This window comes from Echiichthys vipera, assembly GCF_963691815.1.
Source record: "Echiichthys vipera genome assembly, chromosome: 15".
Taxonomy (NCBI): domain Eukaryota; kingdom Metazoa; phylum Chordata; class Actinopteri; order Perciformes; family Trachinidae; genus Echiichthys; species Echiichthys vipera.
In genome coordinates this window covers 22,743,183-22,845,686 of record NC_139840.1, presented here as the reverse complement: position 1 = coordinate 22,845,686, position 102,504 = coordinate 22,743,183, and the positions used below count along the sequence as shown (strand labels likewise).

Below are 102,504 nucleotides of genomic sequence, written 5' to 3'. Positions count from 1 at the left end.
GATATGTTACCGTGTATTTCCTGAATTACATCACACTCTGCGCTTTGATGTCATGCAGTTTTCTTACTGAAACCTGCCCAAGGCTAACATATGAAATGTCATTTTAATGAGACGGACGGCACAGGTTACACTTCTCTCTCCTCGTGTGTGTGTGTGTGTGTGCGTATGTGTGTGATTTTGGTGATAAAATGATCGATCACCAAAGGTTTTGAGCTGAAAGTCACTTAGATTTTCTAAATTTCTTCCCCTTTTTATTGTTTACTCATTAAAAAACAAACTTCATATTGCTTCTTTAAGGAGTAAATGAATGATTAGTATTAATTGAATCATTTAATTGGCAGGTAATTACTTTTTTTTCTTTATTTACAGATCATTACATATATTTTTAAAGTATTGATTATAAAATGCATCGACAAATGCATAATTTGAGGTGGAATATTTGTGATAACATACAAAAGCGATTCCTTGACATGTATTGATTATTGTCACAAATGCAAATGATTTTTAGTAGCTGAATAAAGTCACATGATGGAATTCAATGAGTAAAGACAATGTTTCATTTACATGTGATGTCTTAAAGCCAATTTTTCTTTTCTGATTTAAAGCGATAAGTCTGATTTTTTGAAGTGGGGTTGTATGAGGTACTTTATCTATAGTCAGTATTTCCACCTCTTTACCTTGACGTTATGGGAGAAATCCGTCAACAAAGATTAGACACAACAAGTTTTGGCTTTTCTCTGTGGTTTTTATTCTGAAAGCATTTTCTGCAGAAAAGGACTGCACTCTAACGCACACAAACACAGGCTGCTAGAGAGACAGACCCAGAGCTAAGGGCAGTTCTCATTTTATACAAAACATGAATACACAGTCAGCGTTTACATGGGTGACGTACAAGGCAAAAGCAGTGTCATTAGTCACATTACAGGCAATAACCTTACCATACTTGTAACACAGGATAGGAAGTATCTCACAAGATACACAGAGCTGAACATTGTATGCTCAGATAAAGAACTTCTGCATCACAAGGAGGATGTGTTTTGTCCTGTGTTTTAAAAACAAACACACAACACAGTGCTGTTATTTCAGGCATCAAGTTGTTTTAAATGTATATAATATAGTATACACAGTGCAAACAGTGATTTTACCTTGCAGAACATGAGAGTATATGGTTTACCGCTGCCTTAATCAGTTCTTTTGTTTGTGTTATTGTGTGACTTTGGTATTTTAAAGGGTTAGGAATTAACTAAACTAACAAACAAACCACTCGAGGCAATGTCAAACAAGCAGCTCCCTTGTTCTTTGAGGTAAAATTACTGTGTTTTTTATCCATGGAGTGGCTTTAACAAGAGTTTGCTTCACAGAACCATCTGAACAACCTGTTCTCATGAAAAACACTTGATTAAGATTAGAAAACAAAACCATAACGTACCGAAAGTCGACCGAGAAAAATCGTTAACCCAACCCCAAGTACAACAACACACAAAAAACGATTTTAGCCAACCGACGGGTAGGGTTAGGCATGAAAGACACTTGGTTAGGATCAGAAAAGAGGCCTCCTTACACGGCAGACTGCTGTCTCACACTACCTCACATGTTTTTACTATGGGGAAAACACACTCATATCTGCGAATTACTTTTCGTTGTTATATGTACGAAAACTGCATCAGAACAGCCTGATCTGAAATAGCCTCAGAAACTGGATTCTTTATAAACATTTCTGGCAGGTGATTGGATGCACCATCTGGCCAACCTCTTGCTGAAGTCGATCAGAAGAAAAGAGAATTTTCAATCGAGAAATGCCTTTTCTCCAAGTTGTCATCAATTGCCTCTCCACTTTCAACTGCCAGTAGCTCCTCACACACAGGACGCTGATTGGATGGTTCCCCTTTGGTCGGAACGCAGACACATTTCTTGGAGGATGACAAGATTAATTTTTGTGTGACGTGAACCGTGAACACGTTTCTAATACATGATCTTGTGTAAGGAACATTTCAGCTATTGTGGAACCAGTATTCCTGCCTGCCGTGGACGTATTAAGAGACAATGGGCCCCTGAACTAAACACAAACTCAAAGTGTACTTTTAGTCAGTTTGCATCTCCTTGGGGTAATTTTGTGTTTATTTTGTGATTATTTTTACTTGTTTTGCACCTCCTTGTGGTCATTTTGTGGTTGTTTTTATAGTTGTTTTGCATCTATTTTAGTCCATTAGTTAGTTAGTTGCATGCTTCTGGTTGTTTGTAGTCATTATGTGTCTGTTTTTGATTGATTTGTGTCAATCATTTAGCATCTCTTCTCTCAGTAATCATTTTGGATTGTTTGTTTTGTGTGTGTCCGTGGTCATTTAGCATCTATTTGTGTGTTTTTTTAGCAGCATTTTCTGACTAAGGGCACTTGACCCTATGGGCCCCTGGGCCTCTGGGCCTGTAGCCGATAGGCCCGTTGAGTAATCCATCCATGCTGGCTGCTTCTCCAAACTCAGGGGGCGTGCCACCCTTATCTATTGGATGAATACGTCATAAAACCCCACTTCAAAATACCTGAACTATTCCTTAACAGATCAACCTTTTGGGTCTGCAGTGTGGGCTCACCAAACATTAAGTTACTGACTGAAGTCTAGTGGTTAAACATTTATTTTGACCTGAGCTTTAATAAGAACGTTTACCCGAGTTAGTTTCACACATAATCTGCTTTGTGAAAATGGTGGATTTTGGAGAGATTCTGAGGACTATCGGGGACTTTGGTTTCTTCCAGAAGCTCTTGATTTTGGGGTTAGCCATCCCAAATTTCTTATTCCCCATTTTCTTTTGTAGTTTTCTTTTCATCGAATCAGATCCGGAGAGACACTGTAACACAGACTGGATCCTTCAGGTGGACTCTAACCTGACCACAGATGAACAGCTGAATCTGACTCTGCCTCAGGACGAGGATGGGACCTTCAGCAGGTGTCGGATGTTCGTCCCTGTGGACTGGGACATTGTTGCCATCAGGGAGTACGGACTCAATGAGACCACAGGGTGCCAGAGTGGATGGGTGTATGGAAACATGCTGTACGAGGCCACCATAGTCACTGATGTAGGTCAAGTATCAAGGGTGATTTTTGTTTTTTCTTTGGTATCACTTGTGCTGACTGCCCTTCCGTTGTCTTGCAGTTTGATCTTGTCTGTGACAAGTCTTACATGGCCGAAATTGTGCAGACCATATTCATGGCTGGTTTACTTGCTGGTTCATTCATCTTTGGACCTACTGCTGAATCGTAAGTGACTTGAAAAATATATATTAGAACGTTGTGCAAAGTGCAAGGAAACATTTGACGGTCACCCACTCTCTAACCTTTAGGTACGGCCGTAAGAAAACCACCCTGTTACCTGCTGTCCTCTTGCTCATATTCACCATAGTTGCTGGTGTGTCTCCAAATATCTACGTTTGCATCGTGTCGCTGTTCATAGTTGGAGCTGCACTCGGAGGATACAGAATGAACTCCACTGTATTAGGTATCACTTCTTTTTTTATCAACCTTTCTTTGATTTATGGTCAATATCACAAGCAGGGAATTGTCTTGTTCTATTTTGTTCTGCAGTAATTTTGGAGTTTCACTTCTGTTTGTAGCTACAGAGTGGATTGGGGTCAGCAGAAGGTCTTTTGCGTCCTGTATGAACCAGATGTTTTCAGCTTTTGGACAGTGTGGCATGGCTGGTCTGGTCTATGCTATCCGTGACTGGAGAACAGCACAGTATGTCATAGCAGGAGGGCAGGCCTTTGTTTGCTTGTACATATGGTAGGTGTTTAACTGTCTTTTTTCTTCAGTTTCTGATTTGACAAATTATTAATATTAATATTAATATTAAGTCTGTGAGTGACTCATTTGGATGGTGATTAATCTTTACAGGTGGATTCCTGAATCTGCCAGGTGGCTGCTTGGACAGGGAAGAACCGAAGAAGCACACAAGTTGATACGTAGAGTTGCAGCAATGAATAAAAAGAAAATCCCAAAGAATCTGCTGGATGAGGTAAGTCAGATTCACTTTTAATGATTTGATCTAATGAGACTTTTATGCACTTTGGTGCTTTGAGCTACAGTAAATGCTAACATGGGCATGCTAACATTCCCCCAAATGACACTGCTAACAGGCGTATGTTAGCCATCTTAGTAAGTTTAACATGTTTGCATGCTAACATTTGGTAATTAGCATTCAACACAAAGTACAGCTGGGGCTGATGGAAAAGGCATTAGTTCTCTTCTGTATCATATTTCACTGCATGCTAGTATGCCACCATTAATTTTAATAGAAATGGATAAAAAAAAAAGTTTATTATAAGTTGGAATAGGTATTGGACTTATTGATGGTTAAAAGTAAATTATATAAGGCTAAACAGGTGCAATATATCGGATAGGCTTAAGTGTGAACTAGTTAGCTAAAAGTAATGGACACATGTTGTCAATTACTCACCAAGAGTTTCCTTGAAGGAAAGAGGAAAGCTTTGTTTTTCTCACATGCCTCCACAGTGAACAAATAATCCAAAAACAGATGCACAAACAGTCTCATGTACGGAAAAGTAGTGTGCAACCTTCTCATCCGAGTAGTGAAAGTGTTTTAAATGAGAAGGTTTTGCAGAAAATGCATGTTTCACAAGAGGACACACGTGATACTTGGACTTGTAAATTAATGTTTTAATATAGATTTGTTGGTCTTAAAGGTGGCCCGTTATTATTTGAATTCATCGAGAATTTCTCCATTTTTGGATTCTTTGTTCACTGTGGAGGTTTTCTTCAACAATCCACAGTAACACTCGCTGAGCAACTGATCATCAGTATTTGTCGGAGCTGAAGCTAACAAAAAATGATTTAGAGTTAGTGCACTATTATAGTTTGCTTACTGTCACTGTACACTGGTGTTTGTAGAGTATATGATATCAATGGGCAATGTTCAAAGCTTCCATTGCTGAAGCTCCAGCAATGAGCTGTGTCCTCAAGGGGCGGTAACCCTTGAACACCGTGGTGGACACCGGTGGTCAGGGAAGAAGTGAAGAGTCCTTTCCTTTCGACTCCGGTGGCGGTTGCAAGGTACCGACAGACCCGAAGGGCTGCAGCCTCTGCCATGTCAGAGGCAAAGCAGCAGGTATGGGAGAAGTTCCAAGAACTCATTAAGAAAGACTTTTGGGCGGCACCAAGGTGCTTCTGGAAAAGAAGAGAGAGCTGTGACCGGATCCTCGGCAGTAAGTCAGACTCGTTCCCGGTGGGGGTTGGCCTCCGCCAGGGGTGCGGTTTGTCACCAATCCTGTTTGTGATTTTCATGGACAGGATATTAAGGCGTAGTCTGGGCGGGGAGGGGTTGCAGTTCGGTTAGTTGAGGATCTCATCCCTGCTTTTTGCATATGACGTGGTCCGGATGGCATCGTCTGTCAGTGACCTTCAGCACTCACTGGATCGGTTCTCAGCTGAGTGTGAAACGTCTGGAATGAGGATCAGCACCTCTAAATCTGAGAACAGGGCTCTCAGCAGGAAACTGGTGTATTGATTACTCCAGGTAGGGAATGAGTCCTTACCCCAAGTGAAGGAGTTCAAGTACCTCAGGATCTTGTTCACAAGTCAGGGTAATATGGAGCGTGACTTTGGCCTGAGAATCGGAAGGGGGGGTGGGGGGGTGGCGTTATTGCAGCTGCTTTAGCGCACCGTTGGGATGAAAAGAGAGCTAAGCCGGAAGGCAAAGCTCTCGATCTACCGGTCAATCTTCGTTCTGTAGGAAGTTTACACACAATACTTTAGTCAAATCAGAAGGACCTCACAGAGTATATATTGCGTAATTCAAATTCTACAGGAGGCTTCCTGGAGTCAGCAGAGTCGTTGGCAGTTTAGTGCGCCAGCAGGCATTTATTAGCAGAAGGACATCGGATGATACAGACGTCTGGAGAAATGTTCTATTCTCTATCTAGAGTAACTGTGTGCAACACAGTACCCGTGATCAGAGGCAAGAAGTATTGATATCTATTCTTACTACTCCAGCATTTATGCTTGTTATAAAGGCGTGGTTTATGTGTCTGCTTGTGCACGCATATGTGTATTTAAAAAAGTAGCCGTTCCGATTCCTCCATCTTCCACCCCCCGCGCGTCGGGGTATCATCTGTTCCACATGACTCTTCTTCTTTATCTGTGAAAAAAGCACATACTCTCATCCTCCCTGTCCCCTGCCTCCTTATATGGTTGTTCCTGCCTCCTTATATGATTGTTGTTTGCGAACGGCAATTCTCTAATCTCAACTAGTTGCCAGGTGCCTTTGTGCAAGCTGGCTATTTCATTGTCTTGTGACCTTGACTGTCCGCCAGGTTCCTGTGCTAGTGTTTTGCAGAAAGCAGAAAGCTTGGCAGAGGCACATACTATCACACTCTTAAATGAGTATACTTATTGCGTCTTATTATCACACTTTCAATAATCATTACTAATACACACGCTAACACATGATTATGATACTTCACTCATTGATTATTAATTCTTCAGTTCCTACCCCCACCTATGTTCATGAAAGCTGGGTCCGAAAGAACAAGGTTGTGTAAAACCTGAAATGGGTTTTCTCAGGAGGGTGGCTGGAGTCTCCCTAGGAGATAGGTTGAGAAGTTGGGCCATCCGTGAGGAACTCGGAGTAGAGCCGCTGCTCCTTTGTGTTGAAAGGAGCCAGTTGAGGTGGTTCAGGTGTCTGGTAAGGATGAACCCTGGGCGCCTCCCTAGGGAGGTGTTCCAGGCACGTCCAGCTGGAAGGAGGCCTAGAGCTGCTGCCCCTGCGACCTGATCCAAGATAAGCTGTTGAAGATGAGTGATGAGTTAGTGATATCATCAGGCCTTTATTGTGTGGTAAAAGCCTGGGATCACTGTTGTATGAATCTTTGTGAATTTTAGAGCGATACTGGACAGATAGTCACCCTTTGTCAGAATAAATGTGATTGTAGTGCAAACACTGAAAAATCACAGCTAGCTTTATAAAAGTGTTGTCCTCTGTTTTGTAATAATAATACATTTCCACTTCAGGTGTCTAAGGAACGAGAAGTCCAAAGTGGAGGACTCAAAGTACTTTTTAAATCGAGAGTCCTGATGAAATATTTATTCATCATATCCTTCGCTTGGTAAGTTAAGCACATTTTTGAATGTAGTTTTTATTTAAATTCAACGCAGTTTTTTGTATCATGTTCTTGTGATTTGAAGGTTTTCAGTAAATCTAGCCTACTTCTGCGTTGTTCTGAACGTGGGTAAGTTTGGTCTGAGCATCTTCCTGGTTCAGTTCCTGTTTGGGATCACTGAGGCGCCAGCTCATCTTCTCTGTATCTGGGTTCTGGAGTTGATCGGGAGAAAAAAATCTCTGATAGTGACCCTCCTGTCAGGCAGCTTTTTTTTCCTCTTAACCCTCGCGTTCCCTCAAGGTGAATTTCCTGTCTTTCACATTCAGTGCACAAGGATACGTCCACCTGACTGTCAACAGTTTAATGCACTCTGCTTACATTTCCAGACAGCGCTGTTATCATCACGGCCCTTGTCACCACTGGAAAGTTTTTTTTGAACGGGGGCGCTTCAGTTGGTATGGTGTACATTCAGGAGCTGTTTCCCACTTCTGTCAGGTAAGATAAAATAAAAAACGTACAAAATATATAATTATAGACATCTATATGTGAAAGTGAATTTCGCTTTTTTAGGCAAACAGCTGTTGGCTTGGGCTCGGTAGCGTTTAGAGGTGCAGGTTTGCTTTCTCCGCTGCTCAACATGTTGGCCGTATACCACTGGTCTGTACCCATCGTAGTCTTCAGCAGCTTTGTACTGATCAGTGGCGCTCTTGTCTTCCTGCTTCCTGAGACCAGGAGAATAGAGCTACCTGATTCAATGGATCAGGCCGAGGGCAACAGGTAAGCAAGCTTGGTGATTTAAAGAGGTACCCTGGCAATATTGGCTTTTATTGGGGGTCATTTACAGGCCAACCAGAACTGCATTTGACAAGCTTGGACTCCCCAACATGTCATTTGTTTCATCCGTCCAAAACACAAATGAAAAAGTTTACATTTGTGGACAGTTTGAGACACATAATTGTCCTTCCAGTTGTATTGAAACTAGCCATACATGAACACACTGGTAGTGATTAAGATAACAATTTACTAAAAAGTCAAAGATACAAAAGGTAAAGGTCAGAATTATGTAATCTAAATCTTCATTTTCGTTCTAGAAATATGACCATCAAGAAGACGGGCGGCGACTCCGGCATGGTCGAACACAACAGCAGAAAATCCACCAAACTGTAGTCAGAATGTTTTTAAAGATGTTTTTGTTGTGTGTAACATATATTGTTGTGTCGGATATTTTCCTTTAGTGCCCTCAAAGCTGCTGAGTCACTCAGTGTGTTGGTTTGTATGACGAGTATGTCTCAAAGTTATGTCTTTACTAGTGTCACTACTGTTCTGTAAGGAAAATAAAACATTGATAGAGATGAACTTCTGACCAGCACTTTATGAAACTACAGTCAGTACCAACGTACCTTATTGGGCTATTGTAGCAGCCGATTACAGCTTAATGACTTAAGGCCTGTCAAGAACAATGGCATTGTGAGAAACCCAGAAAGGTTTATCATATTTTATTTTATTTCGAACATGTAAAAAAAACAAACATATATATAAAACTCAATATACAAATTCCCATAAACTACAACATAAATATTTCATGTCCAAAAAGGAGTAGGAAGAAGTTTTCACTTGTCTAGTCCTACCCCTTCTCCATAACTTAAGCAATTAAATCATATTTAGTAAATATACAACTTAAACAATTACCTCACATTCATCCTGCCAACCCTCTCGTGATGATATCACATCAGACATAACCATGGATGGATTACTGAACGGGCCTATCGGGCACAGGCCAGAAGGCCCATGGGGTCAGGGGCCCTGACTCATAAAATGTTGCTGAAAAATGATCACAAAGAGATGCTAAATGATGACATGATGACAGAGACAAAAAATTACTATAGGGATGTAAAATGACCACACACAGAAACAAAAACGACGACATAGAAACATAACATCATGTACTGGATGAATACGTCATAAAACACCACTTCAAAATATCATATTCCTTTAACAGATCAACCTTTTGGGTCTGCACTGTGAGCTCACCAAACATTAAGTTACTGACTGAAGTCTAGTGGTTAAACATTTATTTTGACCTGAGCTTTAATAAGAACGTTTACCCGAGTTAGTTTCACACATAATCTGCTTTGTTAAAATGGTGGATTTTGGAGAGATTCTGAGGACTATCGGGGACTTTGGTTTCTTCCAGAAGCTCTTGATTTTGGGGTTAGCCATCCCAAATTTCTTATTGCCCATTTTCTTTTGTAGTTTTCTTTTCATCGAGTCAGATCCGGAGCGACACTGTAACACAGACTGGATCCTTCAGATGGACTCTAACCTGACCACAGATGAGCAACTGAACCTGACTCTGCCCCGGGACGAGGATGGGATCTTCAGCAGGTGTCGGATGTTCGTCCCTGTGGACTGGGACATTGTTGCCATCAGGGAGTACGGACTCAATGAGACCACAGGGTGCCAGAGTGGATGGGTGTACGGCAACATGCTGTACGAGGCCACCATAGTCACTGATGTAGGTCAAGTATCAAGGGTGATTTTTGTTTTTTCTTTGGTATCACTTGTGCTGACTGCCCTTCCGTTGTCTTGCAGTTTGATCTTGTCTGTGACAAGTCTTACATGGCCGAAATTGTGCAGACCATATTCATGGCTGGTTTACTTGCTGGTTCATTCATCTTTGGACCTACTGCTGAATCGTAAGTGATTTGAAAAATATATATTAGAACGTTGTGCAAAGTGCAAGGAAACATTTGACGGTCACCCACTCTCTAACCTTTAGGTACGGCCGTAAGAAAACCACCCTGTTACCTGCTGTCCTCTTTCTAATATTCACCATAGTTGCTGGTGTGTCTCCAAATATCTACGTTTGCATCGTGTCAATGTTCATAGTTGGAGCTGCACTCGGAGGATACAGAATGAACGCCACTGTATTAGGTATCACTTCTTTTTTTTATCAACCTTTCTTTGATTTATGGTCAATATCACAAGCAGGGAATTGTCTTGCTCTATTTTGTTCTGCAGTAATTTTGGAGTTTCACTTCTGTTTGTAGCTACAGAGTGGATTGGGGTCAGCAGAAGGTCTTTTGCGTCCTGTATGAACCAGATGTTTTCAGCTTTTGGACAGTGTGGCATGGCTGGTCTGGTCTATGCTATCCGTGACTGGAGAACAGCACAGTATGTCATAGCAGGAGGGCAGGCCTTTGTGTGCTTGTACATATGGTAGGTGTTTAACTGTCTTTTTTCTTCAGTTTCTGATTTGACAAATTATTAAGAATATTAAGTCTGTGAGTGACTCATTTGGATGGTGATTAATCTTTACAGGTGGATTCCTGAATCTGCCAGGTGGCTGCTTGGACAGGGAAGAACCGAAGAAGCACACAAGTTGATACGTAGAGTTGCAGCAATGAATAAAAAGAAAATCCCAGAGAATCTGCTGGACGAGGTAAGTCAGATTCACTTTTAATAATTTGATCTAATGAGACTTTAATGCATGTTGGTGCTTTGAGCTAAATGCTAACATCAGCATGCTAACATTCTCCCAAATGACACTGCTAACAGGTGTAATGTTTATCATGTTAACCATCTTAGTTTAACATGTTTGTATGCTAACATTTGCTAATTAGCATTAAACACAAAGAACAGCTGGGGCTGATGGAAATGGCATTAGTTTTTGTCTGTATCAAATTTCACTGCATGCTAGTATGCCACCATTCATTTTAATAGAAATGGTTAAAAAAAAAGTTTAAATAGCTAAAAATAATGGATATAGAGTTGGTACAGGTACTGGATTTGTCGATAGTAAAAAGTATATCATATAAGGCTAAACAGGTGCAATATATCGCATAGGCCTAAATGTGAGCTAGTTAGCTAAAAGTCATAGATGTTTGAAAAGTCTTCTGCCATGCTAAGTGGTAACAGTACAAGTGTGAACCTGTCCAAACTGACCTTTAAGGAAGACTTTACCCTCAAAATGATCACTTGTAAATCAATTACTCACCAAGAGTTGCCTTGAAGGAAAGAGGAAAGCTTTGTTTTTCTCACATGCCTCCACAGTGAACAAAGAATCCAAAAACAGATGCACAAACAGTCTCATGTACGGAAAAGCAGTGTGCAACCTTCTCATCCGAGTAGTGAAAGTGTTTTAAATAAGAAGGTTTTGCAGAAAATGCATGTTTCCATGGCAGAAGACATTCAGAAGACATCTTTGTTCACTGTGGAGGTTTTCTTCAACAATCCACAGTAACACTCGCTGAGCAACTGATCATCAGTATTTGTCGGAGCTGAAGCTAACAAAAAATGATTTAGAGTTAGTGCACTATTATAGTTTGCTTACTGTCACTGTACACTGGTATTTGGAGAGTATATGATATCAATGGGCAATGTTCAAAGCTTCCATTGCTGAAGCTGCAGCAATGAGCTGTGTCGTCAAGGGGCGGTAACCCTTGAACACCGTGGTGGACACCGGTGGTCAGGGAAGAAGTGAAGAGTCCTTTCCGGGATATGTTATCCCAGAAGTCTCCGGTGGCGGTTGCAAGGTACCGACAGGCCCGAAGGGCTGCAGCCTCTGTCATGTCAGAGGCAAAGCAGCAGGTATGGGAGAAGTTCCAAGAACTCATTAAGAAAGACTTTCGGGCGGCACCAAGGTGCTTCTGGAAAAACATTTGGCACCTGAGGAGGGGCAAACGGGGAACCGGCCAAGCTGTTTACAGTAAGGACGGGATGCTGGTGACCTCAACTGATGAGGTAATCGGGCTGAAGGCTCAGGGGGGATCGTTGTCAATATCTCTGGAAGTCACTGAGGTAGTCAAACAACTCCACAGTGGTAAAGCCCCAGGGATTGATGAGATTTGTTCAGAAATGCTAAAAGCTTTGGGTTGGGAGGGGCTGTCTTGGTTGACACGTCTCTTCAACATTGCATCACACTAGTCAGCATCCCTGGTAAAGTCTACTCCAAGGTGCTGGAAAGGATGGTTCGTCCTATAGTCGAACTTCAGATTGAAGATGAACAATGCGGATTCCGTCCTGGACGTGGAACAACAGACCAGCTCTTCATTCTCGCAAGGATCCTGGAGGGGGCCTGGGAGTATGCCCATCTAGTGTACATATGCCTTTTGGATCTGGAGAAAGTATATGACCTGGTCCCCGGAAGATACTGTGGGAGGTGCTGAGGGAGTATGGGCTGAGGGGGTCACTTCTGAGGGTCATCCAATCTCTGTACACTCAAAGCGAGAGCTGTGACCGGATCCTCGGCAGTAAGTCAGACTCGTTCCCGGTGGGGGTTGGCCTCCACCATAGGTGCGCTTTGTCACCAATCCTGTTTGTGATATTCATTGACAGGATATTAAGGCGTAGTCGTGGTGGGGAGGGGTTGCAGTTCGGTGGGCTGAGGATCTCGTCTCTGCTTTTCGCAGATGATGTGGTCCTGATGGCATCGTCTGTCAGTGACCTTCAGCACTCACTGGATCGGTTCGCAGCCGAGTGTGAAACGTCCGGGATGAGGATCAGCACCTCTAAATCTGAGAACAGGGCTCTCAGCAGGAAACCGGTGTATTGATTACTCCAGGTAGGGGATGAGTCCTTACCCCAAGTGAAGGAGTTCAAGTACCTCAGGATCTTGTTCACAAGTCAGGGTAATATGGAGCGTTACTTTGGCCGGAGAATCGGAAGGGGGGGGGGTTGCGTTATTGCAGCTGCTTTACCGCACCGTTGGGATGAAAAGAGAGCTGAGCCGGAAGGCAAAGCTCTCAATCTACCGGTCAATCTTCGTTCCTACCCTCACCTATGTTCATGAAAGCTGGGTCATGACCGAAAGAACAAGGTTGTGTAAAACCTAAAATGGGTTTTCTCAGAAGGGTGGCTGGATTCTCCCTAGAAGATAGGTTGAGAAGTTGGGCCATCCGTGAGGAACTCGGAGTAGAGCCGCTGCTCCTTTGTGTTGAAAGGAGCCAGTTGAGGTGGTTCAGGTGTCTGGTAAGGATGAACCCTGGGCGCCTCCCTAGGAAGGTGTTCCAGGCACGTCCAGCTGGAAGGAGGCCTAGAGCTGCTGCCCCTGCGACCTGATCCAAGATAAGCTGTTGAAGATGAGTGATGAGTTAGTGATATCATCAGGCCTTTATTGTGTGGTAAAAGCCTGGGATCACTGTTGTATGAATCTTTGTGAATTTTAGAGCGATACTGGACAGATAGTCACCCTTTGTCAGAATAAATGTGATTGTAGTGCAAACACTGAAAAATCACAGCTAGCTTTATAAAAGTGTTGTCCTCTGTTTTGTCATAATAATACATTTCCACTTCAGGTGTCTAAGGAACGAGAAGTCCAAAGTGGAGGACTCAAAGTACTTTTTACATCGAGAGTCCTGATGAAATATTTATTCATCATATCCTTCGCTTGGTAAGTTAAGCACATTTTTGAATGTAGTTTTTATTTAAATTCAACGCAGTTTTTTGTATCATGTTCTTGTGATTTGAAGGTTTTCAGTAAATCTTGCCTACTTCTGCGTTGTTCTGAATGTGGGTAAGTTTGGTCTGAGCATCTTCCTGGTTCAGTTTCTGTTTGGGATCACTGAGGCGCCAGCTCATCTTCTCTGTATCTGGGTTCTGGAGTTGATTGGGAGAAAAAAATCTCTGATATTGACCCTCCTCGCAGGCGGCTTTTTTTGCCTCTTAACCCTCGCGTTCCCTCAAGGTGAATTTCCTGTCTTTAACATTCAGTGCACAAGGATACGTCCACCTGACTGTCAACAGTTTAATGCACTCTGCTTACATTTCCAGACAGCGCTGTTATCATCACGGCCCTTGTCACCACTGGAAAGTTCTTTTTGAACGGGGGCAGTTCAGTTTGTATGGTGTACATTCAGGAGCTGTTTCCCACTTCTGTCAGGTAAGATAAAATAAAAAACGTACAAAATATATAATTATAGACATCTATATGTGAAAGTGAATTTCGCTTTTTTAGGCAAACAGCTGTTGGCTTGGGCTCGGTAGCGTTTAGAGGTGCAGGTTTGCTTTCTCCGCTGCTCAACATGTTGGCCGTATACCACTGGTCTGTACCCATCGTAGTCTTCAGCAGCTTTGTACTGATCAGTGGCGCTCTTGTCTTCCTGCTTCCTGAGACCAGGAGAATAGAGCTACCTGATTCAACGGCTCAGGCCGAGGGCAACAGGTAAGCAAGCTCGGTGATTTAAAGAGGTACCCTGGCAATATTGGCTTTTATTGGGGGTCATTTACAGGCCAACCAGAACTGCATTTGACAAGCTTGGACTCCCCAACATGTCATTTGTTTCATCCGTCCAAAACACAAATGAAAAAGTTTACATTTGTGGACAGTTTGAGACACATAATTGTCCTTCCAGTTGTATTGAAACTAGCCATACATGAACACACTGGTAGTGATTAAGATAACAATTTACTAAAAAGTCAAAGATACAAAAGGTAAAGGTCAGAATTATGTAATCTAAATCTTCATTTTCGTTCTAGAAATATGACCATCAAGAAGACGGGCGGCGACTCCGGCATGGTCGAACACAACAGCAGAAAATCCACCAAACTGTAGTCAGAATGTTTTTAAAGATGTTTTTGTTGTGTGTAACATATATTGTTGTGTCGGATATTTTCCTTTAGTGCCCTCAAAGTTGCTGAGTCACTTAGTGTGTTGGTTTGTATGACGAGTATGTCTCAAAGTTATGTCTTTACTAGTGTCACTACTGTTCTGTAAGGAAAATAAAACATTGATAGAGATGAACTTCTGACCAGCACTTAATGACCCAATGAACATTGGCTTTATTAGGAACCCATTTTTTTTTTATTTTGAACATGTAAAAAAAAAAAAAACATATATAGAAAACTCAATATACAAATTCTCATAACCAAAATTTTCAGGTCCCAAAGGGAGTAGGAAGAAGTTTTCTCTTGTCTAGTCCCACCCCTTCTCCATAGCTTCCATCCACCCTACGCCTAGTATATACAACTTAAACAATTACCTCACATTCATTCTGCAAACCCTCTTGTGGTATCACACCAGACACAACCATGGATGGATTTCTGAATGGGCCTACTGGGCACAGGCCAAGGGGCCCTGACTCATAAAACGTCTAAATATAGATGCAAAAACACCACAAAAAAGATAAAGAGGACTAAAAAACAAAAAAAAATGTCTAAAAATAAGTACACAATGACCACAAAGAGACCCAAAATGACTACAAAACGACTAAAAATAAACTCTTTGAATTCAGGTGTCCTAGACAGAGTGGGGGGCCTCTTGCATGTCTGTGCCCAGGGGTCCATTGCCTCATAATACGTCCATGGACGCAACAGCAATTTGGGCCAGTGTGGATAAAAATGTTCTTTCCCCCATTCCCCCATTCTTTCAGCACCCTTGCTCGGACCACACCCATCTTCGAACACCGCCTTCACTTTGATCTCAACACACGTGTACATTTTTGTGACTTTGTATCTTGCACGATTGTGACGTTATCACGGCGACAAAATTTGTCCGCAGGAGACTGACACCAAGCAAAATTCACAAGACCGCCTCTGTGGTAGCTCATTTACAGGAAACATTTTGTCATGATGACACTCAGACTCACAAAATGTAGTAGGAGACCAGAGGAATAGGATTAAGTGCATAAACTGATCGGGACAATGTTAACACAGTCGGGGTGAGAGTCCTGAGAGGAGGTTAAACTGCATGTTTTCACACAGAAACTGTTCTAGCATCTAAAAATATGAGTTGTGACATCCAGCTGTGCTTTAACAACTTCTTATCAGTCTGGAAACAAGACAGTATGGCTTTATGGACATATTATCGCTCACTGTCCATTTATCACTTACTGTCTAAGTGACAAACTCAAACATGAGTTAACACGCAGTTGAGTTTCACATTCAGCAGACATGCCAAGATGAGAAGTTATAGAATAAGGGGCTAACAATATTAATCTTAAAGCAGGAATTTATACTGTAGCTGTAGTTTTTGAACTACTGGGTATCTGTTTTATTATTAGTACAGGGTTCAGTTTGAGCATAAAACAAAGCAAAAGTCTGGTATCTGATGTAGAAACATCTCACAATGAAGTTTCACTCTACAAGTGTTGCTGGCGTTTTGTTTTCTTCCTCATCAGTCTTCTACCGTGACGAGGCAGAAACGTAAATCGAAGCAGACACGATGTAAAAAAACCTAAAAGATTTCAGAAAACAAGAAGCATTTTTCCTTTAAAGTTTGCAGACGAAGCATAACGAGTCTATTGTTATGTTGTTGCTGTAACAACCGCGCCACTAAAGTTATGATGACTTCATATTATGCAACAGGGTTACCTTTCATGTGAGTGTGCTCAGAAGCGTTCATAAGTCAGCATACATGTATTGTAAAAGTCGATGAAAGATCTACAGCACTTTCTGTGAGAGATTAGCAGCGTCACGTCTGCAAACAATTGATATTTTGCTTTTATAGTAGATTATCTATATACAGGTATATTATATATATTAGGGAGTTAAGACACCCCAAAACTTTTTTTCAAAAAGTGCTAAAATAATTAGGAAAAAAGGTTGTTGATCAATGAATGCTGGGGTAAATTTAACTGTGGGCTTCAGGTCAAAGCACAGAGATGGTAGGCAGATGTCACATGGTACAAAGAGTGACAAATGTATGTCACGATAAGACCACCTCTTGAAATTAAATGGCCACTAAGTGCTGTCTCATCCTTCCTGGGGCAGAGGCTACTGTCCCGAGTTTAAACATTAATGGATTTTGTTTAAAGGTCATCCTCTATCAGCATCTGTAAATCCATAATCACCTTCCCTGATCATGGCTGATTTTGGAGAGATTCTCCGGAGTATTGGAGAGTTTGGATTATTTCAGAAAATCACCCTTTTTGCTCTTTGTTTTCCAAATGTGATTCTGCCTTTTCACTTTGCCAGTGTATTTTTCATCCAGTCGGATCCGGAGCGACACTGCAACACAGACTGGATCCTTCAGGTCGACTCTAACCTGACCACAGATGAGCAGCTGAACCTGACTCTGCCTCGGGACGAGGATGGGACCTTCAGCCGGTGTCGGATGTTCGTCCCTGTGGACTTGGACATTGGTTCCATCAGGGAGTACGGACTCAACGAGACCACAGGGTGCCAGAGTGGATGGGTGTACGGCAACATGCTGTACGAGGCCACCATAGTCACTGATGTGAGTGATAGGTCTGTGTGGTGGTCATTTATAATACATATCTTTATCCTTTTTTCTAACCAGGTGTTTCATTTCCCCACAGTTTGATCTCGTCTGTGAGCACGCTAATTTGTTGGAAGTTGCACAAGCAGTGTTGATGGCTGGCATTCTTGTTGGTTGTCTCTTATTTGGACCTTTTGCTGAATCGTAAGTGTACTTGAAATTGTTCAGAAGATATCCTCTCGTTGAATGAAACTCCACCACATAAAGAATGAGCAAGTTATATTTCACTGACTGGAGTTTTTTTTTGTCTGTTCCAGGTTCGGTCGTAAACGAGCGTCTCAGATTCCAGTCATTGTGATGCTCGTTTTTACTGTGACAAACGGATTATGTCACAACTTCTATTTATATTTGGCATCCCAGTTCATGTTGGGAGTCGGCTACGGAGGTTATCGACTGAACAGCGTCATATTGGGTACAGTTTTCTCCATACCACACATGGTCAGTTTCTGTGCATTTAACTCTTCATGTTTAATGCAAACTAACAGGATAAGAACAGGTCAGATTATCCTTTATTACTTTACAGCTAAAAGAAGACAATAGTGTAAAAACATGTAAGATATAACACAAGTACACAAACAGGAAAAAAGCAAGAAAACAATAGAAAAACATTTAACAGCAAAAAAGCAAAAACAGTCGACTTCATCCCAATATCAAAAATATCCCAATTATTAACACTCTCTTCTATTCAAACTTTTCTCTGGTTCATTTTATTTTTCTACATTATTTTCTTTCCACACGTTTAATCATTTGTCTTTTCCAACCATAAAAAAAGAATGAGCTTTTCCTCTCTGCAGTGGAGCAATCGAGAGCAACAGCTAACAGTTCAATTCAATGTTATTTACAGTGCCAAATCATGACAAAAGTTATCTCAAGACACTGTACATATAGAGTAGGTAAAGACCACACTATGACTTATTTATGATTTACAGAGACCAGTAGAGCAGTAATTATTAAAGTTATTATAAACAGTATTAATCCATCAATCTTGTGCACACAGTGGCGATGAAAACCTTCCTTTTAACAGGCAGGAATGAGCAGACTCAGCTCTATGGTGGGCGGACATCCGTCCTGACCGGCTGAGGAGAAAGAAAAAGAGAGAAAGAAAGAAAGATGAGACAGACAAATAACCTTCATCACAAAATTTCAGACATTATTAATAAACCATTTACCTTGTACTGTTCTGCATGCTGCTGTAGCATTGTTAACAGTAGCTAAAGCAAGTTCACAGACACCATATTTCTATCTACAGGTAAACCACAATAAAAGTATTTTTAATCGACTAAAAGGCTCATTTATCAACAGTTATATTTCTGTTTACCCCCCATTTAATTGTTTAACAAGAATATTATTTATTGATGTATTCATATATATTGTTGTTTTTATAGTCCAAATAACCTTTTATAACATCACTGTGCTTCATTTCCTGTTTTCAGCCACCGAGTGGATCGGGGCGTCCAGAAGGTCATGGGGAGCGTGTGTGACTCAGGTCTTCGGTGCAGTCGGACAGTGCGCCCTCGCTGGTTTGATCTACTTCATCAGAGACTGGAGACTGGCTCAGTTTATCACCGCAGCTCCTCTTGCAGTTGTTGCTGTTTACATATGGTTTGCATTAACTCTTTTTATTGCCCTCTATAATTGCTTTACTATCTTGGTTAGGCCAAGGACACCTTAGCCGGAGGTCCCGTGGACCCTGCTCCTGCGGTAAAAAGTGAGATTTCTGTGTCTTTTTTTAAATTATAAAGCCGGTTGAGGGCGATATAAAAACTGTGAAAGTATCAAAATGCTCAATCCACAGAGAAATACACACGGTCCGCATCAGAAACTGTGTCTTCAAACGAGCCCCAGGACTTCTGTACGGTTGTGTGGCCACAATTACACTATATGTTGGTAGAAAGTGCTGCTACAGTCATTCACCGGCTGCAGCGACGGTGCAGAGAGAGCGCAGATGAACACTGACCAATGAGAGCAGACTGGCCTTTTTCAGGAGGGTCTTAAAGAGACAGGCGCTAAAACGGAGCGTTTCAGACTTAGGATGAATACGGGTATATTCAGACAGAAAGGATGACAAAAATAATGTGTTATTTGCACAACAACTCTTTTTATGTTGCATACAATACTAAGCTATTAAAACACATTTTTCTTTTTATGTATTTATTTATACATCCTGTTTTAATGTTAAATATAAATGTGGGAGGCACAGTACATCCTTAAGCTCCTCTGTATGTGTTGTGTAAATTATATGGGGTTTGTTTTCGGGGTTTTTTACGAATTGGTCAATATTATTATTATTGCTTTGATTTATATAGCACCTTTCTCGGTGCTTAAGGCGCTTTACAGAGTCCAGTTTCATTCACTTTACCACCACATACATGGTGGTGGTAAACTACGTAGTAGTCACCACCACCATGTCACCAACACCAGTCACAGCTGCCTTGGGGCGGACTGACGGAAGCGTTGCAGCTAATCAGCGCCTACGGCCCCTCCGACCACCTCCTCAAACATACAGCAGTCATACACACATTTACACGAGGCAAGGTGGGTGAAGTGTCTTGCCCAAGGACACAACCACCATGACACAAGTAGGGCAGGGCAGGGATCAAACTGCCAACCCTTCGGACATTGGCCGACTCGCTCTACCAACTGAGCCACAGTCACCCCAATATATCTTTGCTAATAATATGTTGGATTTTGTTCATGAATACTTTAAGAAATATTGAAATTTTTTGAAAAAGAAAAAGAAACACAATGCTTTTGCACCCCTGCAGTAACTCTGTTGAAGATCTCTGCTCTATTGTTTTAAAGGTCAATTAGTAATAGTCTTTAATCAATTGAAACACTTATTTTACTTCCTATCAGGTTTATTCCAGAGTCGGCCAGATGGTTCTTGAGCAGAGGAAGAACAGAAGAGGCTAAACAGCTGATCATCAAAGTGGCGGCCATTAACAAACGCACTGTTCCAGAGTCTCTGCTGGAAAAGGTACCGACCCTTCACAAAAATAAAACATTTTGCCCCATTGGAGCGAGGCTTAAATTAAATAATTTATATATTGGCAATTCATGGTGAAAATGCCTTTACTTGAGAAAATATTGAATATTTAATGAGCAGTGGGGCGACACGGTGATGTGGTGGTTAGCACTGTCGCCTGACAGCGAGAGGGTTCCTGGTTCGAATCCCGGCCCTTCTGTGTGGACTTTGCATGTTCTCCCGTGTCTGCGTGGGTTTTGTCCGGGTTCTCTGGTTTCAATTCAATTCAATTCAATTTTATTTACAGTGCCAAATCATAACAAAAGTTATCTCAGGAATCTTTACAGAGTAGGTAAAGACCACACTCAATGACTTATTTATGATTTACATAGACCCAACAATTCCTCTGTAGAGTACGGTGGCAACGAAAACCTTCCCTTTAACAGACTGGAACGTCAGACAGACCCAGCTCTGTGGAGGACGCACATCTGTCTTGACCGGTTGGGGAGGAAGAAAAGGAGAGAGAAAGAGAGAAAAGACGGACAGATGGACAGAGAGAGACAGACAGACACACTTCCAGAGATGCAAGCAAAGCCTAACAGTAACTATAATATTTATATATATATATATATATATATTTATAGTATAATGTGAATATAACGTATATGTTAAGACAGTTAATACAACAGAATAGTAGAAACAAGCACAGCTAAGGTGACAGAATATGAAAATGATAATAATTATGGTGGCAAACATGATCAGTGATGAGTAGTGGCAATAGCAGCTACGATACAGCTACAAATTTTATAGTTTATTAAACTAGTGATAGTATATATGAGTAACAGTGATAATAGCAGCAGGAAGCGTCATGTAGGACCACGGCAGCAGGCACCACCACGATCAGCAGAGACCTGCGAGACGACAAAGCACAAACAGCTCCGGGGAAGAAGCTGAATTAGTAACACGCATTAATGAAACATGAATGATACAGACAGAGAGGAGAGAAGCTCAGAGTATCAGGACAACTATTATCCCCCGGCAGACTAGGCCTATAGCAGAATAATTAAGCAGAATAAAGTCTCATCGTAAGTCCTAGCTGTAAGCTTTATCAAAAAGGAAAGTTTTAAGTTTACTTTTAAATAAGGGGACAGTGTCTGCCTCCCGAATAACATTTGGGAGTTTGTTCCACAGGAGAAGAGCTTGGTAGCTGATGAGATGTTTCCTCCCACAGTCCAAAGGCATGCAGGTGTTAGGTAAATTGATGACTCTAAAATTGCCCATAGGTGTGATTGTGAATGGTTGTTTGTCTCTGTGTGTCTCTGTGTGCCCTCTGATAAACTGGCGTCCTGTCCAGGGTGAAACCCGCCTCACGCCCGATCAGCTTCAGCCCCCCGGCGACCCCAACAGGGACAAGCGGTTGAAGATGGATGAATGAATAATGAGCAGTGTCTCTTAACTGTATCAGAGAGATCTTGACTCAACTCCTTCGTAAGTTTTGAGGCAAACGTATTGGATTATAATGGCCTGGAAACACTGCAGTCAATTACTGGATTGCATTAAGTTATTTAGGACAACATAACAGAACAAGTTACATGAAGAGTCAATACAGCAGAGTGCATCACCTCTCTGATACAGTGTGAACAAAAGGCTGTTGGATGACATGATGGGTGATATTGTGTCCACCCCCCTGTGCGTTACAGATTGTTGAGAAAGAAACTGAGAAAAGGGGAGGCTTAATAATTCTTATCCAATCATCTGTGCTTAGGAAGTATTTCCTTACCATAATATTGGCATGGTAAGTTACTTTTTACAACACACATGAGAACCCCTGAGCCAATAAATTATATTTCAAATAGATTAACGGTTGTTTTCCTTTTTGAAATCGCCAGGTTCTCGTTGAATGTCGCCTACTACTGCCTTTCATTCAACATGGGAAATTTAGGCATGGACATCTTCGTGACGCAGCTCATGTTTGGTCTGACTGAACTACCAGCTCATATTCTTTGCATCTGGCTGCTGGAAGCACTCGGGAGAAAAGTGTCGTTGATGTCAACTCTCCTGGTCGGGGGATTCTTGTGCATCTTGATCGTAGCTGTTCACGGTAAAGCACTTCAGAAGGTGTTTCTCGTCTGTTATAGCAGCTTGTGGCTTGGGGTTGCAATGTTAGTTAGGTCAGTGGGAGTGTAAATAAAAGTGTGTTTAGTGAGTTCTCACTGTAACAGCAGTCCGTGCGTCCTGCAGCCAGCTGCTGTCACTGTCACTGTCACAGCCACGTGAGAAGGTTGAAGTGCCTCGAAGCGCTTGTGCGAGTATCAACCTGGCACTGCGGATCTGAGGCTGGCAGTGAAATCTGGGTGCAATGATACAAACAATGGCTCTCAAGTACGACTCGGTTCCCTCCGTTCATACCAGAGAGCCGAAGTGCTTTGTTGGCGAACGTCACATCACTACTATATGAAGCCATGGATGGATGACTGTACGGGCCTAGTGGGCACAGGCCCAGGGGACCATAAAGTCAGGGGCCCTGACTTATAAAATGTTGCTGAAAAAATCCCACAAATGACCACAAAGACATGCTAAATGACCCCAAGTATACACAAAACGACCAAAAATGACTATGGGGATGCAAAACAACCACAAAGAGATGATGAATGACTGAAAAAAGACACAAAAAATGGCCACAAAGACACAGATAAGGATTTAAAAAAGATGTTAAATGACCACAGAGAGAAACAAAACAACCAAATAGAAACGTAAAATGTGTAAAATAAATGCAAAACCACAAAAAGATGCAAAAACAATTATAAGTGTGTGTGTGTGTGTGTCTGCACCCAGTGTTATGAATTATCCTGCTCTTTTTTGCAGAATCGACAGTGGTTGTATTGTATTCTACCTCTTTATATATAGGTTACGGCCTCCAAACAATTGAATAAATTGACTAGTGGCTCAAAATGGAGACCGAAACATAAAAGAAGGACACCAAAGAAAATAGAACTTTTACCGTTTTTTATTAAACAACTTATCCCACCGGGAAATAAACATTCTTGAAGGAAAACAAGCGAAATACAAATAAGGACCTTACCAAAATAAGAAATCAGCAAACCCAAAAAGGGACCTGGAGATGCCGGCCAAACTCAGCAAAAATGGAGGAAGACCAGGCCACCCCCTATAGGGACGTCGAAGCTGGCCCCCCTCCCTACCTAACAAAACCAAATTATAAACTAAAAACCAAACAAAGAAAAGAAGGCAGCCAGCCATCTCCAGGCCAAAAATATAACAACTACTAAAGCAAAGATTTTAACAAATCATAATGTGGAACCAAAGGTGCTGGTGGGTCTGGTCTTGCTGGCTTTATATTACAGGTTGGCAGTCAGGCAGTTGATCGGCTGCAGGTGTGTCAGCCTGATCGCCAGCCTGCTGAGAAAAGGGAAAACAGGTTTAGGCACATGGAGGAGATCTTTCATGGCCACACGCAACAATATATATTTTTTAATCTCACCAAAAATGTTTTTTACATGTTCAGGCTGAGAAAACACATTGTTGAAAAAGGTTTGAGAGTCACTGGGTTAGTGAGTCCTGAAATATCTGGATGTATTGCCATAACATTCAGCACAAATTTTGATGGTTCCCGGTGATGTCACAAACGTTTCCTGTAGCTCCACCAGCAGATTTATGTTTTTTATTCACAGTCAAATCTCAACAATATCAGATGCATCGCTCATTGCTCGTTCTAAGATCAAGTTAATTGGACAGTATTGAATTCATCTGACACTGTGTTCATCTGTTCCAGGTGATGCTGTCGCTGTGACCACGTTAGCGACCTCCGGACGTTTCTTCATCAACTGGGCCGGATCCATATGCAGCGTGTACGTTCAGGAGCTGTTCCCAACATCTTTTCGGTAAGTCCTCTGTCTCCATAAGTCTCTTCATTTCACTGATACATTCATAAGTGCGTTCATGAGAGTGACGCATGCAAAAGTACATTCTGGTTGGTTGTGACACCACTGGAGGACACTACTGTTGTCAGCTCAGGGTTAAACATGAGACTTGGTTACTATTTTTCTATTCAAATCGGTTCAAAACACATCATTTGGTACTTTGCAGAGCTGCATATAGTGACAGTTTACACAACATATTTCATTAAATTTAATTAAATGCATTTATTTCAGGCAGCATTCATTACAATAGCATTTGCACAGAAAACGGCAACATTTGAAGGCAAATTGTGCCTGAAAAGGAGTGGGAAGAAGAACAAATCTTATTTATACTCCAGCCCTTTTTCTCATCAAGTGTCTTAAACAGAATGTGTGTTGTCACTTCCTGAATTTATGCAAACAAATGTAAAAAAAACAGAAACACACACAAAAAAACTAACAATAATAATAATAACATAAGAAAATTAACACAATGGAGGGGGGGGGCAAGCTATAAAAAACTACCACAGTGTAAAAGGTAAATGAAGAACACGCTGTACATGTTATAATAAAGAAAACATACATATAACATATTATAAAACTGAATTTTTTTTTGAATAATAATAAAAACATTTGTTTGATAATTTTATTTAGCACTTTTCAATTCAAAGATTAAGATTAAACTCCATGTTGATACTATTATAGAATAAAACAAACATGCACTGTAAAAAAACCCTTTTTGCACTTATTTATTCTTATTATTATTAACTTCTGTTTAAATTGAATGGAGTCAAATTTATACATTTGAATGGATTAAATAGATTTAAGCGGTAATGTATCTGAGTCTCCTTAACTTTATTTTGACAAAATCCACTGCATTGTTTTAATTTAAGGCAAAACTATTTCTATTTTACGTCTCGATTAACAAAAATATTTTGGAATTAAGAGCAGAAAAAATAATTTTCAATTTATAGCAACAGTTTTCACAATATGTTTTGATATAGTTTGTATTTTGTGATATTCCTTTTAATATATATTCTGTACTCTTTGAGCTTGACACAATGTACAATGTTTAAAGTACGACATGAAAACCCCTTTTTGAAGAACAAAGAACTCTTTTTAAAATGCATTTTTCTTTCATTTTCAATGATTTGTTGTTGTGGTTCACATTTTATTCTTTCTTTGACATCGGAAATGATTTGAAAATGATCAATAAAGATGTCGATGTAAAAGAACAAATGTTTGGTGTGGTACATGAGTATAAGCTGTGCACGTCTGTGTGTGTTTCAGACAAACAGCCTCTGGGTTGGGCTCCATAGCGAGCAGAGCCGGCGGCTTGCTGTCCCCGTTGCTCAACATGTTGGCCGTGTACCACTGGTCCATACCCACCGTAGTTTTCAGCAGCCTTTCGCTGATCAGTGGCGCTCTCAGCTTCCTGCTTCCTGAGACCAGAAGAAGAGAGCTTCCTGATTCCACCGATGAGGCCGAGGGCAACAGGTGAGCGAGCGAACCTTCACCGTGCTGCCCTGAGCTAATCAGTGTTAGCCACATCCGGCTGTTAGCAACATTCCAGGATTTCTCCGTTAACAGTTGTTAGACGAAAAAAACTGTCTCAATGGCTTATTTGATGAGTGTATTTGCCGAAACAAACCATGGGATGATTTTACACCGGAACATCACTTTAAGAAGGTAACATATAGAGGTGATTGTGTTCCAATAAAGTTTACAAAAGAGCAAAAAAAAAAAAATACAATCATCAGCACACATAGTGACCATGAATGTGACAAGATGGAGGCTCTGAAAGAACAGGCCTGTGAATGTCATTTGTCCAGGTCATCATTATCCTCAAAGCAATTTCAGTCAAAAACAACTGGACTGGTTGTTTGTCTAGGAAGACGTTTCACCTCTCATCCAAGAGGCTTCATCAGTTCATGTACGCATCTGACCAAGCTGGGACTGGTCCAACTAAGCATCTATGCAAAAAGTAGAGAAACCATCGCTAAACAGAGGAGGAGGTCTGAGTCACCACTTGTCTCCACTTTACAATGCTGCCCTTTCATCCCTTCCCGTTTAGACTCAATAGAGCACTAACAAAGTCGAAACCAACTTCCCACCAACGACTGCCACTCCAACGACGGCCGTTTCTTGGAGCACAAAGGGTTCCAGTGACATCATCGGCGTGAGAGGTTAAATACCTGGATCTCCACACCAGTTAGCTGGTCCAGTCCCTGTCTGGTCAGACATGAACCGATGAAGCCTCTTGGATGAGAGGTGAAACGTCTTCCTAGACAAATAACCAAGTCCAGTTGCTTTTGACTGAAATTGCTTTGGGGACTCTGGAAGAAAAGGCTCGCCTGCAGTTACATCTTATCGCCACAGAGGTCGCTAGAAACAACATCTCAAATCTTATAGAGTACAACTTTAAGTACTACACAAATCAAACCCTCCTCCATTATGGATAAAGAAAGAGTTTAACGGTAATCATTTTGTTTTTGTAGTTTTGTTGACAAAAAGATTAAAACAAATACATGACAGAAAATATAAAATGTAAAAAAACCACTTCAACTTAACTAACTCACTCTTCTGTGTATTTCTTTCTCCGACAGAAATAAGACGACACCGAAGAACCAAAGAGAATCAAACAAACCTGCACAAAGCAAAGCTACCAGACTATAATCTGAATATTTGTATTACTTGTGTGCGTTGCTGCTCTGCCAGCAGCGGAGCCGTGAAACAGATTACTTACATGCTGTCATGATTGACAACGGAGAATACACGGAGGAGACCCAAATGCAGACACGGAACGCAGGAGACGGTATTAACAAATTTAATAAAACTTATTTTACAAAAAAGGTGCATTAACACAAAGGAAAAACACGAAGAACTAGATACAAACTCACACGATGAATGGAGACAAGAGGAACAGGTACATCAGGGTAGGTAGAACGTATGATCCGGCACTGAGTGAGGCCCAGTACCGGATTATATACAGACCGGCAGGTGATCAATGCTAACAGGGATCACCTGCCAGGAAAACAAACTCAACACCAGAAAAAGAATAGCACATACAGAAAAACACCGACAGAGGGAGACAAAAACAACGATTAAAGGGGAGAAGGCACAGACTGTCCAGAATCACAACACATGCACTCCATTTTGGACACTTCATTGTTTTTTTACTGTTGTGCCAAACGTCAACACACAAAATATCTCACAGTCTGATGAGCTGATAAAGTTACTGAAAACATTCATGCTCACAAGGTAACAGACCCTTTTAATTTACCTTTTTAATATTCTAATATTTTCAGTCAGTTTTTACCTTGAAGTTAAACACAAGCATGTTCCTTAATTATTTATTACTACTGTTATTACTGTTTTCTGAGATTTATTTTCCACTGAGATATGATTGCTGAAGTTCTCAATGAAAAAATATCCACCATTAAAGGCCCACTGTGAAAAAATACACCTGTGGAAAATCACACTATTGTAGTCTCTCAAATAAAATGTTTTACTCTTTTTTTGGAGAAAACCAAAAACCATTCAGCTCTGTTGTTTTTTGGGGCGACTGAAGAAGTCTGAAACAGCTTCAGGTTAGCAGCAGGAAGAAGGTAAATGGCCAAATGGGTATTTTTATGTGAAACAACAGCAAGATTCAAGCAGTTCGTACATTTTAAAGAGAGGACGATTGAGTTCATCCCTGTTATTTGACAGAGTTTTATTAATATTTGGATGATGAGAAGAGGGTTTGTTGAACAATTAACAGGATAATCAGAAAAAAATATGAAAACCGACTCAAATCTTAATATTAATACATATTTATGAGAAAATATTATGGTTAAAGTTATCATGAAATACTTTTGCAGTAAAATGGAGATTATTTTTATATAATAATTCTATTAGAATAAGTTATCTTAAACAAGGAATAGAACAACATAAATAAAAAAACGTGCCTCTACGTGCACCTAGAGCTTGTTGATTGTTTCGCAAAACTTGACCTCGCCCGTATCATCCTGTCCACTTAGCGCTAGCACACGCCACAGATCCCCCCCTCACACATGTTACAATATCACGCCTCAAGCTAGGCATACGCTGTGTGACGTTAGCAGTTGCTATCTATGAGTAAGTTAGCCAGCCTATCTCTGTGTAAACTAGCCATCCTACCTCTGTGTAGCATGTACTCCATGCCGTTTATCGATGAGAGAAGAGACGGACGCGTTCACAGGAATCTGGTGCACACGCACTGATGAGCACTCGTTGGGAGGGAACTGAGGAGCTCGTTGGTAGAGGGGGAGGGGCGTGACAGTTGTAAACATTCGAAATTTGACTGAGTCAACTCAATCTGCCAGACTTGGCGACTGCAGCTTCATTAATGTTCGACAAGAATTTGCATGAATATCGTATCAAATCGTATTCACATAGAGTCATTGGGATGAGCTCAAAATTAATTTTAGTAAGAAAGAAATGCCTACTAATAATTGGGAAATGTATTTTCGGAAAGTTGCATGACCCAAAAGGCACCCGTCTCAGAGAATCACCCCAAATGATAGAAATCATCCACACGCAGCATTCTTCCTCCTGACCACCAGGAGGCACCAGCAGGAAATAAATCTGCCACAGGGTTGTCACAAACATGCAACATGCAATATCCATACACGCACAATATCAACCTTTAATGTGGTCGGCTTTGCAAAGTAGATGAGAGGTAATCATAAATGTTGCTGTGTTCCTGAGGTCGATCAAACCGTCTTTGATGGTAAACTGAAGACAAACACTGAGTCAAGACGGTAACTGGAGTTCAGTCTCATAAAGAGACACAATAAACAGCCTGTAGCGTCTATAATAACATTTTAGTGCACCTCAGGTGACCTGCAGCTGTAATATACCATATATTAGTCACTCTGAGTGCTTGAATGTACCTGAGTAAGATTAAACATTAGTGTTATATTGTTGAAAGCTGGGGTGCAGCACTTTTTCTTCCTGAGACAACCAACATCAACACGGCTGATTTTGGCGAGATTGTTTTTATTTTGTTTTTACTTTATTGAGAAACTACTACTAAGTTGTCAAGTTTTTTGGGGCTCATAAGAATTCAGCATCTTTAAAAAAATTAGGGCAATGTTTTCAAATCACAGGTTAACGCTTGTTTTAATGTTTCAGATGGGGACAAGTGGTTGAAGATGAATGAATGAATGAATGTTGTGTCATAAGTGGACATCTGATAAATATGATGAGTCAGAGGTGTGAAGATAACAGTCTGGAGTTTAGTTCAGGTGAAAACAAAGACTCGTGATAAGAAACATATTCTTCATAATACACAGCCTACAATAATAAAGCTCAGGTTGAATCAAATAATCATTTACTGAGTGTAGCAGATACTTCGGTATGGTTAAACATTAATGGTATATTGTTAAAAGCCGTGGTGCAGCCCTTTACATTTTTTAGATGACCAAGGACATGGCTGATTTTGGAGAGATCCTGAGGAACATTGGAGAGTTTGGATTATTCCAGAAGCTTACTCTCATTGCACTTTGTTTTCCAAATTTAGTTCAAGCTTTTATTTTTGCAAGTTTTCTTTTCATCGAGTCGGATCCGGAGCGACACTGTAACACAGACTGGATCCTTCAGGCGGACTCTAACCTGACCACAGATGAGCAGCTGAACCTGACTCTGCCTCGGGACGAGGATGGGACCTTCAGCAGGTGTCGGATGTTCGTCCCTGTGGACTGGGACATTGGTGCCATCAGGGAGTACGGACTCAATGAGACCACAGGGTGCCAGAGTGGATGGGTGTACGGAAACATGCTGTACGAGGCCACCATAGTCACTGATGTGAGTGATGAGTGTAGAAACTGGAGAAATGACCTGCAGGAATTGAATGGTGACCTTTTTTAAACTTTCTTTCTTTCTTTACAGTTCGATCTAGTCTGTGACAACGCTAACTTGGTGGCAGTGGCACAGGCCGTGTTCATGGCCGGTATTCTTGCTGGTTCTGTCATATTTGGACCTTTTGCTGAATCGTAAGTGTCTTGTGGCTCATGTGTTTTTCATCTATGGTGGGAAGATAAAGAAATAATATAAAACCTACCTACCCCTATCAACAAGTCATTGGTGTGTTTTTATTTTCAAAGCTACTCTTGGTAAAGTTTCTCCCTCTTTATCCTCTCTTTTTAATTTACATCATGTAACTCCTAAAGTCAGAACTGAACTGTGAACGAAAGCTTTGGGGTTTTCTGCACCTGCTGCGTTTAATAATCTACAGACTGATCCAAAGCTTCAAATGATATTAACACTGGATGACTTCACATCTTTGAGTCCAAGCTCTCTGTGTACAGTATAAATGTTTAATGTGACCGTTTGAATGATTTTTCTATGTGCTTTTATGTTGAAACTCTTGTGTTGCTGCTTCTTTGTCAAGTCTCCTTTGGAAAAGAGATATAAGATAGATAAAAGAAATAAGAAATTAACAAAAAACAGATACAATTTTTTGCCAACACTAAACTCAAAAGTAACAGGAAATTATCCTTGAAAAGTCTTAATATTGAATTTGTTTCCTCCCCAAAATGCCTTAGATGGTATTAAAAAAGAGTCTGAAATGTTGCATCTTGCACATGGGTACATTAGCTGTCATGAACGGTACGGGGAATAACTCTGAGGAGTAGGACCCAAATGCAGACACGGACAACGAGTAAGATTTAAACAGATATTTAATCGACGAAAAACCAGAAACAAACAAAAACCAGGGAACGGGAAAACAGGAACAGGGTCCGGGTGAAAACGAGGGGGAAAACCAAACACGTTGATCAGGAGACGAAACACTAACGGATGGTGCGGAACAGGAACTCGGGAAACTATAACAAAAGAGACAAAGAAACGATTAACACAAAACAAAGCAACACGGAAAGGTAACACAATCATCAAGTAGGAAGCCAACCAAACGAGAGACACAAACCACAAAATAGCAACCGTGACGTGGGTCACATCCGGCTATTTATCCAGGCGTTGACGAGGAGACGAGCCACAGCTGGGCGAAACCACGCCTACCAGCTCCAACAGAACAAACACACAGGGAAAGACATAAGCAGGGAGACAAACTCATACAAAAGGAAGAGGGAAGGGACCGACAAGACCTGAATCCTGACATTATTTATTTTACTGCTGTGTGTCGAACAGAACAGAAGCACCTTTTTATTAACGCTATACCTTTAAATATCAGGGAGGCCAGCTCGCTAAATATTTTAAAAGAAAGCTAAAAAATGTATCTCTTCACTCTAGCTTTTAACTAATTCTGCTCAATTTCAACCTTTTTTGTAATGTTAATTTAGTTATTATCTATTTTTAATCCTAAGTCTCTTCTTAACCTTACTTTTGCTAGAATTATCAAGTGGGTTTTATCCATGTGAAGATGTAGTCTTTGTATTTTATTCTTAACTTATTTTATTTTAATCTCTGGGTTTTATCTTTCATCTTATTTCACATTTGGCACATATATTCCTGTTTTAATGTTAATTCTGTGACTTTATAATGTGAAGCAATGGGATTTTTCTTTTTCAGCACTTTGGGCTGCATTTAGTGTATGAAAGGGGCTGTACAAATAAAGTTTATTATTATTATCATTATGCTTTTATTTACCTCTTTCTGTTGCAGGTTTGGTCGCAAACGAGCGTGTCAAATTCCAGCGGTTACAATGTTCGTATTCACAATAATAACTGCGCTGTGCCCCAACATTTACCTATATTTACCATCCATCTTCATGGTGGGACTGGGAGCTGGAGGATATCGAATCAACTGTATTATACTGAGTATGTGCGGTTTACTGGTAAAACCTTTTATTTAATCACACGTGGCATCGATTTTTTTATCAGAAACTTCCAAATCAAAGTAACACAGGACTTTAAATGTTTTTAAAGAATCTGGCAATGATATTATCATTTAAAGCTTTTGCAAAAACTGAGGATTCAAAATGATCGTAAAAGTAAAATATATGTAAAACATAACATATGGTTATTGACCACCAGTTAGTTAGTTTGTTATAAAATGTGTTAAAGCATCTTTCCAATAAGTCTTAAAGGATATGTTTTAATGTGGTGCAAAACAAGACAATGCCAATCAAATTTTGATATAATGAATTGTATATTTTTTTGTTTTTTAAGCCACCGAGTGGATCGGGGCGTCCAAAAGATCATGGGGAGCATGTGTGACGCAGCTTTTTGGTGCAGTCGGACAGTGCATCCTCGCCGGTTTGATCTACGTCATCAGAGACTGGAGACTGGCTCAGTTGATCACCCCAGCTCCTCTTGCAGTGCTTGTTATCTACATATGGTGTGCATTAACTCTTTTAAACTGCCTTTTTATTGTGTTTTTTTTGTTTGTAAATTATTGATTATTTGATCTGTCACTTCCTTGTTTCAGGTTTATTCCAGAGTCGGCCCGATGGTTGTTGAGCAGAGGAAGGACAGAAGAGGCTAAACAGCTGATTGTAAAAGCAGCCGCCATCAACAAACGCACTGTTCCAGACTCTCTCCTGGAAAAGGTACTGACCCCTCACAATGTCTTTCCTTTCCATTATTCATAAAAGTAGTTATTACTTCTTTAACCAATCCCAGTAAACTATGATTTGATATGAAAAACATACAAACTGTGTGCAGGAGTGTTTCACTAGAGACTCTTCCTGTTACAGATCGGTGTAAAAGATGTTGGAAACCACAGAGGAGGCATTAAACTTCTCTTCAGATCACCTATACTGACCAAATATATCTTCATCATAATACTGGCATGGTGAGGTAACTTCTTAATGCTGCACTACTCTTATTAAATAAGATAGTATATTTTATATTTACAGTAGATGAAATGACTGATGAAATCTAAACCACCATCTCTGCAGTACCTCTCAACTCTATGGAGTATTTTAGTACCCTTTATCTCTTCAGAATCGAATAGATTTTTACCTATTTTAAACAGTAAAAAACCTATATATTTATATATCATATTATTAAAAAATTGTATGGGAAACATTTGTACACATAGGATGGGGGCTGACACAAACCACTTGCCATCGTGGTGCATCGTAGTAGGCTGGATATTTTGTTTTTAGATTCAGATTTTTATTGTCATTTCAAAGACAACAAACAATCAGACCACCACACACAAAATACATAAATAACTAAATAAAATAAATAAGGTAAAATAAGATAGAAGGGCGACATGATTTCTTTGAACTTTGCTGGAAATATTTGGGATAGTGTCAGTGCACAACTCGACAAAATATACAGCATAGGTCCGGTCGTTTTTTCACATTTTTATGCAGAATCGTTACATATTATACCTTTTAAACATATTATTCAACAACATGGCAACTACAGTGATCAGTCGTTAGCACTTTTGCACTTGTGTGTCCTCTGCATGCTCCAGTTTCTACTTGCAGCTCAATATGTTAAATGTGCAGATTCAACCTCACATTGGTGATATTTCAATTATATTTCAAAAAGTGGTGAGTAAGGAGGTAGTTTGATGCTGCAGATTAGGTGACCAAAATCTACAGCAACAATGCAAAGGTTAAAAGGCTGTTGTGCAGATGTTAGGATCTAATTTTGGACATTCAGAGCCTCATCCTCTGCATGACTAATGTGTTTATTTTCTGTGTTTTGAACTCAGGTTTTCACTGAATCTTTCCATCTTCTGCCTGTACTTCAATATTGGAAACTTTGGGTTGAACATCTTTATGACACAGTTCTTGTTTGGTGCTATTGAAATACCTGCTCATATACTGTGCATGTGGCTGCTGGAGGTTTTTGGCAGAAAAATATTACAGGTATCAACACTCGTGACCGGAGGACTCTGTTGCATACTTATCCTAGCTGTTCCTCAAGGTAAACCCTTTGGCACAATTGAGCAAAATGCCAATTTAATTTCCTGTTTGTCTCATAATCAACTTTTGTTTTTGTGATTTGTTTTCTCAGGGCAGGCCATTGCAGCCACGTCTTTAGCGGTTGCAGCACGTTTTTTCCTGGTCTGGGGAATTAGTATATGTAATGTTTTTGTTCAGGAGTTGTTCCCAACATCGGTCAGGTAGGTGTTCAGCTTTATGTGCGCAATTAAACAGCACTGAAGATGTATTTGATAGTTTGTATTAACCCTCTTGGATATCTAATGAAATGGCTTGACACATGAAGAGATGGGTATTGAAAGGTTAACACAGTCAAAAACAGACATTTTAAATTGAGTTTATTTGTTGATCCCATAGAAATAGAACGCAATACAAACACGCTGCAGTTCCTGTAACTACTTGATAAGAAAAGTCAACTCTTGTTTGTTTCGTGAAGCTGCATCAGTATGAAATGTCCAGTTTGCATTAGCAGGAACGTCAGCTACACAAAAGGCGTTTCGTCACCTTGCAAATGGGTTTACACAAAAGTACTCATCTCATCTCATCTCATCTCATCTCATCTTCAACCTCTTATCCGGGGTCGGGTCGCAGGGTCAGCAGTGTGGAGATCTAATCCCTCCACCTGGTCCTGGGTCTTCCCCGAGGCCTCCTCCCAGCTGGACGTGCCTGAAACACTTCCCTAGGGAGGCGCCCAGGGTTCATCCTTACCAGATGCCTGAAGCACCTTAACTGACTCCTTTCAACGCAAAGGAGCAGCGGCTCTACTCCGAGTTCCTCACGGATGGCTGAACTTCTCCCCCTCTCTCTAAGGGAGACTCCAGCCACCCTCCTGAGAAAACCCATTTCGGCCGCTTGTACCCGCACCCTCGTTCTTCCAAATGAACGATACACATAAGAAAAGGCTGCTGCTCTGACAGTTGTGCTGCATTGATCTGAATGGGAAAGTCCTTTCTATCCAATTCAATTTCTACGTCTCCCCCCTGTATGTTTGAACCAAGCTCTTAAAATGTGCTCTTTGCTATAACTTTCCACTCTTCCCCTTTCAGACAAACAGCCACAGCTTTTGGAGCCATAGCAGGAAGAGTAGGTGGATTATTGGCTCCACTGCTCAACATCTCGGCCCGGTACCACAGGTCCATACCCACCGCAGTCATCAGCGGCCTCACACTGATCAGTGGAGCGCTCTGCCTCCTGCTCCCAGAAACCAAGAGAAAAGAGCTTCCTGAGTCAACAGAAGAGGCAGAGAACAGGTGACTATCGCAAATAAATCCCATCTTTATATATATATATGTGTTATTAGACAAGTGGATGTCTCTTACATTTCATGATTTGCTCCCTGATATCTCTCTACTGTTCTTTGTCTTGCAGAGACAGGACCCCCGTAAACACAACCAGCTGTTCACATTCAAATGCAACCAAGCTGTAGATGTGTTCAAAATGCAGAACTCTTCATCGTGTCATATAAACAGACAACCAACTGTCAAAAGTTACTATACTATAAAGTGGTTTACACACAAAGGTTTCTTACCATTTCACTTTGTTTTCTTTTTCTGCTTCATTTCACATGAACTGAGATGTTATTAAGATGTTAATAATGAACTATATTGTTCTTAGATAGTGTGATTTTATGCACTTTAAATATAAACATGATTGAATCAAATGTGTCGTACATCTTACCATTAAAAAGTAAGTGAATAAAACCTTTTTAACTAAATGTGACTGTGTCCAATGCACAGTTTACTTCTACCTTCGATGGCACAAGAGAGTAAACTATGATAACTACATAACATAACTACATATGACTACAGAAAAATAATAATACACACATCTTAGGCAGTCATATACGAGCAAATTTATTTGGAAGATTTACAGTAAATTAATAGGAAGTTAAAGATATTTTAAGAAGAGGTAGATAAGAAAAACTCCACTCTCATGCATTTTTCTGTACATATAACAACGCAAAGTAATGTGCAGATATTTGTGTGTATTCCACGTATCTATGATAGCACGAAAGCATGAAACAGAGTAGAAGATGGTGCACATAGGACTTTAAGCCAGGGGAGCCAGGTTCAATCCCTGCACTAGACCAGTCCACGACCTCTTTTCTGATCCTAACCAGTGTTTTTAATGCCCAACCCTAACGTCACCTTTTATTGGTTAAATTCAGTCACATAACGTTGTTGCACTTCTGGTCCAGCATAAACTTTATTGCTGTTTTTAACCCTTTTGTACTCTTATCCTTTTTTCTCATACTTTGTAGGCTATTTCTACCTTATTTATTGATTTAATAGCATTGTTACAGGATTATTTCACCCTTAATCTGGTTGTACCTGTACAATTACAATAAATACAGTATATTCTAATGTATTTCAGTGTCATGGACTACTAGACATGACATCGACTTTTTACCATTGTTGATCTCCCTGCACTCTTGTGCTGATGTGAAAATGTTACCACATAAGCAAATGATTTACATACTGATGTTATACATGGCTTATACAGATCAATTATAACATAACTTCAGTTTACCAAATACTGTGATTGGTCCATTTTACTTTGGCGCTCTGAGTTGTCAAACTTTTGCTTTTAGCGCCTCATAAAATAAAGGGTTGCCCTTTAGTTTGAACTATAATGTGTCTGGTGTTTACATTTAAGCTGAACTTCAATGAGTCATCAAACAAAACTGCTGCAGAGCTCAAAGTCGTAACTTTATGACATTAATCATTAATCAACAAATTCAGTATACAGCATTTTCATATGAGAATATTTACAGTTTTATTTTCCAGAATGCATACGGACATTTCACAGCCAAATTACACCAACACTTACTCTTGAAAGCCTTATTTTTATTTCTCTCATGCAAAATTGCTTCAAAAATGTACGGTTATTCAGCAAACATTACATTCTTTGCTTCTCTTTGAGTTAACTTTGAAAGAAAAAAAATGTTATGACATAAAATGCATTGATTTTGCAGCTGTAATGTAAAGACTTATACTGTATTTTACCTTTATGTTACAGATTGTGTTTGATACAAATTTCCAAATAAAACGTGACGGTAAATTAAAGCGTTCCTGTGTTTAGCTCATTAAATTTTAAGTGATAATCATATTCATGCACTTAAAACTTCCTTTTTTTAAAGACGTCTTAATACAATATTTTTGTACATTCTTTTACTTTTTGTATCACATCATGTAAACAGTGCTACTTTTACCCGAGCAAATCATCCATCCAGCTACTATTTGTGACTGTTTTCTCAGTGCTGTTGTTGTCAGACACTAAAAGACCGTCCACAAATACATTTACGTCACTCTGCTCCGACACTGGAAGCAACTGAGGTGCTGATGCAAAGATGTCATCGCCAAAAAGATCTTTTAGAGCTGAAGGAGCAGCAGTAGAAGACGTATCTGAAGCAAGTAAATCACTCAGTGAGTTGGAAGCGGCTGTGGTGGACGGTGACACCGTGAACGCATCACTGACTCTGAAGATGTCATCTGGAAAGGCAGTCAGTTGGGTTGAGGAGGCATCGGCTCCTGCTGGATGAGGCGCATTAACAGGAGGTGACTGAGTGAACAGAACGTCATTTGAGCCAAATATGTCGAAGTCTGCACCCTCATCTTTTGTCTGGCTGTTTGCACCGAAATGACTTTGGCTCTCATCTTGGTGTACAGGTGCTGAAGCGGGTACGAAAGGCTGATCTGTCAGGCCGAGCATCCCATCGTCTTCCGCCGATATTGGGTGGGAGTCAAACAGGTCCAAAGACACAGTGGGAGCAGCTTCGGACACAGCTAGGTCACTCAAAGAAGATACAAATACATCACCTGGGTTGTTTGCAAACATCTCCTGACCAAAAAGATCAGAGGAATCTTGAGAAAGTTTAGGGTTGAGATCAAGAAGCGATCCTCCGCGCAGGTCTCTTTGTCCTACGTCTGATGCATCAAACCGTTCGTTTGGCTTTTGTGCAGATTCGGCCGTGTTTATCTTAGTGGCCAATTGGTCAACAGGGTCTGGACTGACACTGTCCCCAAAAGCATCATCATTAAATGGAGCACTCAAAACTTCATCACAACCTTTCTCAGCTATTGAGTGACTGATCGACCTCTCAGGTGCTTGGCTCATGGGATCTTTAGACTCAACTTCTCCAGGATCAGGTACGGACAGGACACTGCTTTGTAAGTTTGTTTTTTCATCACCAGTTTGTTTTGTAGCTGTTAGGCCATCTCCTGTTTCACTTGTTGGCATCTTCAGTAGGTCGGATGGCTCTGCGGATTCACTTACAGCCTCACTTATGCTCATTTCCGTTGTGTTAGGCTCAGCGTCTTCCTTCTTCCGTCCAGCTTTATGTTCCTGAGGTGGTTCTTGAAACATTTGGCCCTCCCTCTGCATCTCTTTTGTAATGACCTCCTTTACCTCCTCTGTCTCTTTGTCCTCATCGCGTGTTTTGTCATTTCTTTCATCTAGCGTAGCTGATTTTGGAGTGTCCTCAGTCTTCTCCGAGGATGACTGAAACAGTCTTCCTAAGAGACCACCACTGGATTTGACATCTGGTTTCTTGGCATCTTTTGGTTCAACCTTGTTTGTTTTGTCACTTCCACCTGATGTGAAGAGCTTTGACAGAGGACTCTTTCCTTTGGACCAGGATCCCAGTTTGACTCTTGTCTTTTCAGCCTGTTTTGCAGAACCCTTCAGAGAATTCGTTCTTGCAACAGGCTTCCTCTGACTACAGCCACTTTCTTGGTCATCGGCTGAAACAGTCTTTTCAAATAGATTTTTATTCCTCTCAAGACTGGCCTCTCCTCCGTCCTTCTGCTCTGCAGGACTCTGCGGTGGATTTTCCAATTCACACAGGTTGACAGAGTCTGTTTGAATGACTTGCGACACTTCAGATGGCTCCTGTTGTTTCCCAAGTTCTTGGGTTGAATTAAACGTTTCAGCAAAAAGTGATTCCTCAACCTTGTCTATGACTCCATCAGCCTTTGGGACCTCCTGACTGCTCTCCACTTCAACATCCGGCTCTTGGCTCAAAGAACTGCCATGACATTTATATTCAGGGGTTTCAACTTCACTTCCACTCTGTTCTTTGCTGAACTCAGATGACAAGTGATCAACGCTATTTTTGTCACTGACATCATTTATATCCTTGGATTTATTCACTTCAGTTTGGTCGGAAAGCTGCGTACTGTGCTCTTCGCTTGTGGCTCCTGGGCTCAGTTGAGAGGGCAGGTCATAAAGAGCAACATCAACACTTGTAGCAAACCGTACAGACTTCCTAGCTTTATATCGATAAGCGTCCAGCCTGCTAGATATTGGACTGTAGTTTGTTTCTGAGGTGGGTGCCTCCTTTTTCTGTCCTGTTTTCTGGTTTGTGCCGGTCAAACCCTTTTCTTGGGAGGACAAAGAAAGGTTAAACACTCTCTGAGAGATGCTGTCTTTGGTTGGATCACTCCGGGGTTTTTTTTCCTCTGAGGGAAACTTCTCAGCTGAGTTATTAGATGTTGTCTTTGATTGCTCCTTGACCCCTGAAATGAAGGAGTTTGAAAGTGCTTTCACTTTATCTTTCATTTCTCCAACATGGCTGATCTTTAATTCGTTGTTATCACTTTTCTGATGCTCTGAAAAAGATACTTTTCCAAAGTCAGATATCTTATTTTTCACACATGTTCCCTGTGCTACGCCAACCCCGGGACTCTTCTTCTCTGGTGGCCAGCTCATTTTTAGTTTGCCCTTAACGTCATCACCACTGTTATATCCCATAGACGACTTTTTAACAAACACACCAGCAGAGGCCTCTCTGGAGCCATCAGACGTGTTTAAATTGCTTTTTGTCATTTTGGGAGTGGCCGCAGCATTTGGCTCGTCTGTGCTTTTACTCTTCTGAAGCCAGCGGTCTTTATGTTGCGTGTGTCCAAATCCCTCGTCATAATTTCCTTTTCTTTTAAAGAGCTGCTGGTAGTGAGAAATGCAGTAGAACTCTCCATAAAGAGATGAATAGTTGTGGATGCTGGAATGAAGTAAAACAAAGTCTGTTGTAACATGAAACCAGATTTAAAGTCAGATGGGTTTTTTTAAATTGTCATATGATTTATTATTTATTTGTTTGTTATTTATCAGCTGTGGATTATTTCAATGCATTGGAGATTTGCAATAATCATGATGCCATTTCAAAAATCACCTCTAACAATGTTTTTTTTTTCATTTATATGAGATTAATACTTATGTATACATTTTCATCATTTGTTTTTCAATCAGGGTGAATCTCTTTTTTAAAAACGGTTGATTTGATTAATCATACTCATACTGTGACAGATATCTCACCTGAGCTTCTTCTGACAGTGTTTACAGCAGAAACATTTGTTGTGCAGGATAAGTTTATTGGCCACCATTTTTTCCATCGGATAGACAGGAGTCAAACAGGAAGAACACATATCCTTGGCAGGTGACCCAAACTATGATGATAAAACAAATTCAGTTTAAGGTATTTTATGTTTAACACATTCAATTTGATTTGGTTGGAATATGTTGGAGTTTCAACACCTTGTGGGTTTCATTTACATTTTAGTGATCCATGCGCTTATAAGAAGCATTTTAAGATTACAAAAGAAAAATGTAAAAACGCTGGAAAAGTAAGAATAGCTCTAAGTGGACAGATATGAGAGTGGCATCGATCTTCTCTTCTAACTCTCTGCAAGAAAGTGCATTTCCCAAAATGTTTAACTATTAAGTTAACTACGTAGGGCATGAATATTTTGTCTGTAGTACACATCAATGGTTTGTTGTTGATGTTTGTTATGATCATTTTTGTTGTTTTTAAATTCATTTTAGGGTTTTAAAGTTATGGAATAATGCAATAATAAGAGACCAGTATAAAGAACACAACATCAATTACATCTTTTAAACTATTTATTTGACAATTTACACAACAGAACATACAGTATCAACTATATGCTTAGCTTTAATACAACAACTTAACACTTCATCATGTGGTTACAGTATAAAATCTATAAGACAAATTATGTTTTAGTTAAAAGTCAACATCATTCATGATTTCATAGGATCAATTTTACGACTAACAAAACCTTTCATGAAAACATATTGCAATAAATACACAAATGGAATAACTGCTTTCCTTCAAATTAAAGGACCAGGTAAAACGCACTGTTTGTCTCATTTAGTGCTTTTCCTTTGGTTGGCTAAATGTAACAAACACTTTCCCTTCCTTGTTGGCGTTGCTCACCACTTTGTCTTCAAAAGGGCGAGCAGATCTTTGAATTAATGGGGATGTCATGACTTCGTATCTGGCCGGACTCCCGACAACTTCAAACAGTGCTGATGATTTACTGTCAGACTGTTTGGTGACAACTGTTGAAGTCACGGAAGAGACAAACACGTTGCCGAAGCCGTCAGTCTCTTCGTATGTTTCACTGACCGTCTTTGTGCCAACTATTCCTGCGGGTTGCTCTGGAACAGTTTTCACTTCGAGCACGCTGACCTTGCGTTGTGCAGGACTTTGAGACTCCTGTCCCAAAGCCGCATTTGCATCATGGCAACTTTGAGAGACACCCTCTGCTTTTGGTTTAAATGTTGTCATGGGGGATTTTGGTTGTTCGGCAGGCTTTTTGGCAGCTGAGTGAATGGAGATGAACGACGGGGACGACTGGGAAGAGGACTGTCTGACGAGTGGCTTGTTGCGGACTTGTCTGTGCACTTCTTGTTTAGTTGGACTTGAATCTGTTTGCTTTTTCAAGTCAGATGCCTCTTTGATTTGACCTGATTTGGCCTTGCTTGACCCAATACTTATTTTCCTGATGTTGTTGGCGGGTTGAAAGTTTTGCTCATATTTCAAAGATTCATCAAACAGTCCTGACAACCCTGCAATGTCTGTCTCCGACTTCAGATTGGACACGGAGTACAGAGCCTTTTTAATCGCCTCTTCAATGTCGAGAAGTTTTGCTAACGTTTGTTCCTTCAGATTCAATATTTCCTTGCTTGCCTTTTCCAGATCTTCAAACGCAGTCTCAACTGAGGAGATGCTTTCTAGATCATCGTCCTGTGTCTCTACTTCAACTTTCTTTTCCTCTGTTTTACTTTGCTTTGCATTTCCACTCTGTGTAGCCATCCAAGCAGGGACAGTCTCATATAACGTCTTAAAGGAGCTGGCGTCTACACTGCTGGTCTCCCCCTCGATCTCTTGCACTTGAGACAGGATTCCTTTGAGTTCCTCTCGTTTCCTCAAATTTTCAAAGATGTCCATGGCTGCTTTCACATTACCCTTCATGATCTCCTCCTTGTGGACGGAAAGCCTTTGCCGCCTTTCATCATCTGTCTCCTTTACTTTCTTCTCCCTTAAAACAACTTTATCTTCGAGTTTGGGTTGCTTTTCATCGAGATCATGTTGCCGTACATGGCATTTCATTGTCTTTGATGTTTGCTGTGCGTCGCAAGTGTTGTGTTCTTTCTCGGGAGGCGATTTGTGTTGTTGAGCAGTGGTTTTGTTGGTTTGTTTATGGTCACCAACATCATTTATCACTTTTACCTTCTTGGACAACAGCGGGGTTCTTTTATCTCGAGTCTCACTTTCCTTTCTTTCAAAGTTCTGTAGAGCAGCCTGCAAGCTCATGTTCATTTCATGTTTACCATCTTCAGCATAATTCTTCATGCACATTTGAATCTCCTCAGCTGCATTGATTTTCTGTATTACATTTCTCTCCATTTCAACTTCAGTGCTGTTAGACATTAATACTTGGGAGTCTGATTTGCTCCCTGTAAGTCTTTCCGTTTTCTTTGTAGCTTCTTGGGCCTTTGAGTGCGTTGGTAGAAATTCACTTGTTTGATGCAAGTCTTGTGATGCTTCCTTACATTTTTGGTCTGATGTTTCATGCATTTTGCCATGTGTTTCTTGTAGTTGAGTAGTTTGATTCGGAGGGATCACTTCATTTTTAATGTTGTCTTTAATGGGACAAGCAACTTTAGAAGCAGCTAAAATATTCTGTTCTTCTACAACCACTGATTTTGTCCATTGTGGTTTTGGCGGTAAAGCTGGCTTCTGCTGCTGCGGTTTCTCGCTTGTCTTTTGAGGGAGTGGAGGTGGAGTTACAATCACAGAGCTGGATGATTTAGAGTTTCCATTTGCTACATGGTTGGGTGTTGAATTCTGTGTTGTAATGGATGGTTGTCCTTCACAGGTTACTGAAATTGAAGGAGACAATTTTGCATCAGACGGAGGCATAGACACCACAACACACTGCTTGTGAACAGTCTTGCTCCTCCCTGAACAAGCCTTCCCTGAATTCCTGTATATCATTGCAGCTTTATAGTCTCCTTTGGATACATTTACACTAGACTTCTCAAGAGACTGCAGAGCCAATTGGACATTACCTCTTACAATATCTTCTTTATCTAGGAGCTTCTCCTCTGTTGCTGCACTCTGCAGAGACCTAATAGCTGCCCTCACGTCTCCTCTGATAACTTCTTCTGTCTCATCTTCTGTTGTCTGACCATTACACTCAGAACTTACAAAAGGTGGCAGGGATTCTGGTGCACAATTACTGACTAAAACTGCACTTTGTTGACAAGCCTCAAAGGAAACATGGCTTTGCTGATCTTTCTCTGCATCACTGACCTTTGGATAAGTCTTGATTTGCTGGCATCTGGAGGAAGATGAACATGTAGATTGCATAACTGCGGAGGAGCTTTCCTCTTGTGCTGTAATATTCATGTTGTATATTTTTCCAGGGACGATGACTTCGCGCTCCACATGCAAGCTTTGCTGCTTAGCCATTTGAAGGGACTTTTTAGCCGCTTTTACATCTCCAGATATAATGACCTCTTTTTGTGCTTGGCTTCCTTCTATTTCAGGACCGGACAAGTCCAAGTCATAGATAGTTCCAGGGTTAATGATCTCCCGCTCCACACACATGCTCTGCTGCTTTGCACGTTCTAATGACTGCATCATTGCCTTGATGTCCCCAGCCACAATTTCCTCTTTTTCCACCATGACAGGTTGCTTTACTGCAAGTTGTTGCTTTGCTGATAAGATATCCCCAGGGATTATTTCTTCTTTTGGAATGCAGCTTTCAGCACCAAGAGAGCACTCTGATGAAAAAACTTTTTTGGTGTTCTTTACATCCCCTGGCAAAACGTCAGAAATGGTTCGCTGTACCTGCTCTTTTTGCAGACTGAGATTTCTCTTTGCTTCCTTCACATCCCCCTGAACTATTTCAATGTGCTCCTCAGCCGTGACGTTGCTATCAACTTCATCTCCTGTTGCCTCAGTATGAAGACTTTTCAGATAGTGCAGGTCTCCTTTCTCAATGCAACTTTTATACAGATTTACATTTCCCTTTTCATTTTCATCCACTCTACACGACGCTGGCGTCCTCTGGCTATTGGCACTAGCTAACAGATTACCAATCGTAGACTTTACGTCTCCCTTCTCCGTAACGTGACTCTCAGTGTTGGTTTCAGAACTGCAGATGAGGGAATAAACGAACATCTCTGCTTGCCCTCCTGCAATCTCTTGCATTATGATTCCTTTTCTTAAATTCTTATCTTGGACAAGAAATTCATCGATCATCAGGACAATGTTTTGTATTCTTTGATCCCTTTCAAGGTTAATTGTTGTGGCTGACTGGTAGACTGGAAGTTCTACTACTGTGGTGTTCACTTTACCCTTCTCTACTTCTCTAAGAAGACTGACTTGGGGCTTAAGGGTCGGTTTGAGTAAGAGTTGAAACATAATGTTCTTGATGTTACCCCCAACAACGTCTTCTTTCTGGATTTGCACACCTTGGTTGCTTTCAAGCAGATATTTTGCCATGTTAACATTTCTACTCTCATTTGCCTCTATAATGATGCCGCTTGAGTGAACAAAACTCATTTGGTAGAGATAGGACAGGGTGTCAGCAACACTGTTGACTGTGATTTTGTCCAGTGGAGTGGTCTCAAAGAGCCAGGTAGTGCACTTCACATCAGATTTTGGTTTTTCCTCCTCAGTACCTTGCAATGAGGTATCCTCAGGCTCCTTGATCTTGTCCAGTGGCTGTGATTCAAACAGCCAAGTGCAGCGTTTCACATCTCCTTTCTGGCTGTCTTCTCTGTGGACTGTTTTTACCAGACCTGGCTCCTGAGGTTCCCCTTTCAGACTGTCCATGTTTTGATTCTCAAAGAGCCAGGTGGAGGTCCTGACATCACCCTGCTGGACATCAGTGACACTAACCATTCTCATGAACTTCTGGCATGACTGCTCTGATTCAAATTTCTGTTTATTAAGCTGCACATTGCTGCCTCCCACGTCTTCAATGACCCTGACAGAGGGCTCTTCGCGACTGGTAAAGGAGTCCAAAGGTTGTGTTTCAAATTTCCATCTGGCTGATTTGACGTCTCCTTTCTTGACATCTTCTTGGGTAACAGCTCGGATCACATAAACTTCCTTCTCTTCTTTGATGGCGTCAAGGGGTTTTGTCTCAAACATCCACCTTGCTCCTCTTACATCAGCACTCATTACCTCCTCCTTTTTCACAGTTGTGACTTCATGAAACTTTCCCTCTTTGTCTCTGATGGCATACAGTGGCAGGGACTCAAACATCATGGTGCTTGACTTTACGTCAACATTGCTCACAGGTTCTTCCACAGAGTCAGACTTCTGTTCAAGGGGTTGGTCGTGGATTTTGTCCAGTGAGGAAGTTTCAAATATAAACTTTTTGTTCTGTACGTCACCACCTTCAGCACCACTGACTGTCTGAATGTTTGCATCCTCATTGTCCATATTGATCTGGTTCATGGGACAGTTTTCAAACATCCAAGTAAATTTATGAACAGAACCTTTTTCAAGGTGTTCGTCTTGGTTCTGTTCATCAGATGTTGTCATCATTTCTGATCCAATTTCATCAAGGGACCGGGATTCAAAAAGTTCTTTGACTCGTGAGACATCTCCAGACTGAACGTTGACCTGGCTGACACATCTCACATCGTGATCTGAATTTGTGTTCTTCCTTATTCTATCCAAGGTTTCTGTTTCAAAAACACGTTTGACTGTTTGAACATCAGCCTCCGATTTCACAGAATCCCGTATTGTGTTGCATAACTTCAGATTGTACTCCTCGCCATCTTTGATGCTGTCTAGAGGCTGTGATTCAAAAAGCCAAGTGATGGACTTGACATCGGCATTGTCAATTGCTTCTTTGTCATCAACTTTTTCTGATTTGTCATATAAAATGTCCATTGGTTGTGTCTCAAATAGCCATTTGCAGTTCTTGACATCACCTTTACGATGCTCCTCTTCTACAGAAGCATCCTTCTCTGTCTGGTTGAACTTGGAATGGATCCCATCTATTGTCTGGGTCTCAAAAAGCCACTTTGCCATCTTGACATCGCCCATTGTGTCTTCCTGTCTGGTGATGCCTTTGATTACCTCAACATTTCCTTTTCCCTCTGCAAGCTTGTCTAAAGGCTTGGTCTCAAACATCCACTTATAGTTTTGGACCTTCCCTTTGATTAATTCTTCTCGGCTGACTGTTGTAACCGTATGGAGGTTCCCAGAACTGTCCTTTATTGCATATAAAGGACTTGTCTCAAACATGGCTTTGTTACCTTTTACATTTCCTGCTGCAATAGCTGCTTCCCCCTCAATCTCCTCTTCGTCAGAATGAGCGATTTTGCTCAGAGGTATTGTTTCAAAAAGATGCTTGAATCCTTTAACATCACCCTTTTCAATCTCCTGTTCCTTGAACGAGGTGTTCTTTTGAGTACTGCAGCTCTCAAATATCTGTTTTTTGCCTTTTACTTCTCCTTGTTCGTCAGTTGAAAGAGTAATTTTCTTCAAACGCCCAACTTCATAGCTATCACTAAGGGTTTCGATGGGTTGAGTTTCAAACAGCCACAGAGAAGTCTTGACATTTCCTGCAATAATTTCTTCCTTTTCCAAAGACTTTTCTTCAGAGTCGCCTTTTAGTGCTGCCAAGGGCTGCATCTCAAAGAGCTTCCTCTTGTTTATGACATCAGCCTCTCCTGTGCATTCAGCCACCATCCCTTCAAACTTATCAACTCCCACGACTTCTTGTATTGTGTCAACTGACTGAGTTTCAAACATCCACCTCTTGTGGTCAACTCCTGCTCTGTGCCCCTCTTCCAGAGATATACCCCGAATTACTTTCACCCCATCAGTTCCCTTATTAATTAGGTCTAAAGGCTGGGTTTCAAAAAGCCAACGGGCAGTGCTGATGTTGCTGCTGTTGACCTCCTCCCTGCAGATGGATTTGATCTCATGGATATTGCCGCTGTTGTCTCTGATGGCACAGCCAGGTTCTGCCTGGAAGAGTTTTACAGTCTTCTGGACATCTCCTTTTTGCTCCTGAAGCTCAGATCTCAGTTTGAGGAAGCTATGATCTTCTACAGAGTTGCAGCGCCCAAAGTCGCTCAGTGGTTTGGACTCAAAAAGCAGCCGAGCCCCTGTCACATCTCCTGGCTGGATGGGTTCTTTCAGCAGTGCTTCGACAAGTTCACCCTCCTCTCTTTTGGATTTGTTTAGAGAATCTAAGGGCTGGGACTCAAACAGCCACGCTGATGTTCTCACATCACCACTGACAGAAATCTGTCTTTTAGCAGACATTTGTTGAGTGCTGTCAATGTGCTCAAACATAGAGGAGGTGCCTCTGACGTTTCCACCTTGTAACTCCTCATCATCCAGCAGTTTCTTGGTTGCATGAGGATCCCCAATATTGTCCAGGGTCCAGTTCTCAAAGATCCACCTCATGGACTGCACTTCACACTGATGAGCTGCGTCGGCTGCCTGAGTGTTTTCTGGCTGCACCGCCTGCAGTATCTCATCGTCCACTGCGTCATCCAGATTTGCCCTCAGGTCTGGGTGGATGTGTTTAAAGAGCCTCTTCAGTTCAGTCTTCTGCCGTTGCTGGTAGAACGTGGAAAAGGTTTCTTTAGGTGGAGGCACAGGGAGGCTACTTAACGCTGAAGGCCCTTCATAGTCGACAGGTCTAGGTGGCACAGGAGGAGGTGGGGGAGGAGGCAGGTCGTCTTCATCATGAGATGAATGTGAAACTGTGATTTTCCTGGCTGCTTCAGCCATCTTTAAATGAAAGACAGATGGGAGTAATATTGTCAGGTTTCAGCAATCAAAGAAAAAGTATTAGTTGAGGTAAAAGCAACTATTAGATTGACATGCATTTCAGCAAGTGAAGGCATACTTTACCTTTGTCTATGCTCGCTTGATGTGTTTCACAGCAAACCATCCTCCGTCACACCACGGTTAACAAAACACTTCACAGCTGTTAGTAAGCAGACATCACACAGACACCAACTGCAAGTGCACTAAGTTATATTCATAACTAAATGGCTGCCTTTGGAAATATAAGTCTGCATTAAACGAGCACTACATTTTTTGGTCACTAAATGTTCCATTATGTTCAACAGCTAGTGGCTAATGATGTCTGTTTGGTGCTGGACGGGTAGGTACAGCAGGTTTTAGAGCTTTTCTGCAACTGAAAACAACACTGATAAAAGCAGTTCGACTGAGCCCAAATAGCAGAACTCTCCATAGAGCTAAGGGGCCCTTAGTCACATCATTGGATCCATTGTTAATGTAAAATATTGATTATAGCAGCTTTAAGCTTTACTTACAGACTGCATTGTTCTACTGTTAGCATAGTTTTAAAGAATTGTTGTCATCAATTTAGATTTAGTGTTCGGATGTTTAGATCAAGCCCATTGAGATTCAGTTTCTAGTTTGACTGTGTGTAACTGGGTTACACATAATGGTAATGGTATATGAATATCCATGAATTCATGCATAATTTAATGAACGAAAAATAATGAATTTGTGTAGTGCAAAAACAACACATGACCTGATGCAAAAACTAAGGTATCTAAATCCCTGTGATGTCTGAGCCGTTAATGATGTTCGTGTCTTCTTTTTAGGTCACAGCAGTGCAAACATATTCTGTTGAATTCAAAGTGTTGTAATTGTAATTAACATGTTTATGTTCCTTAAAATAAAGGGTTGACCTGGTCTGTCTTTTACATCAATCATCTTCGTGACCCCTCAGATAAAGTCATCCATTCTGCGCTCATTCAATAACTTATCATATATATTAATCATAACTCATTCATAATATTTACAAACTTTAATTAATAATTCAATGGCAACAAGATGGACTGGTCCCATCTTTATCTGAAGGGACACAAACATGATGAAGTCATGAAAAATAATATTTGGTTAACCATGATTCAGTTTTTTGTGAAGAAGGCTTTAATAACTCAGAAATCATGGTGATTGAGATACCTTAGTTGTTGTATTATTTGATGTAATGTTCTTGAATGAAATACTATTATTCCTTGTACATTCATGATAGTTCATGAAGTACTTCATTTATTCACGCATGCGTTTTCATGCAGAAATGTATGATAATGGATGAAACCCTTATCATCCGTTTACCCATTTGCTCTTGGTGTTGTCTGGTACTGAACATAAAGCAGTTACGTTGTTCTACGTGTCTTTTATCTAACTGTAAATGTTATTATGCGATCCTATTATGTTGCTTCCTGAGTTCTTGGATGTAGGTCAAAGGTTAACTGTGTCTTTTATCACAGAAGCAAAGTAAGAGTCAGTTACACAGCACACACACTGTAGTGATGGATGCTTAGTGATCTATACCGTACCTTACTGTTTTTAGCTTTCGTTCCTTGAGTACTGATGAATTCCTGTTGAACAACAGAAAAATAAAGTATAAAATAGATCAGTTTGGATCAGAAAGCAGGCAACAGATTTATTGTAAAATGATCCCATTGAAACAGAGCATAGTGGTCTTTCTGGGTTGGAGCCCTGGACCTCAGTGTGTGGGGAGGAATGACAGGCATTTCAGGAACTCACGGGCTGTGTGGAGCCTCCTGTGGAGTCGATAGCTGCTGCTCTTGACAGATAGAGAGCGGATTTGTCTCTCACTGAGGAGGAAGTAGATATCTTGTCTCTGCTTTGTCTTGTTGGCGTGGCCCCCTTAGTCAGCGATGGACTATATTTATCATCTGCAACAGAAAAGGCCATATAAATTCAATGTATTTATAAAAATGTGACGTAAAAATAACCTTTGGATGGTTTGGTTTAGATTTGCTGACACACAAACGTAAAAGTAGGACTCAGATGTGTCCCAGAATAAATGTGGAGTGTGTCTAGTGCCAGCAACAGGTTTTATGATAACAGTGTGTGTGTGTGTGTGTGTGTGTGTGTGTGTGTGTGTGTGTGTGTGTGTGTGTGTGTGTGTGTGTGTGTGTGTGTGTGTGTGTGTGTGTGTGTGTGTGTGTGTGTGTGTGTGTGTGTGTGTGTGTGTATTTATAGTGATGTAGGAATCTTTCTTATCACTGTTAACTTGTGGAAACTATTCCGTCTGCAACAGGGCCTACAGTATCTGACATCCTAACAGTGATGTTGAGTAGCTGATATTTAAATGAACCTACGTGTGATTTATTGTGCTAAAGACAAACACTTTTAACAGACAAGTGAGTTTTTTAAAAAGGCTAGGGTCCCACACAGCCTGCCTACTGCCTGGAACCATCACCCATCTGCATGCCATGGACGACCACGGCGCCCAGGAAGAAAAAAAAAAAACAGCAACTGCTAGCTCAGCTGGGGTGACACAGATTGTTTGCACATTGTTTGTGTGAGCTCTCTGCCATCAAACCATCAACACCTGACCAAAGGGATGTGTCTGCCTGACCCCATGGATAACATGGGAATGGTCTCAGTTGGCTGTGTGTTAGTTCAGTGTTTCCCAGACTTTATTTTTAAAAATGACAAGCCATCATAACCTCAGTCTCAATAAGCCTTATCTGTAAATCGTGAGACGAGCATGTTTGTGCATAAATGAATACTCCTGAAACATCTCCTTATATTATCTTGAATAGGTAAAACAGCCATTTGGATGAGCTATGTGTTTGATAAAACAAATCTTAGTATTGTACATGTGTTTTTGAAAACATAGCCTAAAGTATATACATGTTAAACATTACAGCATCCAATCAATCAGTAAAACAATATAGCCTGGCAGAATGAAAGAACATCCCTCATGTGGCTTAAAAGTGTACTGCAGATATAAATCTGAAATAAAAGACTATTTAAATTGATAAATATTTTTGGCAACCTAAATAAACCATATGGGTTGCGACGACCCCGTCTCTGGGAATGACTGTGTCAGTTCACCTGGTTGTTTTACTCTGCAATAATACCCATGTTTGATTCATTGAAAAAAAGCAAATGTATCAGCTGAAAACAGTTAATCGAGTCAAGAGTGGATGTGTTTGATTCAGAAAGTGTTTCAACAACAACAGCGCTGCGGGACAATATGACCAGAGGTCAACAGCGCAGAGAGCTGCACAGGCCATTCAGCTGTAACTAATGGCCAGATTTGAACACACCTCCCCTTTTCACACACTAAGCCCTCGCTGGACAAAAGGATGGACCAGCAAGCTGGCGCCTCTCACGAGTCCGGACTTAAACTATTTTCATAGATGGGTGAGCAGACAGAATGAGGCAACATGAGCGCCGTGCGTGTCCCCGTTGAAGTCCTCACCCACTCGACTGGGAGGTCAACTTGTTATCACTCACACAAAATATAGATTCGTAAAGTCCAGTCCAAAAGTGACTCAAAGCTTCATTGATTCTCTCTGAGATTCCCACACTTTCAAAGGCACTTCCTGCTGACAGCTCTTTGATCCGGGTTCACTCTCCAGGAATGAAGAGGAGCTATTAGCGGCACAGTAATGTGGGGGGCATTTTTGGCCGCTGGCAGCTGTACAAATGATGGTGAAATGCAGTTGGTATTTGTTCTCCACTACCACCACCTTCACCGCCGTCAGCTGTTGGTGATTGTAGCCACATTCACAGACTGTAATGAAAACCAGCGTGCCAAAAGGGCCCCAAACAGCACATCACACCACTGTGTGTGTTACACCAGTCAATAAAAGTTATATCTGATTGTCCTTGGGGCTTTTTATGAGCGATGCGCTGCGTCTAATTTCATAAATCATCATGACTTTTGTGATAATTGAGACAAGACACAAGTGATGTTGTTGTCTGACCTCCCATTCCAGACATTTCTAAGGATAAAGGGCTGAAAATCGATAGCCACTTAAGACTTAATGTAGATGCCAGAAATATAGTCACAGCACTTTAATTTGTGACCTTGTTCGGCTCTGCTATCACTTGTGAAGAAATAGAAGTTAAAAGCAAACCGGAAAGCATTTAGATCACTGCACTTAATCCTTTCTTCTTCTTTTTTTTAATCAAAGTCACATAATTTAATACTTTAATTCAAAGCTTTTTTATCCTTTTAATTAATATCTGAGAAAAGTATCTGATTTATCACTGACTGGCACAATATTAAACTTTGACTTAATATTTTGAATATTGTTATACTGAAATAACGCAAAAGAACAACCACTAAACTGCTCGTTCATTCAAGTATCTCACAGATCAATCACATCACACTCATCATAAAGAAACAATATAGATTTGAGAAGCTTTCTCAGTCATTAGTCAGTTATTATACAGGTTTTTTTACATTAGGTACATGTTCGCTTTCAATAAAGTGAATACTCACTAAAATATCATCCAGCGTGGTTCTCTGTCACCTCCCTGTGTATCTCCGCTGTGCTGGATAACTTAAGGTCTCCTCTCTGCTTCTCTTCTCACTGTGACTGAACACTTTCTGGTCCTGTGGCCTCGGTGACAGCTGATTTTTATCAGAGCCCGCTAGCCCCAGTGGAAGACTTTGGCTATTTTGGGAGGGTGGGCTGGCGGCGGCTGCTACTCAGCTGAGTCAATCACCTCTGTTAGTCACTCAGGGGACTGGGGCACCCCTCCACCCCCCATTCCCATAGCTACATTGTCACCCACTATAACGGGCACTGCAGTATGTGTGTCAGTGGGTGTTTGGTGGACAACACAATAAAAAAAGACAAAATGTATGTCCTGTTTAGGTAAAGTAGTACACTGATTAGGCTTCTAAAGACATCATATTAATATTGTCGTGTACGAATAATGTTGTTGTTGTTTGGGGTGGGCTGATTTGATCCCTGTAAGTGCTCAATCCTATTGACTTCACACTTGGCACTACAGTCCCTTTGGGTCCTCAGCAATACAATCACCGAGTGTTAGGCCGATTGGATGGACGGTTCCTGAGATAAGTGAAGGAAAGTCCTACATTCACATCCTGTACAGTATACACACAGACAAAACGAGAGATTCCTTCCTTTGTTGTTAGATGCTGCTGCTACAGCGCCATCTATAGACCAAATGGCACCAAAATTGGCACGGCAACTCAGACATCATATCTACACATGTACACCAAATGTGAATCCAATAGCACAAAGTGTTCAGGGGATATGTCAGTTTCTGTAATATTAACATTGAGCCAGCTTTGAGGGCCAGCTGTAGCAAAACTGTATCAAACAAGTGTCTCTTTTTCCGGATTGGTTCAGAGATGACCTGTATGAGGTTTGCTGACAATTGCTCCAAATTTATAGAAGGAAAAACAGATTTGGACATAATTCAAAATGGCGGAAAATCGATAGATGCAAATGGACGTGGCTTATTGGAGTATATTCAAAAGTTACAGACTGAAATGTTAAGTGTGTTGTTATAGCCACCATCTGTCCAAATTGCACCAAATTCAAAAACGGCACTCACTCTCTTCGGTCCCTAACAATATGTCCGCCAAGTGTGAACTGGATGAACGGTTCTCGAGATATGCGACCACACACAAACACACGCAGAGATTGCTTACTTGTATAGTTAGATCGAGAGGTTTTTTGCTAGATTATGCATGTAGACAATGATTTTCTAGTGGCTAAACAACAATTTGTACTTGTTTTACAATATTTCAACAGAACAGATGTCCATTCACATTCCTGTCTGTCTTATTCACACCCGACACATCTCAGGGTCAAAGTGTCATGTACGATACGCTGAAGTAGATATAAGTTTCAGGACACGGAGAGGCTCAGAGGGTCTGTGTCATGGTCAGGGTCTTTAGAGACAGCGTCACTCCTATCTTAAGCATGTAAGCCAAACACATAGTTATGCATTTACACCACAACATCCTGGTCTTTATTTAGCTGTTTCCCCACAACTCCCATGGCCAAAGAACACAGAGGTCAGTGTTTACTCTACTCTGTCAGGATGTATGGTGACACTTTTAATACCGTGGGCCTTCATCCTGGCATTTTTTACTCTGGCAACTTCATCGAGATCCATCGATATATTTGACAGACGGATAAACGTCTCAGCCTGCGCATTTCAAAGAACTTCAACTTGTTCAAAGATCAGTGGGGAGGACAAATGTGTACAACAGGGATCTCATGCCTTTGAGGGAACCCTGGCACCGACCCCATCTGCCCTATCAGATCTCAGTGACGGTGAACCGGAGATGAGGCAGCGCTGCTCACCGTGTAAGTATCTGGGCGCTCTGTCAGGAGACTCAGGGAGTCCATTCATAGCCTTCCCTCCTTCCACCTGGGCGCTTCTCTGTAGAAAACAACATTTAGTTTGATGAAGACAATTGTTTTTTTAGTGTCACTATGTTTCTTCTTGGGTGTAAAAGAAGTGTCCTGAGATTTGAACCAATGGGAACTTAAAGGGCAAATCAGTCGCCAGAATAAAATACATTTGACGTTTCTGCAAACCACAGATACGCTTAATATCAACTTGTCTTTTTGTTGCTCCTCGCTCGCAGTTTTCTAACATAATTAATGGTGTAAATTTGAATAAAATCTATTAAAGTGTAAGTCTGGCGAAAATGGAGATTTTGGGAAATTCATTAATTCGCTTTCTTTCTGAGATTTAGATGAAACGATGGATACCAATTTCATAAAACTATAGCCTGGAGACAGCTGCCTGAAAAAAGGATTGTTTTTACATAAAACAATTGTACAGATTAATTAATAAAATTATTATTATACTTTATATTATATAATGTCTTCAACGTTATGTGTTACTAATTTTCCAGGGTTGCTTGGTGGCTTTGAAAGAAGAATATTAGAGACTCAAAGATTGCATCAATGTGTTAAAATCTGGAATAAAATAATGACAAATGTGTTAGACTCACACACCTGGACGGTTGTAGGAGTGTTGTGACTTCTCCAGTCCTGCAGGGGGCAGTCTCTCCCCGTCTTACTGCCAGCAGCAGATGCTGCATTGAGCCGAGGGCTGCTGTTGAAGCCCTGCTGCAGAGTGGCCTTCGACTCAAACAGGGCACACAGAGCCCTGGTGCCGGAAGTCTCCCTCTGAGGGAGGACGTCCATGGAGCGACTCCTGGACAGATTGGAGCTTCTTCCAGATCCCCAGAGGGCCGCACTGTCCCCGCTCTCAAGCCTCCTCCATCGTCCATCCACACAACTTTCTGACACCTGAAAACAGCGATGTTATGTGTGTTTTATTGTTTTACTGGTTGTGACATTTATTTCTCATGATGTACATTACTACCTGAAGTTTATGCTCCTCTTTTTCAACACTCCTTAGGTCAGCACTGCTTTGGTAACTGTTTGAACAAAGTTAGTGACGCATTTATTTAATTTGTGAGCAATAAAGGTGAATGAAACTGTCTACGTGTCCTTGAGCAAAGCAGACGCTCATCTTTCATTCCTCATTGGCTACCACAAGAGAACTGGGAAATACTGGGAAGCTCCCAAAGAATAAATGTGCAGAACTTACTGTTGCACCAGCTGAGACACAGTCTTCCTGTCCCAGCGGGTGAGAGTTTGCATGACCCATGACCTCTCCTGAACCCCAGAAAGACTCCTCAGGGACTGGGTCCTCCTCAGGCCAAACGCCTCCATAGCAGTCCCTCTAACAGCAGTCCCTCTAACAGCAGCTAAAATAAAGAAATGTTGCAATTTTAAATGGCGTTATTATTGTGTGTTAATGCTCTAAAATGTTTGTCTCATTTAGAGCAGAAAAGAGGAAATCCATAAATGTGTTCTTTAAATATTCTGACTAGTTTTAACACTGGTCAATTTTTGACAAAGTTTTGCTTCTTTGCGTTCTTTCAGAGTAGTGGAAGGAAAACATCTAAATAGGAGTTAGGTGTTTATTTCACTACATTTTGTCTAATTCTTCTGTGGATTTAGTTAACATTTTTACCCCATTCACCTTTAGTGTAAATATATGGATTTTATTACAATTTAATTTTTTTTCTCACTCTGAGCCAGAAATCTCCACTTCAGTATCACTAAGATACACCAAGCTTTCCAGTTTCATTCATAGCTTGATTTATACAACATTTTATTCCTAAAAACATGAAGATTTTAAAGGCTGTTGCCAGTACCTTCTGATGTATGGAGTGATAAAAAGAAATATCCAAAATCCCCTCTGTAAAAACCTTTCACTCTAATATCTCAACAGAATAAAACACAGATTTTGAACCTGGCTTCATCCAATATCACATTTCTGTTCTGGAAATGTATGCAAATTAACACATATTTCACAATAAAATACCTCATTTGCATGTTTAAACATACAATTTCAGAAAACTAAAACCTGTAGTGTGTCCCCCTTAACCTTATTTGAGTTATTAGATAACAGATTGTCACACTGGCAGTCATATGACTCTGTTAATGTTTAGGAACTCCTGCACTCGCACTGCCAAATGTACTCCTCAGTATGACTGTGTTATTGTACAATCAATATAGGATTATACTGTATCTAAAAGACGTGCAACGATCTCGAAAAAAAAAGTAACAATATCTACATTTTGAACAGAGAAAAATATTTTTAAATGGATAATCTATAAATGTATGCATCTTGGTAAATAGATAAAACCACAAAGCAGATGACAGTTACAATATTAAGAAAGTTATGCTGCTTTGTCTGCAAAATCAAAAGAATATTCAGCCCAATACCTGAGGAGAAGGAGCAGGAGTCACCTGTGCATCTCTGTCACTTGTGGTTTAGGAGCATCTCTCACAAGACGCAGCAATTTCTAGGGGCCAAAGTCCCAAAGCACCTTGTGATTCAAGGCTTCCGGATATGAGATATGCTACCATAACGTCACCTGATCCCATTTTCTTTTATTATGCATTTTGCATTTTATGCATTTTTTCCAGTTGGGTCTTGACGGTGATGACAGTGTGGTGCATTCAAAGACACTGAGAAACCAGAGGGCGGACCTGTGTGCTCTGTGACAGCTGCTCCCATCAGATGTCAGCGTTGAAATGCCCGGCACAGCCGCTCTGTTACTGTATCTCATGCCAAAACTCAGAGCAGTCGCATTTTATCTGCACCTCACATGCTTATCATAGCTACTTTATCACTGCGAGCAGGAGTCACACTCTTTTACCTCACACAAGCACAGGGAAAGACGAAATTGCATGGCGATTACAGTCTGCTGGTGCTCAAAGGGTGGAGTTACAATTCTACCAAACTGTTGCCACATGAATTCTTTACACCAATAAGTCAGCGAGGACTTTATATATTCCTTTTCTTCGACACAGGAAACATGAAGTAATCATTAACTGTCAATGAGATTCACTACATCAGATAACAATGCACACATCACACTCTGAAATTCAGTCATCTCTATGAACAGATTTTGCATAGGAATCTTGGGACAATATTTGGGTTGTGGAAGCGGTCTAGTGTCCATTTGTTGTCTGAGTATTGACCAGTCTCGTTTGAGCATGCTTCGGTTGCATGCAGGTAAACGGTCCATGTTGGAGAGCAAAAGAGCGGGCGAATTGCAAACATGGAACCCATCGGCTATTGTCTGACGACGATTTAGCCTTCCATTAGCTTTTTGTTATTATTTATCTGCATTCATATGCAGATATCTGTTTATAGAGACACCATCTCTCAACTCCAACTCCATTCTCACGTCCCACGTTCCTCTGAAGAGGAAGTTCTAGCCCAGACATCCGCTGGCTACACCAGAAAGACCCAAATATTTGCCTCCAGATGCTAAATCATTGTCAGGCTGGAAACTGATGGGTTGTTTATCGTGATACACAAAAAATGATCACTTGGCTGCAGTTTTCCTCTGAGATTTTTAGCGTGTTTCAGCAAATCTTTGTAGTCTTCCAACCTGAAATGTCTCTGTTTTGGTTCTCTCTCACCGCTCTTGTTAGCATTACAGACGCAGCTGTTTTCAATGACAACGCTCTAAAAACTCTACCTGCCAGACACCAAAGTTAGGGACTAGCTAGTGAACACAGTGGCTCATTAGCAGCTAAAGGGGACAAACAGGTTGTTATTTGGTATAATCACAAAGTTAAGTTTAAGAAGTGTCCTCAGTGTGACTCACACAGTGTGAGAATTGATCTACCATTTAAAGAGCTATCAGGAGTTGTTTGAGACCAAAACAGAGCTAAAAGGAGAGTGAATATTAGACTTACATTTCCCAAATGAGCTAATGTTAATGTTAAACAGTTAACCAACACATCGACCATATCCAACAAGTAAAGGCTGCTTGTCTCTCGTTTCAGCTTTCCCTGCGTGGTCAAGAAATCAGTTAAAGCAGGTGTTTTTTTGCTGACATGGAGGTCGTTATTACACAGACTGAAGCTGCATTTTGTTATGTGCTCGTTCTGCATTTTTCAAGGCCTGTATTCATCTAAAATTGTTCTTTGCTGTGGATGCACTTTATATTAAAGTAGTTATCATTCAGCATCTTAAATTATATTTATCTCCTCTGACCACGTGACTCATAAGCATTTACCATGCCGACCTCCAGTGGAGAAAATGGTTCGTTGAGTTACTCATGGTGAAAAAACCCACCACTGACATTTAACAGGCAGGAGATGGCGCCAGAGCATCACGCCTGCTTCTGTACCAACTGTGGTTAAAGATCATCAAAACTGCTGATTGTTGACAGAACATGAGTTGTTGTCAGCCAGATGAGTAAACATGTATACAAGGCAGCTATTGCACAAAGTATCACAATGCACCTTAATGCTTTCCAGTTATTTATTATCATATGCAGAACAATTGTGAATGAACGAAAATAGAATGTAGGGATAAAGTACTGTATATAAACTAAAATAATATATATTTGTGGTAGACAGGGGGACAATGATTGTTAGATGAATAAACTGCATGTAAACTGGTTGTAAAGCATTCAAAAGTATATAAAGGTTCAAGTGGTAATATGATGATAAACAATAATATAATGGTGAAAAAATGCTTTGCGCAAACATGAATACATGACAAGTGACAGTGGAGTCAGACATCAGCAAGAGCAGTGAGGAGCCCCCCTGTGTCTGTGCTGTCAGCCTTTAATGCATGTGTTTTGCCAGCTGCAGGGGAAGAAAAGAGAGCTCGGCAATCAGCGAGTGATTGAGCATGTAGGGGAGAAAGAGAGGGAGGGAAGGGGTGTCACACAGCTCGGCAAGTACTGGCCCGAACAGCTGAGAACAGAGCAGGTCTCCTTCCTCCTGCTGCTGCTGCTGCTGCTGCTGCTGCTGCTGCTGCTGCTGCTGCTGCTGCTGCTGCTGCTGCTGCTGCTGCTGCTGCTGCTGCTGCTGCTGCTGCTGCTGCTGCTGCTGCTGCTGTGTGCTCCTGCAAAAGCCTCACATGGAGCCACATGTGACAGCCAACACCAACAGCAGCGTAACCCACAGGAGCTCCCGCTGCAGGGCAGACAGCCAGACACCATCAGTGGCAAGAAGAGAACAGGGACACTCCTTCCTCACATATACACACACACAACTTTGTTACTTGCATAATGAGACGTAAAGAGAAAATGCGTCTTTACTACATTCCTTTAGGGGAAAAAACACATGCGCTTTTGGGTCCACATTGCATCACACAGGCCAGTTTTTGTTAGTTTGTAAGAAAGGTCACCGCAGCACTCTGGATAATGTTGACAAGAGGCTCATTGTTGAAGGGGGGAATGTCAAACCCAATCACACAGCTGCTTGGCTGTTACAGCTTGTGCTGCTCACATGCAGCGAGATAAGATCACTGCTGTTGAAAGTTGTAGTTGTGTAACCTACTTTGCACTCGGGGCTGCAGCTCCACTTCTTTTGCAACTATATACTGTGACAGGGATCATGCACGGATGTTGTTATGTAGGGAAACAATGAGCAAACAAAGAAGAAATCAAAAACTGTAAATTCTTACTTATCCACATTGTCTTAAAATATTACAACATAGCTGCTCTGAGCCTCTCTGTTCTGAAGGCATTTGAATTATATATTGCAGTTCATCTCAGACCATGCATTGTTATATCATAGATCTCTCTCATATAAATCTTTCAACCTACATATTGCACAGAGAGCACCCTCGGGCCCCGGGATGCTGTAGCCCTGACAAGGCTGCAGAGATAGGCTATCACCCCTGGACCAGCCCCAGGATTAGTCAGACGTGAACTTGGCACAAGCCAAGGCCGGCGCCTGCCATTAGGAAGTTCTCTGGTGTCACTCGCAGAACTGATACCACTGCACACACAAAAGCATGGCAAGTTGATGCACCACTTAAGGTGTCACTGTTGTGAAATTTTAGCCAAAGTTTTCATGTCGTTGGAGAAAGTGAGGCTGGAGTCTCTTTGGTAGAAGTTTGGCACACAGTTGAATTAAAAGGCCCTGAAAACATATTTTTGCAAAAAGCTTCTTAATGAGAGCGACAAGGTCCAACATGAACATAAAATATTCTGCGTCCAGCCAGAGATTCAACTAGGTGCCTTCATTTAAAGAGACAGGCGCTAAGATGTTTCAGAGGGTGAATACAGATATATTCAGACAGACAGGATGAGAAAAATTATGTCGCCTCACAGCGAGAGGGTTCCTTGTTCAAATCCCGGCTGGGGCTCTTCTGTGTGGAGTTTGCATGTTCTCCCCATGTCTGCGTGGGTTTTCTACGGGTTCTCCGGCTCCCTCCCACAGTCCAAAGTCATACATGTGTTAGGTTAATTGATGACTCTAAAATTGCCCGTAGGTGTGAATGGTTGTTTGTCTCTATGTGCCCTGTGATAGACTGGCGTCCTGTCCAGGCCAGACCCCGCCTTACGCCCAATGTCAGCTGGGATCGGCTCCAGACCCCCCGCGGCCCCGACAGGGACAAGCAGTTTAAGATCGCTGGATGGATAATAATACACCCACAGGGCGTTTTGAGGGGTATGAGCTAACTTTCATGTTTACTGAGCGCTGCTGGCTAATGATAACTGTCAGTCAAACTCCTCTAATACTTGTTTTTATGGTGTGATTTGCCGGAGGGGACGCGTTCAAACAGACTCAAACAAACTCCGGTCTCCTGGAGGCTACTGACCAACCTGCCGACCTGAGTGCTGGAATTATATTTTGTTGTTGCTATTACGATCTCGAGACACTAGATGGCGGTGTTCTGCTCATTCTCCATATTCAACCTTTCAAGCTTGTTCTAGCAGAAACTTAAAATGCACTATGACCCTGAAAATGAGCATTAGATAGGACCTTTAATAAAAACTATAAACATCAATCATTGACAGTCTGTATCCAACTATTTAAATCTCAGAAATTGAAGTAACTGCTCCATACATGAATGCAAAATGATCCTTTTTAAAAAAGAGTAAACCTGACGTCAAAAACGATGACCGTAACGGTTGCAAAAAGATGTTGACTATGTTGACGCTGATAGCGGTTTTGCTGCTGCTGCTGAACGTAATGACTCACTGTTTTATACCATCCTCTAAAATAGAAACTGGGCTATATCTGCGACCATGGTGACCACAGTCAAAACATGACATCAGAGGCTATGTATAAAGGAGCCAACTCATGTGTACATGAAACATTTCCAAGACATCAGCAGTTCAGAGAGAAAGAGAGAATGTAGAAGTGTATCTATCTATCTATCTATCTATCTATCTATCTATCTATCTATCTATCTATCTATCTATCTATCTATCTATCATCTATATATCTATCTATCTATCTATCTATCTATATCTATCTATCTATCTATCTATGTATCTATCATCTATGTATCTATCTATCTATCTATCTATCTATCAGCTATCTATCTATCTATCTATCTATCTATCTATCTATCTATCTATCTATCTATCAGCTATCTATCTATCTATCTATCTATCTATCTATCTATCTATCATCTATGTATCTATCTGTCTATTTGTCTATCTATCTATCTATCTATCTATCTATCTATCTATCTATCTATCTATCTATCTATCTATCTATCTATCTATCTATCTATCTATCTATCTATCTATCTATCTATCTATCTATCTATCCATCTCTGTTTGACACATTTCTACCTGTCTCTGTAAAGTAATAACAGACCATCTGATACTTCCTGTTAGGGCCCCAGGACAGAGAGAGTGATCTTTACAGTAAAAAAAAAGAAGGGTAAATTCATGAGATAGTATCCACAGGAAGGAAGGAGGAACTGAGCCATGGTTAGTATTCACATGCCTGAAGCTTTGTCCAACTCTGTCAGTATGTGGCTGCATGTGGGCCATCGAACGGCACAGCTTGACTGAGAAAACGAGGTCACAAGAGCCAGTGGCAGCAACCTGAGAGGCAGCCAGAATGTAGGTTGACTATAAGTTATGTAACGTGGACTCTGGACAGAAAACACAGAGAGGGCTCTGCTCTCACGGTGCTCGGTGCACGCAAGATCTGTCAGACACAGAGTACAGGGGTGAGGGCCAGTGTCAGGATCGGGGAGCACGCAAAAGTGATGTTTTCTTTGTTTTTTTGTTTTTGCTCCTATGCAACTCATACCATTCCACCATAAATCACAACTATAATAATAATAATAATAACTTATTTGTATAGCAGCTTTAAAAACAGCAGTTAACAAAGTGAAAATACAGTTTAAACAAAACAAATATTAATAATGGTAAAATCCAATGGGGCAGGACATAACCATAAATTACACATCATTGTATAAAAGTGGACAAAGGAAATTATCAGTAGCTTGTTAGTAAATTAATATAAGGTGCTTTCAAAGAACTATAAGATAAAAAAGACTTTGTAGAGGCTCCCCATATCGTTCAAAAGGTATCATAAGATAAGATATTCCCACAAAGGGAACATTTCTTATTGAAAGTGGATAGAAAACACAGAAGAAGCAGAATAAGAAGAAATAATAAATTGTAGAAAAAATATAAACAATATGAACAATATGAACACAGGGGAAAATAAAAATAATAATAACAGGAACAATATATACAGGATTTTTAAAAGTATTTATAAATTGAGGGAAAATGAAAGTATTGCACATTGTGATTGAGATTGACATTATTTATTATTATTGTTTTAGGTGTGGATTTGGAATCACAACTATTATCATTTATTGTGCTTACTGTTTATTTGTCCTAAACAACCCACAGCTCATATCATCGTTTACTTAACTGTTTTATTAGTGATTCATCATTTTAAGGGTTTCAGGAATGTAATGTGAATTCTGAAAATACATTTGTTCACTTTTGAATAATTTAGGGTATTTTTATTGGGGGGGCCAATTCATATTTTTGAGGATGGGGGGGGGGTATATAAATACCCCTTCTGACTCACGAATCCTGTGTGTGTGTGTGTGTGTGTGTGTGTGTGTGTGTGTGTGTGTGTGTGTGTGTGTGTGTGTGTGTTAACAGTACTCAACACAGCAAATACCTTTACCTATGATGGTACATGATGCTCAGGGTTTCTGCAATCTACTGTTTTCTTGTTTTCTCTCCTTAAGGTGCTACGGCGTGTGTGTAAGCTTGTCGTTTTAAATGTGTCTTTTAAAAAGGTGTAGCCTATTCTTTTTGATGCTTTTAATGTTAAATTATTTCTTCACTTTAAGGGATTCTACTGTAAATTTCGTTGTACTGGTACAATGACATTAAAGACAATTCAATGTGCATGAGTGTGTGTGTCTTTGTGTATCTCTGTGTGTATATTTGTGGGCGTTGGAGGTTTGGGTTTTCATGGCATTCATGCTTTTATTTTCTTTGTGCTCCTGTACAAAGCATGAAAAGTGCCATATAAATAAATAAAGCTGATTTAATGTGAAATAATGAATCTTTACTGCCCCCTCTGTTGTTTACAGGCTGTTTGAATGGAACTGAATCTGGTGGAAACAAGTAAATAAATCAGGTGAGGAATCTGTTTTTTTTTTACTTTGATTACATGAACAGTAAAATTGTGAAAGAATTGTGCTAAAATAGAAATGACCATTGCACTGCATCTCCTTCTCTGTGAGTTCTGCTGCACTAATGCGGTCTGAAAGAAAAATCTCCTGACACATCGAAGCATTGAGTGCACACAAAAAAGGGAACAGGAAACTCCAACTGTATCGCACAAATGTATTTTTGGAGCGGCAGTGTGTCCGTGCTATAAATAGCCATGTAGCCATGACGTAGCACTTTGATCGTACAGTATGAGTATCACCAGGATACACAGATACTTCACACACTCCTCCACAAAGAGTCCAAGTTTGAGCTTTAAGTAAAAGATGTATGTTTTATTTCATTAGTAGTTCCCTCCTCTCTCCATGGTGTTTACTCCCCACGCAGGTCGGTGGAAAGGAAACACACATCAGCCAGAGTGGGTCACAGTCTCATAACACACGTCCACTGAGTGTCGCGGACAGGACGAGCAGCCTTTTCCCTCCTGTCTTTAGGCCGACAGGTACGGATCAGAGCAGTTTTGACTTCAAACTGAAGCACTGATGTGAACCAACATGGGGTCAAAGATCAACAGTCTTCTGGACTCGTCTGTCTGTCCATCTACCTATCTATCTATCTATATCTATCTATCTATCTATCTATCTATGTATCTATCTATCTATCTATCTATCTATCTATCTATCTATGTATCTATGTATCTATCTATCTATCTATCTATCTATCTATGTATGTATGTATCTATGTATCTATCTATCTATCCATCTATCTATCTATCTATCTATATCTATCTATCTATCTATCTATCTATGTATCTATCTATCTATCTATCTATCTATCTATCTATCTATCTATCTATCTATGTATCTATGTATCTATCTATCTATCTATCTATCTATCTATCTATCTATGTATGTATGTATCTATGTATCTATCTATCTATCTATCTATCTATCTATCTATCTATGTATCTATGTATCTATCTATCTATCTATCTATGTATGTATGTATCTATGTATCTATCTATCTATCTATCTATCTATCTATCTATCTATCTATCTATCTATCTATCTATGTATCTATGTATCTATCTATCTATCTATCTATCTATCTATGTATGTATGTATCTATGTATCTATCTATCTATCTATCTATCTATCTATCTATCTATCTATCTATCTATCTATCTATCTATCTATCTATCTATCTATCTATGTATGTATCTATGTATCTATCTATCTATCTATCTATCTATCTATCTATCTATCTATCTATCTGTCTATCTATCTATCTATCTATCTATCTATCTATCTATCTATCTATCTATCGCCCTGTCCGCGTGTCTCTCTGAGCGCTGAGCTTCCTTTTCCTCCCAGTGGGGGCACAGAGTCCCATGAGATTATCTTTAAAAGCACAAACTCTGGAATCAGATGCTTTACTTTTTCCGTTGTTCGCCCAAAAAACACAGATTGATTGTGCCTGTTTATGCAAACTAGAATATAAGAATAATAAGAATATAAAAGAAAAGAAGAAGAGAGGAGGATTTTTCTTTTTCCTTAGAAGGGCAGAGGCTTTACGCCCAAATCCATAATCTCACCATCTCCTCCACGCTGCAGGGAGCTTCCTGGAGTTTAGGAGCGTCTGACTTAAACCACCATCTCAGAGCAACTCCAGTGTGTGTGTGTGTGTGCGTGTGTGTGTTTGTGTGCGTGTGTGTGTGTGTGTGTGTGTGTGCGTGTGCGTGTGTAATAGAGGTCTGGATTTACAGAAACAAAAGACCAGACATGCCTATGGAGGCTAAAAGTGGCCATACGGATCAGAAAATCTTTTTTATTTTATTTAATATGTAAAATAACCACTTACAATCACGTTGGCATGTAAATACCACTGAATGAAAATCCAATTAAAGCAAAATATTTCAATTAAATAAATGAAGGTGTGTTTAAATTTACGTCTGAAGATCTCTGTAGTGGTTAAAAATTTGGTTATAAAGGTTTTGCTTTCATACCGTCGCTGCCTGAACTGTTGTTGCATCTGCCACAAATAATGCACAAATAAAGAAATAAAGATAGTAATAATGATATAAATATGAGATAAGATGCCTCATTTTCAGTGCATTTAAAAAAGTAAACACTAAATATATTTATATTGCAGCAGACAGCTGAAAAAACTCCAGATACATATGTCAAAGTAAAATCTGTGGAAAATGAACCAAACATGGATTTAACAAAAAAATCCATTAGATTCCGGTGATTTTTAGTGTCGTGACTAAAAATATGTAGATACATAAATAAATAGATAGATAGATAGATAGATAGATAGATAGATAGATAGATAAACAAATACATAGATAAATAAATAGATAGATAGATAAATAGATGAATAAATAAATAATACAGTCTAAATTGTTCTACATAAATGTTTATTTTATTAAAAACACATCCGGTCAAAGTCCTTCAGTGACAGGGACGGATAACCATCATTAGTTCTGTATTTACCTCCACATCAGCGGCTGTAACAGTGAGTGTGAGTGGGCAGCGGTGACAGCGCGTCTCCTGCTACCGCTGCGTGTGTCACCGCCTGCGTCAACACAGACGGGAGCCGCAGAGATGAATTAGGTGGAGCGAGATGATTCCCCCCTCACAGCCACTTCCGGGTTCGTTTGGTCAGAGGAGCGGTTAGCCGGCTAACTGTGAGATTTATACAATTTCCAAATCTTAGATAAATGTGTTTAACCTGAGGTGTGAGGCTGATCATTATTTTATTTTTTAGGTGGTGTGTGTCACGTTTGGTGGTTTTCCTACAGCTGATCCTAGTTTGAACGACGCTAATCGAGGACTAACATGACTTAAGTCTCAATAAATAATTCAATAAATACATAAATATATTTATAAATAAATACAAGAATAAATAAATACAGAAATAAATTATTAAATGAATAAAAAATACAGAAATAAATAAATATATGCTGAAATAAATAAGTAAATAAATGAGTAAATAAATCAATGCGTAAATATATTTATAAATAAATACAAGAATAAATAAATGAATTGAATAATCTATAAATAAATACAATAATAAATTAATACAGAAAAAAATGAGTAAAAAAATAAATAAATGCATGGATTAATGTATAAATAAATGCAAGAATAAGTAAATACAGAAATAAATTAGTAAATAAATAAATGCATTAATTAAATGGACCTTCTACCTTATTAACATATGGACACAGAAATACTAAATTAATTAAATGCAGGAGAAACAAAAATGTTGAAATAAATGTAAAGCATATATTAATTCATACATTTATTCATGCATGTATTTATTTATTCATACATTTATTTATATGTTATTTATTCAATTTATTTATGCATTTATTCCTGTATTTATTTAATTATTCATACATTTATTTATGCATGTATTTATTTATACATGTATTAATTAATTTATTGCTGTATTTATTTATACATTTATTTATGCATGTATTCATTCATTGAGACTTAAATCATGTTAAGTCCACCATAGATGTTAGCGTAACGTTACGGCCTTTAACTGGGTTAACTACGTTGTGTTATTTAAATCAGTTAAAAAAATTGTAATATTTTTTAAAAAAGTGGATTTTCATGAACTTATTATACAGATAGTTTACATCTGACCTTTCCTACATGAATAATGGAGTTGCTGGAGTCCAGGGGGGTGAACTCTCTTGCTGCTGAACGTCGACTCTTTGATCTGCTCCCAGCCAGTCCTCCAGTGTAGCTGCACATAAACACACAATGCTCAGCTGGCTGCACCGCGGACAGGACCACAACTCCGTGTCAACTGTCGCCTTTTTTCTTATTTTATTTTGTTTATATATAATTATGCTGCATTTCACTTCTTGCTGGTGAGTAAAAAGCCCTGTCTTACTTTTGTGTTTATCACTTTGTGTTATATTTATCTAGAGTAACTTTCTGTGACATTTTGGCATCTTTTTCCTCTTTGTTGATATTTTCATAAAGACCCCAAAACAGCCAGAAAGTTTTAGATTTAAACAAACTTCCAGTCACAGAGACACGAACTCCTCTGTCTGTGTGTCTGAGGCAGCACAGGAAGTTTGCTCTTGTTTTGAAGGGGACTGTGGAGTTTGTGCTGTTACAGACAGACAGACAGGCAGACAGACAGGCAGACAGGCAGGACAGTGTTGATTGTAGCTGACATGATCGCCGTGTGTCTCCGTCGGGGGTGAAGAGGTCATCTGCCTAATGACTGTTATTATGGCAAACAGGAAACGACTCTTGTGCACTTCTCCAATGAAAACTCGCTGTGACATCTGAGCAGCATTCCTGCAGGGATTTCAAGTGTCTGAAAACAAAGAATTACATCATTATGAACTGTTATGAGGACTTTTATGGGTGCATGAAATCCTGCCATTTCAATTTGGTGCTTTACAGGTTTGAAAAGTGCTTGGATTTTCAAGATTCAAGAAGCTTTATTATATTTATATAAGTGAAATTATTGTGCAACAGTTTCAATACAAAGATGGGAAAGGGTCAGAGTAACAATAAGCATAAAAACATAAATCTAACATAAAATAAATCAAACAATTAACTAAATGTGACAGAGTGCAACAGACATTGTGGTTAAGCGTAGGTAAATACAATATACAACAATACGCAGTGTGCAGTTTAGCAGCATGTTGAAATAAAATAAGTACAAACTAAATAAGTGATAAGGAGCGATAAGTGATAACAGTGTTAAAAGTGTAGCAGCATTTTTTAGCTACATAAATGAACTAAGTTACAGTACAACTAAACCTAAATAAAGTGATGCAGTGATGATATAAAGTGACAAATGAATGCAAACTGCTTAAAAGTAGGTTATACATGATGCCAAGTCTGCTTATAAGACAGGTGACACATTTTAAAACATGAAACCTTGTTTTTTGTGTTTCCCTTATATAGAAAGAAGGTGTTGCAAGTATAATTTTGGTTGTTTATAGCACAATAACATCTCATTTGATATAATGAAGAAGTGCAGTAATCAGAAAACAGGTCACACTGTGCATATGTACTGTATATGCATATGTAATTAACCACAGCTGTAAGTTGCTGGAAAATCTAGAAAATGTATACTGAATTTATATATTGAAATTTATTCATATGAGGGGATACACCTCTTGGGTTGTGCCAACTCATTTTCGAGGGGTACCCGCACAAAACAGGTAAACACAATACAGATAAAGCAGTAAAAGATTCAACGATGATAGAAGAGACACAAACAACTAAAAAGCAGCAGAATTATACAAACAGACATAGAAAATTACAGAAACATGATAAAAAAGGGGGTAAAACGTAACGTAGTATGAAACTTTGCTTTATGTGTTTCCCGTATATAGAAAGAAGCTGTCGTGAAACATATTTCTGGTTGTTTATAGCCCAATAACGTTTAATTTAATGGGATGAAGAAGTGCAGTAATCAGAGTATAGTTCATACTGTGTGTCCTGTATATACACATGTGATCTAACACGGCTGTAAGTTGCTGCAAAAGCGAGAAAATTGACCCTGAAATGCGTAAAAAGCGCTTTTATTTGACTTTTGAAAAGATCTAGGAACCCTGTATTGTCATCATGCAGTTTCCCTTAATACTGTCACTGTAAAAAGCCCTGCCGACTACTCTTAAAGTAGTAAAGAAAGTGCATTATAGTCGTACATAAAGCATGTTCCCCCCTCCTGTTTCACGTGCGCTGTGTGCTGCTGCTGCTTCCAACCTTTAAATTATAGATGTGGTCTCAGTGGAGACTCACATGTGCAGCAAAGTCTCTCCACTGTCAGGTTTCAAATGTAATAATTGTGATATAACTGGGGCAAAGTGCAGCTATGATAACACTGCAGTGCCGTGTTTATTGGAAATCCTGCCTCTTTATTTGTATTTTTCAGGAATATTAAATGTTTTTTTACACCTTCCTGCCTTTGCAGCACAGGCTTCAAACAGTGTAAACAGTGTGAGGGCGCAAGAAGTTGTCTCTCGTTTCACCTCTCATTTGCTGATGGATCCAGGAAGTTGCTCACTCTGCACACACGCACACACGCACACCCACACGCACACACACACACACACACACACACACACACACACACACACACACACACACACACACACACACACACACACACACACACACACACACACACACAACCTCACTCGTTTAGCTATTTGCTTACTGCAGACAATCAGAAACCTTTTTTTCTGTGTGTGTGTGTGCGTGCGTGCGTGTGTGTGTGCGTGTGTGCGTGCGTGTGTGCGTGTTCATTTAATTCTATGTTTATATACTGGAATTTAATCCCTGTTTTAAGATTTGACCAATTTGTTGCTGCATTTATAAAAGGTTACACCTGGATTTTAATTGTTTTTAGTTAGTTGTTGTTTTTAACAAGTTGCTATAATAAATAACCATTTAGTAAAAGGCGCCTTAAGGAAGACAAGTTTTATAAGTGAACGTTCAGTTGCTCAGACAAAACAAGATGTTTAATTATTGCTTTAGGAAAATTGTGATGCGCATTTACATTAACATTTTATGAACAGAGTGAGTTAAACATTAACCTAGTGTGTAAATAAAAATAATAGTAATAAAATAGCAGTTTGCCTGGCATTTGCTAGGTCAAAGGCATGTCCACTGTCCAAAACTGATTGACAGCTTCTACACACACACTGCTAACTCAACTTGTGTGACAGAGCACGCTGCACTAAACTAATAACAACTTTTCTGTACTTTAACACCCCTCTTCTTTTACCCAGTAGCTGTGAGCAGCCCTGCTAAGGTTTATAACTCTGAAATTACTCGTGTTTGGACTTATTTTCCATGTTCACATCCAAAAATAGCAGCCACTTGAACCTTTGCAACCCCCCCCCCCCTCGGCCCTCAGCGTGCAGCCATTGGACGGTCCGTTTCCACGTATTCTTCACAAAAAACTCGAGGAATCACTGGAATGTTAATTACTCTGCGGGGGAAAAAGCTTCTTCTTCTTTTTTTGACTCTTTCAAATGCTCAGCTGGTTTTCAAGTGAAAGTTGGATTGCAGCTCATATATTTGTACAACATCAGTTTGTCAGATAATCACTTTCAAAGATGTCATAAGCCTAAACAAACTGGTGCCCTGAAACCGGCTCGACCAGCAGCTCTCAACAGGAAAGACCTCTCGTTCCTCCGGTTGTCGCATCATTTGACTGTGTACTCAAACAGAAGAGGTTGTTGCTATTCCATTGTTGATTAAATGATTTACATATCTGCTCTTATGTTCCTGGATTAAGCTCTTTGGATAAAGCAAAGCATTGTTTCTTATCTGTGCATTTATTACCACAGTGTGATCATTTTTAAACGTGTCTTTTTCCCCTTGTGTTCCTGCAGAATGTATCTCAACCACCACAGCCAAACAATGAGAGGCATCCTGAAGAGAAAGTATGCAGAGGTAGATGACAACCCCTGCTTCTCCTCCTCCTCCTCCTCCTCCTCTTCTCCTCCGTCCTCCTCTGAGTGGGAGTCGGACGGGGAGAGCTCTGACAACCAGGCTTTCCCACCTCACAGTCCGTCTTCACCCACCACTTTACCCCGTAAGTCTCCAAACCAACCACAGTGTTTTACTCACTTTCAAATAATGCAAACCTCCTTATCTGGCTATCAGTGTTTTATAGGAGTGTCTCTTATCAGCCGGCAGCAGCACCGATATGAAAATGCTAACCTTAGGGCCGTTCCAGTCCACGCACAGACAATGACCCGCCTCTGGACTGCCTGTCCGGTTTGGTAGAAGATAATTTGCCTGAGCAATAGGATGTTGTGGAATTAATTTGAATAGCAAGGTCCCTTTAAACAAGTCATATCAAATGGCCTCATTAAGATATCACAAAGCTGCACAGGGGAGGGGGGCTGCAATGCCAAAACACTGCAGTTATTGTGCAGTTTAACGCCTTATGTGTAACAGTTTCAGGCTTGTTATTTTGTTAACAAGTCACAATTGGGTTCGTGGTGAAAACAGTGCCCCAGTGTGGAGCTTTTTTAGACGGACAGAGCAGCTGAGGCGAGCTTAGTCAGCTGGTCTCGCTTGTTTACTGACTTGTGGAGCCAGAGTTGAGCCTCAGTTATGTGTGAAGGTTCGACAGTTAGTTGAAGCCAAACTGTTAAACCACAGCACAGGAACCTGATGGATACTAAACAGTCAGAAAGAGTCTGACTATGTTTTGCTAAACCTCCAAAGAGTGGTTAGATCCTGGTTTTCCTTCTCTGTTGATCTGTCCACTGCTGTAATAGATCCTTTGCTTGGTATTTCCTCTTCACGTGTATGTTAAACTACTGAAGCAGCCACTGCACTGAAGCACCTGTAGTGTGTCACCTAGTGGCCACTCGCGGGTCTGCAGAAGACGAAGCCTCTGTCAAAGTTCAGGGCCTTTGTTTATCAAGCGCCCAGGAATCATTTCCAGAAACTGTGCTGAAAGTTAACTCAGTGGTTCAAGTCCTGCTCTACATTCTCACACTCACTTCACAGCTGCTTACGAAAGAAATCGATAATTTGACACAAAATATTCATTTAAACGAGTAAATGTTGTTTTTGCCACAGATGACGTTAAATTTGCTGGACTTTTTTCTGTGGTTCATTCAGAAAATGCAGACCGTGCAAAGCTTAAAACTAAAGCAGCGCCTCACTTTTTTGTCTTTTTCTAACACGAGCAGTTCGGTCCATTCTGAAAAGGCCCAAGCTTGCAGGCACACAGAGCAACGTGCGCTTTGACCAAGTGAGGGTGTTCAGCTTCCCTCGCTGCCAGGGCTTCACCAGTGTGCCCAGTCACGGAGGTGCTACCCTGGGCATGACGCAGAGGCACAGCACCCTTCAGAGATACACCGTGGCAGAGCACGCACTGCAGAGAAGGCATGGACGCAGAGAGAGGCTCCGAGAAAGACGGAGAAAAGAGAGGTTTGAGTCATTGAAACACAAAGTGAGTGCCCTTCATTTCTACGTTAGTTTGCATTGCTCGTCTACACGGCGGTCTACTTATTTTATTTGTTTGTCTGATTCCAGTTGATCATCAGTGGGGCCATCGACCAGAGAGAAGCAGACAATCTCACGGTGGATCAGATCCCAGATGATGAAGACACTGACGTCCACATCAGCGATGCAGAGCTTGAGGATGGGGGTTTCCTTCAGCCGTACTCCTCCAGACAGCGGCAGGCTCTACTCCAGGCCGCGGGGGTGAAGCACATCGACAGGGAGGAGAAGAGGCAGCTTCACGCCCTGCGTATATCCAGGGAGGCCTGTGGATGTGACTGCCAAGGCTTCTGTGAGCCAGAGACCTGCGCATGCAGTCTGGCAGGAATCAAGTGCCAGGTACGACAGGCTTGATTTGATCACAAATGGGTTTCATGTTTCATTTTTACATCTGAATTAAAGACAAGTTTGATCTGAAAATTGTAGTTAGAGCTCACGTGTTTCAAAGCGATACGATATCCACACTCCATAGTATCGAAATTACCAGCTATAAAAATAAGCAGATCCACAATCAGATTTTAACCCAACGCTGCACAGATGAAACAACAGGGGGAAAAATCATTCCAGTTTGTGTTCAGTGACTTTGTCTTGGGTTCAAAAGTCAAATGGGGAGGGAAATTATCCTATTTTGTGTCCATGGACTTGTTTTCTTTTTGCCGTGGTATCGAAAGTATCATTATTTTTAATACAAGTATTATTTCATAGTTCAATCAAATGTATGTTGAAGCTATTTCACTATTTACTTTAAGTTTACCATACAAACCATTTCTATTACTTTAAGTTTACCTTTATCTGACTGTCAATTAGCCAAAAACAATGTATTAATGACATTTTTAACAAATTGTGTTACATCACTATCACTATAGGGGTCTAAAAATACATTTATTGTAATTGAGGATAGCACTATCGTAATAAGTAGCCAATCAGAAGCCAGTTTTTTTAGGCGGAATTGAGTAAAGACTTTTTTATTTTAGCAATACATTTATTGGAATCACATTAACTGCACTAGTTTCTCAGTGATTGTTGGCGTCAATACTCTGTTCTGTATTTGAGAACCTACAACACTGATTTTCTCGCTCTGCTGGTGCAGGTGGACCGCTTCAACTTCCCATGTGGCTGCACTAAGGACGGCTGTGGAAACACTCAGGGACGCATCGAGTTCAACCCCCGACGCGTGCGGACCCATTACATCCACACCGTGATGAAACTTGAGCTGGAGAGGCGACTGCAAGGTGAAGCGCTAAGCCGAGAAGACCAGACGGGACTTCCAGAGGACCTTCAAGAGTATGTGGACCAAGATGAGGCCCATGCAGTGCAGAGTGCGCAGGACAGGAGCTGCCCCTTTGGGTTCACCATGGAGGAAGACGGTCTTCCTCTCACCATGCCCGCCACGCCTTCTTTTCACTTCCCCCTGGAGCGGCCGGTGGTGGACGAGAACAGCAGCAGCGGCAGCAGCGACATGACCGAATCCTGCTGCTCCTCCTCTGACTCCTCTGACGCAGGAGGAGGAGGCCTTCACGGGAGTCAGAATCACCCCGATGTTGACGGAGGGTTGTCACGTGCCCTCAGCATCTGCGGCTCTAATGAAAACTACTCTACGTGCAGCCAGTCGAGGCACAAAGGAGAACCACTGACGCAGCACAGCGGCAGCTCTACCACTGACCGTATGGGACCACTCACAGCCGCCGCGCTGACCGACAACATAAGAAGGACCTCACTGACGGATTACCTGGATGAGAACGCAAACCAGGCCAGCTACTTCTTTGACAGTGACTCTCTCGAGGGCTTCCCCAACACTCCCTCCCCCACTGTGGACTATTTTTCCGGCGGGTACATGGACCTGAGTCTGTCCTCTGACTCCGACATCGAGTTCTTCAGCAGTGACTACACCTCTGGACCCCTGCACAGCTCTTTTAAAGTGCACAGACACCCAGACAGCTTTTGCCACCTCCAGCTGTCCAGCTCCGTCGACCTGCCGCACTACGAGTCGAGCACCTACCTCCTGGAGTCTCTGATCGGCCTGACCGAGCCCGGCCCAGAGCAGGGTCATGCGGTCAGCAACAGCCAGCTGTTATAGCGGATTCAAGGCATTCTAGTGACATAACAAGGAACTGTGTAAGATAATTTAATGTATAAAGCACTTATTTTATGTATTTTTAAGAATATATCAATGTACAGAGAATAACTGATGAAATATTTTTTCCTTGCTGGATATTTTTTATATTGCATCAAATTCATTTTGCCTTTATTTCAGAGAAACCACACTTGAGTCATTAATATATGTCTTTTTTCTTTTTTCTTTTTTTTTGCAAACCTACGTGTATAATGATCTTTTAACATGTTATTTAATTTCTTATACCATGGCCGAAGCAAATCTTCATTGCTCATTGAAAGTTTTCATAAAGGTATCAAAGAAAGAGGCAATAAAGAGTTCCCTATTTTCTTTTAAAGTATCAAAAATAGGTTTATTTTGCAGGTAGCTGGTCATGGTATAATAAGGGTAATCCACTCCGACGCATGCAGTAATGAAAACAATAATGCAAATTATCTTCTAGTGCCTGGCTGATTTTGGATTATCACATACATGCTTAACAATATGTTTAGAATATTTCTGTATTGGAGTAATGAAATAAAACATTTGTATTTATTTGTTCACTGATTTAAAATGTATGTAATGGGTGGTATTTGTCCAGTCATCCCCATTACATGTGAAGAAATCAAGTCTGAGGGCAGGCGGTGGCACGGTGGTTAGATCAGCCGCCCCATGCAAAGAGGTTGACGGTCCTCAAGTGTGTCTGCGGCTTCAAATCCGACCTGCGGCCCTTTGCTGCATGCCCCCCCCCCCCCCCCTCTCTCACACCTCATTTACTGTCTGTTCAATATAATAAAAGGCTTGAAAAACTTTTTAAAAAAAAGAAACCAAGTCTGGACAACAGGCTTTTTTAATAACATTGTAAAGCACAGGTGTAACTGATCACATTACAGTTTTTTTTTATTGCTTTGACCTGGTTGAAGAAACTGGTAACCTCTCAGTCTTCATCATCACTCTCTCAGCAGAGCAAAAGACACCTCTTGCAAATGAGTTAACCCATTGTCATTGTTTTAACACACTTCCTGCACCCTTTTGCAAAACAGTTAACGCAGATGTCATTCAAGCAGTCCAAACTCCACTGCTTTAGCTGTGGTAACCAGACAGAACATATATGTCCCATCTCTTAGACACTTCTTGACCAATATGAAATCACTGAAGCACCTGTTTGACACTGCTTCACAAAACTTTTTAATTTGCAATCAGTCTGCAGGCTTCCTCAATACTCTCCATTTTTAAATCCTATAGAGGAATTCTTCAGTGCATGGAGATGGAAGGTTTACGATTCAAGATTCAAGATTCAAGAAGCTTTATTTATCCCGAGGGAAATTATTTTGCAACAGTTTCAATACAAAGGTGGGAAAGGGTCAGAGTAACAATAAGCATAAACATAAATCAAATCAAAATAAAGCTAACGTCAGATAAATCAAGCAATGAACTAAGTGTGACAGAGTGCAACAGACATCGTGGTTAAGCGTAGGTAAATACAATATACAACAATACGCACTGTTCAGTTTAGCAGCAGATTGAAATGAAATAAGTACAAACTAAATAAGTGAGAAGGAGCGATAAGTTATAAGTGTTAAAAATGTTAAAAATGTAGCAGCATTTCCCACAGAACTAAGTGACAGTATGGCACAGTGGAGTGTAGCAGCATTTCGTACTGAAGTAAGTTACAGTAAACCACAGTGAAATGTAGCAGCATGTCCTAAAGCACAGTAAGTGTAGCAGCAGATAGTTACAGTAAACCATTAATAAATAAATAAAGTGATGTAGTGGTGATATAAAGAGACAGTGTAAAGTGTAGCCGCAGTAAGTTACAGTACCACAAATAAGTGAAGTAGTGGTGGTATAAAGTGACAGTGTAGTGTAGCAGCATTTCTTACTGAAGTAAGTGACAGTACAACATCGCCCCTATGACCAGATGCCCTTGATCGATGCAATGACCGCTGCTGCCCAAGATATAGATGCAGATGCATGCCAAGGCTGGATCGGGCATGCAAGAAGATTTTTCCCTCGGTGCATCGCAAGAGAAAATATTGAGTGCGATGTAGATGAGGCCATGTGGCCCATTCGTCAAGAGAGAATTGACTAGAAGAGATTTTTTTCTTTATTGTACAGAATTTTTATTTTCATTTTCCTTTTGTCTTACACAGTGATGGATTTTTATTCTATATATGTGGTTTCTGTACTTCTGTATATTTCATTTCTTAGCCACAATCTCAAAAAAAAAAGAATGAATACTGCATTCAATAAAATTTGAAAAATCATTGTATATGATTCTGGATCTATTTTTTGCAAGAAAGCAAATTGGCACTGATATGTAAGCTGCTGACCAGTAATGCAGCACTGATTCACATTGAGAGCTGAATGCTGTATTTTGATGCCCCTTCTCTAATGACGGATTGGAAGCGCTTATGCACTTGTGTGCAAGTTGTGTTGTTTGAGGGCAAAATTTGCTTTTGGTCCATATGTTAAATGTTTTGGCGGAGTAAGAGCCTTTTGCAGGCAAAATGAGTCATTTTGACCGTTGGTGCCACTGTTTAGGCGTTTGCGTTAACGGTTTTGAAGAATGTGTATTTTGAGTCGACTACTGTGTCAAAGCAATCAAAAAAAACTGTAACGGAGACTTAGTTCCATTAAGTGTCCATGTGAGTCAGGATACACAATACTCATTGGTAGGGGAGAATTTATTGTGATGCCAGAGTCCTGTATGTCTGATACTGAAGGAGTTTCATTTCTTGACCACGGAGAACAGAAGAGTCGTCCTCAATTCTCAAACTCAAACAGCAAAGATCAGATTCTTATAGTCGAGGGGAGCCGAGCCAGCAAGAGGAGAAGAGCTGACCTCTCGTTGGCTTTAGTGCAAAAACACGACATTAAGGAAGTGACGTGAGTGTCGTCATTTCACCCTGCAGCTGTATCTTGCAGCCTGCAGAGTCAGACTGAACGTGCAAAGTAAAATCATGGCTCCAGGGAGTTTTCAGGGCAGACAAACTGACACGTCCTGTGCTTAAGAGCTGTCCACTGCACTACAGAAGGATCGAACATTAACACCAACTGTCTGGGGAAACGAAACTCTCCCTATCAAATAAAATAATATAAATAAACAATAAAAATAAATAAACAATAAAGCAAAATTTATCGTATCACTGTAGGCAAACAAAAAAATACATAAAAAAATAAGAGAAAAAAAAGAAAGGAAATTCACATATTTGAAAAGGAGTAGGAAGAAGTTTAACTATTTAATCCCACCCCTCCTTCATAATTGGTAGTATTTAATTATTTATAGAGAATGTATAATAATTATAATCTAAAATATATTAATCACCACTTATCTTTACTTTATAAAAAGATAAATGTGACAAATTAAACTTAATAATATATCAATCACCACTTATTCTTAGTTTGTAACAAAAAAATACATTATTTTCAGCATAAATATTTATATTTTTGAATATATTAATCACCACTTATCTTTACTTTATAAAAAGATAAGAATAATTTCAGCACAAGATTTTATAATTGTAATATATTAATCACCACTTATCTTTTATAAAAATATATAAATTAATTTCTGCATAATTATTTCTAATTTATCTGAAATGTTCTTTTTGAACAGGAATAATTGAATTACAGACATCCTCAATACATATCCAGTATTAAATATTAAATGTTAAAACCATAGTGGTAACATAATTAGTTCAATAATAACTATTTAAAATGAATGAATAAAGAAAAAAAAATGCTGTTTGCGCATGCGCTGTGCGTGCGTTTGAGTGTCGCGTTCGATACCAGCGACGTTCGATTGTTTTGGACTACAAACAAGATGGCTGCGGACTGTCAACCGTAATTCACAGACACTTGTTATTTATTTTCTGATGATATTTGGTGATATTTAAGAGTTCCTGACAGAAATGGGGTTATCACAGAGTTCAGAAGTGTCCGAAGGAGGAACGTATGGATACCACGTACACGGCGTAAGACTACAACCGTTCATGTTCTTTGAGTTTGGACAGCAGCTTAGCACCAAATGTACTGTACATGCTAACAGAGAGCTAAGCTAAGCTAAGTAGCTGCAGACCCACCGGTCAAACCTGACGAGCTGGCACTGTGTCACAATGCAACAGAGACTTCTGTCTACTTATACTGTAATTATGTTACAAAATTCAGGTTTGTAGCTAAGTATGCCAACAGTCAATTTACCTGTTACTGGAAATATTCTATTTAAACATTTATTTTCTGTCATGTTCCAGAGTCATACACAATACCAACATTGTAATTTTAAATGTAGAAATAACAATAATATAAATTGAAATGTACAAACTCAGTAAAACATAGCAAAATAACTAAAAATCTGTTTATTTTGTATTGAAACTATTCAATATATACATTTCTTTTCTGTCATATTCCATAGTTATACACAATACCAAAATTGTAATTTTAAATGTAAAAAAAATTCATAATAACATCAATAAAATATAGCAAAATAATTTATTATCTGTTTATTTTGCATTGAAAAGATTCAATATATACATATATTTTCTTTCATGTTCCAGAGTTATACACGATATCAAAAATGTTTTTCTAAATGTAAAAATAATAATAACATCAATTCAAATGTACAAAGACAGTAAAACATTAAAAAAGGATTGAAGAAAGTCAATAATAATAATAATAATAAAGCCAATTTACTATGTTTGAGTTTTAAGTTTTTTTAAAGTGGTCGAATGTGATTTAAAAAGCTGAATCTTTAAAAAAAAAAGGAGGGTAGTTTGTTAAGCCAAATTTATGAATATCATATTTCGTTGAGATAATGATCAAATTAATTATGTTAAGTTTCATCTGCCGAATATTTTGGATTGTTAAGAATTAGTAACAAATCCGTCTTTGTTAGTATTAAAACATTTTTGCAAAACATTTTGAAAGCTTCTAATGTAAATCCCAACCAAAAAGAAGCAACATGAAAACAATTGACACAAACATGTTAAATAGTCTCCCCCTCACAATCACAAAAAGTGATGTGGAAATAACAGATTTTATCATAGTAGTTAATATAATTGTAGATAAATATTAGCTAAGGCTTTCTATAATAGTGTTCAGCGTGATGGGGAAATAAAGAACAGGATTTTTTACTGGCCTCCAATTTTGCGCCTTATTCAAACCTTTTCATGCCGTTGAAAAAAAACACACACACATACATACATATACACAACGAGGCGGTGCTATATAATGTTTTATTTTGGATAACATAATAAAAAATAATCCCATGTTTCAGTTATTTACTAGGCAGTTGGTAAACAAGGCTTGATCCAAATGACATACTCTTGCTGTACATTCTTTTTTAATATTTTTAAAGTATATTTCCCAAATAATATTCTAATAGCATGATTACAATTACATCCAAAGATGCTTCTCCTTCATTCACTTTTGGTGAATGTAGCCTTGGTCAGGAAGAGTTGATGTCATCAGGCGGTATCCAACGATCATTGGGCGTTTCAACCCTGAACCGCAACACCCTCAATATTGGTGGGTCAGCAGTGGTGGCCAAATCACTGCCCATCAACTCCCCCTGGCTTCCAGCTAAGCTCTTCTCTCCTGCTCCATAACCAGCAAGAGGCTCTTTCTGCTGCCTCCCCCATCCTGCAAACTGCCGTCTTATCTCCTTCCCTGTCACCCCAATGGCTGTGTCTATCTAAAGGTAAAGTGCAATGCTTGTGTTGGTTTTGACAGGTACAGCCGGATTCCCCTGCAGCAAAGGCCGGACTGCAGCCCTTCTTTGACTTCATTCTGTCTCTGGACAACAAAAGACTTGTAAGTTTAAGCGTTTAAGTTGAAGTTTGAGCGTCCTGTTGTAAGACGTTAAGATGCTTGTATTTAAATAGTTACCTCCCATTTTGAAAGTTAAAGGCTGACCGGGCCGACCCGGTTGTGTCCGTTCCTTGCCCTGGTGACGCCGGCAGAGAATGGTGTCCCAGGTGTGTGGGAGCAAATATGCCCCCTCGTCCCTGTTAACTCCCACTCCTGTTGTTTTGACTCCTCCCGTTACTGTTCTCCAGAACGAGGAAAACGACCTGCTGAAGGAGCTCCTGAAAGCCAACATGGAGAGAGCAGTGAGGATGGAGGTGTACAGCACTAAATCCACCAGGGTCCGTGAGCTGGAGGTGGTGCCCAGCAACATGTGGGGAGGACAGGGCCTGCTCGGTGCCAGTGTTCGCTTCTGCAGCTACCAAGGAGCCAATGAGAACGTCTGGCACGTTCTGGTGAGCTTCTTCATCTCAAACTAGGAAAACCAAACTGACTGACCGTACCCTGATTTGAACTTCTTTATTCATTACCCCATTAAAGCTTTATCTTTACTTTGCTGCCTCCGATCCCTCTCCCACAGGACGTGGAAGCCAGTTCACCTGCTGCATTGGCAGAGCTGCAGCCACACAGTGACTACATTGTTGGTGCAGATCAAGTGTTGCAAGATGTAAGACTCTGCTTTATTTCTGACATTTGACTCTGATATATCTTGCTAAATGTTTGTGAAATTTTCAAAGGACGCAATGAAAATGAGTCGTAGTTAAGTCAGTTTTTTATTTTCCAGTCAGAAGACTTCTTCTCGCTGATTGAGGCCCATGAGGGGAAGCCCCTGAAGCTGCTGGTGTACAACACACAGACAGACGCTTGCAGAGAGGTGGTGGTCACACCGAACGGAGCGTGGGGCGGAGAGGGCAGGTACGTGTCAATACACACACATGAAACTTAAATTAGTTAATCTTTTTTGCCTTCTGACAGTTTAGATAACATCCACTTCTTCTCATTGGAGTTAACATGCTCTGTGAAGACATGTGCATGCAGATTGCAGGGTTCATACAGGTGCTGGAAATCCCCTTTTCAAGGTTTCAATTAAGTGCTTTGGATCTTGAATAAAGCGCTTGAAATCGCTTGAAATTCAGGTTATAAGGGACGGCATATATGATATAAAACAAAGAAAACAATATATTTGAGTGACTGAAAACAGCATTTTTAAGAACAAGGTACAGAAAGACAGTTACAATTACAATCTTTTTAGATTTTTTTAACTGAACACAAATAAACAAATGCAACTCAACCACACATCCCCCCTCCCTACAACACCCTGTGCATCCCAATCTGAGGAGATTGAATAAGTAGACAAGTAAATAAAGGTTGTGATATTGATAGGTTAAGGTGTCATTCAACAGGTATGAAGAATTAAACAAAGTGGATGCAGCTAATTTGAAAGTAAAGCTTGACAGTAACTGAGGATGCCGTGCTTACTGTGCAGCGTCGTGCGCCACCCTACAGGATCTAGGACTTCATGAATTACCAGGGAGGGTTTTAAGTTTGTTTATGAAAGACATTACTGGGTTCCAGGTAGAATAGAATAGGTTTTTTGACCCTCTTAGAGTGTATTTGATCTTTTTAAGTCTTAAATAGAGCATACGGTCACTCATCCATAAGGAGGTTTGGGTGATTTCCAGTGCAACAAAATCTCTTCGGTGCGCGAACAGAGTTGTAAATGTTAAATGTTCTTATGCTTATTGATAATCTGTTGGTCAGCTGGCACTATACCGAAATGGCAGAGTAGGCGCTATGTTGCAAATTTAAGGATAGTGCCTGTGAGAGAATACTGAAGATTGCTGACCAGTAATCCGAAAGACAAGAACACGACCAGAACATGTGCGTTAATGTTGCCGGGGCAACACAACATCTGCTGCAATTTCCATCTCCCACAGGGTAGATTCTCGCCCGCCTAGACTTGGAGAGGTGGGTACACTTCTGACAATTTTACCAGATGATCAAACATGAAACATTGGTTTCCTTTAATTTGTCATCCCTCTGTAGAAATCTAAACATGCATTTGTTCATTTTATAGCACAAAAACATCTTATTTAATGTGATAAAGGAGTGGAATAATAAGTAAACCGAATATACTGTATGTACTGTATAGAAATGTGTAGTTTACCACAGCTGTAAGGTGCTTGAAAACGTGAAAATGCGGCTTGAAATGCTTGAAAAGTGCTTGAATTTGACTTGGGATAAGGTGTAGGAACCCTGAGATTGGTTTGTTTCTATTGTATATTGTTTATTCAAATTAATCAACCCTTGTTAGTGCACATAATCACCTGGCCAATCATTTACAATGAGGCTTTTTCACATTATACAGCATTATTCTATGTTTATAAATGTGTGAATTATTCTTAAAGCATGTAAAAATGTTTGCTCTCAGCTTGGGGTGTGGCATTGGTTATGGCTACCTGCACCGAATCCCAGCTCTTCCTGATGTTTTGCCGGCGAAGCCTCCCACCCCTGTTCCAGAGGAGGAACCCTCTCCTCCAGAGCTGCACACTCATGGATTCACAGAGGTGAACATTACGTCGTCATCTTTTCTGTTAGGTCATTTATAGTTTAGTCTATAAAATGTCAAAAATAACACATGAGAAGCTGAGATCGACAAATGTTTAGCATGTTTGCTAGACTGCTTAAATGACTCTGGAGAACAAAAAGTTGTTGTTGAGTGATTTGAGACAACAGCAGATACTGAGAGATCTGTGGGCTTTTATTTTCCTGAACAGCTTCATATATTTTCTGTTAATGTTCATTAGACTGTTAGAGCTTATTTCTCTTGTTTTATTTCCAGGCACCTTTGATGGCTCCTTCGAGTGCCAGTGAAAAAGTGATAGACCTGGAGCAGCTCCAGGAAGCTCCTCTACCTCCACCTGTCCAGAGGGTCATGGACCCGGGTCAGTTCACAAGAGAATAAGGATATATGTGTGTTGTCTCCTTGGCGTCTAATCTAGATCTAAGGGAATTTATTATTCGACACTGAGAGGAAAAAGACACCCAAACATTATTTTGGTCCCGCGTATAAAAAAAATGTCAGCCTACTGTATCTTGAACATAGAGGGTTCAACACAAACTCATAGAACTGGAGTTGCAACTGTTTTTTGTCCAGCTTAGTAACTAAGAAGTTACAACCTCTAGTAATGTCTTTACTTTGACTTTATTATAAAAGGGTTTATTATTATTTCAAAGGTGTATATTTGAACATATTTGAAGAGTTGGACCCTTGGCAGTCACTTTAAGACGGCATGCTTTGCAAATGTGATACCACTCTTCTACAACAACTCCCTGGTCATTTTGTAGATATCCAAAATGTTCCCACGCTGCTGATTTAAGGAGGTTTTTTGGCTGATGTAAGGCTGGAATGTCAGTTCGCTCTGACATTTTTTACAGCTCTTCTTTCCAACGGTTCGGAGGAGTAGCATGAGGACTTTCTCACACAAAACAAACCAGCGCACGGATGCAAGATTTGTTTTCACAGGGCAACAATGCAGAAATCAGAACACCGCAGATATCGTTTCTACAATTCTTACGGTTATGAAACTGACGTTATGAAACTGCAGCTACGGCAAAATCAGTTAATACCAACATCCCCAATTTATTCGTGTTTATAAAAAAACATGTTTGGTGTTTGTTTTTCCAGGTTTCTCAGACTCTGGAGTGGCAGTGATGAACCCTGACCCTGCAGATTTGGCCGACAGACTGGATCTGTCCATGTCGTCCATCGACATGACCAACACGTCTCTGGCTATGCATGAGGAGAAGGAAGGTGACATCTCTGGTGTCGGTGAGTTAAGGACAGCAGGAGTTCATACAAATGTCCCCTAATTCATGTCTAGATTTGGCAAAAGGACCATCTTTTTGTATTTCCTGCTGTACAGAGGAGCTGGAGGACAGCACGCTGCTTTCATCGTCCGCAGAAAGCCAGACTGAGCCACAAGAGCTGAGCTCCCAGGCAGCCATGGACCTCATCTCTGCTCTCTCAACTGACACCTTGTCTGACTCAGGCGTGTCACCAGCTGAACCAGAGACCACAGACATAACTAGCTCTGTGTGTGAATCTCCCGATAGCCCAAGTCCAACTATTGGTGAGCTGTCTCTCCCCGTAGAGTCCCCAGAGCCTCCTACTGAGCCTCCTACTGAGCCTCCTACTGAGCCCTCTGTCCCAGCTGAAGACCCTCCCTGCCCGTCTCCTGTCGATCTCATCCAAACCTCTGCTGTTGACGAGCCGACGGCAGATGGCTCTCCCGCCAGCGAGGACGCAACAGAACCAGTGGAGGAGCCTGCAGAGCCTCAAGATGCGGCTCCCGCTCACCACTGCAGCCATGAGAGTGATGAGGAGGAACCAGAAGGAGAGGTGCATCGTGAGTAAGCTTGCACCAGGCTGTGCAGAAATGAAGAGTGAAGCTGACAATCACTGAGGTTTTTTAAAGAAACACTAAAGGAAATACAGAACAGACGAAGGGAAAAGCTGTCTATGATATTGATAATCTTATAAGCTCCTTTATCAGGTTAGTTACACTACAGAAACCAGCTAAAACATTAGCATTTGAGTGAAAAAAGACTTAGAGGCACCATAGGAATATCCTATTTGTTTTATATTTGTGGAAATTTAAAGTTACTGCTAATTTGTACACCAAGGTCATCAACGTTTTTCAACGCGTGGTGTTTTTCTAGATTTTATCATACGGGTGACAAGACTTAGCTTCTGGGACACTAATGCGATGAACGCTTCAACACTTCCAAAGACGAACACACACAGCAAAGCACAGCTGCACCTTAATATCCGTTAACACTATCCGAGTGTCTGAGGCGAACCGTTCAGATGAGATGTCACAGTCTGGCGGTGCAGTGCTGCATCTGTTGTTGATGCGTTTCAAAGGAGCAAAATGATCATTCCAAAAATAGAGCTTTCAAAAATAGCTCATTTATAAGAGGGGGACTTTTACAGCAGTGTGTGGTCCATGAATTGGATTTTAATATTGGTTAGTATGAGGGAAATATTTGTCCACTTCTACTGTGGAAACCAGTCGCTGCACGTTTTCTCCCCCGGATTTGATGAGATCTGTACGTTTTCAACACTTTAATTAGGTTTATTAGTTTATTTTCATGCATTCTGAGATCTGTTTGGAAACTATTTTTTTCTGTTTGTTTCGCTGGAATTATGTTCCCATGTCTCATTCACAGGGATTAAAGTTCTCCGTCACTACGACAGATTTAGATTCAAAATCAATTTTATATATTTCTATGAAAAATATTCTTGAATATTTTGCCTGCCGAATTCTTTCGACACACTATACTACGACGTTTTTTTAAGACGTTTTTTAAAAACATGACGTTTTTCCAGAAACTATACTATGACTCATCTTCAACCGCTTATCTGGGGTCGGGTCGCGGGGTCAGCAGCTTTAGCAGGGGACCCCAAACTTCCCTTTCCCGGGCCACATTTACCAGCTCTAACTGGGGGATCCTGAGGCGTTCCCAGGCCAGTGTGGAGATATAATCTCTCCACCTGGTCCTGGGTCTTCCCCGAGGCCTCCTCCCAGCTGGACGTGCCTGGAACACCTCCCTAGGGAGGCGCCCAGGGTTCATCCTTACTAGATGCCCGAACCACCTTAACTGACTCCTTTCAACGCAAAGGAGCAGCGGCTCTACTCCGAGTTCCTCACGAATGGCTGAACTTCTCACCCTCTCTCTAAGGGAGACTCCAGCCACCCTCCTGAGAAAACCCATTTCGGCCGCTTGTACTCGCGACCTCGTTCTTTCGGTCATGACCATAGGTGAGGGTGGGAACGAAGATTGACCGGTAGATCGAGAGCTTTGCTTTCCGGCTCAGCTCTCTTTTCGTCACAACGGTGCGGTAGTTTGACTGTACTAGGACTCTTTTATTACTTTTTTCCCCAAATACTATACTGGCTCTTTTTAAAACATATGATGTTTTTCCAGATACTATACTATTACTTTTTAGACTTTTTTTGACATACTCTACTCTGACTGTCCAGATACTATACTAGCAAGGACCTTACTTCGTTTTTTAGTCAGTGTTTTGTGGGAATGTTGATCTTTTGGATCAATTTAAACAGTTTAACAAACACAAATTGTAGATAGGGAACATAACTTGGCCTGAAAAACAAATTCAGTTGGAAGAGTTGTTGTTTTTTTTTGCTTTAATCCCTGTGAATCATTCAACACTATTCTTACTTTGTAATTATTGTGATCTATGCAACCGTAGACGAGTCCTGCCTGTGAGTGGACAGGTAATGTGTAAATCCAATAGATGACCTTTCATATACAGTATGTAACAAGTCTGGTAACAGTGATGCTGCTGTTGAGTAATTGTTTTCTGTCTTTCTAGGGGGCTTCTTAAGGTTTTTCACTGTCAAAAGTAGGTGCTAGTGTGTAAAATAAGGAAAAGTATTTTTGCAGATATTTTATCAATTAATTGTATGTTTTATTAGGAATGAGTGCAGAGTCATGAATGTGGAATGGGTGTATCTTTGATGGTTAAACAATCATATCACTTGACTTAAAAAAAAGAAGAATGGTGTCCCTTGTTTTTCTTATTTCACACACATTACAACTCAAGAAACATCCATTTATAATTCCCAGAAATCTGCCATTGTTAAACCATTCCAATTTATTTCTTCGAATGCCTAAAATATACATATTTCACAAATTATTACAACAAGGGATATTGCAGTGTTATGGCCTAATTATGGTACCCATCATGTTTTTGGCCAATTAGAGCTCGCTCGATGCATCCCCACAATGGCGTTAACAGACTCTTCATGGCAAAATTAACCGCAGAAAATTTACACTGAAAAGATCTGATGCTTTGCTCGGCGACTCACTGAGACTGAAATGGGTATGAGTGTGTATTACTTTGGTGAATTCCCCACAGTGGATAGTGAATATTCATATATATGCTCTTGGATGAGATTCCCCTTCAAGTTATATTCATTGAACTATTAAATCTAAATGAAATTTACATTAAGTACAGCCCTCACTGTCATCAAAGTCACTGCTCATGACCCGAGCACAGAGCCATAAGCATGAGTTATTATTAAAGATATATACCTTATATATAATTTCCCAATTGCTAAGATGACTTGGACGACTACTAACATTCTTAAAGAGTAAAATGCGATTTCTGGGTTGTAGTGAATACAAATAATGTGATTAACATCCAAGTCAAATTACCTTTATGACCATGAATGTGCTCTAAGGGATTTTGGAAAAATAACTGTTGGTTTTATGTAAACTGTACAACAACAAAATAAAACTGCTGTAAAACCAAAAGAAAACAAAGTCACTTAAATCAAAAAAACATATATTTACAAAAAAAAAAAGAACATTCAGTCCATTTAGAACAGCACAGCTAAAAATGAATGACAAAGACAAGTGCTTCTGTCAACGAGGTTCAAGCTCTGCGATCATTTGATGTCTAAGTTAAGGTTAAATTCAAGTCAAGATGACAGCAGAACAGAGGAGGGTGGCTTTGAGAGACTGTGACGCTACCCAGAGGCCCAGTGTTTGTAGTTAAGGACAGTTTCTGGAATGTACTAGAACAAACAAACAGTCTACTACATCCATGTGCAGAGACACACATGCTCAGACACAAACACATACTTTAACTTCTGTCCCTTCAAAATAAAACGCCAATCAGAAGGAAAGACCAAACATTGCAGTCAAAGTAAAGAAGAAAAAAAAATAGAAATTGGTGAGTGCTGGAGAAAACAGAGTCCTTTCTTCAAACTGTTTAGAAAAAAGAAAAAGAAACTACGGACCACTTATCTCCCAGGTGTCTCTTGGCTGCTCCGGCCTGTTCTGGTCAGTTCCCTATGATACACCACGAGCCTCGTCCTCACAAACTTTACTTGATTCTCACTGATACTGCGACTCTTGACCACACAATGGGGTTTCGGGTACTACTTGTCAAGAGGTGGGTGGTGATTGGCAAATGACGAAGAGTTCTTGTTTAAAAATTAGGATTTTCACGTGGACTTCTGCCTATAGTGAAGCGTCAAGTCCCCTCCGCTCTTCCAGATAAAATGTTTAACTGTTCGCAGGTCCATGTTGGGATCTAGAACCTGGGTGAAAGATAAAATATAAAAAAAGTTAATAAGATGTACAGTAACTGAGCGCGCAAAGGATGTCAAAATGTACAAGCGAAAGCCACCGTGCCCACCTGGTCTTGACACATTAGTTCGATCTTCTCCTCGGCTAGCATGGCCATGTCCTCCTCCTTCTCCTGCTCCCCCGGCTTATCGTTGGCGGAGGAGCTGGTGGTCTGCGACTCGTTGTCCAGGTTGATGATCTTCTCGTAAACATGCTCCATCACCTTCCTCACCTGGAGCATGTCGCTGGCAGAGAGACGGTCCCTGCAGAACACACGGTGGGTAAAATCAGCATGTATGTCTGTATAGATGTACGGGTTTCTGCTCACGGAAAAGTCACATATTTAGAAAAGGAAATTACTTCTTTAGAGTTTTTGCACCAGAGGAAGAGTGGGGCTGGAGGTAGAACGGGATTTTGTTGAACTTGGGCATGTTTTTCTGGAATAGAAGAGGAAAGATAATAAAAAAAAATGTTAGATGCTAAACATTTCCTTCACAGTGTCATGGCCTTTCACGTCTAAAATTCAGATTTTATGTAGAAAAGGCACAGGTGTAAATAACATTTAGGATGTCTGAATGTAACTGCTTTAGTTTCAGGGACCTCCTGACATGTGCATGCTGCCTCACTGAGGTCCCTTTCACACATGCACTGCAACCCTGAACTTATCTAGACATTACTATCACTGTATGTGTGAACACAAATATCATTAAACAAATTTTAAACTGCCAGCTCTCTAGTACAAAGTCTAATGCCAAATTGAGCCCATGTTCCCATAGAGCAGGTCATTGTCCGGATAATTCACAGGGAGCATGTGGGCGTGTTGATGACGTTTCTATCGTGCAGCATTTACACAAAGAAAAACTAGAAAGGCGACGAGATTCGAGAACATCTGTTAGTAAGAGCAGACGCCAATATCATCTGAAAAATTCAAGGAACGGAAAGAGACTTGGGTGTTCATGACTGAATTACCAACCGGCTACGTGACCACAGTGTAATCTGCGTCATGTCCTGCCTCCTGCACGCTCGACCAAGGCGCCAATCCTCGCCTGAACCGAACAGTGTTTCCAGTAAGTGAAAAAAAGTCTGACACGGACAGCTCTGGACCTGATTCTCCAGAGTTCATGTGATAAAACGGCTTGAGTCACTTAAGTACAAGTAACAACTGTGCTTTTTACTACTATGACAAAATATCTGCCATGAGAAAGGTCTTTACACTACTTCAGGATTTACCTGTGTTGCCATCCGACACTAAAATAAACACCATCATCTGACGTCGTCTATAGTTAATGACATCATTACCATAAAATCAGAGTAGAGGAGTACACGCTGCAAAACTGATGGTTTGGCAAAAGAGTGAGTTAGAAACCACCAGTGTCACATGAACAAAAATGTCTTTTGTTGGCCTCTCTGAATGAAAGAGCTTTAGATATTCACATACAATATGCATACAGCTCTTAATGGGTTTCTTTATGGAAACATAATTGTACTCACATCTACAGTTATATCAATAACCCACTGTGGAACGGTCTCGTTCAGCAGCATCGACTCAGTCTCGCCACCTGAATCTCTACATAGCAACCTGCAACACATAACAGCACGTCAGGAGCCACGCAGAGGTGCAATAAATGAGTCGACTATCAACATTTCTGTACTATAAACTGCTGATACAAGAGTTAAAATGTAGCCTGTTCTGATAAGGATGTTAGCTAAACATTACCTAAATAGAGTTCTGCCTCCTGCTTCCCCAAAGATGACTGGCGTGTGTGGTGGCACTTGGAAATATCCATTTCCTTTCTGGACCCTGTTCTCCTGCTCTCCGTTCACTGTTGGCACACAAACAAACACAATCGCACTGTGAGACAAACTGGGCGAGGCTTTGGACGGCAGAGGGAAACGATGATGAGTGGGTAAAAAGACAAGTGGAGCAATGAACACACACACACTGAAGTCCCCAGAGCATTGGTTCGGTTTCATATCATGATTTGGCAGTGAACGGACTTTCAAAACCCCTCCTTACCGTGGTTAACCTCGTTCTCTTCCTCGTCCATGGGGTTGATGCGGGTTCTGGGCCAGAACTCCAACAGAGCCTGGAGCAGCAGTCCCCCCAGGTTCACTGCAGAGATGAAATGAAGATGCAGGGTTACTTCACCTTTTCCAAAGTCAAATTCAAGCACTTTCAAGCATTTCAAGGTGCATTTTCATGCTCTCCAAGCACCTTGTTTACAGTATATACAGTATACTGATTATTTTACTTGTTCATCACATTAAATTAGATGTTATTGTTCTATAAACAACCAACATTATCTTTGGAGACAGCTTTCTGCATGTTTGCAAATAGACTTGCTGTTAGAGCTGCAACAGTTAGTCAAATTTGATAATCTGTTAATCAGCAATCATTTTTCATGCTAAAATGTCAGAAAAGGCTTTTTTCAGTCACTCAAATTTGCATCACCATCCCATATAACATACATTTCAACAAATTCAAGCACTTCATTCAAAATCCACTTTTCAAACCTTGAAAACACCACGCTAAAAATGTAAGTGTTTTCAAATTTTCCAAGTCAGATCCAGTTCTGCATTATTTAACAGTTTAAGTGAATAGAAATGTGTTACGGTCAGGTTACACTTACACTTTGGGTCGGATCCATCAGAGCTTGAAAACCCAGCGTCCTTTGCAGACACCCAGGCGGCAAAGCAGTCGCTCTCATCCAGCGTGATGGTGAGCATCTGTAAAAAAAATAAGGGGAAGCACAACTATGAGACCACTATCCGGGCTCAGGACGGACTTCTTTACAGCTGCTGACACAGATGAAAAGCTCTTTTATTTCAAGGTTTGGGACTCACCCCAGTTTTCAGATCAACAGAGAACCAGTTTGGCACATACACCATCTTGAAACGCTTTTTAATCTCTTCATCAAACTCCACTTTCCCCAAGTCTTCACCCTTGCAAGCCTGAAATCAAAATACACATAAAGTCAGTTCAAATCCCAGTAATCGCCGGGATGAAGTTCACACCATCAGGAGAGGTTTTTCTTCAATCTGGAGTGATTCATTTTAATGGGTAGTAGCTGCATGACTGTCCACTACGGCTTTGATGAAAGAACGGCAGATGCAAACACACTGACTTAGAAATAGTTTACCTTCAGGACATCCCAGAAAGCCACATTATTGTTGGTATCTTTGGTGAGTATGTGTCTCTTGTCATTCAGGATGTGGCACTGTATGATGCTGGCACCTCCTGCGAACACAACACAGAAGTTTCCTTCATCTGTTATCACTCATCGCTCCTTATCACTTATTTAGTTTGTACTTATTTTATTTCAACATGCTGCTAAACTGCACGCTGCGTATTGTTGTATATTGTATTCACCTGAGCTTAACCACAATGTCTGTTGCACTCTGTCACATTTAGTTATTGTTTTATTTATTTGACGTTCGCTTTATTTTATTTTATTTATGTTAGCTTATTGTCACTCTGATCCTTTCCCATCTTTGTATTGAAACTGTTGCACAATCATTTCCCTCGGGATAAATAAAGCTTCTTGAATCTTGAATAAAATCTCCAGGAGAAGGTTTTAGAAACGACTGCAGATGAAAACAGACTTACCCTTGATGACTTGCTCAGGCTGAGTACACAGTGGGGTCAGAGGGGTGGTGCAGTCATTATCATACTCCCCTGATGATCGGAAGTTGTGCATTCCCTTTAGAGACTGCACATACACATGCGTAGAAAAATGAACAATCATTAGAGATTGTCCTGGATTTAAATAATCGCCTGCTACCTCTCTCTTGCAGCAATAGTGGCGATTACTGTAATGCAATTATCTTTTGTGTATCACCCACATCATCACAAAGCTGGTTTAAATTCTTACACAAATTACAGGAGGATTACTACTGAATAGCATTAGGCTTGGCCGCATGCACAAGTCTATCTACACTGTGCTCCGCAGTCATTGTGCCGACGGTTGATCTCAGAGGTGTCACGCATGCTTACCCATTTATTAACGGATGACTTGGTGGTGGAGACCCAGATTGCTGGAGGTGGGTCAGCAGATCTGTCCAGTTCCATCTGGGCAGAAAAGAGAAAGACAGCAAAAGGTTGAATGACTCCAGATGGTTAGCTACGAGCACAGGAATGACGGAGGAGAAAACAGGGCTATTGTTCAGAAATGGTTTTAACTTCTTTTTGCCTTTCGAAAAAATGATTGATACTTTTCTTTAAGTATGTGCTGGAACTAAAACAAAAAAAGCACAGAAAAGACAAAAAACAGCAATAAAAAACATGCATGTGACTGTCCGTACAGTACTTTGTCTGTATAGGTGTTTTTTTTTTATTTGCCCTATGATATTATTTATTTTTCATTTTTTCATTAGTCATGCAGACCAGTGCATAGCTAAAACAATTGCTTAAACTCTTCAATAGGCAGCAAAATATATAATATTTGCAGCAAAGCTATGGTTGGGGCAAACTGAGAGGGCACCTGCATACCCTTGTTACAAATGGTTATAACTTTTAAAAGAAGAATAAATCACCCCAAACTAACTTTCTTTAACAAACATCAAAGCATACAACTGTTTGTGACGCAAACAATTTGAACACCCCACCAAACAGCATGTTTTTATATTCTATATACTTCTGACAGTAAAATTAGCTACTATAAACATATAATAAGGCCCAGTCGTGCAAAAAAACTAAAAAATGAAACGCTGTCAACCCACCAGGTCGTATTGGCGAGCAATATTGTACAGTGACATGCTTTTGAGGGGTTTTTTCTGGTCTAATAGAGAAATAAAACGCAGGTAAAATGAAAAAAACATTAAACGAAAATGTACCACACCCAATATCTACATCCACACTGCAACCAGACACCAGGTGAAAGCAATGCTCAGCATTCAGACAAGACCCGTACTGGTCAAAAAACATTAATAAAAACCCCAAGATAATGACTTCATTTTAAACTTTGAGGGCGCACTCACACTGTCCATCCGTACCGTGCCCCAGGACGTTGCACGGCTAAAGTCTAGTTCGTTTGACCAGTGTGAGTGCAACCGTACCGCGTCTAGGCCCGTCCCACAGCCCGTTTGGGAGAGGCAGGCTTTTGTAAAGCACGTTTGCACATGTACGAGCACGAGGCCTACAGCAGTTCTGAGGTCATTTTATGTGCGCCTGTTCGGACATGGAAAAAAGAAGGAGGGACCATGCACGGACATTTAAAACAATGGCGGCGAAAGGTTCACGTTGGTGTGATGCGGAGGTGGAGTGCTTACTGCAGATTTGATGAAAAAAAAGATGAAAATATTCAAAAACAGTCGACAACACGCACAAAAACTCAGAGGTCTTTGGAAAGATTTGTAAACAAAGCGACGCATCGCGATGACGTCATCAATGCGTGTGACGTGTTACGGCGTGATGACGTATGGACAGCAAGAACCATTTGCCGAGGCCCAGGCAGTGTGAGTACAAACGGGCCTGGCCTGCGGGAAGAGAGAGAGGGGGGGACAAGTACCCTAAAGCACAGGGCACGGTAAGGATGGACAGTGTGAGTGCGCCCTGAAATACTGTCACAGAATTACACCGTTACTGCACAGCAGAATATTTGTTCCAGGTTAAAACGTGTACTGGCTTCTTACCTTGAGCACCGGGGCCTTCTCCTCACAGATGAGCACACGGATGTCTGGGTTACGCAGGTCCGTGCAGTAGATCTTTTTGTCTCGGCCTCCGGAGTAGACGTGTGTAAAGGCCTCATTGACCTGCAGGGCCCAGACCCCTTCATCGTGCACCCGGTAGGTGGCGATGCACCTCTGCTGGCCGAGTGACCACAGGCGGATGGTCCCGTCTGAACTGCCCGACAGGCACTGTGGTGAAGGACAGCAGGTTTAGATTTTTATATTCCTCTGTTCAACAGCGAGCACCACAGTAAATGTGAGATGTCTTGACTCACTTGAGTGCCGTCTCGATTCAGCAGCAATGACTTGACGTTGTCCGTGTGACCTTTTAGCTTCATCAGTTTTGCACACGTTCGAGGATCCCACACTCTCAGAACCTGAAGGAAGACAAAAGGGCGTTAAAATGGGAGTTTCTTCATTGTATTTACATTTACACTAGAACTGGATTACTGTGACGAAACAAAGTAAGTTAACATTTGCATCAGCATTTGCATGGTTTCACAGTAACTGGATACCTCCTCTTTTAACCCCAGTTTGTAAACTCATTAATGTCCAAACAGAGCATCTAATTACCACCTCAACAGGGAGGAGGGGAAATAGAGTACATTTCCATCCAGTTTCAGGTTAAAGAAAACAATAGATATCCAGATAAGATGTTTACAGGACAGGTTAAATAATAAGTGTTGTTTTAATATAGTTTTAACTAATAGTGGACATTAGTATAACAACAAACCTTCTCTGTGGATCCAGACACAATAACTGTGCCCATCTGGTTCATAGCGAGACTGTAGATAGAGTCCTTATTCCCACTGAGTGACGAGGCTGTTGGAGAAACATCAAAGTGAGTTTACAAGTACAGAACCTCTCTTAGAAAACTAGATCAGCCATTACAGAACAGTACAAATGCACCTTAATCACATATACAGTATTGGGAATTGAGAATCGGTAACCAATTTGAATCAGAATCAGGATCGTGGGACCTTCGAGCTTATTATCAATTTCTTTTATCAATGCCAGCATGTTTTTCTGACAGTTGTGCATTGTAAAACAGTGACATCGAACTTATAATCTGCTGAAACTTGCAACGAGAGGTTATGACAATACTTACTGGTGACAGTGTTGTTGGAAGCAGTGAGTGCTGTTAGTGTGTTCACATCCCAAAGAAAGATCTGCCGGTCCAGACCTGCTGATGCAACGAGCTCCTTGTCCTTAGCGTAGGCCAGAGCTTTCACGTAGTCCTTGTGTGTTCGTAACGTCGACATACAGAAGCCTTTATGTGCGTTCCATACTTTGACTGTTGTATCTGATGAGGCAGATATCACTGAAAATAGAAGACAGGGATCAGTCAGGCAGAATTGTAGAGTAAAAAAAAAGCAGTATTAGATGCTAAACAATATAAAATAGTTGTCAGTAATCACACTCACATGTTTTGCCATTGCAGCAGAGAACAATGTCATTAACCCAGTCTGTATGATGCTCCATCGAGGCAATGTATGGATCCTGCTACGATGAAGGACAAGAGCGATTAAGACACATCTACTATTGAGAATAAGAAAGCAGGGTGATCACAACAGTGGTGTAATAGTGTAATACAGATTAAGAATCTAAGAAGTCCTACCTTATGTTGGTAGACGCTCCATATTCGGATGATGGAGTCTCGCCCAGCAGTGAAGAGCCGGTTCAGCGCAGGGTCTAGTTGGAGTGCATTTACCCCATTTCGGTTGTACTTCTCCACCTCATCTCTAATGACATAAGACACCTGAAACACAAAGAGAAGCGTGAGCAGCACTGAGGTTAGACTCCTATCTCCACCAACACCACACCCACTTTACTTCTTTGTGCACATTCACAGGCATTCAACGCATAGAGGTTGTTTTCACATCAATAAACCTCTAAGATGATATCCTTCCTCTGTGGACTGAGTCTGCATTGTGAAGACAGAGTTAGCTAAGCTATATATTGGGAAAGATTTCCCCATTTATCCATATTAAAACTGGACAAATCGTGCACTTATAGGGGTTTGATCAGGGTTCCCACACCTTTCCTAAGTCAAATACAAGCACTTCAAGGTGCATTTTCATGCGTTTCCAGCACCTTACAAGTGTGGTAAACTACATTTGTATACAGTGCATAGAGTAAATTCATTATACTGATTAATGCACTTGTTTATTACATATAATTAGATGTCATCGTGCTATAAACAAACACAATTATGTTTATCCTTCTACAGAGGGATGACAAATTAAAGGAAAACAATGTTTCATGTTTGCAAATAGACTTGAATTATAATCACCAATTATTCTGATCATCGGTTAATCGTCAAAAGTAATCTGTCATACAAAAATGTCAGAAAATGCGCTCTCTCAAATAGTGATAGACCGATACATCGGGCCGATATCTGCGTTTTTTAGGTGTATCGTATATATCGGCATACGCCAATAGTTTTTCTCAACATTATTTACAGACAGGCGTCCACAGGCAGCTACGTGTTGCTGGAGACGTCTTTTTTTAGTTCAATAAATGTTCCTTTTTTATATAAATTTGAGACTTGTAACATTTGTTATCATCGTGTAATTTTTATGATTTAATTGAGGGAGCAAAAGTAGTATCAGCTCAAGAAAATCGGTCTGTATCGGTCATCGGCTAAGGCTGAAAAATTCGTGTCTACCATTAAAAATCTATATCGGTCGATCCCTAGTGAATAAACGAAGTATAATAACCAATTTTTTTGATCATATGTTAATGTCAAAAGTAATGTCAGAAAATGCTGTCTCTCAAATATCTTATCTTCTGTTTTATATCATAAATGCCATCCCATATAACCTACATTTCAAGCGTTTCCAAGCACTTTATTCAAAACCCAAAGCACTTTATTCAAACCTTGAAAACACCACACTAAATTCAAGTGTTTAAGGATTTCCAGCATCTGTAAGAACCCTGGAAATGGACAGAGCCTTTGGGTGCTTTGATTTGCTACACGCGTTTACCGGCGGCGGGGGGGCGCGACACAAGCTCCGAGACAAGTACGTTTCCCCAGCAATTAGACCGAGCCCTGATACAGTGTTGCTAAGCTACCGTTAACGCTTTATCACACTAAGACAGCGCGTGAATCATTCATGTTAATATACGAGGTGGGTAGTTTTGTTATAACGTATCTAAAACGTGATTAAATGATACTTGTTTACCAAAAACACGGAATCATTTAGACGCCAGCGTTAGCAGAGGACGCTAACAGCTAAGCTAAGCTACGTTAGCCGGCTTGAGTCATGACTCATAACAGCAACACTGCCTTTTACGGACGGATTCTGGGTGTCCGTGAAGTATCCGTGGAGCCCGTTTTTAAAGGTGAAGACCGTAATATCACAGTTGTCACACACTCAGCATTAATGTAACTATTATACATTTACCTGTACTTTTCTCCGCCCAGCAGCATTTTGCCTGTGATGCGTGGCCATCTTGCATGTTGACAGTCAATTCATGTGATGCTACATCCGGGGTATGAAAAAAAGAAAACATATACAGCTGAGCATTCTGGGTAATGTGGTTTTTACACCCGGAAGAGACCAAACATGGCTGCTGTATGTTGATTTGAGTATAAAATAATATCGAGTTAAATCTAAAATAATATTGAGTTAAATCTAAAATAATATTAAGTTGAATATAAAATAATATTTTCGTTAAATCTAGAATAATATTGTGTTAAATATAAAATAATATTGAGTTGAAAATAAAATAATATTGTGTTAAATATAAAATAATATTGACTTGAAAATAAAATAATATTGGGTTAAATCTAAAATAATATTGAGTTAAATATAAAATAATATTGAGTTGAAAATAAAATAATATTGGGTTAAATATAAAATAATATTGAGTTAAATATAAAATAATATTGAGTTGAATATAAAATAATATTGAGTTGAGTATAAAATAAAATTGAGTTAAATATAAAATAATATTGATTAAAATCTAAAATAATATTGAGTTAAATCTAAAATAATATTGAGTTGAGTATAAAATAATATTAAGTTGAATATTAAATAATATTGAGTTGAATATAAAATAATATTGAGTTAAATCTAAAATAATATTGAGTTAAATATAAAATAATATTGAGTTGAATATAAAATAATATTGAGTTAAATATAAAATAATATTGAGTTGGATATAAAATAAAATTGAGTTAAATATAAAATAATATTGAGTTGAATATAAAATAAAATTGAGTTGAATATAAAATAATATTGAGTTGAATATAAAATAAAATTGAGTTGAATATAAAATAATATTGAGTTGAATATAAAATAATATTGAGTTGAATATAAAATAATATTAAGTTGAATATAAAATAATATTGAGTTGAATATCAAATAATATTAAGTTAAATATAAAATAAAATTGAGTTAAATATAAAATAATATTGAGTTGAATATAAAATAATATTGAGTTGAGTATAAAATAATATTTAGTTGAATATAAAATAATATTAAGTTGAGTATAAAATAATATTAAGTTGAATATAAGATAATAGTTATATGAATACATACATTCTATATATATAAATATATCATAATGAAACAATATATTGAAATATCGTGATATACAATTATGTTTAACAATCACATACTAACTCAAATTCTCAGAAAATCGGATATGAAATATATGTGGGAATATAATTTAAAGATTTATTTTACATCACACTATTTGTGGTCAGTGCATGTAATAGTCAGTGTATAGGAAAAGAAAAAGACTGTGTTTTATTCACACAGGAGTGTAGACAAATAGCATCTAGACATAATACTTTACTATGTCGTTATTTCATTATAGACCATTCATTTATTTTATTGAATAACCAGAAAACATGTTATATTGTTGATATATATCGTTATGGAGATATGAAACCACCGTAACATTTCATTTCCCAACATGATAGTCTGGATACGGTTTTAAGGTCTTCTTTATGCTAGAAAAAATAAAATATTAAAGAAACACAGAGTCTCGGTGTGTCTAAAATACTATAATCTGCTTTAAACGTGAACATTTTTAATTGTACAATAGGCCTAATTCTCCCAAGTTGATAAAATTCCCAACCTGTTTTGTCTTTGAGCATCTTTTAGCACTTATCTTCTACCGGATCAACTTTTACAGAGAAAGTCAGGTGTTAGTCACTAGAGGGCGCAACAAGAAACCAAAACCGTAGGCGTGGGTTTACACCGCTCAGTCACCCCAAACCACCGCCCAGGCCACTGGAACATCATAAAACATGCTGACAGCTTGTGTTAAACCATGTCCTTCTATGGTTCATTCAAGTGCAACAGGTTTTTTGTTCCAAAGCTGATTTTATTGAATAATTCCTCTCTGCGTTTGACGGTGAATTCAGGTGGCCTTGGTTATCTGCAATGGAAGAATGAAATGTGGTGTAAATCAACGTTTAAAAAGCCTGTTTTTGGATCAAAGTCAAAACAAGCTGATATACTTTCAGAAAGCAACAGGTCTGCAGGTGGTCCATACTGACAAAAACTCAAGCTCCTCATCACTTATTTAGTTTGTACTTATTTTATTTCAACATGCTGCTAAACTGCACGCTGCGTATTGTTGTATATTGTATTTACCTACGCTTAACCACAATGTCTGTTGCACTCTGTCACACTTAGTTATTGTTTGATTTATTTTACGTTAGCTTTATTTTATTTTATTTATGTTAGCTTATTGTCACTCTGATCCTTTCCCATCTTTGTATTGAAACTGTTGCACAATCATTTCCCTCGGGATAAATAAAGCTTCTTGAATCTTGAATCTTGAACATGAGATTACTTGTAGTGTACTAATGCAGGCTATATAATAAAGGCACCAGATAGAGAGTGGGAAAAGCAGCCTATTCTAAAGTATGGAGGCCATATTCGTCCTTGCACAGAACGCTGAGTAAACCCCACACTACCTTACTATTATGGCCAGAAAAAAGACTTAGTATGTCACATATGTGCATGGTAGCAACAAAAAATAAAAATACCAGGATGTCTAATTTGCACTTCTGGCTCTTCTGACCCACAATCCTTTGCACGGCATATATGAGCATGAGGTCAGAGTTCAAGTCAATGTTGTGCTTTTTTTAATAATTCAAATTTCAGTACATTGCTTGTATACAGTTGAACAAGTGAATCCATTCTTATTACATGCTTGCATGTGAATACAAGGCAGACGTACGATTTACATAAAAGGTTAAGCAACAAACAAAACAAAGGGACATCGCACATTTATATTCAAAGTGTTTCTTTGTAACATTGTATCCAATTGTGTGCATACTGCATACAACAGTGCAGCAGCTGCAGAACCAGAAGTAAAAATAAAAAGTAGGTGATTTGGAGATAAAGTTCAGGTTGCCCTTCATATGTCCCTTATAGGCTTCTGTATGTTTTTGAAATGTGGTGCTGTGGTAAAACTGCCCGCTCTTAACTGTATCTCTGTCATATTTGACATGTAGGAGCGGTAATCCCCTGTGGTCCTGCAGCATCCCCCCCTCCTCATGCTCTTTGCTCAAGGGCAAATCGAGGTGCGCCTCTCCCGCCGCTGCGCAGCTGCTGCAGACAGCGCAGGCTGCATCCTCCGCGGCTCGGGACCTTTCCTCTGTGGGATGAAATACGGAAGAGCCACTCGGATGGGAAGGGAAGAGGACAGCTCGCAAGTCGCACCTGTGGCAGGTTTGAGATGTGCAACATTAAGGTGATTAGAGGGCCGGCGTTTGAGTAGAAGTCAGTGTTTGTTCGCTAAACTTTTGGATCGTGGTGATAAGACGCACTTTTCTGCTCTGTTGGATTTGATCATGAAGAATAAACCTTGAGGAGAAGACATGGATTTTGCGCGGAGAGTTTGGCTGTTCCTCCTCCTAAAACCCGAAGAACTCAACTCTGGAAATGATGCTTTAAATCTCAGAGTTTCATATGTAAGTATCCCTAAAAGCATGTTTTAATTTATTTTATTTGTATGCATGGAAACAGACAGAAAGGCACATTTGTTAACAATGTGCTCCTCTACTTTCTTTGTTTTCTTCGAGTCATGATGGTTTAATGGAAAACTTACTTTTCCATAAAATGAAAATATATATATAATAATTTTTTTTAGGGTTAATCTATTATTTAAAACAACGCCAGCATGGCCTGTGTTACACACTTTATCATAAAAAAAGATAAACCAGAAAGTGCAGAAATGTAAAATATCAATTTAATATTTGAATGTGCCTTGTTGAGCTTTAAAGACTTACTTTTACCTAGGTAATTCACTTTTCACTAATTCACTAAATTCACTAATTCACAGGGATTACATACATTTCTGGTGCAAAATGTGTCCCATGGCTTCTGTGACACGTTACATAATGATGTGTGAAGCAGTGGTTTCACATTTGAGATCCATTTTTCCTCTTTTTTGTGACATCTGACACTTTCCTCTTCTCGTCCGTGATGTAACTGATGAAACTCACGATTCATCTGAAGATTTCTCGCCGCTTTTGGAGCGAGATTTAGTTAAGAATCTGAAACTCAGCTCATAAAAGTCATTGGGATCAACTCACCACCCCAGTCATGGT

The 102,504-nt window shown here is 40.2% G+C and overlaps 8 protein-coding genes across 10 annotated transcripts; 6 read left to right on the top strand and 2 right to left on the bottom strand.

The window, feature by feature from the left end:
* Positions 1 to 2,677: 2,677 nt before the first annotated feature.
* Positions 2,678 to 8,275, top strand: LOC310957437 (solute carrier family 22 member 13-like; the record flags this gene model as incomplete). Its single annotated transcript, XM_083927998.1, has 10 exons — positions 2,678 to 3,073; positions 3,151 to 3,254; positions 3,338 to 3,492; positions 3,608 to 3,776; positions 3,888 to 4,008; positions 7,020 to 7,114; positions 7,194 to 7,408; positions 7,495 to 7,603; positions 7,679 to 7,885; positions 8,200 to 8,275. The coding sequence occupies exons 1-10, from the start codon at positions 2,699 to 2,701 to the stop codon at positions 8,273 to 8,275; spliced, it is 1,626 nt and encodes a 541-aa protein (XP_083784124.1). The 5' UTR covers positions 2,678 to 2,698.
* A 952-nt stretch (positions 8,276 to 9,227) lies between these two features.
* LOC310957254 (solute carrier family 22 member 13-like) lies at positions 9,228 to 14,660 on the top strand (the record flags this gene model as incomplete). The annotated part of the gene is made up of 10 exons (XM_083927744.1): positions 9,228 to 9,623; positions 9,701 to 9,804; positions 9,888 to 10,042; positions 10,159 to 10,327; positions 10,430 to 10,550; positions 13,405 to 13,499; positions 13,579 to 13,793; positions 13,880 to 13,988; positions 14,064 to 14,270; positions 14,585 to 14,660. The coding sequence occupies exons 1-10, from the start codon at positions 9,249 to 9,251 to the stop codon at positions 14,658 to 14,660; spliced, it is 1,626 nt and encodes a 541-aa protein (XP_083783870.1). The 5' UTR covers positions 9,228 to 9,248.
* A 2,247-nt stretch (positions 14,661 to 16,907) lies between these two features.
* On the top strand, positions 16,908 to 25,704 carry LOC310958217 (solute carrier family 22 member 13-like; the record flags this gene model as incomplete). Its single annotated transcript, XM_083929066.1, has 9 exons — positions 16,908 to 17,282; positions 17,365 to 17,468; positions 17,582 to 17,736; positions 18,758 to 18,926; positions 20,181 to 20,301; positions 21,990 to 22,084; positions 22,179 to 22,390; positions 24,080 to 24,188; positions 25,494 to 25,704. The coding sequence occupies 9 exons, from the start codon at positions 16,908 to 16,910 to the stop codon at positions 25,702 to 25,704; spliced, it is 1,551 nt and encodes a 516-aa protein (XP_083785192.1).
* A 3,953-nt stretch (positions 25,705 to 29,657) lies between these two features.
* LOC310958216 (solute carrier family 22 member 13-like) lies at positions 29,658 to 35,512 on the top strand (the record flags this gene model as incomplete). The annotated part of the gene is made up of 10 exons (XM_083929065.1): positions 29,658 to 30,032; positions 30,117 to 30,220; positions 31,848 to 32,002; positions 32,354 to 32,522; positions 32,613 to 32,733; positions 32,881 to 32,978; positions 33,855 to 34,069; positions 34,160 to 34,268; positions 35,133 to 35,336; positions 35,455 to 35,512. The coding sequence occupies 10 exons, from the start codon at positions 29,658 to 29,660 to the stop codon at positions 35,510 to 35,512; spliced, it is 1,608 nt and encodes a 535-aa protein (XP_083785191.1).
* A 5,559-nt stretch (positions 35,513 to 41,071) lies between these two features.
* Positions 41,072 to 52,810, bottom strand: xirp1 (xin actin binding repeat containing 1). 2 transcript variants are annotated; one of them, XM_083928248.1, is made up of 5 exons: positions 52,686 to 52,810; positions 49,964 to 50,115; positions 49,753 to 49,794; positions 43,703 to 48,163; positions 43,132 to 43,269 (listed from the first exon to the last, which is right to left on the bottom strand). In XM_083928248.1, exons 4-5 carry the CDS (start codon positions 48,161 to 48,163, stop codon positions 43,267 to 43,269), a joined length of 4,464 nt encoding a protein of 1,487 aa, XP_083784374.1. In that variant the 5' UTR covers positions 49,753 to 49,794; positions 49,964 to 50,115; positions 52,686 to 52,810; the 3' UTR covers positions 43,132 to 43,266. The 2 variants fall into 2 exon arrangements, with proteins under 2 accessions (XP_083784373.1, XP_083784374.1); XM_083928247.1 differs by having other exon boundaries at positions 41,072 to 48,163.
* A 15,161-nt stretch (positions 52,811 to 67,971) lies between these two features.
* Positions 67,972 to 75,275, top strand: LOC310958215 (cysteine/serine-rich nuclear protein 2-like; the record flags this gene model as incomplete). The annotated part of the gene is made up of 5 exons (XM_083929064.1): positions 67,972 to 68,067; positions 71,569 to 71,771; positions 72,886 to 73,148; positions 73,232 to 73,537; positions 74,289 to 75,275. The coding sequence occupies exons 2-5, from the start codon at positions 71,570 to 71,572 to the stop codon at positions 75,273 to 75,275; spliced, it is 1,758 nt and encodes a 585-aa protein (XP_083785190.1). The 5' UTR covers positions 67,972 to 68,067; position 71,569.
* Positions 75,276 to 79,126: 3,851 nt separating this feature from the next.
* On the top strand, positions 79,127 to 85,519 carry LOC310957572 (Golgi reassembly-stacking protein 1-like). The gene is made up of 9 exons (XM_083928193.1): positions 79,127 to 79,267; positions 81,021 to 81,101; positions 81,347 to 81,550; positions 81,676 to 81,762; positions 81,880 to 82,010; positions 83,527 to 83,662; positions 83,938 to 84,040; positions 84,784 to 84,927; positions 85,022 to 85,519. Exons 1-9 carry the CDS (start codon positions 79,205 to 79,207, stop codon positions 85,510 to 85,512), a joined length of 1,440 nt encoding a protein of 479 aa, XP_083784319.1. The 5' UTR covers positions 79,127 to 79,204; the 3' UTR covers positions 85,513 to 85,519.
* A 3,575-nt stretch (positions 85,520 to 89,094) lies between these two features.
* On the bottom strand, positions 89,095 to 98,389 carry LOC310957571 (WD repeat-containing protein 48; the record flags this gene model as incomplete). 2 transcript variants are annotated; one of them, XM_083928192.1, is made up of 18 exons in its annotated part: positions 89,095 to 89,230; positions 89,329 to 89,521; positions 89,619 to 89,695; positions 90,750 to 90,837; positions 90,976 to 91,081; positions 91,276 to 91,371; positions 91,889 to 91,985; positions 92,103 to 92,210; positions 92,399 to 92,496; positions 92,866 to 92,968; positions 93,253 to 93,327; positions 94,890 to 95,114; positions 95,201 to 95,302; positions 95,659 to 95,747; positions 96,034 to 96,246; positions 96,350 to 96,428; positions 96,544 to 96,684; positions 98,333 to 98,389. In XM_083928192.1, the coding sequence occupies 18 exons, from the start codon at positions 98,378 to 98,380 to the stop codon at positions 89,135 to 89,137; spliced, it is 2,034 nt and encodes a 677-aa protein (XP_083784318.1). In that variant the 3' UTR covers positions 89,095 to 89,134. The 2 variants fall into 2 exon arrangements, with proteins under 2 accessions (XP_083784318.1, XP_083784317.1); XM_083928191.1 differs by having other exon boundaries at positions 96,350 to 96,425; positions 98,333 to 98,380.
* Between the last annotated feature and the right edge of the window lie 4,115 nt (positions 98,390 to 102,504).

Excerpts from the sequence above, each read along its gene's own strand:
- xirp1 (XM_083928247.1), bottom strand. The coding sequence starts at position 48,163 with ATGGCTGAAGCAGCCAGGAAAATCACAGTTTCACATTCATCTCATGAT.
- LOC310957572 (XM_083928193.1), top strand. The coding sequence starts at position 79,205 with ATGGGGTTATCACAGAGTTCAGAAGTGTCCGAAGGAGGAACGTATGGA. Across the intron at positions 81,763-81,879 it reads CAGATCAAGTGTTGCAAGAT|TCAGAAGACTTCTTCTCGCT; the intron begins GTAAGACTCTGC and ends TTTATTTTCCAG. Across the intron at positions 84,041-84,783 it reads CCAGAGGGTCATGGACCCGG|GTTTCTCAGACTCTGGAGTG; the intron begins GTCAGTTCACAA and ends TTGTTTTTCCAG.